The following is a 131,314-nucleotide window of genomic DNA, read 5'->3' as shown; positions in this document are numbered from 1 at the left end:
CGTAGTTCTCCTTGGCCCTGAGGTTTCTTCAGACTCCATGGCTGATTCTCAGTTGTATTGTGAATGCCCTGAGTATGGAGATACTACAGTACAGTATTTGGACGACCATTTCATAAAAGCTGTGGAGCAGGATAGTCTTGGAATTTGAATCCTGTTTGCGATCTTGATTTCTCCATCTATAAAATAGCAATGAAATGTTTACAAGATTGTTGTGAATATTCAATGAAACTTTTTCGCCCTCTGATATAAAGTAGTATTAAAAAGTTCAATGATATTTGCTGAAGCATGTTTAAGAAGTCTGTGTTAAGACCATAGCTGTTAGAATAGCGGCCAATGCGAGACCATTTTGCAGTGGGGGAGAGAGATTGGGCTGGACTCATAATAGAGCATAAGCAAGTGGGAATTTACAAGGAAGGAGCCCTGTGGCATGGGCCAACGGATATAAAATTACCAAGAGGAAAACATGGGAGTAAAAGGAATTCTGGCTAAAGGGACCTAATGGGATTCTTTTTGAAGAAAGGCTAGGTTGACCAGAAATCACTTGGAGGGTAGCAGAGCAGGAGAGACCTGATCAGATAAGGGGATGGAGGGTTCTTTTGCTGAAACTGGATTTTACAAGGAAGTTGGCTTCCAGAAAACTCTTGCCTGTCTGCCGACTGCTCCTACAGTCATTGTCTACTGCTTGTAGTTTTCTTACCTTATGTGGACATGGATGCTAACACCTATCTTACTGGGTAATTGTGTGGATTTGTGGAATGTATGTAAAAAAATACCTTAAAACCTTTAGATGGTTTATCCCCTTAGGATAAATCTCTGAGAATCTTCAAAGTCAGATTGTAAGTGTAGCTCAGGAGTGCTTGCCTAGCATGTGTGAGTTGTTGGGTTGAATTCCACACCCCCATCCTTAAATAAGTACAGACAAGTTGTGTAGTCTGGCCTCTTTTCACCCTCAGCTTGAATTCCCACCCATTCCCCAACTCTTTCATTTGCTGAAATGTACTGATATGTCGAGTTTTATTAAATGAGCTTACCACAGTGCCTGATATAGAGTTGCATTTCAATAATTGTAAAATAAAATGATGATAATATATAATAGACCCTCAAAAAATCACTGCTTCTCTCCACTTTTTTTATATTAGTGTTATAGTTTTCCTGAACTTCATTTCATCTAGTAAATGTTGGGGATTGATATGGGTGGCACATAACGTAAGGTTAAACCACTCCTCTTGGATTCAGATTCTGAATATGTAGATGACGATTTGAGTGTAATTCTAAGTACAATCACTAGCCAACTCCCAAATCTGTAACTCTGGTTCTCTAGGGGATATGTACCAATATCGGCTTTCCAACTACCTGCTGATTGTTTCTACTAGGATGTTTTGGTATCATTTTTATTTCAATCTTTAATGGACACATAATTTGTTTTGATGCCTACTATCCAAAGCTTCTATGTGTTTGGAGAATTCCCCACCATAGGATTCCAGTGGCTGAAGATGAAATACATGATCAACCAATCAAGTGTGATAGCTAGAAGCCAATGACTCAAAAATAGTAAGTATGGAAAGCTGTATCTCCTGGGCATCTGCTGGAGCACAGCAAGGTAAGCACCTGAGACAGTAGTGAGCATGGTTGTCTGGGAAGCTTCTAGCAATCAGTATTAGTGATGCAGAGATGCAGTATTTCTGTTCTTGGCCAGGGCAACCTGGGAGCTCTCTCCTAATTGGTTTTATAGCCTATTATAGTCTATGTGAATTTTTGTTTAGTTCCTTATAGACTCTGTCCTGTTTAACTGTCTTAGTCTCAGGCCACATAGATCCAAATCTCAACTGTCTCCAGCAATCCTTTGAGCTACCTCATATCCTCTAATAAATTTTTTTCTGCATAAAACTGCTACATCTATTTTCTGTTGCTTTGCACAAGACCCCTCATTTAAAACAGTGCTTTTTTATCTGCTTCAAACAGGATCTTCTGCCTTGTGACTTTGAAATCATTTTGGGGGCTTATTGTCTGTATACTTAGGATATTTCCAGAAGAGGTATATATATATATATATGTTTGAAAGTTAACTTTAATCTGCACACTCTAGGGTGGGTAATTAGCATTTGAAAGACACTAATTAGAAATCTTCACTACACATTTGGATGTACAAATGCTTTCAATATCACTCTGCAAGTCTGCACTAGAGGTAGGTTAATTAGTATAAAGGATTCAAAGGGATTTTTCATTGTGGAAATGAGAGGTCTTTAGGATATGCAGGTGGCTAGAATATTGTACAGGCTCTTCTGCCTTTGCATGAATGTGGTAGAAGAACCTGCTGAGCCTAGCACACTGAAATCATTCAGAGTGGCTCCCTGCATCCGTGCTGCTCTTTAGTACTTTGCCACAAAGTCTTGTTGGTGAACTATTGTTGTGTCTGCTCACTAGTAAATATCTATGTAGTAGCATTCAGTCTGAGACTGGCTTTCATTGTAGGGCACCACCAATAGTAAAGGAGGTGACAGCACTCATCAATCTTGAGGTATTAAGAGCTATCCTTATTTACCAAAAGAACCTGATCATTATGAGAGACCGTGTGTTTTTTATTTTCACCCACCTTATTTCATTTATCATTTCCTTTCAACTTCCATTGCCTCTACCCTGGTTGAGGTCCTAATGCCCTAATTACTTTGGTAACCTCCTGCATGCTGGTCATCTCAACTTCAGCCTCATCCATTCTAATCCATTACACTGGTCCCTGGTTGACATTCTCAGAGTGCTACTCTTTGTCACTTCTGGAATTAAAAGCAGTGACTTCTACAGGCTACAGAATAAAGTCTGAATTTGTTAGCCTGGCACCTGAAGCCCACAGGACTTGATCTAATTTCTCCTTGTCCTGATGATGTTTGTCTTAAAATTAGAAGTGTCAGGGTCAGCTCCTGACATTTGCAATATCCACAGCCAAATACCTGGATATAAAATAGCCACCTGGGAACCATTTCAATGACAGGAGATTCTAGGTTGTGGTTATTGATGGTAGTGTAATGATTCTAATAGCTAGAACATCCATTTTCAACACTTGCTTCTATGCAAGCCAAGTCTGTGTACTTCACGCCAAGAGTTGCACCTAGAGGTGTTAGTTTGGATTAGAAAGGCCTGTGTAAAATACAACTATGATAATAAAAGATAATCAAGAAAAGGAGAATGGAGTAGCACTCATCGTAGGCGTGATGACTGATCTTGTCGTACATTCCGGTCCTGTGTAGCAGAGAACCACAGATGAATCGCACATCATCTCTTCCTGTGTTCACTCTTGTTTTAATTCTTGTTTCAATTCCTCTTTCAGTTTTTCAGTGCAGGCCTAAGGCTAAACTAATGCTTTTCCCCCATAGACAATCTCCCTTGTAATTCTGTGTAACAGTTTCAATTTACAAAGTGCTTTCATCTATATTATATAATCTTCACAAAAATCCAATGATGTAAATATCTTCATCACCATTTACCAGTAAGGTAACTAAGGTCCAGAGAAACTACATTGTTTCAGGTACTCATAAGGAAGAGCAGAAACTTAAACCTCAGCCTTTTGCCTTCAATCTCTAAGGGCCATTAAGTGCAGCTTTCTAAATGTCAACCTCCAACCATGCTCTGTGGGGGCACTCAGGTATTTTCCTCTCATTGCTCTTCACAGGAACTAGGGAAGGTTACGGTGTTGACTTACAGCTGCATTTCGGAATCATAAAGAATTTTCTGTTTTTTGAACAGTATTGAGGATTGAACTTAGGGCCTTTGCTCTGAGTTATGTCCCCAGCCTTTATTTTTTATTTTGAGATAGTGTTTTTCTAAATTGCCCAGGCTGGGCTCCCAACTTGTAATCCTCCTTCCTCAGCTTCCCAGAATGCTGGGATTATAGGTGTGTAGCACTATGCCTTCTGCATCTGGAAGATTTTTAACCTACACCCATCCCAAGCCCAGCCAGGACCAGTCTCTGATGTAAATGCTGGGTAGAATATTCCCCTTTTCCCAATCCAGTGATTCTAATGTAAACAAAGGTGAAGGACTACTGAGTTCTTCCCTTCATTAGTGCAGTCTTCCAGATGTGGTCCCAGAAAAGTTGCCAGCATGACCTGGGAACTAGTTAGAAATACAGATTCTCTCCCCGTATCCCCAGTTCTACTGAATCAGAAGCTCTAGGGGTAGAGCCCAGATTTTAGGGTTAGGTTCAGATGTATGTGCCTCCTATTGCTGCACATTTTTAATTTATAAATTGAATTTTTGAGAACCTCCTTGATATCATTTATCTACCTATATAATTCATGTACTATCAAAAAATGTCTTCTAACAGTTCCATTTCTTTAGTCTTCCTCTCTGCCTCCATCTTGACTTAGATGTTCATTATTTATTTTGACAACCAGAACAGAGTAGTGATTAAGACAGGTCTTGGAACTGGACTGTATGAGTTTATTCCATCTATACTAGCTCTGTATTATCCTATCTGTAAAGTGGAGATAGTAATAGTATTCATTCATAGGGTTGTAAGAATTTTAATATATATAAAGTATTTAGAGCAATACCTGAAAGTTCTCTATCATTATTCATTTTTAGTAGATGTGCTGCCGAAGTGAGCACATTATCCATTTTTATTTAGATTAATTGAGCCACTCAGGCTTCTTTTAGTTTTTCCTATCACTTTTCAGATCTTCACCTTAAAACCCAGAACTCAGCAGAGAGGGGAGTCAGCTACAAATACTCATGTATCTTTTGTCTTTATTACATCTAATAATAAAAACAATAACTTGACTTTTACATGTAAAGAAATTTAGCCCAACCTTTATTATCATCATCATCATCATCATCATTATCATCATCATCATCATCATCATTTAGTAGTACTGGGGACTGAACCACACTGAGCTATATTCTGAGCCACCCCCACCATCTTTTTTTCCTTCTTTGAGACAGAGTCTCACTAAGTTTTTTAATTGCCCAGGCTCAAATTTGTGATCTTTCTGTTTCAGCCTCCCAGAGTGCTGAGATTATGGGCATGCAACGAACCACACTTCCCCCTCCTAACCCTCACCCCCCCTTCTTCCTGTTTTGAGACAAGGTCTTTCTAGGTCAGTGGTGGCTAACCTGTGGCACACATGCCGAGGGGGCTGTTTGTATCATTAAAAGCTCTAAAACATTCGCCATCACTGCCCTATATAGTCCAGGCTGGCCTTGAACTCTAAAGCTCAGGCTGGCCTCAAATTCTTGATCCTTCTGCCTCAGGCTCCCCAGTGCTGGGATTACAGGCTTGTGCTAGCACACCCACCTCTAACCCAGCCTTCTTCACCTTTGCCTCCCCTACTTATTCAAAAATTACTTTCACATATATCCCAAGTTAATAATTTTCCTTAAATGGTACAACTTTTAGGTGTTTGTTTTCACTATTCATTACCTTTCTTTTCTTACTGTAACCAAAATTGTATCTTACTGGTCCCCAAACTATAAGAGAGATACTAAAATACACAAATTTTGAGACTCCATACAAAGTTTGTTGAATGATAATTTCTAGCATTGCTACCTCCAGATCTGAATTCTTAGAAGTCCTTATTCATAGAGGACTCTGAAGTGCCATGTTTGGGAAACATTGTTGTAGACTACACAGAAATAAAACTACCTGTAAACTCAAGACCAGTAAGAACAGTGGGAATGTGGTGTGATATGTTGATCATCCTTTCTTCATTAGCTTGGATGCCCTGCATTTTAGTCCCTGTCTGACATCTCTACTTTTTCTTTATTTTTCAATTATTTTTATAAAACTGAGTCTACTTGTTGCTAAATATATTTTTCCCTAACGTCCATTTTGGTCCTCTTCTCATGCTCCTTTACTAAATCTGAACCTTGACTCTCACTTCTCTGCAGCTGTTTTCTAAGCCTGTATACCTCAAGTGCTCCTGATAACCATGTGATGTTTAAGTGTGCCAAAATGCTGGGTCCCCCAAACTGAACCCTTGCTCTCTGTCACCTCCTTCATGGCATATTCTCTGCTTACAGCCCTTGCTCCACATTCATCTGTTTCTACTGCCTCTAACTCATGCCCATGTCTTTTGGGATGGTCTGCAGCCTCCCTGCAGTTTTTGCCTCTTCAATGCATCCTATCTGATTAACCTTTTAAAAATACTATTGTCATTAGTAAACATGATATGTCAACTTGAGTGGACTAAGAAATCCCTAACAGATTAGTAAAGCATAATTGTGGGTATGTCTATGGATGACTGACATGAAGGCCAGCAATCAGAGGGGAAAAGACCCATCCTAGTTGTGGATGGCACCAACCAATAGGCTTGTAGTCTGGATGGGATAAAAAGGGAAAGAAGGTGGAAGTGCACCCATTATGAAGACCTGCAATCTTCCTGAGTCTTCCTGTGCTGCTGTTGCCTTTGAACATGGGTTTCCAAGTCTTCACTTTCTCCAGCCTTCCAACATAGACTCGTTACTGGTGACCCTCCTGTGAGTTTCTAGGCCTTTGACCTCGGATGGTTCTACATTCTTGATCTCTTTTGTTCTGCTGTTTCCATTTTCTTGGCTAAGCAACTACTGGAGTCTCTGGCTTTCCAGTTTACAGATGGCCCTTTTGGTCTCTTATGCCTCTGATCCTGCAGAGAGCCAGTGTAGCACATCTGATCCCATAAGCTTCTGACTGCATAATCATAAACATAATTTCTATCAATTGCATTCTTCTAGAGAACTCTTATACAACTATTCTATTACATGATTCTGAAGATAAGAATCTTTCAGTACTTGTTTATTATAAAATTCAAATTCTTTAGCCTGATGACCATCCAAAAAATTTCCTTAACTATTATTATATTTATAATTCTTAAGAATTTTCAGTGCCCTGAACTCTATCAAATGGAAATGCTCCCAAATGGAGAGCCCTCATTTTCCCCTCTGTGTTATTTCATTCCTCTACCTAGAATAGTTTACTGTTTTACTTTTTCTTCATTTAGCCTTTCCTTCAGCGCTCATTTCACATTCAACTTCCTCCAGGAAGTTGTTTCTTAGTAGCCTACATGAAAATATTTTCTTCCTTCAAATTCACGTGGATTTTATCTGTTAGGTAATTGAAGGGACTTCACTTTGTCTCACTCTCTTGATTTCTTTTTGTATTTTTCTTTGTGGTTTTAATTACTTTGAAAATGTAGATGACACTAATTCACACAATTAAAATAACTTACTATACGGAGCAAAGTGGAAGTTCCCCTTCAGCATTTTGCCAAAGCCGTGCTCATATCTACAGGAGACAGTATTACTGCTTGATATGCTACATCCTTCCAAGTCAGTAATCCTCAGAATGTTGACCATAGACTCACTGCCTTAGATCCCCTGGAGAGCTTGTGAAGGATGAAGGTGCTTATGCATTAACTCATACCTCCTGAGTCAGAATCTCTTGTAAGATCTTGAAAGCTGCACTATGGTCCTTTTTAATCACATTAAATTGTAAGAATATTGTTTCCTTTCATGAACTAAATAAGAATTTTATACAAATGCATAATTTTCTTTTTGGTTATTATTCTTTCAATAATAATGTTAACTTGTACTTTAGCAATTTGTCATGGAGATGTTCTGACAAACAGATCTGTATTTTTTTAAATTCTTAAACCATATGGATGAAGTTATCATTTATATAACTTTCTGTTAATGTACATTTAGATTTTCCAGTTTTTAGTTATTAAGAGTTGTGCTTCAAGTCTGGCATGGGTGGCACAAACCTATAACCCTAGACTTTTGGGAGGCCGAGGTTTGAGGCCAGCCTGGGCAATTTACTGAGACCCTGTCTCAAAGTAAAAAATAAATGGTGCTAGTGGTATAGCTCAGTGCAAGGCTGTATGTTCAATCCCCACTACTACACAAAAAGGGAAAAAAAAAAGCACTCTGCCAAAATAATATTTACTATGTACTGTACACCTACTATATGGCAAAACTGTGTTATTTGCTTTGTAGAAATTATTTAAAAACCCATCCGCCTTGCCAAGTACATTTTGTCAATTAAGATAGGTCCTGAGAATAAATTTGCCTGCTTGGGCAAACTTCTTATGGAACATAGTTATAGAAACTTCTCTGGACACAAAGGCAGCAGAAGTAGTTGGAATAATTTTACACTACAGGAGCATCACTTCTCATGGAATTGAAGGAACAATTAGCAAATACTATATTCTATTTAAATATATAAAAGCCAATGATGGTTTCCAAAAACTAAAATTCTTTTATTGAGAAGTGGGAGGTAGGGATCAGACAGTATTGACAGAGCTGGTGAGAACAGAGTTTTAAATTAAGACAGAATACATTTTGAATGGATGAGCATAAGCAGAGAAATTATATGGCTCCAGCTCACTTACTATTGGTCTAAGCTTCATTTCATTCAAATCAATGCAGACTTTTCTGAAGTATAAATTGAGCTACATCCTAATTCTGAGAACGTATTAAGTAATAAACTAATATACAACCGAACCAGGCCACCACAAAAGATTCATAAAGTAATCAGCAGTAGTCCTCCATTATCTCAGTTGCATTTGGAAACATGAAATTAATTCATTTGCAAATATTTATCAATCACCTCCTTTGCTTAAGATACTTTTTTGTAGGTTGAAGATACAGAACAGGAAAGGATCTTACCCATATATAGACAAACACGGAAAAAGATAAACTTCAAATATTTAGAGCTATGCAGAGACTTTCTGGTGATTCTGAAGATACTAGATTATGTAGAGTAGGAAGCTCTCCCTGAAATGCCATTTAAATTAAGAGGTGAATAACAACAATGAACTGGCAATATAAGTCAAATACTGGAAAAAGAAATTCTAGGCAGAGGGACTAGCTAGTGGCAAAGGTGAGCAAGGACTGAATGGGTATATGTATGTGTGTTTCCCCCAGGACTTTAATAGAGAGGATGGAGATAGTGATAAAAGTAGACTGGCCACATCATTAACATTTTCTCTTGCATAAGAGATACCCATATTTAAGTAAATTGAGATGAGTTATAAACAGTGTGTCAGGAAGGTCAAGTGAATAGATTTCACTGATATTTACCACCAGGTACTACAATGCAAAATGTTTTCCATGATGTTATAAATTTTTGTTCATGGACTTTTGTTAATGCTAATGTATTTTTTCTTTACACTGTCAGCTCCTAAAGATCAGGCTATTCCTCATAGTACTTAGTCCAGTGTAATAGTGTAGTAATTAAGTATCAAGTACAGAGTAAATCAGTACTGGATGAATAATGTAGACAACTCCACTTTATTTCGTTGCCACAAACTGTATCCCTAACTTGACTAGCTATTCTTCTCATAAGCGTCACCATTGTAAGAGGGCCACAAGGCCTAATGTATCAGTGAAAAGTCATCATTAATGAAAATCAACTTCAAGTACATGTTTTAGGAAATACTTCATATAGCCATCTAAAATTTGTCATAGTACCCGTGTCCACTTTTTTTAAAATTTCATGGCTCATATTGTATAACTAAAATCAATCCACAGAAGTATTACTGTTCACTTGTATTTATCTATATTACCTCTTCTCCAATGATGTTAAAATGTCACTTCTGTACACATGAGAAATTTTAGGAAGGAAAACACTTTTCATTTTATTATAAAGGATTTGTTTGAACCCTGTGAGATGTAAAATTGAGTTAACAGTTCAGTGCACAGCCAGCTAAATGCAAGACTGAAGAGCTGGTTTGTGACATCTTACCTCCCGTTTTGTATCTCCAGGACCACTGTTGCTGCCTTTGGTGTTTGAGATTCCATGGGCTCCAGACCATCCCCTTTCCTCTCACAATGTATTTTCTTCCTTTGAATCCCCAGGTTTTCCAGCTTCCTGTTTCCTCAGCAGCCTGCTTTTCTGAACTAATGGTTCAGTGGGATCAGAGAATATAAAGCTCTTTTATTGGTTGCTGTTGTTGGTACTAGGGATTGTACTCAGCACCTTCACACTGAGCTACATCCCCAGCCCTTTAAAAACTTTGTTTATTTTGTTTAGAAATGGTCTAAATTGCTTAGTTGGCCAGGCTGGGCTCAAACTTGCAATCCTCCCACCGCAGCTTCCCAGAGTACTAGGATTACAAGTGTGCACCACCACACCTGGCACAATGGATAAAGAAAATGTGGTATATACACACAATAGAGTACTACTCAGCCATAATGAAGGATAAATGATTCATTTGTCATTTGTAGGAAACTGGAGGCACCTTGAGACCACAATGTATCAATTCCCCATGATGAATGTATTCATTATGTACGGCAAACATATACTAATCAAAAAATCAGTAAAGCTCCTTTACATAACCATTAGACCCTCTCTCTGCCTAAAGTCTGTTTCCTAAGTATCGTTTTTTGTTTTTGTTTTTTGTGGTTTTGAGACAGGCTTCAAGGATTTAGCTTTTTTTTACATTCTTCCTCGCTTCTTTCCTGCATTCCCTTATCTACTTTATTCCCAGGGATTATTGGATTCCTAGTGAGAAGGCCTGTGGCAATTTGGAAACAATAATTAGGTTTTTACTGACTTTATGATTTCTTGGTATTTTAGCCTCTCAAAACTCTTATCCAGAGATATGTTAGTCTGATGGAGAACTAAATATTGCCCACCCCGTTTGTATTCTTCGTTGAAAAAGAAAACAAGGACATAGCTAAAATTTAGCATGAAATGTGAACTCGAGCCAAAGTTTGTTAATGAAACTTTCCAATTATTGTTGTTTGTAATCCCCTAATAAGACACAAATAGGGTTTAGAAAACCCAGCACTTCTCCTTTGTAACATTTAGCAATCTTTTAAGATTAATCATTAGCTATGGTAGCATGCTTGTTCTTTGGGTATTGTGTAGTACAGGCCAACACTAATATTCTTGGGGAGAGTGTGTATACTGTGGATCTTGAATATGAGTTTTTTCATCAAGTCACTGAAATTCAGTTTAAAGGGAAGAATAAAACTATTGTAATAGAAAGTCTTTTTTAATCTTTTTTAAAGTAGTAATAGAATTTATTTTCTACATTTGTTATCATCTAACAATTTGTGACACCAAGAAGAAATCATTTATTTATTTATTTATTTGATGGTGCTGGGGATTGAATTTAGGGCCTTGTATATACTAAACATATTCTCTACCCTTAAGCTATATTCCCAGCTTCCCACCCAAGATCTTTAATCTACATTCTGCTGACTTCTTGCACAGAAACACTACTGCAGTATGCTCAGAAATGTGTAAGAAATGGAACAAAATTTGACTGCAAGAGTGAGTGTGGTACAGGCCTGGCAATACCAGGACTTGGGTGGCAGAGGCAAGAGGATCGAGTTTGAGGCCAGCCTGGGCTACACAGCAAGTTCATGGCCAGCCTGGACTACATACAAGACCTTATCTCCAACAAATGGAGTTGAGCTTTTTCTAAGAATCAGTTTATATTTAACCTGTACTTTTTAGAGGGGTGAATAATACATCCCTCTCATCGACCATGTATAATTTGCTAAATAGTTTTGTCTGTACATGTGTGTGTTTAAAGCTTTTTACCTCCTGCTTCATTTCTGGGAAACAAGGGATTCTGATCATGAGCAAAGCTATAGGATTGATAAGCAATCATTCTTAGGTACAAAGTGCATGCAGAATACTTGTCTTCTCCATTAGATCATAAGCTTCATGAAAGGGACTCTGATCACTCCAATCTCCTCTGTTTTCCCAGTTTACTTCTCATGATAGAATTTCAAACATATGACCATAACAAGACTAAATATCACATGGTTTCTTGTGTATGAGAAATTATATATAAAGAATATAGTAAAAGATAACATGAGGTAGGGAGATCTTTCTCAAATGGAAAATGTAACAAGAGATGGAGAAAGGGGAAGGAAAGGAGATGAAAAAAGGAATTAAGATGTGATTATGTACACACACCAACTCCACACAGGAATGTAATCATTATGTACTTCAAACATGGAATAAAAAAATTTGTTCACTGAATTAAAACTTGTATAAGAAAACTCTGTTGCCCTAAGAGAAGATATATTTATCTATATTACCTTTTATCATACTTCATTTTTCTTGAAGTTAATTACATATACAATGAACCAGAACGTATGCTGATTTCCTGTTTCTGCCATGAACAGCATTACAATGCACAGTAATAAGGTAAGTCACTTGTGTTCTCTGGATCTCAGTGAGTGATTTTATTGGATTTGATTGGATGAGACTCAATTGGAAATTCTAAGTCATTCAAATTTTAAACTGCATCCCAATTCTGAAAGCATTTAGTGAGATACCGGTATATTGAAGACCACAAAACTCTATTACAAGTAACAGACAAAGAATACTAGAAAATTTAAAATTTTTAATAAATGTGCTTTGCTCACAAAATGTGAAAAAATACAACAAACACAAACATACATTTTCAGGTACACTACCTCCCACCACTTGGCAACGATGGTAAAACCACAAGATCTATTCACAATCCTGAAGGATCCAACCGTATGATTATCATTTGTTTTTGAAATGTCAAATTATTTTGTAGAACTTGATGTGAACATGACAGGAAGCCCCTCAACTTTTTTATATCCAAATGAAATCATTCTTAAGAGTACCCATACAGTATTAGAAGGCCCTATTAACTTCATTTGTTATTACACATTGTGATCTGGCACCAAGCCACAATGACTCCCTATATTTCTCAACATATACACTGAACTAGCTTTGGTGGAATAGTGTTCGTTTAAATCCAGTGTGAACCAAATTTGAGTAAGCTAAATTTATAGTAACAAGTGATACAAATTCAAATAAATTTAAACTAAGTGGTAGTAGGTTTCATATTTTCTTCTTCAAAGTACTACTTAAAATACATCATGCAGTTTGGAGCATAAGCAGAATCAACATCTGTAAACAATCAGAATTTATAGCACCAACATTTTGGCTGTAACACAAAGGCTGTCTCAATGGTCATAGATGGACCAACCTTTCAAAAGCACTGTTTTCATTTAATTTCAAAGTACTTTCACTTGTGTATTGTTTTCATTGCTCTTAGGATTAGCTAAATAAAAGTTTGGCAAAGGGGGTACTACCAAAACACAATTCAGAATTATTCTGAACACACTGCTTTTACATTTTTTTGTTCTGATGGAAGTACAAGACATGATCCTGAAGTGCTTAACTGGAAAGAAAAGTCAAGTCCACTTATTAAGGAATTATATGCTATTGAAAGTAAATGAAAAATTTTAAGTTACTCATGGTATATATGAGCAACCAATATTTACTGCATTTGGTCACTGACTTTATATTAACTACAATCTCGTTACCTTCATTAACTAATTTAGCATGTGAAATTTCATTTGAAATATTGGGTACACACACTCAACCATTTGTATCTTAAAGGATAAGTTTTGTATTTCTAAATAAAGTCTGACATTCAAAGTTAACTACAGCAATTCATAATAAGCACAAAACATCAGCTTTACCAGATAAGGAAGTGCAGTTTATGAAATTTAGCATCAATTATTGAAAATGCAAGTTTTTTTTAAAAATACACACATACACAAACACACACACATGTGCACACACTTAGCCATGAAATCTGAAACTGTGATATTTCAGTGCAAAAACCTCAGTATGAGGTAATTTTAATGTAATAACCACTTGAAAAAAAATCCACACAGTGGCACTCTTAAAAATGATAGTTTACATGACAATTGCTGGCTGACAAGACAATGTGGACTAAATGTTTCTAGCTGTTTAAACTTGTCTTGTTTGGACATTTATTTCTCCTTAATCACTTGCTTCTGATTCAGAAACATAGAAAGGCATTTATCAATGTGGAAAGGGAAAATTCCCACAGCCAACTAATGGTTTATATATTCAAAGAAAAATTTTCTGCTAGGGTTTAGAAAGAAATTAGGAGACCACAAGGTCAAACCCATTTTATGAGATTTTTAAGCAGAGGCTTAGTTTTAAATTTTTCTATTTAATTCCAAACTTGTAGTGCAGCACCTCCTTAGTGGAAAGGTGGGGACCCTATCAAAGTTGGTCTCAATACAACATAAATTCTTGTACACGTGCAAACCCTTTCACAAAGGTGTTTTCAGTCAGTATTGAGTATTATACATTGTTCCTTGCTTAAACAGAAAATTTTGTAAATGAAACCTAAATTTAAAAAAAGTAAAAGTGAACTGTCACAGATAAATATATTCAACACCAAGGCCCAAATTGATAAGAAAGTTATGAAAATACCACTTTGGCAGTGGTGTTTCTTGTACTGTGCTGAGGAAATGAGAACACATACTTCAGGAGAAATATCTTCCCCGATGTCTGATGTTGCCAAATAAGCTTAATAGAAGAAAAAGGGAAAGAAGACTTATCACCAGTTCCAAAAAGTTCAGGAAAGACTAGATCATAAGACAAAACTGAGGAGAAAACAGCTTTCTGTACTAGGTAACAATTTAGTTAGAAAAAAAGGAAAAAGGTAAGTGCATCACAAACTAAACCAATCTATGTATCATATTCAACTTATGAGACATCAAAGTGCAATCTACAGCTCTCTACATATCTTAAAGTTTCCCATTACAATGGTTTAAAATCAACAATGAACAACTGAAAAGAAAATATATAGAAAATTATGCTTCATTTTTCACAATAGCACTAAAGAGAAACAAAGGTACCTTTCTATATCTTAGTGTGAAATGCTAAAGTAACAGTGGTTTCTGCTATGACAGGAATCATTCTGCATGAAACTTTAAGCTTTCTATACAAGAATAAATTTTAAAATCCAGAAGTAGAAAAAAATAGCAAACTCTGTAAACCTTTGCATTTCTTCTATGCAAACCAGGTTTTAAGTACTGAGTTCATATTAGTATTTCCAATTAGTGTAAGCCGTTAGTTTAGGAGTCTGGACTGAAAGGGCCTTTTGCTTTTTATATTAACTTAAAAGTAATATAGGATCCTCTAGCTCATAGAAAGGAATAGAACTAGCTTGACTTTCTCCAGAATCTGAGTCGTATGGGGCATCAGGGAGCTCTGTGAAACCGTATGCCAGTTGTTCATCTTCTATATCTGATCGAACATAGCAGGAAGGGTTAGAATATTCCTCATCTTCAATACTGTTGAAATCTTGAGGAATATATAACATCCCCGGGTAGTTCCTACTAACCAAGTCACTTGTGGTTTTTAGGGAGGTTTTTCTAAATGCCATCAGATGCATATGTGAAAACTTTGAATACTTGAAGCGTTTAAAGCCCAGGGACTCTATAGCAATCTTCCAGCTTTTCATCATCATAGCATGACGGTTCTGATGAGAGGAATCAGGTGTGATGATAAGTAATAAACCATTTAACATTAATAATTCATGAGCTTTCTTGCAGCAAATCCATCGCTGGTAGGGTGACGGAAAATAGGAAAGGAGAAGAGAGAAAACCACCACATGAAAAAGTTCTCCGGGAAGAGAATCAATAGGGTTTTTCAGCTGCTTCAAAAAAGCATCTATAGCATCCTGTGCAAGCTGGAGTGGCTGCTGAAGTTGTAAGTTCAGGAAGTCACATTTATATACACTCTGCAGAAAGAAAAAGGTATGTTAAGAATCTCAAGATTACTTCCACCTTAATACATAGATTTTACCCAAACTACTTCACATTTTGCAGCATTTCCATATAATCCCCAGCTTTGATTATGGACCATTCTCTTCTAAATTTAGATACAACTTACAACTTGAAATTAGAAATAATTTTAAGTATATATTTGAAAAAACTGTTTATTTGAACTTTAATTTGAATAAGAGTTTATAGGAATTTTTTATTTCTAACCTCAGTCAAATGTACATTCGCTTTAATATTTAAAATGACTAGAAACAGGCTAATATAAAAACAACTTTTAAACAAAAATAGAAAATAGGATGAATCAAAGAAGTCAAAGAAGGTAATGAAAGAGGCATAAAATTTGTACAAGCAGAATGATGCTAAAAAATTTTAAGGTCATGAAAATGGTATTTAACTATTTACCTTAACCATTTAAAAAAGTAATATTAATGCTACTTTTATTCTATTAAAAAGTTAATTCGTGGTTTGAAACAACTACATATCAAATTTAATTAACAGGGTCAAATGACCCTGGGAAGCAGTACAACTAAAGGAATAAATATTCCATAATTTGCTGAATATTAAAACTGTCTAGGGGATGTAGCTCAGTGGCACAGCACCTGCCTGGCAAGTACAAGGCCCTGAGTTCCATTCCGGGTACCCAAAAAAAAGAATAAAACTATCCAAAAAACAGTGAACGAGAAAGTGAGATAGTTTGGATCCTAAGTGTCCCCCAGTGGTCCGAGTGGTAAAGGCTGATTTCCCACAGTGGTCCTCTCAGGATGTGGGACTTTCAGTCTCTGGGGTGCATCCTGAAGGGAACAGTGGGACCTGGCCCCCTCATCTCTTTTCATCATCCTGGCCGTCATGTGAATAGGTCTGCTTCCATGTGCTCCTCCTACACTGAACTGCCTTGCACAGGCCCAAGAGCAAAGGAGCCTATCAGTCGTGAACTGAAACCACTAAAACTGAACCAAAATAAACCTCTTCTAAGTTGATTATCTCAAGTATTTTGTTACAGTAAGAGGAAGCTAATACAGAAACCATTATTAAAGTTAGCTAAAAATTTGTTATCTTTGTTACGTAGCAATATTCACTAACAGTGATATATACTAATACTTTAGTCTCTCATTCACCCAGATAGGTAGACAAGCTGGTCACTTTATCATCTGGACTGTCTACTAGGGGAAGTGATAATTTTATATTGTCAGGAAAAAGATTTTTTTCTTCTTCCCTTTGCCTTTTTTTAATATAGCTTTATTAAAACAGAACTGACACAAAAGCATAGTTAACGTTAGCTTTGTTAACTTTTGACTTTTGTACTCTTGAAACCACTGCCATATCAAGTTAATAATTAAATCCAACACCCCCCAGATACTTGCCACCAGACAACATTCATGCAATTTCTATTATTACAGGTTAGTTTGCATTTCCTAAAATGTTATATAAATGGAATAATACAAAATGTACACTTATTTTGCCCATCTTCTTTCACTTGCCCCAATCATTTTGAAATTTATGCATTTTTTTGCTGGTATTAATATTTTCTTTCTTTCTTTTTTTTTTTTTGGTACCGGGAATCGAACTCAGGATTCTTTTGAGGTAGGCGGCAGCACCACTGAGCTAAATCCCGGGCATTTTATTCTTTATTGCTGAATGGTGTCCCATTTTACCAAGGTGGTTTTCCATATACTTACTTATAGGTTGATTCTAGTTTCTGACAATTACAACTCAAGGTATTAAGAATATTCTTCTTTAAGTTTTGAATGAACAAGCCTTTCATTTTTTCTCCGCTAAATATCCAGGGGAGGGCTAGCTGAATCAATAGTAAGTGTATATTTAACTGTAAAAGAAATGCCTCAACTTTCCAAAGTGGTTATATAGTTTCTACATTCCCACCTGAGTATGTAAACTTGCAGTTCTTTCAAATCCTCATCAACTCTTGGGAGAGCCAGTCTTTTTAATTCTACCAATTATACTAGCTATATAGTGGTATACTGTGGTCTTAATTTTTATCTAATTAATGACTAATGATGTTTATTTTCTGCTCATGGACTTATTTGCCATCTGGTTATCTTCTTTGGAAAGAAGATATTTAAGTTGTTCAAATCCTTTGCCCACTTAAAAACAGTTGGATTGCTTTACATTTCTAAATATTGTTTTCTTATGTGGAATTCTGAGTGTCTCTATATTCTAGATGCAAGTCTTTTCTCACATGTATAACATGTAAATATTCTATGATATTTCTTGCCTTTTCATTTTAACAGTATCTATTTAAAAAATCATGTTTTAAATTTTGACCAATGCCAATTTATCAGTTTGTTCTTTCCTCGATCTTGCTTTTGGAAGCATGTCTAAGAAATCTTTTATCTCAAGATCACAAAAGTTTTCCTCATAGTTTCTCCTAAAAGTTATTATATTACAGTTTCCATTTAGTCTGTGATCCATTTGAACTCATTTTTTATGTGGTATGAAGTACGGTCTGACGTTCTTTTTCTTTTATACAAGGATATCCAACTGTTTTAACACCATTTGTTGTAAAGATTGTCCTTTTGTTGAAAATCTGTAGCCTGTAACTATGGGCCATATTATATGTGGACCTCCATTACATTTCATTAATTATCCTGACGTCAATATCAGTCTTGACTACTGTATTTTGATAATAAATTTTGAAATCAGGTAATACTACTTTTCAACACTGCCTTTGTTTCAAAGTTGTTTGAGTTTCTTTAGAGCCTCTGAAATTTCCACACAAATTTTCAAATTTCTAAAAAAAAAAAAAAAAAAGACTGCTAGGATTTTTATCAGGATTGTAGCAAAGCTACAGAGTAACTGCTGGAGGAAACTGACATGAGATCAATATTGAGTTTCTCCACCAATAAATACAGTATATCTCATCATTTTAGTATTTTTTATTTCTCTCAATTAGTAGTTTTCAGCACATACATTTTTCCACATTTTAGTTATATATGTAATATATATACACATTTCATATAAATATATGGCCTCATAAGAAATACTTCATATTTTTGATATTGTAAATGGTGTTAATTCCAATTTTCTGCTGGTGTGTATACACACCTCAACTGATTCCTGCATATTGATCTTTTATCTTAGCAATCTTGCTAAACTTGCCTATTAGTTCTAGTAGCTACTTTGTAGAGTGCATGGAATAATTAATAGATAATCAGTGTCATCCGTGAATAACGGATAATTCAGATTGAAAAAGAAGTTTACCTCTTCCTTTTCAACCTGAATTCCTTTTATTTAAGCTTTTTCTTTAATTGCACTGCTTAAAACCTCTAATAAATGCTGAACAGAAGTGAAAGGCAATTTATCTTGTTTTAATTATAGTTCTCTGGAAAAAGCATTTTTCTTTGACTATTAAAGAATGATAGCAGCTGCAGGTTTTTCAGATCCCCTTTATCAGGGTGATTTCCTACTGAGAGTTTTTGTTAAGAAACAATGTTAAATTTTGTCAAATTACTGTCAATTTTTTTCTGTGCCTATTGAGATGATCACGTGGCCTTTTCTTTTTGTGCCCTAACACAGTAAAGAGATTGTTTTTTGAACACTAATTGTTTTTTGAACACTAATCTTGCACTCCTGGGATAAACCAGGGTGTTTACCATAATGTATTATCCTTTCTAAAAATAATGATTTCAGGGGCTGGGCATTTAGCTCAGTGGTTTCGCTGCTTGCCTTGCAAGCGCAAGGTCCCAAGTTCGATCCCCAGTAACCGCCCCCCCCCAAAAATAATAATGATTTCAACTTGTTAAAATTCTTTTAGAATATCTGCAACTACATTCATGAGAGATACTGGTCTGCTGTTTTCTTGGGCTGGCTTTACCTGGTTTTATGACCATACTAATAGCCTCACACAAGGATTTGAGAGGTATTCCACCTATTTCAGTTTTATGGAAGAGTATATGAGTGGTATTATTTCCCCCTTAATTAGGCGGTAGATTTTAACAATGAAGCCTTTTGTTACTGGAATATTCTTTGTGGGAACATTCTTAACTGCAATTTTAAAATTCTTCAATAGATTGAAGACCATTCAGGTATATATTTCTCCAAATGCAAGAATAGTATATCTTGAGTGGCAGCAGGGGTGTCTTTCAAGGAATTTGCCCCTTTTATTTAAATTGTGGAATTTATTGGTATAAAGTTATTTATCATATTATCTTTTTAATACTGATAAAATCTGTAATGATGTTAATTCCTTCTGCTTATTTCCCGGTAATCTGTTTTCAATACTATGAAACTTCTCCAAGAACTAGCTTTTTTCCTGGCATCGATTTTCTTTCTTGTTTTTCTGAACATTTTCTACTTCCTTTGATTTCTGCTGTGAGCTTTATTATATTCTCTTAGATTTAAGGTGTCCCCCTCCCTTGTGCAAAAGTTGATACCATTGTTTTAAGACTTTATTTTCCAGTAATGGTGTTTAGCGTTGTAAATTTTCCCCTTAGTGTTACTTTAATGACTTTAGTGGCATCCTACACATACTGATTTCTTATATTTTTATCTTGATTTCTGTTCTGATCTAAATGTCCTTTCAAAAACTCATACTGAAATTTTTTACTGTAACAATATTAAGAATTGGGAACTTTGGGGCCGGGGATTTAGCTCAGTGGTTTCGCCGCCTGTTGCGCAAGCGCAATGACGCGAGTTCGATCTCCGATACCAAAAAAAAAAAAAGAACTGGGATGTTTAAGGGGTGATGAATGCTATTATTGTGGAAGAGGGTGAGTTACTGAGGGAGTGGGCTCCTGATAAAAGGGTATGTTTGGGCCCCATCCTTCCTCTGTGTTGCACATGCTTTACTGCACTTCCACCTTGTTAGGACGGCAGCATGATGGACCTCAGCAGATGTAGCTCCTTGATTTTGGGCTTCTCAGCCTTTAGAGTGAACCAAGTAGACTTTTATTGTTTATAATTTACTCAGTCTGTAGTGTCCTGTTATAGTAGCAAAAAAGAGATGAAGAATATTTTTTAAAAAGATTCTAATTTCCATTGTAAGTTTTGTTTGATGATGTTCTGGACCCTCTTATAATTATGGAATGACCACCCTTCTCCTGAGCTAATATTCTTTGCTCTGGAATTTATTTTCATCTTAACATAGCTACACTAACTTTCTTCTCTCCATTTTCTTGCTTTTAATCTATTTGCATATTTGTAAATGAAGTGCTCTTCTTAGCCTCTTTATCAGGGTGAAGGGCTCTTTTTTTCTCAATCTCTGCCTTTTAATTGGGGCATTTGTGAGTACTAACATGCTCAGATATAATCTGTAATCTGTTTCACCTGTTCGTTGTTCAGTCTTCTCTTTCTTGCCATCTTTTGCATTAATTGAACTGTTTGTTGTTCCATTTTAATCTGTTATGTTGGCTAGCAATGACTACTTTAGTGTTTGCTTCAGGATTTATATCTTTAACTTTTCATAGTCTACCTTCAAGTGATACTCTATACAGAATAAGAACTCTAAAATAGTGCATTCCATTGTTTGTAGTACTACTGGCATACAGTTTAGCTTTACCTATATTATAAAATGTTCTCTATACTATCATTTTTGTTTAAATGGTTGTATTAGTTTGATAGGGCTACTGTAACAAGAGTATAATGAGCTGGCTGGCCTAAACAATAGAAATGTATTGTCTCACAGTTCTGGAGGCTGCAAGTCCAAGATTAAGATCTGGACAGTTGCTTCTTTCTGATGGCTGTGAAGGAGAATCTGTTCTATGCCATTCTGCCTGACTTCTAGTAATTTACTGATGATCTTGTTATTCCTTAGCTTATAAATGTATCCCTCTGACCTCTGTCTTCATTGTAACATGATGATCTGTGTGCTTCTTTCTGAATCAGAATTTCTCCTCTTTATGAGGACACCACAGTCACATCAGATCCACCCTAATGACTTCATTTTAACTTGACTTGACCACTGTAAAGCACCTATCTTCAAATGGAGCCATACACTAGGGGTTAGGACTCTAGTGTATCTTCTTTATGGGGACACAAGTCAACCTGTAGCAATGGTCAATTATCTTCTAAAGTATTTAAGTAACAAGAGAAAATCTAGTATTTTTTACCCAAGCAGTTATCACTTTCAGTGGTCTATTTCTTTTGTGTAGATCTATAGTTCCACCTGGCTAAAAGACTTCTTCCTCAACATCTCTTGTAATACAAATCTACTGAATTCTTTCAGCTTTTAATGTCTGAAAAAAACCATAATTTCACCTAGAGTTTTGAAAGATATTTTTGTTAGGTATAGAATTTTGGGTGACAAATTTTTTCTCTCTCCTGGTGCTTTAGAATGTCTTTTAAAATATTTATGGCTACTTTTAAGCCTTAATCAATAGTTTTAGAAACTTGATTATGATGTCCTTGGTGTAATTTTCTGTGACTAGGTTTGTTGAACTTCTTAGATTTGTAGATTTATAGCTTTCATCAAATTTGAAAAAATTTTGGCTATTATTTCTTCAATCTCTTCCTTTTTGGGAGACTTGAATTCTGCATATATTTGCCTGCTGTGTTTCATTTTGAACATTTTCTATTTCCATGTCTTCAAGTTCAAAATCTATCATGGATTAATCCCATGAAATATGGATCTCATATTATATACTGCAGAAGTTAATTTGGGTATTCTTCTACAATCTTACGCAGTTTTTGGATACCCATCTGCCGATCAGTATTCAACTGAATATACAAGGGGGATTTTTTTGCAGGCTTGTGGAGTTTTTCCTCTGTGCAGCTTTTTCATTTCTGGTACTCAGTCCTATAAAACTCGAACTGTTTTAATCTCTTAGAACTCTCAGAGCTCCATTCGGTCTCCACAATTCAGGGAGTCAGCTGGGCTCTGCTTGGGTTCCTCCTTCTGTGCCACATTTGGAAACTTTCACAAGGCAATATGCTGGTACAACTGAAGGACTCATATTATTCATTTTCCAGTGGTAAAGATCACTGTCCTTTATTATCCAATGTCCAGTGTGATATAAGTTGTTTCTTGTATTTTGTCTACTTTTGGTTGCTTTAGGGATAAAGTGAGGTAAAGTGGAAACATGGCCTCTGTTATTCCACACTGGCTAAAATAGTAAGTCTTCTCATTTTGTTTTCAAATTACTCACAGGGTTCTGCAACTATTAAAGCCTGATTTTAATACTGAATTTACATATAACAGCTCTTTTGCCTTCCCTAATGCCTATATAGTTCAAAGTTTATAACCTTATCTATAAACAAATCTAGCAGTTTAAAAATAATATCTAAGCCTAAGCTTCAGAATGGTCACGTCTCTGTGGTTCCTAAAGAATATCTCTAATGTCCTCAAAAAGATGAGGAGAGAGAATCCATGCACGAACCCCCTTGCACTTTACAACTATAGCTCCTGACAGCCTAAGAATTCTATGCAGCAATAAGCTAAAAATAGTTGTTTTACTGTGGAGCATATATTTGTCTTTAGGAAGTAAAGATAATAGTAATGGTTTTAGTATTTACTTATTCCTTAATGTTGCTCAGACAGATTCAGTTATGTTCATTAAAATGAAACAAAGATTCAGACCAAAGGTGAACCTTCATGCAGAAACTTTTCATTAATAACAGAAACAAGCTGAACTTTCATGCAGAAACTTTTCAATAATAACAGTAAACAATTCTTCAGCACTCACTATATAACAGGTATATAACATCCTATGAAATATGATCCATTATTAATCCCATTTACAGATAAGAAAGACTAGAAAACAGTGGTGGAGACATTCAAACCTACTTCTGAAAGTAAGATACCATTCTTTTACTTATCAAGTATTTAACATACTGATCACTGTACTAGGTGGTAAGAATATAGCAGTATGAGAAAAATTCCTAACCCAAGGAGTTTACTCTAATCCATATTCTCTTTATAACCTACTAATACAAGGTAGGCTGGGGTTTTGTAGCTCAGTGGTAAAGTGCTTGTCAAACATGTGCAAGGCTCTGGGTTTGATCCCCAGCACTAGAGAAATATTTTTTACATTTTTTTTATGTGTAGAGCTATATAAAAAGTAAAAGGTCAAACATTATGAATTTACATTATTTAGAAAAAAATCTAATTCTTTTCCAATATAAATAAAGAAATTACCTACCCCAAAGTCATCTAACTTCAAAAAATTACCTTTAACAAAAACTGGCATCATCTGAATAAGAAAGCAAAGTTTAAGATAATTAAGTGGACAATCCTGTTTCACTAAATTGAAATAAAAATGTGACAATAAATGACTTACTGCAATGTTCTGAAAGGGAAGGATAATATACCATTTATTGAGGACTAGTACTATGCCACACCAAGTATTATTCTCACAACTCTCTAATAAAAGAAGATTAAACTATACAAAGGTTAAGTAGTTCTATCTACTCAAGCACAAATTTAGTAAAATTTGGCTGACTCCAATGCCTTTGCTTCTTTTTACTATTCCATAATGGCTCTACAATACAGTAAATTTCAGGGGATATGCATTTAAAAAAATAAACCCAATCAAACAAAATGCAAATCTTTCTAATCTACTCAAATATCTTGAATGAAATGATCTTATCCTGGCACAGTTTTACAATATGGATATTTAGACAAAAACAAGGAATAAAACAAAATAAAGACAGCTATAGTACTGGTCACACAAATATTTGTTAACTAAATGCTCAAATATTTCACAGAATATACATTTAGTTTTGAACAGAAATAATCTCTATCATCTGATATACTGGAAAAATGTGCTATTTGAGGAATGTGGACAGTGCTTTTCCTTTGAAAATGTATGTGTGAAATATTCATGTCTGAAAACAAAATTATACATACCTCTACAGCAGGTACAATGTCTATGCCAACAGTTAGAAATTCTTCAAACTTCAAAAATGGGTTAAAACAGCTGCCAACATCAAGTAATCTGATCTTTCCCGAGGCTTGTAGCAACCTAAAAACAGATACTTGACGTTATGAGGTAAACTTAAAGTATAAAACAATCAAATATCTGAGAATAAGAGATCATAAACATTATTGATTCTTTATCATTTTGGTTTCTGGAAAAGGGCTCCAAAGATTTTTTTTCCACTTACAGGAATTACATCTATTAATTACCACATTTAAAGTAAAAAACATTTATAAAATGATAAATTGATTGTATGTTCCTATAAATTATGTTTTTAAATGAAAAATACTGACATTTAAAAAGGGTTATAAAAAGTGAGTTCTCGTTTTTATATTTTTGAAGTCTCTTTACTGGCTTGCCTAGCGTGTGTGAGGCCGAGTTTGATGACCAGCACTGCACAGTGGATTCTAATGTCTCCTTTGCATTTAAGCTGTTGAAACATCACATACCACACAATCTCTGGAAAACACTACTATACACTCATGAAAGAATGACAGTAAAAGGGCAAATGACATCTCATTATTCTGAAAACGACCCCATCCCCCACAGAGACTCTGAGAGGGTCTCATATCCACATCATCGGTTTGAGAGTTATCTTTATCAAGGAAAAAATTCATTCACAAATCAGTTTTCAGCAGTCATTATAACAATGTCTTTGGAGTTAACTTTGTCTCAATGATTTAAAATGACCAAAAGAAACAGCATACATAGAACAGTATTTTTTGAGAGTGGCATCTCACTTTTTGCCTGGGCTGGGCTTGAACTCACAATCCTCCAGCCTCAGCCTCTCAAGTAGCTGTCTTGCCAGTCTGTCTGGCAAGAATAGTATTTCTCCAGTTGGAGGGTCCCTGCCTGCACGGAACACAACAATCCAGCCCATGCCCCAGCAGCAATCCACTGGATCCCCCCCCACCCCACTCCTCTGGCCTCTTGGCTGTACTGACATCTGGTTCCACACTACAAAGACACAGACGACACTGGACCACCAGACCACTGTACTGGGTAAGTTGGAGCGATCATCACTTCCCATCGGAATCGGGACTATATCTTTAGGCCTGCATTACAACCCTGCAGAGTTCAACCCTACAGGAGGGCAGGGCGCTCAACTTGGGACTTGCAGCCAGAAATCTGTCCGAATCTCATGGGTCTGGGACTGGCTTGATGAGACTCACTGACTTATATCTGCACACTGCTACCCACGTTGTCTATTGTGACAACAGAGACATACCCTGAAAGAGGCCCTTCATTTTTATTTTTAATTTCCAAAATTAGTATTATTGGTTTGTTTCTTTTTCCTCTTTTCTTTTTTTCCTCTTATCTTTAATTTTTTTTGTCCTACTCTTTGCAAATTTTTGTTTTTCTCTCTTTTTTTTTCTTCTTTCTTTTCTTTTTCCTTACTCTCTCTTATATTCACTCTCTTGCTCACCCATATTGTCCATCTCGTTTTTGTCCCTGTTTTGGCCCTCATTTGGAGTTCTTTATTTTTCTATTATTCTCTTTTTCCTTCCCGCCTGTGTCCTCTGGCCTCACTGCTAATCTTCCCCTATCCTTCTTCCCATCTGTCCTTCCCTAGCCAACTCCTTCTAACTCCCCAGCCCAAAGGGTAAAGTTGTTATGTTGAAGAGTTTATTCACTATAAACATATGTTGGGTTGGTCCTTGACCTTGATTTAATTCACACAGTTAAAGGTGATAGATTAATAACTACCACAAAATGTCATTTTCTAAGATGTACTTGATGCAATGGTGTTGCTGATTGTATCACTTGGGCTAAGGTGTGGGCATTGATCTAGTCAGGGATCCATCCTAGTAAAATGATAATGAGATAGCCTCAGAGTCATTAGAGACTCAAAACTTAAAGACCAGCTATATCTGGAAGACACCTCTGAGAAGTAGTCATTCCATAAGGGTTCTAACTACAAGCAACAAAGATACTTACAATAAGCAATTTCAAAGTATCAACCCAGGAGTTAAAACAAGGACAGTACCAAAAACAAAAATGAGAAGACATTTAAGCAAGGCACAAACTCCGACTTCCACCCCAACAAGGGTAAACCCTAGGGGAAATGAGGTGGAAAAGTCCGATGCCAACCACCTGGACACCCTAAACTGATAGCACAGGAAGTAACAATACAGATGAATGAGGCTCTAGAAAAATTTAAAGCAGAAATAATCTCCCAGATATATGCAGAGATGGTGAACAGAGTGAAAGACATGATGAGAAGCTCTAGAACAGAAACAGATGAAAAAATTGATGAGCTCAGAAACATGCTGGAAGCCATGAATACCCAGTATAAGAAAGATATGGAAACCATGACTGCCCAACATAAGAAAGAAATAGAATCCATGAAACAGATTCCAACAAATATCCAAGAGATTAAAAACTCCATTGAAAGTATCCACAGCAGATTAAGGGAATCTGAAGATAGAGTATCAGATATAGAAGACAGGATCACGGTTAAAGACCATGAAAACAAATTTCTTAAAAATAGTAAGGGACCACGAGAAATCAATCCAACAGCTGCTAGATGATGCAAAGAATAACATAAGATTGATAGGAGTCCATGAAAAAACAGGAGAAAGCACAATTGACATAAAAAAAACTGTTCACAGAAGTAATAGTTGAAAACTTCCCAGACAGAGGTAAAGAATTCGATATACAGATAAGTAAGGCATACAGAACTCCAACTAGCCATGATAAAAAAAAAAATCTACATCTAGACATATAATAATCAAGATCCCAGAAAGGCAACAGAAGAACAAAATCCTACAAGCAGTTAGAGAAAAACAAACAAATCACCTACAAAGGAAAGCCGATCAGAATCACAGCAGACTTCTAAACACAAGCCCTCAAGTCAAGGAGAGCCTGGAGTAGTATTTCAACCCCTTAAAAGAAAATAACTTCCAACCTAGACTGATGTATCCTGCAAAATTATCTTTGAAAATTGATGGGGAAATTAGATACTTCCATGACAAAGAACACCTGAGAAATTTCATGAACACCAAACCAGCACTACAAGCAATTCTAAACAATATCCTAGAAAAAGACAAGGAAGGTAATAACTACATGAGGCCCAACAGAGGGAAGCCACCAGGCAAGGTAAGAAACTAAAGGGAAAGGGGGAGAAAATAAGAAATAAAAGAGCCAACAAAAGTAAAACATCATGACAAGGATGAATCAATATCTATCAATTATAACCATCAATGGCCTCAATTCATCAATCAATGGTAATGGTAATGGTAATACCTCAATGGTAATGGCCTCAATTCACCAATCAAAAGAAATAGACTGGCAGAATAGTTAAGACACAAAATCCAACAATACGTTGTATATACAAGAAACACACCTAACTCAAAAGGAAATTCATAGACTGAAAGTAAAAGGATGGAAAACAGTTCTCCACAGGACAGAAACCCAGAAAAAAACAGGAGTAGCAATCTTATTTGCAGACAAAATAGATTTCAAACCAAAACTAACTAAGAGAGACAAAGACAGTCACTAGATCCTTGTGAAGGGAACAATCCAAGAGGAAGACATGACAATCCTAAATATATATGTACCAAATACGAATGGCCCCAACTATACAAAACAAATATTAATGGACACAAAAAACCAAATAAACACTAACACAGTTGTAGTGGGGGACCTCAATACCCCACTATCACAAACAGACAGATCATCTAGACAAAAAATTAACAAGGAAATTCTAGAACTGAAACAAGCTATTGAACAAATGGACTGAATAGATGTTTACAGAGTGTCCCACCCCCCAAAATCAGAATACACATTCTTTTCAGCTGCACACGGGTCATTCTCCAGAACAGACCACCTGCTAGCTCATAGGACATGTCTAAGTAAATGTAAAGGAACTGAAGTTATCCCCTGTATTTTATCAGACCATAGTGCAATAAAATTGGAGATCAATAACATGAGAAACCGCAAACCCCTCCAAACACATGGAAACTGAATAAAATCCTCTTGAAAAACTAATGGCTCACAGAAGAATTTAAACAGTTTCTACAAATAAATGAAAATGCCAATACAACATACAGGAATTTATGGGACACAATGAAAGCAGTTCTACGTGGGAAATTCATAGCAGTGAAAACAGACAAAACAGGAAATATTAGGAAAACAGACAAAACTCAGATAAATAACCTAATGCAAAACCTCAAGCTGCTAGAAAAAGAAAAGTATAACAAATCCAAAGTGTGTACAAGAGAGGAAATTATAAAGATCAGAGCAGAAATCAATGCAATGGAGACTAAGGGAACAATACAAAAAACATCAATGAATCAAAGAGTTGGTTTTTTAAAGAATAAATAAAATCGATAAACCTTTAGATAACCTTATCAAAAAAAGGAAAGAAAAGGCGCAAATACATGCAATTAAGAATAACGGTGAAGTCACAACAGATCCAACGCAAATCCAAAGGATCATCAATACCTACTACTTCGAGAACGTGTACTTCAATAAAATGGAAAACACAGAATAGGCAGATTCCTAGATACATACAAATTGCCAAAGTTAAATGAAGAAGATATAGAAATTCTAAACACCCCAATTACAATGAGTGAAATTGAAAATGTAATAAAAAAATTTACCAACAAAGAAAAGCCCAGGTCCTGATGGCTTCACTGCTGAATTTTACAAGACATTTAAAGAATTACTGCCATCACTCTTTAAACTCATCAAGGAAATTGAAAGGGAAGCAATACTTCCAAATTCATTCCTGGAAGCAAGTGTTACTTTGATTCCAAAATCAGGGAAAGACACACCCCAAAAAGAGAACTACAGGCCAATCTCCCTAACGAACACAGACGCAAAAATCCTCAACAATATACTGACAAACAGAATACAGAGGGTCATCAAGATCATACACCCTGACCAAGTTGGATTTATCCCACGGATGCAAGGATGGTTCAACATTCGTAAATCAATAAATGTGATACACTATATTAACAGAGTCAAGGACAAAAAACATATGATCATCTCAATAGATGCAGAAAAGGCATTCGACAAAACACCCATTCATGATAAAAACCCTACAAAACATTGGAATAGAAGGTCTTTATCTCAACCTGATTAAGGTTATCTATGAAAAACCAACAGCCAATATCATACTAAATGGTCAAAAACTGAAAACTTTCAAGCTAAAATCAGGAACAAGACAAGGATACCCACTATCACCACTCCTGTTCAATATACTTCTGGAAACATTACCCACAGTAATTAGAAAACAGGATGAAATAAAAGGAGTAAAGATAGGAAAGGAAGAAGTTAAACTGTCATTATTTGCTGAGGACATGATACTTTACATAGAAGACCCAAAAAACTCCGCCAAAAGACTTCTAGACTTAATTGACAGATTCAGTAGAGTAGCTGGATACAAGGTCAACACTCAAAAAACAATAGCATTGTTGTACAAAAATAACACTCACGGAGCGAGAAATTAGGGAAACAATTGCTTTTACAATAGCATCCAAAAAAAATGAAATATCTAGGAATCAATCTAACAAAGGAAGCAAAAGACCTCTACATTGAAAACTACAGCACTCTGAAAAAGGAGATTGAGGAGGATATAAGAAAATGGAAAGACATCCCTTGTTCCTGGGTAGGAAGAACCAATATAGTGAAAATGGCCATACTTCCAAAACTACTATATAGATTCAATGCAATGCCGATTGAAATTCCAACAATATACTTCACAGAACTAGAGAAAACAATCCAAAAATTCATTTGGAACCAGAAGAAACCTAGAATAGCAAAAGCAATTCTAAGCAACAGAGACATGGCTGGGGGTATCACACGCCCCACTGTGAAACTATACTACAAAGCTACTGTGATAAAAACAGCATGGTACTGGCAAAAGAACAGACCTGAGGATCAGTGGGATAGAAGATACAGAAGCAACTCCAGACATACTCAGCTACCTCATCTTTGACAAAGGAGCCAACCCCCCTCATAGGAGAAAAGACAGCCTGTTCAATAAATGGTGTTGGAAAAACTGAATTTCAACCTGCCAAAGATTAAAACTAGACCCATACCTATCACCGTGAATATAAATAATTGGTTAAAAAGAGCACTGTGCTTCTTTGAAGACAACTGAGCAGAGAGAACCTTGCTCAGCTTCTCTCTTTGTATTCAGCAAGTGTATCACTTTAGAGAGGTATTCAGCTACAGGCTGTACAGTCGCTTACTTGAAAAATGATACAATCTAAAGACTTTTTTCCCAGAAAACAAATATAATAAATTTTTTAACCAAGAGCTGATGATGTCCTAACATTTTACGGAAATGACCACAGTGACCATTTCATTTTGACCAACTATAAAGGAGCTCCCTCGTAAAGTATAAACACCGAAGAGGACCACAAAAATAATATGAACCAATTAAAAAATATCTTTGCCTTAAAATATAATTTTATTTAAGAACTTATCTGAAGAAAGTTTATACGGGTAAAACAGTGTTTCTCCGAAACTGTAATTTCACCAAAGCATGCCTTAATTTTCTATGTAAAATAACTAATTCTGACTCAGATATTGAGAGGTGTGTGAGATTTTGGAAATGCCTAGAAATTCTCCCAGTGAAAAGAATTGCTCCTGGAACTCAAGAGGTATTTTCAGTATTTCTGAAGGGAGATTATTATTGTAAAGTTAAACTAAATGGGGTGGTTCTTAGAATATCATACTACTGCATAGAAGAAAGGAGCCAGTGAACTATTGTGGCACAGGTTACAAGTTCATAACCAGAGCAAAAGATGAAGTAGACAGGGGCCAGAGAAATGCTTGGCATATAGCTGGCACTGCTGCTTAATTTATGCAATACAGGAACATGGATCATACCCAGGTAGAATAAATGAGAATCTATAATGTATGTACATACTACTATATAGACTACTACCTCATCATTCTAAGCCTTACGTACAGTTCTGGAATCAGAGAAACTGATATCAAACCTGATTCTTTCCCTTACCATGTAATACAGGATAATAATAATACCCACGTAAGTTTTTTCCAGGTTTAAGAGATAATAAGTTTAATGCTTGATCCAGTGCCTGCTACATATAAGTGTTCACAGCCATTATCATGTTATGGATGAAATCTTTTGTGGTTCACCCATTAATGATCTTCCTGATCATAGTAAAAGCAGAATTTGGCTCACAGTAAGTTCTATAATAAATTTTAGTAAACTGAGTAGCAACAAATCTCTGACAGTCTTTTTTAAAGACTCTGAAATTTTCTATCGAATGAAGTATTCAAAATTACACAAGTTAATTCAACACTAGAGTACCAACACCAATAACAACAATTTCACAGGTTAGCTTAGTAATTTATCAGTTCTTATTCACTTCCTTAATCCATTTCAAGCTTTGGTTCAACTTCATTTATTTGCACAGAACACAAATACACAGTTTTAAAAAGTCACATAACAAACATCCATGTAATTACCACCCAGGTCAAGAAATGAAATACTGTCTGCATCCTAGACTCTCCCTGATGACACTCCCTAGCCCTTTTCATAATGGTAGCCATTAACTTGATTTTAGTGATAACCTTTCCTTTGATACCCTTTTATGGTCCTAACTACTTAGGACAGAATATTAGAAATGATATAGTTTGATTTTATAGTACACATTGGCTTTTGTGACTTACTTCTTTAATTTACTATCATGTTCATGAGATCTGTCTGTGCTTCTATAATTAACTGATGTTGCTATGTAGTGGTATCCTTCTTTACACCCACGGAGACTTTGAGTAGTGTGTTACTAAGCCTAAAGATGATTTGGGGAGAATTTTTACCTTTATAATATTGTCTTTAATTTCATGGACATAGAAATTACTTAGTTTTTTAACTGTCTGCAAACAGTTTTATTATTTTTTTGGAAAAGGTCTCATATTTATTGTTATATACATATTCCCTGGTATTTCACAGTTTTTCATACTACTGTTATCTTTTCAATTTCAATTTTTATTGCTGGTCATAGAAATGCAATTGATTATTGTATTTTGATTTTTATATCCAGTAACTTTACTAAGTTCTTTTACCTCAATTGCTTACCATGTTTGCTACTCTAAAAGGAGACACACAGGTATATGATCTGTGAAAACTGAGATCTATATTTTTCCTTTCCTTTCTATCCACCCACCCATGTAACTTTTTGCTTCACTCTCTACCTAGGGCTTTTCATACAACACTAAACAGAAGTGTACAAGTGGGCACTGCTATACAAATTTCAGGGGGTATGTTTCAATGTTAAATACAGGTTTTGTATACAACACTACACATCATAAAGGTGAAGTATTTTCTTTTATGCTTAACTAGGGTTTTTTGTTTGCTTGTTTAACATACATCACTGTTCAATATTTAAAAATCCATTCTATGCTTCTATTGATAGGACTTTTTAAAATCTGTTTATATTTGAGTATGTTCATAAGTTTTATAGCATTAAATCAAACTTGCATTCTTCAGAAGGAGCTTAGTTTGTTTTGATAAGATTGTCTTTCATAATTTGAAGGATTCGTTAATACACAGTTTAAAAATACAGTCACATAGCAAACATCCATGTAATTACCACCCCGGTCAAAAAATAAAATACTGCCTGCATCCTAGACTCTCCCTGATGACACTCCCTAGCCCTTTTCATAATGGGATATATATTTATTGATACAATTCTTGCTATTTGTGGTAGTTACGTGCTATACAGTTACTTTAAACACTGAATTGTAACTATCAAATCATGGTTCCTAGAGCAAGTATCTGGTCACATTTTCATCAAGAGATCAACACATACCCTGGATTTATGTGTACTTTTCTGGTTTTTTTGTTTGTTTGTTTGTTTTGGTACCGGGGATCAAACTCGGGTCCTTGCGCTTGTGCAGCAGGCGGCGAAACCACTGAGCTAAATCCCCGGCCCATGTATTTTTCTGTTTAAAGACATCTTATTTAATACATACTGTTGACACATGAACACTGAACTCACAGCTGTAGCACTGTATCTTATGGCTGGAGAAAGCCTATCTAAAACATGTATTTTCTCTGCAAGGCACAAAACAGCCTTCTTGTACTTCGGGAACATTAGACTTCAATGTCATACTTGTTGTCATTTTAAAAACAAAACTGCCAATAAAAAGCAAAAAGGCAAAAAAAAAACTTGACAGCAAATGCAAACTGAAATACTGTTAGACTGGTTTCTGTACCTTTCTTCATTTACATACTGAACATATTAAAACACAATGGACAACAAAGCCTGGCTAAAAAGTGTCATTGGTTACACTGCCTCTACATTTAAATACCTCTTTGACATGTTTACTGCACTCTAGTAAAATTTTCACTTTTAGCTCTTTAGATAAATTTATGCAGAGAATCTTTAAACTGCATTATTTAGGGCTGGGGATACAGCCCAGTGGTAGAGCACTTGTCTTAGCAAGAGCAAGGCCCAGGTTTTATCCTTAACAGCAAAAACCAAAACAAACCAACTGAATTATTTAAAATATTTTTATAACACTTAAAACTTCAGAATTCACAATCTCTGTAACTTCAATTTGACATTTTTTACTTTACACCATGGAAATATCTTAAGTGAAAAACCTTGGTACATGTAAAGATGAATAAGCTTTCCAAATTATAATGTTTCACTTAAATTTTCTACCTTGTTTTTAATTCAGTATCGTCTTTTGTTCTCTTTTCCAAAACAGTTATAGTACAAGCTCATATTTCTTTTATTTTCTCCGCCTTAATTCCCACCCTGCTGGTTAAACAATTTAATAAGGAAACGCAGGATTTTATTTCCTACATAATTTTTGGTCTGGCATGCTGCCAGTGTTGACAATAGCATTTTAAACTAATCAAGACATGTTAAGGCAGACTGTAAACTCTAAGTAAAAATTTTTGCTTATTACATAAAAAGCCTGCAAATATTTATCCAAGCATGCAGTTTGAAACAGTGTTTTTCAGTGTTCTCTACAGTGCTGGGGAGGTATTCTCTAGAGTCTGTGCAAGGGCCAGCAAAAGCAGATGTGAAAACCTAATGGTTTAGAATTCTCTAACCCTTTCGTAAGTTCTCAACTACTAGCAAGGCCTAAGGAAAACATGGCATCTAGACAGGTTCTTGTGTGATTTGAGAGAACAGATTGACTTACATACTTAGAATATTGTGAATTCTGTTAAAATACAGTGTTCCCCAGGTTTTTAAAACACTTCTAACTTTATAAGATATATTTAACCTAGAGTTAATTGGTAACAGGATCTTTGGAAGGATAGGCTTATCCTCTTGAGTGGTTCTTAAATCACATAATATTGCTTAAGGCTTTGAGACTGAATGTAGTAGACAATTTAAGAAGTAGTATTGACTACTTCATACTCACATTTACAGCTTAAAAGATCTGTGCTGTGATCTCCATCATTACTGATTTAGATAAAAACTAACACAGGTAACAGTATTTTTGGGGGTCTGAAAACTTCTTTTGAGAACTAAAGTAGTGAAAAATACAAATGGTTAAGGTTCTTTAATAATTTTCATATTTCAAAAACAGCTTCCCCTGAGGTTCACATTTCCTTTTGGGTATTAGCATCACACTTAATTTTAAAACATGACATTCTGAAGCAAAACAATTAACCCTCAAACTTTCTATATTATTCAGTTGTGTCCATATCTTTAAATATATACTGAGTCCTCATGTACTGGCATTCCATAGGTTTCAATGATGCAGTGATAAACAAGATAGATTTACTGTCCTTAAATGTACACAGCAGGAATATAATTTAGGTAATTTTTATATAAATAAAATGCTTTATGAATTATTTTCACATGCCTTTCTACAGAGTTGAACCAAAGGGGGATGGGAAGCATATACAATACAATCACGTGTATGTATTACTACATGAGTATTGTCATTTCAAAAATTACAGGAATATGATGAGATTAAATATCTATATATTCTTCCATATAGTTATCCAATACCAAGAACTTGGCTATTTGCCTTATAAAAAAAAGATAAATTGAGTACAGAATGTATTATAAAATTTGGTATAGGGAATTCTGTGGAACACTATGACTAATCCAAAGACACCTGCTTTCACTTTGACAGATCCACAACTAGGCAGTCACCTTGGCCAGAGAAGTACAAAGAGAGAGACCTTGGAGAGAAAGGGACTGAGTTCCAGTGATCTGATGAAATAAAAGAGGTCAGGAAGAGAAACAGCTAAAACCCAAGAAGAGGGCTGCTGATAAGACTGTACAGTTTCAGCCCCTATTGCATCTCCTTAAACAGCAGCTGCCTCACAGACCTGACAGTTAAAGATTTAGACTCCAAACTCAATTTTTGAGTTCCATTCTCCACTATAGGTCTATTGTTCCTATGGAGGTCTGAGTCTAAGAGATCTCAGAAGAGTTTTTTATTTTTCTTGTTTTTTTTAAATTAGCAAGTCTTCATATTTACGCACACTTTTCTTACTTGTTTTCTCCCTTACTCCTCTCACCAGAAATAAGGGCTTGGAGTTGTCAATCTTAATACAACTGAGACAAAAATAAATTCATGAAAGCTGCGGCAAACAGTACATTTTTGACCTCTCAGTATCACACATGCCTCAATATGGATATATAATTAGATGCTAAAAACTCAACTGTGTAATTTTATATTTAAAAAATTTTAGAACATACTAGAAATATATTGCTACTAATTCTGTTTAAAGCAAGTATAATTAAGAATTTTTTTCTATTAGGAGAATGGTATTTAAAACCCTCTTATAGCTGTGAAATCTTCATATTATTCCATGTCTTTTATAAAAACATTTTTCAGGAATTCAGTTATATATGAAAAGGAACCTCTAGTGAAACTTTCTGAGTTCTGACAGAACACAGTAGAAATCTTCACACCTTTCCTCAAGTGATGGGTCACAGTCAATTGCATGCAGTTATTTAAAATATTATAAAACTATAAGCTGGCTATGTACATGAAATATATATGAATTGTAAGTGAATTCTGTAATTAGATATGGGTTCCATCCCTAAAACACTTCATTATGTATAAGCAAATATTCCAAATTATCAGAAAAAAATCTGAAATCGGCAACAGTTCTGATCCCTAGCATTTCAGATAAGGGATACTCAACCAGTAATATAATTTTTGTATTAAAACTTTAGAAATAATGATCCTGGCTAGATAATTCATAAAACATGGAATAACTTCCAAAAAGCTCACGATCTCTTTCTATACTTGGCAGATAAGAATTGGATATAAAGAAAACTGAAATGCAAACCAATTGATTTATCTACAAAATACTGTTATTTTAAAACTGAAAAATTATGGTAATTTCACATTTTTCTTCTTCAATCTTTATTTGCTTAATGACTTTTTTCATTCTTGTATGTTCTGGTCACCGAGGTTCCTTGATACTTCAGCCACTAGTCATGGGCTTTCTCCTCTTCAATTATAGCTTTTCAGACTAAGTATCTGTTTTTAATTCAAATAGTTCCTATGTTTTTTCTGTTGCTTCCTCTTCTAAGACATGAAAAAACATTATCTATACTGGCTTGAAAAAATTTGATGGGTCATGATTTCTATTTACCTATATTCTCCTGTTTCTTCTCTAAATCTACCTCACTTTTCTCAGTGCACATTTATAACTGAGTTATACTATGGATTCTGTATTTATAAGCAGGATCATCATGAAATTTATAGTTCAAACTAGGATGCTTCTGAAAATAAGAGTGCACTAGTAAACATAAACCAGGGCATATGGTTACCCTATTTTTGGTAATAAAAATGAAGAAGAAATTAAGACGAAACATAATGAAGACGAAAGCATAAACTGATGGTTAAGCATTGTATTAGTCAAAACATTTCTTAACTAGCTTTTCCTCTTAATAACTGTATGATCCTTCATTTCCTTGTTAGGAACATCTATGTTCAATATATTCTAGGAGGAAATTACTACATTTGATCTGATTTCTCTAAAAATTAGTATTATATGTATGGCATAAATAGTAAGTCTATACAGTGCTATCCTTAACCATGATAATTTTACAGCAATAATTTTGACTTTCATCTCAAAATGTGATGAAAAATGAGTTATCAAAATGTAAGTGATTTAAGGGAAAAAAATGACAAAGAAAACCATTACTCTTCAACAGAGTACCATTACTCTTCAACAGCCCATATAAAATTAGTAAATGTTTTTTGAGGTTCAATATGAAACTCTTCTAATTAGGCACCATACCATTCACCAATGGAAAATTTGTACACTGGATATGATAAGGCATTTAAAACACTTTTGGCATAGTTCTGAATATCAGACTTTTATTAAGAAAGTGGTCTTCATGGGGATACAAGGAAGTAACGATTAAAGATACAGCACTGATAGAATTAACTCTTTAATTAAAGAGTAAAACCCAATTCTCTTCAGATATGTTAGCCAGCTACTTCAGCCAACTGCTTTAGCCAATTACCACTCTTGCTCTATCTTTTAATTTTGGTAATGCTAATGTGTTAGCATCAAAAATATATTTTATTTAGGTGGTTCAAGATAATAAAAATGTTTACTATAGACATACTGGAACAAAATACATATATGCTGCAATCAGCTGGGTAGAACTGATTTGAATTTCTTTCAAGACATTATCCTAAGCTTCCCACTCAATGTCACACTTCTCTGAAGTGTCTCATTACTTTATAAATATTCCCACTAGAACTTCAAGTCACTGAAATTCACCTGCCACCCATAGCACTGCATAGATCTCTCAAGGTCAATGACTTTTTATTTTTAAAGACAGGGTCTCTCTCTATAGTGCTGGCTGACTTTGATCTATATATAGTCCAGGCTGGCCTTGAACTAAGGAGATCCTCCTGCCCCAGCCTCTCAAGAGCTGAGATTACAGGCATGCATCACCATCCCCAGAAGTCAATGACTTTTTAATCATTAAATACAAAAACATCCTCTTAGGTATTTTATTGATGACAAGAGTAATTTGTTAGTATAAAAGAAAACTTCAAAATTCCATTTTATAAATTATCTTTATAATTTTATTTAAGTCTATTTGGTTTTATATTTTTCCTTTTGATTAGATTCAATTCCAGTTGATAAAGAAATAGTGCGTGGTTTTGATACTAAATTATTAATAGTTAGGGAAATGGTTCATACATTAGATTAAGTATCTTATGAAATGACACTAACAGAATTGTCTTGGAATGCTTAACTTTTACTAAAGAAACATTTATAAGCCCAGCATGGTGGCACACCCCTGTAATCCCAGCACTTGGGAGGCTGAGGCAGGAGGATCGCTGTTTGAGGCCAGCCTGGGCTACATAGTGAGTTCAGGGCCAGCCTGAACTACAATGGGAGACCCAGCCTCAAAAAACCAAAAAAGAAAAGAAAAAAGAAAGAAACATTTACAAATTACTCCAGGCATAACTTTTTTCCATAGAAATACTTTGTGGTCATCATTTCCCTTTACATATAACCAGTAGTGGCAAACCTATGGCATGTGTCCCACATTAGGCACGCAAAGCCCTCTCTGTGGGCACACAGCCAAGTTGTTCCAGCATCACCCCAGCACCTAAGCATCGGATAACAGCACACAGAGGGGCAGTGTTGGCACTTTTTGAAAAATAACTGGGATTTGGGTTGCAGTTTGGGCCCTTGGTCTCTAAAAGGTTCCCCATCACTGAGTTACACTATAGAAATCTGGATCATGATACTTATAAAGATTTGTCCACTGTTTGAGCTGTTAACCAAATGATGTTTTGAACTTATATAATCATTCCCACTTTCATTCTCAATCTCTGTGCTTTGGGTCTTTATCAGAAAACTCAGAATTTTGAGGTATTTAGATATAGTTCTTCCAATTTTTAAAAATTGTGTTGGTTAATCTACCAATATTCGGATGTTTTCCAGGTCTTTACCTGCTATTGATTTTTAGTTTAATTCTGTTGTCATTGAGAGCATGTATGATGGTCTTTTAAATATTTTTTCAAGTACGTTTGATGGCACAGATTGTAGACTAGTTGAACAATGTTTTAATTTTTTTATTGGTACATTTTAGATACATATAATGATCACATTCATCATAGAGAATTTGTACCTGTATATGATACATCTTGATCCTTTTTTCCCATTCCCCCTACCCCCCTTCAAACCCTCTTTATTTATAAAAGATTTGTTTCCATTTTTTTTCCTTCTCTTTTTTTTCTTGACCTTTCAATTCTCCCACCCCCTTCCTTAGTTCTCCTTCCCATTTGAACATTTTCTCCCCATTTCCCAATGCTTATTATACATTTTGGTCATTATTTACACTTTCAGTTTCTCATACCAGAGAAACAATGGGGTATTTAAGCATGTGTATCTGATTTATTTCACTTAAGAGTATGGTCTCAAGGTGTATTCATTTATCTAGAAATGTCTCAAGCTTATCTTTCTTTATGGCAGAGTAGTATTCCATTGCATAAGAAAACCTCATCTTTATCCACTCATCACTCAATGGGAATTTGGGCTGTTTCCAAGATTTAGTTAGCTATTATGAATTGTGCTGCTATAAACATGGGTGTGCACATATCACTGTTTTATGATGCATTTAATTCTTTCAGGAGCATAACAAGGGAAATACCTGGGTCGAATGGAACCTCTAGTTTTAGTTTTTTGTGGCATCACCACACTGATTTCCACATGGTTGCACCAGTCTACACTCCCACCAAGAGTGGGGAAGGGCTATTTTTCCCTACAGCCCCGCTAGCATGTTATTGGTTGATTTCTTGATAATAGCCATTTTTTATGGAATGAGGTGAAAATCTGGTTTTCATTTGCATCTCTCAAATGACCAGTGATGTTGAACATTTTTTCATATATTTGCCATTTCTACTTCTTCATCTGAGAAGTTTCTGTTCATTTCAGATGCCCATTTTTGCACTGGGTCTTTAAATTTTGGGGGTCTGAACAATGTTTTGAAAAAATATACATACTTTAAAAAGAGCATCAAAGTTAAGTACTTATTTTGGATCAGTTACAGATATGTACATACTACGTGAAGTAGGGAATTGGGTTTGGGATAAAATTTTCAGCAATCACATCAGACACAGATTTTAAAAGTACCATATCTTATTTTGAGACACAGATGACTTCAAAGTAGCTCTAGTAGTAACAAACACTGGGTTTTTAATTTGGTTTCCACAAAATGTAAGTTAGAAAACAAAAGATATATTTCTATGTGAACTTGCCACTATCTGAACCCAGAAATTAAAATAATTTGAATAGTTATTTTGAGGTAAGTCTGGGAAAAAGATAATTTATAATATCTTAAGTCAAAAGTCAAATAGATTTGGATACTAACATATGTATCTTCCTATATGATAATATCTGTGAATAACGAGAGTACTAAATGGAAGGAATTTCCTTGTCTGAAAATTGGGTATTATTTTCTATTCAGAATCACTTCATATTCAGACACACAAAGTGGTAAATTTTCTTGAAGAAATATGCACAATTGTTTTATTGGCACAGGAAGAGAGATTTATAAAATTCTTTATGTGGTATGATCTCTCCTATGTTTAAAAAATGCCTAGTAAAAAGGCTAGAAAGAAATGTACCTAATGTAGCCAGGATTAAGTATTTTTGTATATCTATAATATCATTTTCATATGCAAATTTTCCAAACCTTCCTTTCATTGGTAGTCAGAAAAACATATCTAGTTAAGTTTAATACAATATAAATACTACAGAAGTATAAGAAAAGTTGAACATTGGAAGCAAAAAGTATCGATTCTTTTGAGAAGTTCAAGAAGAGACAATGGTTCAAATATAGTCGAACAGAGCAATTGTTTATCAGAAAGAGGATATATTGCATTTGCAACTGCCAAAAAGTAAAATTAAACATGCATCACATTAGGAGAAAGTAAAATAGTTCCATATGACTACAATACAAGCTTCAAAATAGTGAGCAGAACAAGAAGAATGAATCTATATACACATGTTGGTGCCAGATGTCATACTAACAAGCTTTTAGAATGCAAACAATCTAAAGCTAGTCATCCTGGCCTAAGTCATTTTAATGTTTAATTTTTACACTAAGTAAATTCTGACTTAGTAACAATTCTATTTGGATATAAAACCAAATTAAGTTTTCTACTTTAAAACTAACTCAGAGAAAAGGACTTATGACTATGACAGAATAAAGGTTGCTAAATCTCATCCTCAAAAAACAACTGGACAAAATCATCAAAAACAATCATTCCAGAGCTTAAAGGCAAGTAAGTTGAAAAATGTTTGTTTTTGAAAACCAGCTGAATACAGGTTAAGAACAGTGGAGCCCTGTGATTTCATGGCCTGGAGCTGCTGTCCTCACCCTCATACTCTGCTCACCTGGATGCAAATTCTTCCTGGTCAGGGCTGGCTGTGGAAAATAGCTTCTCTGCAGGGCTGTGGGTGGGGGACTAACTTAATGCAGAGCAAAGAATGAAATCCTACATAACACTATCAGTGAAAGTAGGAAACTTGGTAGAAACAAGCAGGGAGTGTCACCAGCTATGACAGTCTAAAGTTGCTATGGTGCATGTGGTTGGCTGAGATGTAGAATGAAGGTCTAGTCAAAAACTAGAAAGATCCTGGAATGTGTGCAGCCCTGGCTATGTGAACGTGCAGGGGGAGACTCTAGAGGGTCTGGCTCAAAGCAAGTGAGGCTGATTTGAAAACTGCAAGAATTTTAAATGTGCTCCTCAATCAACACACACATGGACAGATAGGGCTTGTAAGTTTTATTTACTAGAAGTTTTTGAACCCAAGGGTACTCGAACCCTCAGCTACCTCAGGCCCTTTTTTCTTTTTTTTCATAAACAAGGTCTTGCTTGGTTTCTCAGGCTGGTCTCAAATTTGTGATCCTCATGCCTGAGCTTCCCAAATAGCTGGGATCATAGGACTGTACTACCCTGACACACCGAATGCAATCCTTTTTTTTGTTTTGTTTTGGGGATCAAACTCAGGACCTGTGCCGCTGAGCTACATCCCCAGCCCACGGAGTACAATCTTTGACCTCCTGTTTTTGACACTGAGTTGTGCAAGGTGCAATCCTACAAAGAGGTCTAAAAAAATCAATTAAAAAAAAAATATCTAAACCTAAAAAACCAACAGATATCAAGTATATATAAATACAAAGGAGACGGAGTCCATACATTAATTCTAGATAAATTACTAAAACTCTCCTGCCCCAAGCCCTTAGGAGAAAATCCAGGAAGAGTGTTAGTACACTGTATTATCAACAAAGTTCAGTTTGCAACAAGAAATTATGAGACATACAAAGAAAAACAGAAAAGCATGGCCCATGTTGAGGACAAAAGAGCAGTAAACAGAAGTTTACTCTTAGTAAGCCTAAAAGCTGGATTTAACAGATGAAAACTTCAAAGCAGTGATTATAATGTTAAGCTGGGGGCTACAGTCCTTGCATATAGTCCCAGCTACTTGCAAAGCTGAGTCGGATGACTACCTGAGCCCAGAAGTTCAAGGCCAGTCTAAATAACTACATTTAAAGAATTAAAGGAAAGTATGACAACAATAACTGCATGAATTTCAATAATGAATAGACTATAAAAAAGAACCATGTGAAATTCTAGAGTTGATACTGTCCATATTAACTCATTTTTGATAGAAATATAACTGATTACCTGTACTGACCAACACTTTAAAAATATTTCAAGATGTCTATAACATCTGAGCTATGGATATTTAATAAGTTATTATGTTTTGTGAACTCTGTAGTAATCTCTGAATAAAGATACAGATGCCTTATCATTCCTTGTTGAAATAATCAAAGATACGTTAATTCATTTTTAAAAGGAATTGCTGAAAACTAGATAATATCAACATGTATTAAATCAAAGTAACAAGGAAATACCATATTGATACCTAAAGCTGTGAAACTATTTAAGAGTTTAATTTTACTTTCATGGTTAATTTTCAGCATCTTTCAAGAACTTTTCTAGAATTGCCTTTCTCATTTTTCAGGCAACTGATTAAATATTACTTGATACCAAAAATTCACTTAGGCACTAAAATATATAAATAATTTTAACACTATAATTACTTAACAAAATTTGTGCCCATTTAAATACACTACTAGCGGGAAGATTTTCAGATCAACAATAAAATAATGATAGTTACTATTAATAATTTTTCAATATTTTTCCTTATTTGTAATTTCTTAGTGGATAGCTACTTTAAACAGTTTAACTGCATTTTACTATTTTGATTCTTTGTATTATCATAAGCATTATTATTATAATAACATATAATGTATATTCTTTCTCATTTTTAATGAGGACAACACATGCTATATAGAACCACTAACTTTCCAAACATTTCTTAAAATTTTGTCCTAATTTTCTACCTAAAAGTATAAACTTGTATTCATCACCCTAACATATAACCAGAGGAGAAAATAAACTGCTCACTATTGGGTATAAACCATTATATCATTTTACATTAATACAGCTACTTAGGATAATGTTAATTGAAGCAAAAAAAAAAAAAGTGTACTTACTCAGCTATAAATTCAGGGTTTGTAAAGTTGAGGTTGGTTAAATGTCCTTCAAGTTTAGAAGACTCGTGCGTGTTTAAGGCTGCAGTGGTCTTATTGGTGAGTATAGCTCTTTTTTCATCTTTTTCAAGCGCTTTTCTCTTTCCACCATTTTGGAAATATTCTCTACATACACTGAAAGTCAAAATAAAGTTATATTTTAAAATACTGGATATGACTTAAAATAAAATGAAAAATATTAGCCTTTGTTAAGATGGGAAACTTTCAGTTAATCCCATTTTTGCTCTTTACTTTTTTTTTTTTTTTTTTTGGTACCGGGGGATGGAGCTCAGGTCCTCGCACTTGCACAGCAGGCGGCGAAACCACTGAGCTAAATCCCCAGCATGTTAATCCCATTTTTAAAATGTCAAACACAGGCAAGTTTGAGCAACTTTTAAGTACTTAAAATTGTTAAAATTACTATACAACAGAGTGATCATCAAATATGCTTAATAAGTAAAAATGTTTTTCAGGAACATAAATGTATCTGTGTACATTTTACTTAATTTTAACTAAAATATAAGTTCTCTAGCAAAGATTAGATAATCGCTATTCAGTGACAGTATCTAGAAACAATGTACTGGTAGTCAAGAGTTAATTTTGAGCCAGCTTTGCTAGTAGTAGATAATCTAATAGTTGTTTTGCGGTCCCTCTTGGTTTATGAAAGCAAAATCAAGTTGCTAATACATTAAAAGATTATGTTTTCTTTTATCTGCTTTAAGAGAAGACACAAGAAAACCTAGTTCAGGTAACAATGGTATCATACTGTGTTAGAAAAACCAAATTGTTTTTCTTCTCTCACACGACAACAACCAACATAAAAGACTTCTGTGACCTCAAAAGGTGGGGATTTCTCCACACCAGCAAGTAAGCAATTAATTCTGGAGAGGATATCAGTTCGGCATCCTCTAACACAATTCTGTTCTGACACTATTTAACGTGAGAGGCTCGGTCACACACTTAAGCAGACCTCACAAGATAAAGACGTAGTCCTCCCACCCACTGAAGATGCCAATCACCAGTTCCCAGTTGTTTTATTTGTGCTTCTGATTAATTGGCTATGAAGAGGGTTCCCACAACCCCCTCTTCTGGTTTAATTTGCTCAAATGGCTCAGAAAACTCAGGGAAACACTTATATTTACTGTTTTATTATAAAGGATATTACAAAGGACACCGATAAAAGAGATGCACAGGGTGAGGTATGTAGGAAGGAGTAGGGAGCTCCCATGTCCTCTCCAAGTATGCCACCCTCCAGGAAGCTCTACTTGTTCTGGAAGCACTCTGAGTCTTCCTTGACAGAATCAACTCAAACATTTATTAACTACTGAAGCCAAGAAACTTAAAGTAATGACAAGTGAGACTGTGCTCTGGTTCTTTTGCTTACAATCTGACAAAAGATACACACTTTAAAACTTATCAAAGCTACTTAAAGAATAGAATCTGAACAAATTTTATTTCTCCGTAGAGTCTTAAAATACACAACATTCTAGTACTGTACATAGCTTATACTTCACAACAAAGCTAAATTACTTTTCTCCACAGACATTGCTTTGTGAAGTTCCAGAAACACAGGGCAAAGATAGTAAGAATTCAAGTCATTTAATTTGTTATAGCAAGCAGAAATATGGTTTAAGGGAAACAATGTTTCTCTCACATATACACAGATGCTATTAGTTCAATTTCATTTTTAAAATTCCCATTAACTTATCCCATGTAGATTTAGTTTTAATTATATACAAGAGCTGAAACACATTCATCATTAATCAAATATTTATTAAGCACCTATGGAAGAATATATATGATGGCAAAACAACCCTCAAGAAGCTCTGGCTTGTGAAGGGCCCAGGGAATTATATAAATGAACAAAATACAACTAAGAAAAACAAAGATATACATACATGTATGTTATATTATTTATAAATGAAATATCTAATCCAATCTAAAATCAATAAAATAAACTGATTTTAGAAAGGAGAAATGACTCAGACAAGGAGAATATTAGTTAAGGAGGGAAATGCTTTCCAGGCAGAGAAGATACCGTAAACAAAGTCATGGAAGCAGAAATCAGAATGGATCCTGTAGAAATGTACCTCAGTTCAAGGCATGTGACATACTACCAGGCAGAAGGAGATGGTTGAATGGACTCACAAATGAAAAGTCCTTGAGACTGGCACACATATAAAAAGGAATGGTAGCCCAATAACATTGGAAAGGTAAACAAGCTTTAAATCATGCAAGAATCACAGGCCAATCTAAAAATGTGGCCATTACACATTTAATCTCATGTGAGGATGCAGTTTAGCAGTTGCCTGAGATGAGGTGGTAGAGTTGACTTGAAAGAGAACTTTTTGGAGTAACAGAAATATTATACATCTTAATAGTGGTAGTAAATAAGTATAAATAGTTAAAAATAATCCGCTGAACTGTATACTAGAATAGGTCCATGTCATTGTATGCAAATTATACTTCAATAAAGTTAACAAAAATGTAGTTTTTATCAACTTGGAATTAACACTAAAATGTCTCTATCATACAGCCTTTCACTAAGGCATGAAACACAAGAATAAAAAGCTTGCTTATCTTTCCATTAGTTAGAACTAGATGAAGCTGCTGATATTCAACAGTTCTTGAACCATATGGTGCAATTTTAGGTGGTTCAACCTGATAGTTACACCAAGACATTCAGCAATAAAATACATAAAGATGTAGAATTCCTGGTTTTCAGAGAATAGCAGCCAACTTAATTTCAATCTCACCACATACCCTTTGAAAACACACAGATCACTGCAGAGAGCAAATAAAAGCACTCATAGTTAATGCCTATGATGTATGCAGGAAATAGAGAATAACACTTCATTCTACATGGAATCAGGAAAATAAAATCTGAGGGCAACTAGGTAGGCTTTGGAACAAACCCCAAGTAGAGTTAGATGAAGACTGTTTAAAACAGAGAAATATGATGGAGATGGCAAAATCATTTAACACCAACTGAGGCTATGCCCAAGACAGGGTCCAACTCTTAGTGGAAAAATTCTAAGGAAAGATTTGGGACTTACTAAATCAAAGCACTTTCCAGGAAGTTCAAAGGAAAGAATTCTGGAAAGGATTGTTAGCAAAAGTGAGAATCTTGATAAAAATGCTGGGGGTGAGAATGCACCTTTAAAAAAGGAAGTACATATGAAGGGAAAGAAGGAAGCAATTAAGAATCCTACTGAGATGTGTGTGTATAAGACCAAATGAACATTTATTAAATGTATATATAGGTTTTTGGAAATTATAAAACATAATAAGGCACCCAACCCCACATCTGTGCACCTACAGAAACTCTAACACAAACAATACAATACAAAAAGTACCTAAAAGATTTAAATACCTAATAAGCCCAGCACGACCACTTTTCAGTGAACAAAAATCTCAAAATGTCTCCCTCTCCCTCTCCCTCCCCCACCCTCTCTCCCCAATATAATCATAAAGGAGGAGATTGGGATTTAACAACCAAATATTAATTATATACGAGTTAAGTTGGCAATATAGATATAAAAGAACATTTTACATCTGAAATCAGATACAAACAAGAACCAAACAAATGGAACACATTTCATGTTCACAGAAAATTAAACTAAATATTCCTAAATATCAAATTCTCTTCAACTTAGTGTCTAGATTCAATACAATCCTAATCAAAATCTCAGCAAGTTATTTTGTGGATATACAAAAATTCTAAAATTTATATGATGTATTTGTCAGGATTCTTCAGACATTTGTCAGAGAAACACTGGACATATTAATAGAGCTCTTGATACATACATATATACATACATATATATCCAGGGAGAGAGATACTGAATACATACAGATATTTAGAAATAAATTTATTATAAGGAAATAACTCCTGTAATTATGGAGTCTTAGATGTCCCATAATCTGTTGTTTATAAGCTGGAGAACCAGAAATAGCTAGTAGTATAGTCCTAGTTCAAGTCAAAAGCCTGAAAGCCAATTATATACGTCCTAGCCCAAATCTGAAGGCCTAACAACCAAGAATGCCAATAGGGTTAAGTCCCAGTCTGACAGCAAAAGAAGACTGAGGATGTCTCAGTTCAAGCAGGCAGAGAGATGAAGGGAGGAAAAAGTGATGGGAGCGGGGGTCCTTTCTTCACATTTTTGGGGTAAGGGTATCTTTCCTTCATACTTTTGTTCTATTGTGGACTTCAATGGGTTGGACATATAAAGCTCATCTTGGGGAGGGTCATCTGCTTTACTCAGTCTACCAATTCAAATGTGAATGTCATCTCAAACATCCTCAGAGACGCACCTAGCAATAATGTTTAGCCAACTACCTGGGCCCCCAAGATCAGTCAAGCTGTGAATAATACTCTGTAACACATAAAGAGCTCAAGAGGCAAAAAAGATTGAGAGTAGTCAACACAATATTAAAGATAAGTTGGAGAACACTACAGACCTCAAGACTTACTATATAGCTACAGCAGTCAGACAGTATGACAATGGCAAAAAATAGACAAATCAATGAAACAGTATAGAGAGCCTGGAAAGACACCCACAAAATTTATAATCAACTGAATTTTGACAGAAAAGAAAAGGCAATATAATGGAGAAAAAAATACTCTTTTCAGTAGTTATGGTGGAACAAACTGGGCATTCACACTGAAAAAAAATGAATCCAGACGGGTGTGGTGGCACACACTTGCAATCCCAGCACTCAAGAGGCTGAAGCAAAAGAATCCCTGTGAATTCAAGGCCGTCCTGGGCTACATACTGAGTTCAAGGCCAGCCTGAACTACATAGTGAGATGGTATCTCAAACCACCAAAAGGGGGCGGGGGGTATAGGCACAATCCATGAAAGAAAGAATTGATGAACTACAAAACTATAATAAAATTAAATTTTTCTGCCATGTGAAAGACACCATCAGAATGAAGTGATAAGCCACGGACAACAAAACAATATTTGCAAAAGGCAATACAGGACTAAGGAATATTATCTAAAATACAAAAAGAACTCATAAAGGTCAAAAAATGGACAAAAGACCTGAATATAAACCTACCCAAAGGAAACATAGATTCAAATAAGCATTAAGATATTCCGTATCATATGTCATTAGAAAAAGCAAATGAAAACAATAAGATATTACAACATATTTATTAGAAGGGTTAAAAGACAGAAAACCAACAGCACCAAATATGCCAGAATGTACAGTAACAGAAATCCTCACCATTGCTGTTGGAAATGCAATGTTACAGCCACTTTGATAGAGTCCGGCAGTTTCATGTGAAACCAAACACAATCTTGATGTGCAATCCAGCAATAAGGGCCCTTGGCATCTAACCAAACGAACTGAAAATTTTATGTCCATACAAAAATCTGCATGCAGATGTTTACTATAGCTTTATTCATAATTACTTAAATGTGGTCACAACCAAAGTCTTTCCCTGGTGCATGGATAAACAGTGACACATCCAGACAGCCTAATTCAGGGCTAGAAAGAAATGAGCCATTAAGACTTGAAAAGGAAAAGAAGAACCTTAAAAGTACATTAATGAGTGAAAGAAGCCAATCTCAAAGAGCTAGCTACATACTGTAGGATTCCAACTATATGATATTCAGGAAAAAACAAGCAAAGACAGTAAAAAGGTCAGGGTTGCCGGAGTAGGGGGAGTGAATGGGCACCACACAGAGGGATTTTAAGGCAGAGAAATTATCCTGTGTGATATTATAATGGTGGATACTGTTAATAAATACTTTTCAAAACTCATAAAATGAACCATACTCAGAATGTACATTGTAAATCATGGACTTTGGGTTATAATATTGTATCGATGTAAATTCAGCAATTTTAACAAATGCATTCCTCTGGTAATGATGCTGACAGTGAGAGAGGCTGCGTGTGGGGAAGGAGGGGGTTTGAACAGTGTGTATAGGAATTTTCTTGTACTCTCTGCTCAATTCTTTTGTAAACAAAGTGCTCTAAAACACAAAATCTATTTAAAAGAGTAAACAATAAAAATAATTTTTAAAATTTTTAGTAAAGATGTCATATATCTCTGAGATACTCTCTCTCTCTCTCTCATACACACACACACACACACACACACACACACTACAGATCCACAATGAGAAACAAGTCTACACAACTCTTACAAGAAACCATGTCATAAAAGTCAAGGAAAGGAAAAGAAAGGAAAGGAAGAGAAAGAGGTGGTGGTGGGGGACAAAAGGAGAGGGAGAGAGAGCAAGAAAGGAGAGAGCAAGACAGAGAGCAAGAGAGGGGGGAGAGGAAAAAATGAGAGGGAGGAGAGAGGGAGAGAAAGGTAGATAGATAATTTTTCTAGGTTAAGAGAGACTAATGAGGCTTAACAACCAAGGGCAATGAGTTCTGAGTCATTCGTATGAGATGCAAGATGAAAAGCAAAATCCAACCATAAAGAGCATTATAAAAACCAGGGAAATCTGATTACGGGTTATGTACATCAGTTAACAGCACTGTACTTATGTTAAGTTTCTTTTTTTTTTTTCCGGTACCGGGGATCGAACTTGGAACCTTGCGCTTGCAAGGCCAGCATCTGAACCACTGAGCTAAATACCTGGCCCTATGTTAAATTTCTTGATTGTGAGAGCTGTATCTTGGTTATGTAAGAAAATTCTTAGGTGATACAAAGTAAACTATTAAGGAACACAAAACTCATTATAACCACAACTGGCTCTCAATTGCTCCAGCAGAGAGCAAAGGAAAAAGACAGTAGAGGGAGGAAAGAAGGGAAACCATATGAAATAAAACTAAATAGAGTAACACTTTCTCAGAAATTGAATGGAATAAAGTGTGAATAAAAATTTTATATCCAACCAAACTCTGATCCTTTAACAAAACTACAGAAAACCAGTTTTCTGATATGCAAAAACTTAGGGACATAACTGCAGGCTCTTTAGAAAGTAAGTGAAATAAATAGGACACACATATGTAAATACCAAATCATTTCTCTGGTGTGAGAAACTGAAGGAGTAAATGAGGACCAAAATGTATAATAGATAAAGAGAAAGGGGAACTAGGGAGGGGGGCAGGGGAAAGGAAAGACGGGAAGGAAAAAAACTAAAAGAAGGAAAAAATGGAAATAAAGTTTATGCATTGGGGGGTGGAGGGGGTGGAGGGATGGCAGGGGAATAGGAAAAATTAAGAATCAAGATATATCATGTACAGGTACAAATTCTCAGTGATGAATGTGATTATAACATATACCTAAATGTAATGATAAACTCAATAAATTTTTTTTAAAAAAGAATCTATTGGAATATGAATTTCACCCATGAGATGATTGGAAAACATGGGTGAAGAAACTGGTAATGAATAAAAAGCTCTCAATTTAAAATTTTAAAAGGATATTTTACTCTGCCTGCCTTGCAAGCACAAGGTCCCAAGTTCGATCCCTGGTCCAAAAAAAAAAAAAAAGACCATAATTCCCAATAAACACATAAAAGTTACAAATATTTATGTGCCATTTAACAAAGCTGTCATCTTTACAAAGTGAAAATTCCTAAGATGCATGGAGAAATGGACACAACTAACAATAGTGAAATTTTACACATCACTCTCAAAGAAAAACAAGGTAAGACAAGCCCTACAGAATGGAATAAAGTTTACCTTATACTACAGGAGAAACTGTGCATTCAAACAGAGAATTTAACTTGTTATTTCACAAAATTATCTGATATACATATTAAGTCATAAAAATTACAGCAAGATCTGTAAAAGAAAAATAACAGACCAACTTATAGAATCACAATGCAATAAAATTATGTATGTAACTTGGTTCAAAAGAAAACTACTAATAAAACAATCACAGGATGTCTTACAAAAAATGGAAGTACTATAAGTCAGAATCTAAGCAATGTAACTAAAACAATGATCTAAAGAAAATTCAGACTCTTGAACATATAAATATAAATGAGTAAAAACAAACGAAATAAATATTCAATTCAAAGCATAGAAAAAAAAGTAAAGCAAAACAAAGGAGTGAGATATTAATGAGTGAGGACCAGACTACACCACCACCACCAACAACAACAAAAATACAAAGGAGATTCTTTAATCTGTACAGCTTTTTTCTAGGGAAAAAAAACTAAACGTAAGACCTAGGGTTACAGGAAAACTTATTAAACTTGTCTCTGTAGAAATGAAAAGATTAAGCAAAACCAAATTACACGATGAAGACATAGAAAGTTATCAGAGTTAACCTCAACAAAAAGCACCAGTCTAAGGCTGGTGATGTAGCTCAGTAGTAAACACTGGGCACACACAAGGCGCTGAGTTCAATTCCAAACACCAGTCCAATGAGGAATTCCACCAAGGCTTCAAAAACCAGAACACTCCTGTATTAATCATTTTTATTTTCTATATTTATGTTTTATTTTTATTTTTTAGGTACTAGGGGTTGGAGCCAGGGCCTTTCCACTTGAGGTACATGCCAGCTCCTTTTAATTTTCATTCTGAAACAGGGTCTCACTAAGTTGCTATGTTGCTCAGGCTGTGCTTGAACTTGTGATTGTCCTGCCTCAGTCTCCCAGTATGCTGGCATTATCGGCATGAGCCAACATGCACAGCTTCCTCTGACGCTTTGTCATCTTGGCAGGGGAATGTGCTTACAGATTCAGACTGCCCCTCTCAAGAGTAGCTAATTGCTCAACAAAGTAAACAATTTACCTGGGAGCATGTCTAATCTGCAAACCAGTTAACAACTTCCTTTACCCTACTCTTGTACACTAATTCAGAATTCCCCTTCCATCAATCAACCATGGGCCATGTTCCAGACAGCAAAGGACAGCCCCAATTCCCCAAAACCCTAGGATATTATTCTTACTAGCCAAACACCTTAAACTGTTTATTCTACCTTGCTTTACTTTTCCCACAAAACAAAAACAAAAACAAAAACAAAACATGTAAAGCTGTGCTTTAGACTTTCCCCAAACTCTTATTTCTGCCTCTTGAATAAATCTAGTGCTTCCCTTGTGACATGCCTCCTTATGTCAGAAATTAAAGTAATGCATTATTCTTTCAATTGCACTGACATTATGGTGTCACTCAGTCACCTATATATATTAAACTCTATGGATAAAAATGAGACAATCCCAAAACACCTAAAGTATTCCAAATCACGGAGACAAAAGAAAATTTCCAAATTAATTTTCAGGGAACAAAGTAACAATGATATTAAATCTGATGAATAAAAAGATAAAAATCACTTATAAATGTCAATGTACAAACATGAAATAAAATTTAACAAACAGAATCAAATATGACCAAGTGACATTCGAGAGATGCAGATAAAAACAACACTGAGATTCCACCTCACCCCAGAAAGAATGGCTGCTATCAAGAAATCAACCAATAACAAATGCTGGCAGGGATGTGGGGAGAAAGGAACCCTTCTCCGTTGTTGGTGGGAGTGCAGACTGGTGCAACCTCTGTGGAAATCAGTATGGAGATACCTCAAAGAATTAGGACTACAGGTCCCATCTGACCCTTCCCCTGCTGGGTATCTTCCCAAAAGAATTAAAAGAATCATACCACAGAGATATATGTGCACCCATGTTTATAGTGGCACAGTCTGTAATACCTAAAGCTTGGAAACAGCCCAAGTGCCCATCAACTAGAAACTGGATAAAGAAGATGTGGGTTTTTTTTTAAAAAAATGGAGTACTACTTAGCCATAAAGAATGAGAAACGAGAGACATTTATAGCTAAATGGATGCACACTGAGGCCATATTCTTAAGTGAAATAAATAGGACACATGTGTAAATACCGAATAGTATCTCTAGTGTGAGAAACTGAAAGTGTAAATAAGGATTAAAATGATTAAAACGAATAATTGATAATTTGAAATAGGAAGAAAAGGTCTAAAAGGGTAGGGGAAGAGGGAGGGGAAGGGGAAAGGAAAGAAGGGAAAGGAAAAATTGTGAGAAAAGAAAAAATGGAAACAAAGTCTTTGTAAATAGGGAAGGGTGGAGGGGGTGAAGGCACACAGGTAATGGGGAAAAAATAAGAATCAAGATACATCATGTACAGGTACAAGCACCCAATGATAAATGTAAACGTATTGTATACCTAAAATGTACCAATAAAGAATTTAAGCAAAATAAATAAAGGGGTCTAAAAAAAAAATCAAGACTAAAAAGACCCAAAACTAATTTAAAAGTATCAAAAAAAAATCCAATTCACAGAATAAAAGGTAAGCAAATGATTCCTATATATATGACAAAACAATCTCTCTTATGAAGGAAATATAAACTCACAAACACACCAATTCTCATGTAACAATAAAAATTCAACAACAGGTTAAGATACTCTGTTGGCAAAGTTATGGAGATACAGGTATTCTCATTCTTTTGTTGGTGGAATTGCAAAGTGATATAACTTCTATGGAAGGGCAAATTGGCAATCTTTAAACTCTGTAATTCAACACTGAAGAATCTACAATGAATGCTAAAAATACATGCACAGCTATTCGCTATAGCACTATTTATAACAGCAAAGCTTGTAAATAACTCATGAAAATGAAGATATTTACCTGTGATGACTGATTTTGGGTGTCAGGACTGAGTCTATGGGTCCCCAGATAATTCGTCAAACATGATTCTAGGTGTTTCTTTAGGATGTTTTTCCATAAGCTTAATATTTAAACTGGTAACCCGGGGATTTAGCTTAGTGGTGCCACACCTACCTCGCAAGTGCAAGGTCCTGAGTTTCATCCCCAGTACAAGAAAAAAAACTTAAACTGGTAGACATAAAGCAGATTTCCTCTCCTAAACAGGAGTAGGCCTTATCCAATCATTTGAGCCAAAAAAAGAACAAAAAGGCTGATTCTCCCTTGAATGACTGAAGAATTCCTCCAGACTTACTGCCTTCCAACTGGGACATCAGTTTTCTCCTTCCTGACTTCAGACTCAAACGCAAACATCAGCTCTTCCTGGGTGTTGAGTCTACCAGCCTTTTGATTAGCATTATACCATCAGTTCTGGGTCAATACTTTATCTTACCCTACAGATCTTCAGACTTGTTGGAGTCCATAATTTTGTGACCTAATTTTGTATAATAGATCCCTAACTAAATAAATGTATTCATACACACACACACACACACACACACACACACACACAAACACACATCCTATTTTTTCTGTTTCCCCAAAAAACACTAATACAATAGCGAATGGCGAGATCTCCATAATATATTACTAAGCATAATATAAAAGGCAGAGGACAGTATATTATCTATGGAGTTAAGAAAGAGTAGATATGTGTGTATATGAATTTCCTTATTTTTGCAAAAGGTCATTGGTATTATAAATAAGGAACAAATGAAGATAGTTACCTACAAAAGGCAGGGGTAAATGAAGAAAAGTGAAGGCAGACTGAGTGTATCTTATCATTTTGACTCTGAACTAAATATTTTTATCCTCCAAAATTAAAAAACTCTACAATTCTGAAAAAAATGCCTACTCTAGCAAACTGATAATACAACATACAGAAAAGAATTATTTCAAGCGAAATGTTTTTTCTTTTCGCAGCACCAGAGATTGAACTCAGGGCTTCCCACGTGCTAAGCAAGTGCTCGACCACTGAATTACACCCTCAGCCCTTTATCTACCCCCCATACTGAATTAAACTCAGGACCTTGAGCTTGTCAGGTAGGTGCAGTGCCACTGAGGTAAATCCCTGGCCCCAACTAAATCCCCAGTCCCCTTTATTATTTAATTTTTACTTTCACACAAGATCTTGCTAAGTTTCCCAGGCTGCCCTCAAACTTTCGATTTTTCTGCCTCAGCCTCCTGACTATCTGATTTGCAGGTGTGTGCTACCGAATCCAGCTCAAGCAAATTTTAAAAACTATATATATATATATATATATATATATATATATATATTTTTTTTTTTTTTACTTTAACATGGTAAGACACATTCCAAAGATAAAATAACTGTGAAAAAATCTTAAACTTCATTTCATCATTTTAGTTTTAGGAGTTAGATTGGTATTACAATTTTGAAACTATATTATTTACTTGTAAGTCATAGGATAAAATGTTTTATTTAGAACTAATTCCTTCAGTGTAACAGAAAAAACAAATATAAAACAAAGTTAAGCATAGCCCCTGTCAGAATATTTGCATATACATAATGTGATATCTTGGGGATGGGACTCAAGACTAAACATATAATACATTTATATTTTATATACACTTTATACACATAGCTTGATGGTAAGTATTCAATATTTTTAATCTTTTGTACATGAAACAAAGTTTCATGGTGGTGTCAAATTAGTGCTCAAAAGCTTCAGATTTTGAGTCTGGATTAGGGATGTGTGTGAATCGTAGGGGGGGGGGGGTGCGCGCGTGTGCTTTCTAACTCTATTCCCCAAAAAGGCTGAGAAAGACAGGTTCTCAGGACAGCTAAAGCCCAGCTCTTACTTTCTAAATGCCACTTTCTCCCATAAGAAAGTGGGACTTCCTGAAGAAACCTTGATTTTAGGTCCCGTGCAGGGCAAGTGAAGATTCAGTAAAATAGAAATTGGATAGAGAGAAAGTGTTCAAAGATGATGTCAGAACAAAGAAGCCATCTTTGGTTCCCAATGACTACATATGGAATTATATGAACACACAAAAACAAACAAAACAATGACTAACAGACTAATAAAATAAAAATCGAACTGGCTACAGTGATATGCCTAAAAATGTTTAAAAATCTCATTTGCCACAATTACAGTTGACTATTACACACATATTATTAAGAAAATTAGCAATTATGTAAACAGAAATACACATGGTATGTATAGTTTCAGTCAGCCTTTTTGAAGAACATGTAATCATCCCGTTTACAGAGGAAATTGTTTAGTTCCAAAAGAATGCTGGCTAATAGATGTCATAGAACGATGCAACTTAAAATCATCACTTTGCATTTGCAAATGAAATATTTAATAAGCAGAAGTAAACTTAGTTGAGAGACTACTAAAAGATAAAATTGACCCACAAGCCAAAATGTCAGTACACACATTACTAATTAACTACAAAAAGAAAATGTAAGTTTATAATGGAAGAATATAGTAGGCAACACCTTAACCAATGATAACATTTACCATCTCTAATGACGGACAACCTAACCATAATAACCTGTAATAGGATCCAATATGAAGTAAAGAGTTTCATCTAATAATTGTTTTTCTTTTTGCAAAAATACGTGACCAGCTTCCACCCTTTATATCTAATTTTGTTTCAAAGAATAAGAGATTTAAGAAGTAGCTAAATGACACCATGAGAAAGCAATCACATAAACTCTGAATAGAGGACACAAAACTAGTTTCAGATTAGAATACAATCACATATACTCTCCTAGTTCTTCTATAACATGAAAAAAAATGTATATAATCTAAAAAAAATCAAGAAGAAATCAAAAGAGCTGAAAATTGAAAGAAATCTAAAGGAATGAAACTGCAGAGAAGGACAAGCCTTTCCTAAATGAAAAGTGACCAGAGCATTGGGGTTAATGGTTGAAATGGTACCTGAGCAGCTTCTAGGACAGAGAGGGACTGCAGGGCTATAATGGCAACTAACAGTGCCTTTAAAGGATGTTTAAGTGGTATGATAGACCAGAATCTTCAAGAAACCCACAACAGAGATGATTCTCCCCATTCACACCCTGATTCCCCCCTCCTTTATCCCTGTAGGTCTATTTACAAGTATGAGAAGGTTGGGAAAGGAACTAAAAAGCAGGAAAAAGATCTCTTCTCTTGGGCTTACATCCCAAGATTTTACAAATGCATTAGTTCTGTAATATAGTAGAACAAGATTCAAACACTCTCAAAGTATTTGAAACCAGAAGTGAATTGAACCTACATAAGATAGTCAAGCCCTCAGCCAGCTCAACTACTGATAGGAACAAAATGGTCAGTCTTTCATCCTAGCTGGCTGTGAGAAAACTCAGGTCCTCTCTGGGGAAAAATAATATATATGACAACCTCTTCTAACACAATGCCAGTATTTTAAAAAATTATCATATACACAATGAGGCAAGATAAATGATCCATAGTAAAAAGAACCAAAAAACCCCAGATCTTCATATAAACCATGTTAAAATAAGCAGAAATTTTATAAATCTGTTTAAAGGAAAAACAAACCAAATGGGTGAAGACAAAGAAAACGTTAGTAAAAAATAAAATTTGAAGAGGCAAATAATTACTATATAAAAATTAAGAAAAATTATATCATCTTGACAATTTTTTTACTGGCACATGTTTGTAGTACAGAATGTTTAGATTCCTTGTTGGGAACTGGCACATGTACATATTATACCCTAATTCCTTTCTCCATTCCCTTTCCCTACCCTCCCTGCCCACCTTACCCATCTTTTGATTCCCTTCCTCTTTTGTGTGTGTGGGGGGTATGTGTTTGCAGTGCATAATGTTTACATTCCTTTGTGTATGACACATCTTAATTCCTTTTTGTAATCCCCTTTCCCTCTCCCTCACTCCATCTCTTGATCCCCTTCCCATTTGAAAAAATCTACTGCCCCAGTTCCTATTACCTGTCATTTGCTCTTTATGTACAACTTTTGTTTCTCATATAACAAACCATGAGATATTTAAGCTTTGTGTTTATTTCACTTAACATTATAGTCTCTAGGTGCGCATCCATTTTCCTACAAATGACTCAAGTTTATCTTTCTTTATGGCATAGTACTCTATTGTGTTTAAGTACCACAATTTCTTTATCCATTCATCTGATGATGGACATATAGGCTGCTTCCAAGATTTAGCTGTTACAAATTGTGCTGCTATAAACGTGGATATGTATCACTGCAACATAATACCTTTAACTCTTTTGGGAAGATACCTAGAAGGGGAATAGGTGGGTCAAATGGAATTTCTTTTATCTTTTCCTCTCTTGTTTGGCCCAGGTTCACTCTGCAGAGTATTTCTCCCTTACTCCTCCACCCTTCACTTTTCAAATAAACTTCTGGCACCATTTTTGGCTTGTCTCATTCACTTCTTTGTGTGAAGCAAGAAGGATCTGGAATACATTTCACTGGTGAGCCATTTCTAAAGGAACTACCCAGTAACATAATGACCAGTGTGATGTTGAGCATTTTTTCATGTATTTATTGGTCGCTTGTATTTCTTCTTCTGTGAAGTGTCTATTCATTTCACTTAGCCATTTTTTTATTTCGGGGGGGTATCTATTTTTTTTTTTTGAGTACTTCACATATTCTAGATATTAGTCCTCTAAAGAATAGCTGACAAAATTTTTTTCTTATTCTGTAGGTTGTCTTTCACTCTGTGGGTCCTTTTGCTGTGCAGAAGCTTTTTAATTTGATATGATCCCATATATTGATTCTCAGTCCTATTTCCTGTGCAAACAGAGTTCTGCTCAGAAAGTCCTTGCTTATGCCTATGACGTCAAGAGTTTTACCTATGTTGCCTTCCAGCAGATTACATGTTTCTCTTCTAACATTTAGTTCTTTGATCTATTTTTATTTTCTTTTAGTACATGGTGAAAGATAATGGGTCTAGATTCAATCTTCTGTGTGTGTACAGCCAGTTTTCCCAAAACCATTTATTAAAGAGACTATGTTTCCTCCGGTGTATGTTTTTGGCCTCTTTGTCAAGGACCAAATAGTTGAATGTGCCTATGGTTGTTTCTATGCCCAACATTCTCTTCCTCTGATCCTCATGTCTGTTTTTGTGCCACTACCATACTGTTTTTAATCACAGTACCTTTGTAATATAACTTCAAGTTCGCTCTTGTTATCTGGGATTGCTTTTGCTATTTCTGGTCTCTTCTGGTTCCATATGAATTTTAGGATTGTTTTCTTTAGTGCTGTGAGGTATGCTGTTGGTATTTTGATTGGGATTGCATTAAATCTGTATAGCAATTTTGGAAGTATGGCCATTTCAACTAAATTGGTTCTGCCAGGAAGAAGAGACATCTTTCCATTTATGTCCTCTTTAATTTTATTTTTCAAAATACTGTAGTTTTCATTTTAGAGGTCTTTCATTATCTTAGTTTGGTTAATTCCTACGTATTTAGTTTTTCTTGCTGTAATTATGAATTTTTTTCCTTTAATTTCTTTCTCAATGGGATCATTATTAAGTACATGTTATTGATTTTTGTGTGTGAATTTTGTATCTCACTACATTACTGAATTTGGTTATTAACTCTATAGGGAGTTTTTTGGAGCTAGTGAATGAGAGAAATTATAATGATCAGAGCAGAAATCAGTAAAATTGAAGACCCCCCCCCAAAAAAAGAACTAATGAATAGAAGAATTGGTTCTTCAAAAAAACAAACAAAATAGACAAACCTTTAGCCAATCTAACCAAGGAAAGGAGAGAAAAGACCCAACTTGATGCAATTAGAAATGAAAAGGAGGGGCCGGGGATTTAGCTCAGTGATTCCACCACCTGCCTCACAAGTGCAAGGTCCTGAGTTCGATCCCCAGTACCAAAAAAATAAAGAAAAAGGTAAAATCACAACTAATCTTACCCCTAACCCTCCCACATTATAAAACATTAATAAAATCCTATCGTTCCTGTTGTCAAAACATCCAATGACTTCCTGTTTTAGAAAAAAGCCACTGTTTTTACAATGGTTAAAAAGATCCTACAAAATCTAGCTGTTCACTGTCTTTCTACCACTCTCTCCCTCTCATCTGCTCTAGCCACACTAGTCTCTTTGCAGACCATGAATCAGCACAGCAGCTTCTGCCATAAGGTTTCTGGACTTGTGAGGGCTGACTGGCTGACTTGCTGTATTTTTTTCATGTCTTCTGTGTATTATCACTTCAGTGAGACCTTTTTTATCCATCCTACTTGAAATTACTTTTCCTTGTTTTATTTTTCTCTCAGCAATTACCATTATCTGAGTAGTATTTACTAAATTAGTGTACTGTTTCTTACCTCTCACCCCTACTAGTGTGTATGTTTCAGAAAAGCAAGGATTTTTATATCTGGTTGATTTTGTACTTCCAGTGTTTACAACATGACTGGTACAAAGTAGAAAATTGCTAAATATTGTTTAATGACTAAATACAAAAATTACTATGGTTTGGATCTTAAGTGTGTTAAGAGAGCTCATGAACTAAAAACCTAGTGGCCAAAAAAGGTGCCACCAACAGATTATGGAACCTTTGGAGCGGGCCATAGAGATAGATTTTTAGGTTTAGGGGCCATGCCCTCAAAAAGAACTACAAAACCCCGTCTCTTCTCTTTCTTCCTCCCTAGCTACAAGGTGAGCAATTTTGTTCTATCGCATACTTCCACCTTCCCACAGAACCAAAAGCAATGAAGCCAACTGACTATGAACTGGATCCTCCAAAACTGTGAGCCAAAATAAAGCTTTTTTCTTTATAAGCTAATCATTACAGGTACTTGTTATAGTGAGAGAAGCTAACATGAGAACTAAATTAAAAAAATTTTCTCTAGCCAAGAGTAGCAGTGTATGCCTGTAATCCCAGCAATGGGGAGGGGTACTGCTGTAAGTTCAAGGCCACCCTGGGATACACAGTGAGATGCTGTCTCAGAAAAAATTTTTTTTCTCTGGATTAATTGTTGAATAAATAAAATAGGCATTATTAATTTTAAAATAAAGTAAATTTTAATAAAAATAATGGAAAATTTACACCCAAAGTTAACACAAATTTCATGTTCAGGTAGAAAAATAATGCATGTTTTTTAGGAACTCATTTTTAAATTGAGTCAATATAAAAATCTTCAATTTTACATCATTAAGAGAATTAGTATCAGCAGTATTTCATTTTCTGATATTTTTAATACTAGAATTCATGAGAAAATAAACATCCAAAGTCAATATAAATGCCGAAATGTCTTGAATCATCCATTACAAATTCAAGTTTTAAAAATACTTTAAATATTTTAAAATTTTTAACTACTCATTTTTACTTGATTCCAACTCTTGTTATCTAAAGACTCATGGATGAAGTCAACTATTAAATGTTTCATATTTTAAATATATTAATGTTTAGGGGTAGGAGTTATACAGTTCAATGGCAGAGCACTTGCCTAGCATTCATGAGGCCCTAGGTTCAGTCTCTAGCACTGAAAAATACACACACACACACACACACACACACACACACACTGTATATAATGTATTAATGTTTAAGTGTATTAAATGCATTTAAACACATTTTCAAAAATAAAGCAAAATTAAAAGTTATGTCAAAGAAAAACATTCTGATGAAAAAAAGAATGAAATTAATCTAGGCAAAATGAAACAAGGTTATTTAAAAGGCATCATCTGTTTAAAAATATTTCTAGTTTACCATTTTAGTACAATGAATTATATGTAGCATTACTTAGATTTATAAATTTAAAGAACACATTAGAAACCAAAAATGTTAGTTCCAAAAAACACTCACCTACAACACCATTCAATGCGACCTTCACCCTCACAAGTTTTTGCCCAATGATTATCTGCCAAATTTTTCATTGCGACAGCATATTCACAAAGTGTTTCCTCATCTTCACAGTGTTCTCTCCAGATCTTATCAAAATCTCCCACTAAAAACAATGGAGACAAAAATGAATAAGCTAACTTAAAAACATGTGTAATTTCAGCAAAACCTGAAATAGTTTAAAAATAAGTAGGACAAATCATGAACTAAAATGATGAAGTCTTAAATATATTTTAAAAGTTCCTTTGAATAAAATAAGACAGCATTTTAATTATGAATTTAGTAATCAATTTTACTCATTTTAATAGATATATAAAGCTGAACATAAGTGATAAAATATAGATATATATGTGTATATGAAATGAATTAGACTCATGAACAGTAGGTTTATGATAATTTCCATTTTAAATATGAGTTAAAGCCGGGCATGGTGCCACATGCTTATAATCCTAGCACTTGAGAGGCTGAGGCAGGATGGTCACTGCAAGTCTGAGGCCAGTCTGGGCTACACAGTGAGTTCAAGGCCAGCCTGGAATACATAGTGAGACCTTGTAACAAGAAAGCCAAAAGTAAGTTAAATAAATAAATGAGTCAAACGGTCATAAACCAAAGGCATGCTGGTAAAAGAGAGTAGCTGAGCATTTAAGCATTAATTTTTCAGGTACCACTGGGTAGTAAGACCTCACAGGAACAGTGCAGAAATAACTAAGTCTGCTTTTTGGCTGTTATTTTCTTCCATTACTACATACTTATCAATTGCCTATATTAAAAAGGAGTTGGTAGTTGAGATGATAATGTAAATTAGCAAGGAATTAAATATTTTATTTACTTACTCAAACATGCTCTAGGTATACATTACTTTAAAAAGTAATAATCCTATGGCAAAAATGTTGCTTAAAAGTATCATAGAAGCTTCTCTGAAGTTTTGATCTTATGTTCAAACTGTTCTGAATAAAAACTATAAGCTGACTACATCGTTTACCCAACTACTATTTTGGTTAAAAATTAAAACAGTAATCATATTTAATATGAAATCTGAAACATCACTGTTGGAGAATGGTTTGGCCAAATAATGGACATTAACACAACTTTAAAGGTAAAGAATAAACAACAACAACAAAAAGTATCAAGATGGCTTCATTCAACGTCTTTAGACACAGACATGTCTTGCCCCATGTTCAAACAGAGGCAATTATTTGGTGACAGAATAAACTTAAAAATATAAATAAAACAGCCAAAGGTAAGGATAATTACACTGAAGCTCTTTAAGACAAATGAATTAGTTTTTCTTGAATTTTTTTTTTAACCAGAAAGTGGACTACAATAGTTCAAATATAACAATCAACATGTCCCCCTTGCTATTTTAGTACCGAGTTGAAACTCAACTATTAGCCCCCAGTTTGACAAAGAAAGAAGAGTTAGGGTGCAAACATACCCTTACCTAGACATTGTTCAGTTAAAAAGGATTATGGTAGCAGTCTTAACACTAATTTTAAACATGGAAAAATGAGAAGTTTAATTTGAAGGAATGGATTACATATCAATACTTTCATCAGTCATAATATATATGTAGTTTCAGGGCTCTTAATGTGTTATATAGCAGATTTTCATTATCTGGCCACTGAAACCAAGCAAACAAAATATTTTCCAAATTCTCAAATAAAAGTCCTTTCACTTAGCAACATCTTTCAGATGTAAATGTAACTATCAAGTCCCTAAATATAACCATAGGAAATAAAGTTTTTAAAGCAATGTCTTGATTAATGATACTTTCATACACCTATGGTGGTTCACAACACTATTCCTGATTTTATTCATCAGATTTGATGCTAAATGGTTCAATAAGGCAAAATATGGTTTTAAAGTTTCTTTATCTGTAGTTGAGATCAGTATCTTCAACTTTAGGTCCTTCATTTGAACTTGCTTCAGTTCCACCATCTTATATAATATACATATTATAAATAAATACGTAAGTTTACTACATGTGCTGTAAATACAAGCCACTCAAACAAAAGTACTATGATCAAATGTATTTTAGAAAAGCTATGTTTAACACAAAAAGATTTCCTTTCTGTAAGACTTAGTTTAAATTCTATAGAAGGTATAACTTAAAACAAAGATCTGAGTATGAGCAGTTTATGTGGGAGAGACCCCAAAGCAACAGGAGTTAGGAAGTAGCTAGAAAAACAAGGAAATAAGAGTTAATAGCACAAGGCTGCATTATGAAAGTGCTCCTGTAACTGAGAAGCACACACAATGCTTCTAAAATTATGTACCTAAAGGATAGGAAGGTGAGCATTTCACAGCCTATCCTGCATTCACTGAGGAAGTTAACACACCTTTCCATTTTATCTACCCTTTGGCTTAGGCAGAGAATAAGGGTACATGCTCAGCACCAAAGCTGAGGAAGGCAAAACAGAAAAAAGGCAGCATACTTTTAAGTCCAATCTTTGTCAGGGGTGGTGACTGATTCCAGTGTCTGTCTATGGCAGCGGCGGACTAGGAGGATGTTGTATGGGGCACTACCGGCAACTATTATCAATTCTTAAAGAGTCCTTACTGTGTCATTTGTATACTCTGAAACTCCATTTACTCTGTAATTATCCTCTGGCTAAAAGATGTAAAGACAACTGTAAATATACAGAAACCTACTACCCTATAGCTTCTTAGATGACCTTTGTTTTACCACACTCAATAAAACTGTTTAAATGTTGTTCTGTGGAGTTCAAAGACTTACTGTCTGCTCCACTGATGTTTTAAGGAAAGATTCAAATTTTGTCTGTAGGTTTATTCAATTGAACTTTTGTAGACAACTTCAATTTTAATGTTTTCGTTAACAGTAGAGTCTGCAGACTCTCAAAGTGTGCTGACACTTAAAAGTGGTGATCAGTAGAATGTAGTACATATATATAGTATATATATTGTATATACATACATAATTGAGAATAAACAATGTAATTTTATATACTTTTCATTCTATCAACAGATATGAAGAAAAAGTACTCTTAAACACTACAGAAAATAAAATTAAGTAGGAATAAGCATCAAAAGAAGGAGAAAACACATGTAAATATAATGTAGTGGTATGCTATAATAAAATATCTGAACCTAGTATGTTCCCTATGCCACACGTAAGGCATTCTAAAGCCAGAATTAATTAACTGACATAAAGGGACATATCAGCAGAATGTGAAAAGTATACACTCAAAGAAAGAGAATGTGGGCTCTCAAGAAAGAGGCACAATTATGTCCTGCAAGTGGAACATTTATGTTTCTCTTGAAGGGATGGAAACCCATGCAACATAATAAGTTCCCTCTTGGGTCTTAAAAGTAGACTTTTTAATTCAGGTATTTATTCAGTAAAAATGTATCAAACCCCAGGGCCGGGGATTTAGCTCAGTGGTTTCGTCGCCTGCTGCTCAAGCACAAGGACCTGAGTTCGATTTCTGGTACCAAAAAAAAAAAAATGTATCAAACCCCAAATACTAAGTACTGAATATGTTAAATATCTAGTGGTTACAAAGTTGAACAAAAATTATAGCTGCCTTTTAGTTCTGAGAAATTTTTACTTTCTAGAACACCTTTAAAGCTTTAGCAAGCTTTATTTCCAATAAAGTTAATAAACAGGATAAAATGTGGAAAACAGGTTTTTATAGTACAGAAAATAATGTATTTAACCATTAACCATGTTATTTTCAAAATATTCTATGATTTGGGTTGTGAAAGCCAAAATAAGTCTAACCATCCCAGGATACATATACAAATTTCCTCTGCTGTCTTGGTCAAACTGCTTACACAAAAATATGTTAAAACTCGATTCAAAGGATTTGGGGTTATTAGGTACATGCAATTTGACCAAGTCAGCAGAGGAAACTTGCAACCCAGTGACAAAATGACAATACTTATCATTATCAAATGGCAAATCAGAAACTAAAACTCCCTGAGGTCTGCTGATTTAGTGAATACAAGTGTTTATTCAATCAGTCCAAATTCTCAATGAATTAATAATTAGCCTTATGATTTATTGTAATATTGTAGCATTTGTGAATGACTAAAAATTACTATAATTAATGATCCATTTTTAACTCACTTCATAAAGGAATTCTAGAAAAAAATTAATGTGTCAGAGAGAGAGAATATTTCAAACAAGTATATACATACACCTCACCCAACAACAGAAAATTCAAAAATTACTTTTAGCAAGTGCAATTAAAATATCTATGTCCTCCAGCCTAATTTGAAATTAAGTTAACAAACATTATATGATCAAACCAAAAGAATAAATTTAGAGAAGGAATTAGCAATCACTTGTTCAAATACAGTTTTAAAATTAACTTAAGGTTCAGTTTGGTCTGAAAAGATAGTCATCTGTCCTATAAAATTCTAGAACAAAATTCACATTAACATGACTTCTATTTATTGTATTCCCCTGATATTCACATTTTTAAAACACTCACTTAAAAAAACTAATTCACAATTTTAAATATGAGTCATGCCAACTTGCCAAACCAAATTCAGTATGGAAATTAATGAACCAAATTATTCTATTATTCTATCTTGGTCCTGTATCAAGATAATATCATGATTACTGATTAAAGTCACCTTCACAATGATTGTATGTCACAAATAAAGGCCACAAAGCTGCCTATAAAAAGATAATAACTAAGTAGGAAAGAATAAACCACACATTAATTTTAAAATTTATATTTTAGTAATTCTGTGATTATTTATAATTACCTTGACTGAAAGTATCGTTATAAAACTAAGAACAACAAGAAAAATTAAAGATCCACCCATTTTTGCCCTTACCTAATGCCCTCAAGAATCATTCTATGACAGTTCTAAAATCAAACGAACCCAAAGAATGCCTAAACCACCTCTTTATAGAGTTAATACTACCTTTATTTTATGAAATAAGGCCTCTCTTGACATGTGGGACAGCAAATTTTCTTTCCTTTTAAACTGAATTCATTTGTTTAAAGAGAGTTTCCCTGCCTCCCACTTGATCATCTTACAACTCTGCCATACAGGCACCTACCATCCATATGGCACTATTCATTCATATACATTATCTTCTAAAATCAGGTGTTATTTTCCCATTAGTAAGTTTAATTGAAGCTGGACATGACGGCACACACCAGTCATCTCAGCACTCTGGGAGGCTGAAATGGGAGGAAAATAAGTTTAAGCATAGCCTAGAAAATGCAGCAACTTACTGAGATCCTGTTTTAGAATAAAAAGTAGAAAAGAGCTGCAGATGTTGTTCAGTGCAAAGCCCTGTGTTGAATTTCCAGTGGGGGAGATGGGGGATGAGGAAGAGGGAGAAGAAAAAGGTATAAATTTTGAAAGACTACCTCTGATTTATAACTTGTATAAATTGTACAAGTTAATCATAGTGCCCGGTGATGGGCAACAAAATATTTCCATTTACCCCATAACAAAAATATATAAACATCAAAAAATACAAGCAAATCAAATTAGTTTCTAAGGTAAAATTCAATCTATACATAGGTGTCAACCACTAACAGTGAATCAAAAGCAGTAAAATTGAAATATTTCAAAATAGTTACTGTTCTCAAAATAAGACAAAAGATTTAGAAAAACAGATCAAAGTCATTTACCTGGAGACTCTATTTTAATCTGATTAAAAACTTTTTATTTCACTTTTACCTTACTGTCAAAAGAAAAACATGCAATTGCAAGTGTGATCACATTGATAAGCTCTTTAACAACAGTATGTTATCTTTTTGGATACATATACCCCAAAATGTTGGATATATCTATCAGATACACAGTTAGAAATGTTAAAAAGATCTACTGGATACATAGATCTTTTTGGAAAATCTGTAAGGCAAAATGATTGGCAATCTATTATGGCTTGTGTCTAGATGTCCCCCCCAAAGCCTCATGTGTTCAGAAGCGGGGCTTTTTCAGAGGTGGCTGGATCTAGAGTGTGTGATGCTGGGATTAAGAGTGTGTGATTTACTCAATCAGTCCACTGATTGGTTTGGCACAGCCCTAATCCTGGTAGCCTGGATACAATACAAGAGACAGAAAGAGGCTTGACTTCTTCTCCCTTGCTTTGCTACTCTCTGCTTGCCATGGACTATTTCTCCCCTGTGACGTCCCTCTGCCAAGCCACCCTGTGTTGGACCCAGCCGATGATGGACTGAAAGCTCTAAATGTTAGCTAAGTAAATCTTTCCTCCCTTAACTTGTGGGTGTTGGGTATTTTGTCTCAGCAACGAGAGAAATGTAACTCAGATACAATCACACTATAAAAGGAGTTACTTATAGTTGAGAAAAGGGAACAGGTAGGGCCAAGGTTCATGCATTTTTACACACTGGGCCCATCTGATATTTAGAAGTATATTACAAATAATATTCTTTTTTTTCAATAACTGTCCTAATTCAGAAATTTAGCACATCTAAATCTGTGGCCAATTTAACACAAGAATAATATTTACAAATTACATATCTGATAAGGGATTAATGTCCATATGGAACACACACACTCAACAGCAAAAATTCAAATAATCTAATTAAAAGTGGACAAAAGACCTGAATAGACATTTTCTCAAAGACACACAAATGACCAACAAGTACATGAAAATGTACCCAACATCACCAATTTATAGGGAAATGTAAATTAAAACCACAATGAGAGGGCTATTATTAAAAAGTCAAAAGATTACAAGTACTGGAGATGGAAAAAAGGAAAGCCTTATACACAGTGCTGGGTGAGTACAGATACAGGCATTATGGAAAACAACACAGAAACTCCTCTAAAAATTAAAAATTAAATTATCATATGATCCAGTAACTCTTCTGGGTAAATATCAAAAGAAAATAAAATATGGCAAATACACAAGAAAGAACTGTGCACTCTCATGTCATTGCAGCACTACTCACCATACAATATGGGAGCAATCTAAGTGTCCATCAATGCAAGAATGGATGACTGGCTAAACTAATTATGGTGTGTACAATGAAACATCATTCCATAATGTGGATGAACTGGAGATCCTTATGCTAAGTAATATACACCAGACATGGAAATACAAATAGTACATATCACTTATATGTGGAATCTACACTAGTAAATCTAAGACAAATATAGAGAAGTGATTGTCAGGATTTGAGCAGGCATAGAAAAAATAGGTAAATAATGGGCAAAGAGTACAAACTTTAAATTATAAACCAATTATGTTCTAGAGAACTAATGTACAGCATATATTACTGGTATAATGTGTATACTTAAAACTTGCTAAGGATTACCCACACAAGGTAACTATGTAAGGTGACACATGTTAATCAGCTACACTGTAGAAATCATTACATAAGGTATATTCCACCAAAATGCTAGGTTTTACACCTTAGATACACAATTTTTTATTTGCCAATCATGCCTCACAAAATAAATAACATGCTATAATTCTTGGCATTAATTTAGGCTTTTATGTCATGATACCAAAGATTAACAATGCAGAATTGGATTTTTAAATGGTGCAATGCAAAGAAAATATAGTATATAGCTCTATGCATATAAAATTCTGAAAACAGACAAATCTATAGCAATCAGAGAGAGGTGAGATAGGAAGGAGACTGCAAAGAAGCATAAGGAAATCTGGGGGAATAGAAATGTTCTATCTTGATTGTGATGATTTTACAGGTGCATATATCTGTCAAAACTCTTAGAATTATATACTTTATACTTTAAGTGGATACATTATTGCATATGAAACATGTCAATAAATTTAAGTTTTAAAAGTTATGTGCTATGAGCATGCTACAAAATGAAAATTTTATTTCAATAAATTTCAGGGCCATCAAGTTCTTTAAAGAAATACTCCACCCAATACCTGAATATCATAAACATATCCTGAACTTAGAAATTTACAACAGTTATTTGATTTTTGACATAGACATATTGCTAAATATGGGCCAAAGATGCTTTATTTGTAGATGATGAGATTACCAAAGTCACAATCAACAAAACTTTAAAGGTCATTTCCTCTAACATGAGGCATATTAGTCACTTTCTCATCTTTGGGACAAATTATCCAACATCCACAACTTCAAGGAAATGAGGTTTATTTTGGATCATAGTTCCAGGAGGTTCAGTCCATGGTCATATGACTCTAAGGCAGCAAAGAACCTGGCAGAATGGCCAGAGGATAGCCAAGAAGCAGAGAGAAAAGGGAGAATATGCCCTTCCAAATCCTGTCTCTAGTAACCTGCCCCTTCCAATACACCCTACTTTAGTAGTTGAGATTTTTCAGGAACATTTTAGATCTAAATCATAACACTGGGTAAGTAGAGAAACTCATAACTGAGTGGAAACAAGTTCGGTTGCCATTCCAAGACATTAAAACTCAAAATGTCCAAAGTTATGCTGCTAACCACTATTACCTTGCTTCGAGTTTTTAATTTATGAAGTTTTCATAAATACGAACAAAGATTGGCACTAGAGCAAAATACAATGACTCTACTAATCATTATCAAATGGAGTTTGTCAGTCAAATGGAGTTATTTAATTTTTGTAACTGCACTGTTAGATTTCTGGCAGTGATTCTCAACTCTGGCTGCCAATTCTACCTGCATAGTCCTTTAACTGATCTGAAATGGGAACTGATCATTTATTCTAATGTCCTGCTCTGACAGGCCCCAATGACTCCACTACTCACCCATGGCTCAAAACTAGCAGTCTATGGTAAGGCTGTAAACACAAATGCCTGGTGAAATAATACAGAGAGTGGTGAGGCTTGGAGAAAACTGTAATCAAATATAATTTAAAAGCAAAATGAAGCATGCATTACATTTAATATTTACAACACAATTTACTTTATGATATATATCTTCTGTTTGAATGTTTGAATAAACCTTTTATTATAAACATTTTTATGATTCAAGAAACCTTAAATACAAAAATCTTGAATATATTTTACAAGGGAGATGGAAAGAATCAAGAAAAGGACCAATTTCATCAACATCTCTTATTCCCTTGTGAAAATGAATTATACAAATGTGTGTATGCCACATAGATAATTTAGTCCAACACTGAATTTTCAAACAAAAGGGCTTAAAATGAGCCACCTTTTGGGAACTTAACTTTTGTAAGGATAGAAAGATTTCTATATAAATGGGAGTTAGGGATACTCAGATGCTCCTTTAAAGGTTATTATAGGTTACATTAGCCATTTATTCTAAACAACCTGTGCCACAAACATTAGTATAGCTACATGTAAAGCACTATAAACCAGTACATTTGAGATCAGTCGTTCTCAGATATTAGATTTCTGTAAATAGCATAAATTTAGGAAACTGATACTGAAGCTGAAAATTTTTTATCTGTGAACTTAGGATATATAAATATAAACAAATATACAAAATAAACAAAACTATTACATTTTAATATCAATACAAATAGACACACCTATTACATCCATAAATGTATTAGTTGTTATGTTTCTATGGACTGACAAAAATCTTTTAAAAAAAATTTGGGCTGATACTGGTATGTAGGATCCAGTGAGTAGGGAAGATAAGAGTACCAGGAATAAGAAGAAAAACAGACCTCGCTGCATAAGCCAAGTTGACTCAACATACACATATCAAATGTTTGTTATGGCATTTCACAATATCTCTACTATCTACAATTTTATTATTTAAAAAATAGAGTGATGTTTGGAATAACTTGAAACACATTAAAAAGGGTAAAATTAATCGTATACTCAATTTAAGAAGATAAAAGCATAAATTAATTTATATCCAAAATCTGAAATTTTAATGTTAAGAATATAAAGATAAAACTACCAAGGAATATTTATATTTACTTCTTTTTCATGTGTGCTTAAGTCTCTGTGAGGAATAGTGCTAGGTATCGGGATACAGAGGTAAGAGGCAGAATTCTATTCAAGGAACTAAGTTTAGTGAGAAAGAAAAGTAAACTAGTGAAGAATAAACATAATAAAAGTAAGCAACCGGTGCTATGGAAACATGAGTAAAGGGGAGCTTATTTATGTAGAGGTACTTTAGGGTTCTGTGGTAGGTGTATAATTGAGGGAAGGAAGCTGTAACAATAAAACCCAGGTCTTTTTTTCAGAAGATCACATTCTAAGAAACTGGCCTAAATGAACTCCTATAAGGAAGTTATTTTAAAAGAAGCCCAGAGATTTATGATCTTAAGCCATATTACTTGATAATCTGAATTCTACTTGTGACATGGAATGGGTGCTGACTGAGAAGGAGATGAAGGAACATTTTGGGCAATGGTACTGTTTTGCTAAAAGTCTAGGTCATATAAGAATATATATTTGTCAAATCCATTGACTGGTTCACTTAAAATTTGTGCATTCAATTGTATTTAACTCTATCTCTAAAGAAAACAACTGGAATAAATGCTGAACAACTAATGGGTGACATATATTGATTCCTTCCATTTATTCTGACATGCATCAAAATTAGATAGGTTTGTAGGTATATAGATGGATAGAGAAACACATGTATGATGAAGGAAGTATAGAAGAATATTAATTGTAGAACACAGATGGGAGATATATGAATTTTCAATTTTTCTGTATGTTTGAAACTTTTCATAGAGTGGGAAAAAAAAAGTTTCTAGATAATTTCTATAACGTAAGTGTAGAGGAAAAAAATGGGAATGTGGAAGCTGGACGTATAATACAATCCCAGTTCATCCCTTATTAATTTGAATTTTAAATCATTAAAAATATTATGCTATTAACTTCCTGGATATTACTACATCTAATTTAAAGATGAACGTTTTAGAAAATGTCATGTGAACTTGATGGAAGTAAAGGATGGTATTCAGAAGTCATTCAATTTCTTATGCTACCTTGAAGACACTAAGGATAGCTACAAGGAACACCTCTACTGTTATGCTACTTGCAGAAGGTTGGGATCCTGCTACTTTTGGTAATTAGCAAGGGTTAATAAAAATGGGAACTCCAAAAGTATTATCTGATAATAAAACAGGAAAGTCTTAATGCAACTGTCAATCAGATTGCACATGAGATTTCTCTTGCAAATGCTATATACACAGAGCTTGTTATGATTTAGATCTAAAATGTTTCCCAAAATTCTCTTGAGTTCACAAGTGGTACTTCGAAAAGGGGATTAGATGATGGATGCACTGTATACATTACAGAACTAATCCACTGATGAATTCAAAGCTGAATGTGCTGTTAAAAGGTGGGGTCTGGTTGGAGGTGAGTTACTAGGGGCATAACCTGAAAGGGTGTATTCTTATCCCCGGCTCCTCCCCTCTGTCTCTGCCTCTTGGCTGCAACGGGCTTAGCAGCTGTCCTCCACCATGCTGTTTCTCAGAGCCAGCCTTACACCCAGCCAACCATGGACTGAACCCACTGACACTGCGAACCAAAATAAATTTCTCCTTTAAATTGCAGGTAATGGGTATTTTGTTCCATGAGGGAAAAGTACCTAATACAAAACTGGATGACTCTAGTTTAATTTTTTATTTTAGTTAGATGGTAAATAATTTTTAGATCTATAACAGAAAAGCTTTGTCCATGCACCAGGCTTTTCTAAATTCACAAAAATAATGCAAGGAGAGATGGTTATGACAGGATTAATATGATAGACTTGCCTAAATTATTTAGATATTAATATAGGTATACTATTTCTACTATAAAAATGGCAACAAAACAAAATGGAAACATAAGAAATAAATATATGTATCATAAATATCAACAGAAAAACTTAAAGACAACTACTTATATGGATATAGTGCCTTATGGAGTACTACTCATCATAAAGACTAAACGAGTCATCTGTAGAAAAATGGATATATCTTGAGACCATAATGTTAAATGAAATAAATCAAATGTACAAGCTTAAATATCACATGGTTTCTCTTCGTGAGAAACCCAAAATAGGAATAAAAAGCAAATTAAAAGACAACAGAAGTAGGGAGATAGATCTTTCTCAAATGGGAAGGGAACCAAAAGACAGAGGGAGAGGGGAGGAAAGGGAGGTGGAAAGGATAAAAAAAGAATTATGATGTGTTATGTACATGTGTCAATATCCTACAGGGAGGGCCGGGGATTTAGCTCAGTGGTTTTGCCGCCTGCTGTGCAAGCGCAAGGACCCGAGTTCAATCCCCAGTACCAAAAAAAAAAAAAATATCCTACAGAGAATGCAACTATTATGTACTGTAGATATGTACGAATAAAAATAAATAAATAACAAGTGACTGTACATAATAGTGCAGCAAGAATACTTAGTATTGAAAAGCCATTAACTTAGCTATTTCAATTGATGCTTTATTTCTTTATATATGATATTTTATTACAGAAATGAAGTATTTCATAGATACATGAGTAAAGAATGAATCATCCAATTAGAGCTCTCAGAGCACATTCTTTAGCATCAAAGCACCTTGTTTTTTTAAGGAAAATCTTAGTTACATGTTTTTCAAGAAGTGGTTCAACAATTACCTGCATTAGAATCAAACACAAGATTATTAAATATGTAGATTCTCAGGCTCCAATCACAGATCCACTAGATTGCTTTTTGGGAGCCTATAAATCAACATTTTTAAAATTTCCCATAGGATTCTGAAGCTAAAAGTAAAACCACTGTCTTGCGTATTTGAAGTACTATACAAACATGATATACAAAAAAATGCTACACTTAAGCCAACAGAGACTGGGAATCTTCAAAATCAAGGCAAACCACTATCTTCTTACAATGACTTTGTCACTTTAAGCATCTTCACTGTAAATCAAGCATAAATAGCAGTTGGCATAATTCTACTGTTAGCACCAAATACAGTGGCAACTCAGTTCCTGGTATTATGCCTTGTGTTCTGTGAAGGTTCCACTTTCTCCTTTCAACCCTAACTACTAGTGTCTTCCAAGGATCTATGCTCAGTTACATGTATCATTACTCTGGGAAGTTCACCTACCCTCAAAGCTTACTATCCACAGAAAGGGCATCCAACCTTAAACTTCCAAAGGAAATGTTCCAAACTAAATAAACCACTGCCTGTTCCTGTAACAAGCCAACCTACTGTCTACCCTGTACTAACCAACTCCACCCTATTCAAACAAGGTATTTCCAAACTGGATGCTAAAGGCTACTATTTATATTTTTCCCAGGCAAGAAATCTTGGCCCTGTCTTTGTCTCTTCCCCTTTACTTTCACTAAAACTGCTTACTTTGTCTTTCTCTTCATGACTACTGTTGCTATTTACGCATTATCGACTCTAGATCAGGTTATTATAACAGCCTCCTAATCAGTCTCCTTTACTCTGGATTCCTTCTAATGCAACCTATAGGACTTTAGCTGAGTGTTCCTCAAATTGTCCAGTGCATACTCTATAAAGGTTTTAGATATAGATGCCAATGTTCTAAACATTCTAACACTGATAATGATATGAAACCTTGGCTAAAACAAAGGGTCTGCAGCAGTACTTTTGCTTTTTAGTGTCATCTTCTGAAACATAAAAAGATCCTTAAAATAGACTGTATAGATGCTTAATGATAACAAAAGCAGAAGCTAACATATACTGCCCATCTACTATGCACCCTTCACTGAACTGAGGTTATCAACACTCCTTTATCTATTAGTGTTTCTGATTATTCAGTCTTTTTTTCCCCCTTGATGGAGAGGCAGTTCAAACTTCCCCAGGACAAACTTAGCTAGACTTTCTGTGGAGTCTTTACCCTATTTATTTTATTGAGCAAGCAAAGTTTCTATCATAAATGCTTCTCGATTTTCCATCAGAATGCATGTGAATTGGAAAAGCATAAAAATAAAACAGCAAAATCTCACTAGAAAAAATAGTAAAACAAAGATAACCCGTATAAAGTTTCTTGGCCAGTATATCAAAGCAGCTATGCTGAATGGAAATAAAAAAGGAAGAAAATTAAGAAGTGTTCAAATAAGAAAGTCTATTATCCTAAATTTTAAAATAATTTCAAGACCGGCCAGAACCAGGTCCCGAGGCCAGCAGCCCCACCGGAATCCGGCGCGGGTCTACGCCGCACGGACGCTGCATAGCATCCGAACCCGCACAGCAGAGGCATGAGCTCCAGAAGATAGAGCAGAAGTGAACAACAGAGAGGGCCTTTCTGACGCTCCTCAATGAAAACTGGAGCCAATGGGAAAGTGAAGAAAAACTCTTCAATAAAAGCACACTGGACCATCGTGTTGCTAAGTTGGTGGGATCAGCATCTCCCACACAAACCCAGATTCCCATAGTGGGCAGCACAGCTGGAAACTGCAGTCGAACCTTGCACAGTTTAATCCTGCAGGAGGTCAGGGACCTCACCTTGGACCTTGCAGCCAGAAAGCAGCCTGAATCTCAGTAGACTACGGCTGGCTTGCTGAGACTAATTGACTTAGACCCGCACACTTCTGCCCGCATTGCCTACCAGGACAACAGAGACATATCCTGAGGAAGACCTTTTTGGGTTTGACATTTTGTTTTCTTTTTTTTTTCTTTTTTTCTTCCTTCTTTTCTTTTTCTCTCTCTATCCCTTCTGGCTCTATATTTCTCTCCCTCTTTGATCCCATTCCTGTCCCATCCCGAATTTTTTCTCTCTCTCTGCCCTCTCAACTGTCACTTTTATAGGAAGGTGAATACAATTTCTAGCTTCACTAGTGTGAGTTTGTTCTGTACTTGTCTCTGTTCTTTCCCTCTGTCTTTTCCTCCTGTCTTCAACAGATCCCCACAATTTGCATGATCTTCCCATGTCCTCTAGCCTCACCTCTAACCTATCCCTCTCCCTCTATCTCTCTACCCCTCCCTCCCTAACCCCTGCTAAATCCTTATCCTGAAGAGTAAATTTGCCATACTGAAGGGTTTACTTAGTAGAAGCATATTTTGGGCTGGCCCTAGATTTTGATCTAGCTGGCACGGTTAACAGTGACAGATTAACTGCTACCACAAATTGTCATTCTCTAAGCTGTGTTTGATGCTATGTCAATTGGGCTAATGTGTAGAGATTGATCTAATCAGTTGTCCTCCCTGGTATACTGAAAACAAGATTGCCTAAGAGTCATTAGAGACTCAAAGCCTAAAAAGTACAGCTATATCTGGAAGATATCTCTGAAAAGCAATCACTCCTTAGGGGCTCTGAACACCAGTAATAAAGACACTCAAAATAAGAAATATTGGAGTATCAGCCCAAGAATTAAAGCAAAAAACAGTACCAACAACAGAATTAAAAATGAGAAGGTACCTTGGCAGGACACAAACACAGACTTCCAGCTCACCACTGGCAAATTCTGGGGGAAACAAGGTGGAAAAATATGATAATCAACCACCTGGACAGCCAGAACTGATAGCACAGGAAGTAACAAAACAGATGAATGAGGCTCTAGAAAAATTCAAAACAGAAATAATTTCCCAGATAACTACAGAGATGGTGAGCAGAGTGAAAGACATGATTAGAAGCTCTAGAACAGAAAAAGATAAATAGAAGAGCTCAGAACCATGCTGGAAGCCATGAATGACCAGCATAAGAAATGGAAACCATGATCACCCAACATAGGAAAAAAATGGAATCCATGAAACAGATTCCAACAGATATCCAAGAGATTAAAACTCCATTGAAAGTATTCACAGCAGATTGAGTGAATGCAAAGACAGAATATCAGATATAGAAGACAGGATCGTGGTTAGTGACCATGAAAACAGAGATTTCTTAAAAATAGTAAGGGACCACAAGAAATCAATCCAGCAGCTGCTAGATGATCCACAGAAGAATAACATAAGACTGATAGGAGTCCAAGAAAAAGCAGGAGAAAGTACAAATGACATAAAAAAAACTATTCACAAAACTTATAGTAGAAAACTTCCCAGACAGAGGTGGAGAATTGGACATACAGATAAGTGAGAAATATAGAACTCCAACTAGCAATGATCAAAAAAAAGCTACACCTAGGCATATAATAGTTAAGATCCCAGAAAGGCAACAGAAGAACAAAATCCTATGAGCAGTTAGAGAAAAGAAACAAATCACCTACAAAGGAAAGCCCATCAAAATCACAACAGACTTCTCAACACAAACCCTCAAATCAAGGAGAGCCTGGAGTGAAGCATTTCAAGCCCTAAAAGAAAATAACTTCCAACCTAGACTGTTGTATTCTGTAAATTTATCTTTCAAAATTGATGGGGAAATTAGATACTTCCATGACAAAGAACACCTGAGAAATTCATGAACACCAAACCAGCGCTCCAAAAAATTCTTAACAATATCCTAGAAAAAGACAGTGAAGGTCACAACTCCGTGATGCCAAATAGAGCAAAGCCACCAGGCAAGGTAAGAAACTAAAGGGAAGGGAGAAAAATACGAAACAAAAGAGCCAAGGACTAAAACATCATGACAAGGATGAGTCAATATTTATCATTTATACCCATCAATGTTAATGGCCTCAATTCACAAATCAAAAGAAACAGACTGGCAGAATGGCTTAAGAAACAAAATCCAACAATATGCTGTATACAGGAAACACACCTAATTCAAAAAGACATTCATAGACGAAAGTAAAAGGATGGAAAATAGTTCTCCATGCAACAGGAACCTGGAAAAAAGCAGGGGTTGCAATCTTATTTGCAGGCAAAATAGATTTCAAACCAAAACTAATTGAGAGACTAAGAAGGTCACTACATCCTCGTAAAGGGAACAATCCAAGAGGAAGAGGTGACAATCATAAAAATATATGCACCAAATACGAATGCCCCCAACTATACAAAACAAATATTAATGGACATGAAAATCCATATAAGCACTAATACAACTGTAGTGGGGGACCTCAATACTCCACAGTCACAAATCATCTAGACAAAAAAATCAACAACGAAATTCTAGAACTGAAGCAAGTTTTGAACAAATGGACATAATAGGTGTCTATAGGGTTCCACCCCACAAAATCAGAATATACATTCTTTACAGCTGCACAGGGGTCATTTTCCAAAACAGTCCACATGCTAGCTCATAGGACATGTTTAAGTAAATGCAAAAGAAGTGAAGTTACCCCCTGTACATTATCAGACCACAGTGCAATAAAATTGGAGATCAATAGCATAAGAAACCACAAAACACCCACAAACACATGGAAATTGAATAACATCCTCCTGAATAACCAATGGGTCACAGAGGAAATGAAAGAAGAAATTAGACAGTTTCTACAAGTAAATGATAATGCCAGTACAACACACAGGAATCTATGGGACACAATTTAAGCAGTTCTACATGGGAAATACATAGCAGTGAATGCTCATATTAGGAAAACAGAGAGAACTAAGATAAATAACCTAATGCAGAACCTCAAGCTCCTGGAAAGGGAAGAGCATGACAAACCCAAAGCTCCTACAAGACAGGAAATTATAAAGATCAGAGCAGAAATCAATGCAATGGAGATTAGGAGAATGATATAAAAAAAACAATGAATTGAAGAGTTGATTTTTTGAAAGAATAAATAAAATCGACAATCCCTTAGCCAACCTTATCAAAAAAAGGAAAGAAAAGGCTCAAATCCATGCAATTAAGAATGAAAAAGGTGAAGTCACAACAGATCCAGCAAAAATCGAGATCATCAATACCTACTTCAACAACCTGTACTCTAATAAAATGGAAAACACAGAAGAAATGGACAGATTTCTAGATACATATGAATTGCCAAAGTTAAATGAAGAAGATATAAAAATGCTAAACACTCCAATTACAATCAGTGAAATTGAAAACGTAATTAAAAATTTACCAAAAAGAAAAGCCCAGGTCCTGATGGCTTCACGCTGAAGTCTACAAGACATTTAGGGAAGAACTATTGCCATTACTCTTTAAACTCTTCAATGAAACTGAAAGGAAAGCAATACTTCCAAATTCATTCCTGGAAACAAGTGTTACATTGATTCCAAAACCAAAGAAAGACCCAACCAAAAAAAAAGAACTACAGGCCAATCTCATTAATGAACATAGATCTAAAAATCCTCAACAAGATACTGGCAAACAGAATACAGAGGGTCATCAAAATCATACACCCTGACCAAGTGGGATTCATCCCAGGGTGCAAGGATGGTTCAACAAATGTAAATCAATAAGTGTAATACACTATATTAACAGAGTAAAGGACAAAAAACATACGATCATCTCAATAGATGCAGAAAAAGCATTTGACAAAATCCAACACCCATTCATGATAAAAACCAGACAGAAAACTGGAATAGAAGGTCTTTATCTCAACCTGATTAAGGCTAAATATGAAAAACCAACAGCCAACATCATACTAAATGATCAAAAACTGAAATCCTTCATGCTAAAATCAGGCACAAGGCAAGGATGCCCACTATCACCGCTCCTGTTCAATATAGTTCTGGAAACATTAGCCACAGCAATTAAACAAGAGAAAGAAATAAAAGGAGTAAAGATAGGAAAGGAAGAAGTTAAACTGTCATTATTTGCTGATGATATGATACTCTACATAGAAGACCAAAAAAGCTTTGCCAAAAGACTTCTAGACTTAATTGACAGATTCAGCAGAGTAGCTGGATACAAGGTCAACACTCAAAAAACTATAGCCTTCCTGTACACAAATAACAGACTTACTGAGAGAGAAATTAGGGAAACAATTCCTTTCACGATAGCATCCAAAAAAATGAAATACTTAGGAATTAATCTAACAAAGGAAGCAAAAGATCTCTACTCTGAAAACTACAGTACTCTGAAAAAAGAGATCAAAGAGGATATAAGAAAATGGAAAGACATCACTTGTTCCTGGGTAGGAAGAACCAATATAGTGAAAATGGACATACTTCCAAAACTGCTATATAGATTAAATGCAATGCCGATTGAAATTCCAACAATATATTTCACAGAACTGGAGGAAACAATCCAAAAATTCATTTGGAACCAGAAGCGACACAGAATAGCAAGAGCAATTCGAGGCAACAGAGACATGGCAGGGGGCATCACTATATCCAATGTGAAACTATACTACAAAGCTACTGTGATAAAAACAGCATGGTACTGGCAAAGAAACAGACCTGAGGATCAGTGGAATAGATTACAAGATCCAGAAACAACTCCAGACATACTTAGACACCTCATCTTTGACAAAGAAGCCAACCATCCTCACTGGAGGAAACATAGCTTCTTTAATAAATGCTGTTGGAAAAACCAGATTTCAACCTGCCAAAGTTTAAAACTAGACCCATATCTATCACCATGCACAAAACTAAGATCAAAGTGGATTAAAGATCCAAATAGTAAAACAGAAACATTAAACTTGCTGGAAGGTAAGTTAGGTAGAACTCTTGAAGAAACTGGCATAGGAAAACACTTTATTAACAAAACCTTAGTAGCATGGGAACTGGCACAAAGAATTAACAACTGAGATCTCATCTTATTAAAAAGCTTCTCCACTGCAAGAGAAACCACCAACAGAGCTAAGAGACAACCTACAATGTGGAAAAAATTTTTAGCAGCTGTACCTCAGACAAAGGACTACCATCTCAAATATATAAAGAACTTAAAAAATCAGATCCCCCAAATTTAAAGACCTAATTCAAAAATGGGCATCTGAAATGAACAGACATTTCTCAAAGAAGTAAAAGCAGCAAATAAACATATGAAAAATGTTCAACATCACTGGTCATTCGAGAGATGCAGATGAAAACAACACTGAGATTCTACCTCACACCAGAAAGAATGGCTGCTATCATGAAATCAACCAATAACACATGTTGGCAGGTTGTGGGGAGAAAGGAACCCTTCTCTGTTATTGGTGGGGGTGCAGACTGGTGCAAGCACTGTGGAAATCAGTATGGAAATACCTCAAAGAACTAGGACTACAGGTCCCATTTGATTCAGCTATTCCCCAGCTGGGTATTTTCCAAAAACAATTAAAAGAATCATACCACAGCAATATATGTGCACCCATGTTTATAGCACAGTTTGTAACAGCAAAAGTTTGGAAACAGCCCAAGTGCCCATCAACTGGCAACTGGATAAAGAAGATGTGGTTTTTTTAATAAAATGGAGTACTACTCAGCCATAAATAACGAGAAACTAGAGACATTTATAGCCAAATGGATGCATATTGAGGCCATACTCTTAAGGGAAATAAATAGGACACACAAGTACAAATACTGAATAGTTTCTCTGGTGGGAGAAACTGAAAGTGTAAATAATGATTAAAATGAATAACTGATAACGTGAAATAAGAAGAAAATGTCCAAAGGTGTAGGGGAAGTGGGAGGGATGGGGGTAAGGAAAGAAGGGAAAGGAAAAATTAATGTGAAAAAGAAAAAATGGAAACAAAGTCTTTGTAAATAGGGAAGGGTGGAGGGGGTGAAGGGAGGACAGGAAATGGGGAAAAAATAAGAACCAAGATATATCATGTACAGGTACAAGTACCCAACGGTAAATGTAAATGTACTGCCTACCTATAATATACCAACAAAAGAATTTAAAGGAAAAAAAATAATTGCAAAATTTTGTTTTGTAAAAACAACAACATTACATTTACTCACTCATGTTATACATTTTGGTTTTAGTTCAAAATTATTTCTAATTCACAGGTTTTTCCCCTTCCCACAAGATACCTTATTTTGTTTGTCACAGAATAATCACAAATACATACTTTTAGCTTGTCCTAAACAACTGTTCTAATTCACCTTTTGTATCAAAGTAAGAAGAAAATTTGAATAACCAATAAGTATTAATTATCTAAACTAGGTCAGTTAGTCCTTGATACTAAAATCTTGCTCACAACTGGTAAACTTTGTGACACTTTTTTTTTTCTGGACCTAGTCTACAGAAATGCCCTAGCCTGTGTTTTCTGCTTCTGTATCAATAACCTGTTTTATCTAATTTTACAGAATTATCATTGTTGCTAATAACATTAATTTTAATGTAGAAAAGTGTAATAAGGGTTGCCCATAACTCCTTGACTTTGAAAACACTATTAACAGTTGAGTATGCATTTTTATTTCTTCAACTGATTTATAACCTTCATGTGTTTATGCGATAAATTGTTTTATTCTGTTTTGATATGTAGAATAAGTAAATTCAGAGAAAAAAACAAATTGATGAAATTTTCTAAAAGTAAAGAAATATACAAAACAGAAGCAAAAGAATCAAAATTAAATGGAATGGAGATTGTACTTTTACTCTTGAGAGCTGCAGCCTTTTATATGTTCTTGAAATTTTTACATGAACTTTTATATTTGACAAAAAAGGAATTTTTATGAGTAAGATTATGAAAAGAAATCACATAAAGACAACTGAAAATACAAATGCCTCTAGTTCAGTTCTCAATTTGAGATGTACTTATCAGGCACATCTGATAAAGCAATAAAATCCCTGTTTGGAAAATAAAACCAGCTATCTCTTCTTAATAAACTGTTTATAATTCTTAGGATATATTTAAAGTAAATAAGTTTGATTTGTGTGGAGATAAAATTTTAAAATTATGCATAGCAAAAACCAGAAAATACATATAAATGCAAGAATATTCCATTTATATAAATTCAATCTAAAAGAAGGTCTCATCTACAAATGGCTGACTCCAGAAAACTCCTTTTCTCATCACCATAGTTCGGCATTTCTCTAGCATTTCCTTTTAGTAACTACTTTAGATAATGCAATATTGCCTTAAACACTGACCTTTACTTCCAATTTTTGCTTTACCTTTATGTAAAATGGCATAGGATCCTTAACTAGACAAGCAGCAAAATGTAGTATGGAGAGAAAAAGTAACAAAACACCACATTAAATCTACCCACTAGTCTTTATAACCCTATTCAGGGCTCCTCACCCCAGCTGCTCTTCCCCATTAACAGACTGGAACAGTCAAATCTTTCCCATCACAAGAGAAAACAACCTGATTTTCATTCTTTTTTCTGCTTCATTTTCAATTCCACTACCAGAGATAAGGGAAGGCAAAATCCTATTCTCCAACCCCACACTTACTATCCAGTCCTCACTCAAATCCACTATTCCATGACTGCTTTGCTACCTTCCTTTCACCTCAGCTTTCTTTCTTTCCCTACCATCTCACTCTAAAAAATCCATACCTCACGTAACCCCAACTAAGCTAATCATACCTATCCTATGGATCACCCATTCCTATCACTTTATATCCTTGTCCCTAATCCAAATTCTAGAGCTATTTCCCCCTTTTCCTTTTCCCTTACATCCTAACATTCAGAATCACCAACATTAAGCTTGAAAATGAGAAGGAAACCTATCACCCCCATACGATATGTATAGTACTAATGATGAACTACTCAAGCTTCAAGCAAGTTATTTTAATATATTCAGGACTCAGCTCACTCATATGTAAAAAGGAGGAGTTACTTTACATTACTAGTCCAAAATCTGGCTGATGAATTTACAGGACCTAATGAGTTTCCATAGTTATTGGTACAATAGTTCAGATACATTACTGATTAAATAAGCCTTTGTAGGTTGACCAACCACCTAAAAATCATTTATATTATCTCATGATTTGCAAGTGAACTTGTAAAATATGTTTACAAACTGGGCATCATCATTATTTCAATACTAAGTGCCCAAAGTAAAACACTAGAAATTATGTCTTTGGGACTATGCACACAATCAGGCTTTTTCATGAAAGGCTTTTTTATAAGTAAGATTTCCCTGACATCAAAAGTAAAGGTGCTGAGAGTCTGCTTATTATGATTATTTATTGTTCTAGCCCACTGATGGAGCTCTGTGTATCCCTGGGGTAAAGCCTAGAGAAGTCTAGAGCACTGATGGAATTCAGGGCATTAAAATGCCTAAAAAACAATCTCATTCAAAAGTTTAGATTGTCAGTACTTTACCTGCACAGCAGCACACTAGATCATTCACTTCTGAACTACACATACCTATTCCAGCTCTGGTAACTTCCAACTACCCAATTCTCATTATAAACAATTGTTCCTGTGGTTAATATTTGGCCTTAAAGACATGTTTAAACATGTAGGAACTAAGCATGCACAAACAGCACTTGAAGAGATGATGACACATTAGCATCGTGTTAATTTAAGTGGAATCTAATTCATTTATGAATAAATGATGAATAATGAATTATAAAAAGCAAAAAATGGACAGTAAATCATATGCCAGTTTTCTTTAAAAATATGCACTTACAATTATACAAAATGGCATGAAAAAATTGCAAGAAAGTGTCCATTTAGTTCCTCTTTTCTTCAAATAACCTAAAAATCTACAGTGAATGCCATTATGTAAATGCATTCTTCGAATATCAAGAATGATGCAATTGCTGCTATGGTAACTACTCATTTTATTGAATAAATTGTGGTTGGGATTTAAAGCACTGCTAAAAACAAATTTCAATATCTTATCTATTCTTCATAAGTCTCTATTGGCACCTATTAAATGATAGTAGTCTGTTAAAAGCTAGACTTGAGTTGCCAAGGGAAGAAAACCTATCAACTACATTCGAAGGCACAAAAACACTTAGTTTTAACTTTCTAGAGTAAATGAAAAGTGTACATAAGTGGAGAGTAACATGACTTCAGATGTTTTTGTTCCTTCACTGTTGTAATTTTGCTTCTAACCTAAATTATTAACTAAGGATAGAGAAGTACTGACTTTTCAGTTTGCAATTAAGCTAAACTGAGAGCCAGTTGAAAATTACCCCATTCTGATACCTAAGAGAACTTTCTCCTGAACATATGAAAAGGCTGAGACCTTTCACTGCCAAAATCTTATAAAATAGCTCTGTACAATAACCTATATTGAAGAGGGTAACTGAAGATCCCAACTACAAGCACTCAGGATAAGCCAGCGCTACTAACGCTTCTTCCCTCCCTTAAGGTCGTCCAAGCTGGAGGCTCTCACGAAGGACGGCTTTCTCAGTACCTGTCTTTAGGAAGCTACAAAACCAAACAGCATTTTAAGGACCTCCCCCAGATCTCTACAAAAACACGAAGATTAAGCATTTGAAGAATGGGTGTGGGGGCATGGGTGCAGCCTGATCCCTTTTAACAGTGAAGTGCAGTCAGCAAAAAGGCCTGTTCACTTCACAGCCCTGGAAGCCGCTGCGAGGAAGCTTCTGGGAACAGCTGTAGGATGAGGTTATTAGGAAGAGGACCTGACGGCGAGCGAACGTAACAACAGGCTGGTCCACCGCCAGGGAACGAGGGGCAACTCAGCTTCTCTCCATCCGTCTTTCACCACAGGATTTTACCTGTCTCTGCCTTTTACCTTTGCGTCTCTCTCAGCGAGCTACCTCTACCTTCTCGGGGAAGGGTGTGCGAGCGGTGACAACACTGAGCACAGCGACTGGGGACAGGGGCTTGGAGGGGTGAGGACTCTGCTCCTCTACGGGCCCGGAACTCCGCCGAAGGCCCTCGCGGCAAGGGGGGCGGCGGAGCGGCCGAGGGCTTGAGCTGCGCCTGACGTGCAGCTCCCTCGGATTTCAATGGAGGGCGGGGGGGGGGTGACAGGGGCGGGGGGATGAGGCGCCCCTCCCCCTCCTCGCTGTTTACCTTCTCGGTACTTCTTGCGGAGCCGCCGGTGGACGCTCTTCACCACCCCGGAGAGCTTCTCCTGCTCTAGCTTCCGCTCCTGTTCCGGGGGCTGCCGAGGGCTCGGGGGCCCGGCACTCTGCTCGCGAGCAGCGCTCCGGCCGCCGGCCCCCGGCTCCATTTCGCAGCCGCTGCCGCCGCCTCCGCCGCCCCTCAGGCCCCCGCGGACTCTCCCGGACCGAGGAGGTGGGGAAGGAGGAGGCAGCAGCGGAGGCAGCAGCCGCAGGAGGCAGAGGAGCCCAAGCGACAGTCTCGGGGGTGGACCTTTACCCAAACGTCGGGTCCGATTGGTGAAATATGGAGGGCTGGGAGGAAACGGAAAAGACCAAGGACCAATGAGCGGTCGCGGCGGTGGGCACCGGGTTGTTTGGGAAGGCGAGCAGCTGGAGGGGGCGGGGCCCGCAGGCGGAGGGCGGGGGAACCAGGAGAGGAGCTCAGGTCCTCTCCCCACCTCGCCCGGATTCTGTACGCAGGCGCCCTGGTGCGGCCTGGGGAGCCGGCGCAGTGAGCGACGCGCTTGCGCGTAGGAGTTTGTTGAGTTTGGGCTTCATTCTGCCTTCTAGGTCTTGCACGTCTTCTTCCTCTTCCCGTCAGTGTAGTTTGCAATCTGGTGCCACGCGGCCAGCGCCCTCTACTTGATCTCTCCACTGTATTTTGTTACACCTGTGTAGGTTTCTCCTAGCTAGATTCCTTTTAAAATATTTTGCAGCGCAGGAATTTTTCAAAAAGAAGGATCCAAGTCACAGGCTTTCATTGGCCCTGGGAGAAGTCAGGCTGCAAGTGCTGATTTAATTCACTGGCCAAAAATGGCTAATGCCTTTAGTGCTACTGTTGAATGAAAGACAGAAAATGAGGAAAGGAGAGAGCCAGGAGAACCCATGGAAGCTATGAAAGGACCTCGTTGTAAAATCAGAAAGCTCCCAACAGATGTCCTTGACAATTCTTGTGGTGACCAGCAGGAAGCCTGCCCTGGTATATACTTTGGAGCGCTTTTAAACTCCGTTCCGGTGACCTCAGGCCTCCATTGTAGAGGGTTAGTTGCAGCTCTCTGGGAATGTGATTGCTGATTTCTACTCAGAAAGGTGGAGCACTGCTTTCCAAACAGAGGTAGCTCCTAAAATGGTACTAAGGCTGCCAGAGCTTGAGAGAGTCAATAGCCAGAGCATCCTGAATGAATTGTGTTACACCATGGACCACCTTCGTATTGCAGTTGTTGGCTAACGACACTATAGAAATCATTTGCAGTGAAAACTTCTGATCAATTATAAATACGAATAAAGCTTACTTTGTGTAATTGTCTCAAGAGCTTTCTGGGTCACAGGAAAAGTGAGAAGTGAGAGAAGATTGGTGGAAGATATGGCCTGCCAGTGATGAGACAGATGAAAGGCACAGATAGGGACATCGGAACTTCCAAAGAATGAATTACGTTACGAAAGAGCTTACATGGAAGTGCCTAATAAAATGAGAATGTGGTGACCTTATTGGGGGAATTTTATTTGGGAAGAAAGGGGAGTTTGAATGACACATCTCTTTGGGCTCTTTCCACAGTTTCATATACATGGGAGGCAAATAGAGGTGAAAATATTTGGAAACTACAATCATACAAAAAAGAACATTATATTTTATTTGTACTGAGTGGTATTTTTAAGCTTTCCTCCACACTACTAGCAAATTAATTTTTAAGACCTTTGTAAAATTAAAGATGTTTACTGAAGGAAATTTGAAAAATATAAAAGGGAATAAAAATGATTAAAGTCTCCTGGAGACCCCCCCACTGAGAGATAACAACTGTTAACATTTTTTCTTTGCTTGGATACATTATTTTCAAAGGGATATTTCTTCATCCTTACATGGTAATCTATTGAATGAGTAACCTATCATTTCATTACCTACCATTTCATTAACCAATTTCCAGTCATTGTATATGTACAGCATCTCCATTTCTTTCTGTATTACAAATAACGCTGTGGTGAACACCGTTTTACACATTTGTCTATTTTTTGGTTACACATTGCATTATGCTAATTCCTGAAAGTTGAATTCCTGGATCAAAGTAATCAAACATATTGAAATTTTGGATGTATATCATCAAATGGTCTTTTCCAAATGATGGTAGCAGTTTATGTCACTTGTGACAGTACATGTGAATGTCTATTACAATTTACAAAGTCATTAATGAGATTTTTAAAGGTTTTCTATTTTTAAGAAGTATGCAGTAACTTCTTGCTATTTCTTAACTAGCCATTCTAGTTGGTATAGTACCTACCTTAAGCAAATAATAGAAGAAAAAATAAAAATGAACTTATTTAAAACTAGGTAGTCATTTTCAAGTAAGAAAGAGCTCCATATCTTTATTTCTTTGACTTGTCACTTTCTTGAGAAGCAACTCAAGATCCAGAAACTGGATAGACTTTAAGTTTCTATGAATTTAAGTGGAACACAGACCAATATGTCCTTAGAAACACTTGTATTGAGCTCTCTTATCAGGACGCAGCAATTACCATAGAGCACCATATATATTGACATTTATAACTACCTTTCTCCAGTCTAATTGGTAATGTTACAAAAAGCTTTCTGTCTGTTCAGGTAGCAGAGGAATGGTAATGGGATTCAACAGTGAAATAACTATTTTACTCACCAGCAAAAAGGGATTCACAGCAAGGTCTAGCTTTGGTGCCATATTCAACAAGTATATCCTATGCTCAGGAAAATATCAGCACCCCCCCATAGCAGGTTTTATTTACTGTAAATAACTAATTTTTAAAAAATTCTTTTATTGTTATTTAAAATTACTTTTTGAGAAAGGAGATGTTAGAGTAAAATACAGTATTGTGACTCTGCTGGACAAACCAATAAAATTCTTAAAAACTAGACTTTAATGTTGCATAATAATAGCATTAATATTAAATTTATATCTATAAAACATGGTGTACATCAAAAGTGCAAAAAGACTTGATCAATCTCCTTATTATATTCCAAGTTGGAAAAAGTCACTGGTTCATGAGTGTCTAGAAATAGGATCCTTATCAGAAATTTATGAGGTCTGGAAGCATAAAATCTGTGTTATTTAAAAAATATTTACCTATTATTAGTATAATTCTTGCCTATGAACATAAAAATACCCATGAAGCTTAAATACTTTGTTTTATTATTCAAAATTTTAATATGTAGAAGTGTCATCATTTGAAAACATTTTTTTAAAAATCCTTTATGTTATGTTATGTTATGTCATGTTATTTATTTATTTATTTTTGCAGTACTGGTCCCATGGTTCCAGACATGCTAGGCAAGGGCTGCCGCACTGTATTAAAATACATTCCTGTATTTTATTTTTTGTTTGTTTGTTTTTATTTTTATTTTGAGACATAGTCTTGATAAGTTGCCCAGGCTGGCCTCCAACTAGCAATTATCTTGCCTCAGCCTCTTGAGTAGCTGAGATTACAGGCATACCCTACCACACCCAGCTCACATTTTATTTCAAATAATAGAATCTTCCTTTAGAAGATGTATTTAATGATATTTCAAAACAAAATTTTGATACAGACAGATTGGAAAACTATCAAGAAAAATATTGTTACTGATATCTTTTCATTCAATAAAGCAAATTATAATATTAAAACTGCTTCTGTTTATTAAAAATAGGTTAATTTTCTTTAAAAAGTTATATGTTACTGTGATTCCAGTGTCTTTTCTGCAGTTCTTAATGTATCTGTTCATATTGAAAATCTTTAAAATAACACATAGATTAACTATCTTTCTAGAGTTGATATACAGGATATTGTTAAGACTAGTGTTAACTATAGCAAGTGATAACAATTAATTAATTTATACCTGCTTTCAAATGCAATTATAAAATTTACAATATTTTTGTGATATACTAATGAAATATATTCAATAATTATAACTGGACTAATCTAGAAATAGTTCTACTTAGAAAATGGAAGTAAATTATGCCCTTATAATGGAGTGTAAAACTGATTTTTTTTATGTTTTGTTTCTGTATTTACATTAACCACCAGAGCAAGATACTTGATTTCTCTGAGTTTTATTTTTTCCTCTGTCAAACATAAAATCGAGAGGTTTTATTTGACTTGTGATTTTCAATTTATGTATTATTATTTTTACTATGACTCAAGTAAGAAATATATTTATCATTAGGACTCAGGAATCTGAGAAGCATACTATAGATACATGTACATTTATGAACATATATATATATATATATATATATATATATGATGAGGACAAAAATTTTATCAAGTAAGGTTTGCATTTGCCAAGTGAAATACATCATGGTATTTTCAATTTTGTTCTTTTTTTAAAAACTGTGAAGCACACTATATAAATTGTATGGCCCTCTATTTAGTCATGACCTAAAGTTTAGAAAACACTGGCAATTTGAAAGATCCCTTTCAGCTCCCAAACCACAGTAATTCTGTGACTCACATTCATTTAGAGAAAACTTTGTGACATGTTCTTTGCTATGTTAAACCTACTCAGTTCCTTTTGGATATCATTTTTATGTTTGGGGGATTTCTCACATTGTGAATGCAGGCTCAAATGAATGACCTAGATTCTGTTAATCATATTCTCTTGAGTGGAATATGTATTTGGAATAAAGCAAAACCATAAAACAAACATTACAGGAAATCTTTTGGTTTGTTGAGGGAGACTCTGAAGTATGGGTCTTTTTTAGGATTGCAGTGATGAGGTTCTGGCTCTGGTTGTCCAAACTTTGCTTTGTAGGCCAAACATGGAGGGAGTAGGCTTTTCCCTATAGCAGTTATTGAATCTGACTTAGGTGTTAATCAAAGTTATATAGTCTTCAAGTCTGTTTCTCTGGTGCTTCTGGAGATTTGAAGCTACCTAATATTGTATCATTTTTAACTTTGAACTAGCTAGATTTTGTTTTGTTTTGTTTTGTTTTCACAGCAGTGCCTAGTGAAGAGATCTCACGGAAGAAAACCAGGTGACCAGGAAGCAGTTTTCAGTTGCTCCCACTGTAACGATGTTACTTGGTTTCCTGTTTCCTCAGCTGTCAGATGATAAGGATTTAGCATTCCTACCCTACAAAGTTGTACGAATAAGAAAAAGTTGCTTTGAAAAAGTTAAAAAATTGCAAACATCAATAGGGGGCTTGAGAAAATAAAATTTTCTTGGATGCAAGAAGTTGACTTATACTTTCTCTTATTAAATATGTATCAGTCTCCTCTTCAGATTGAATAATTTATCACTGGTTCATCTTTTTTTTTTTTTGGTACCAGGGATCAAACTCGGGACCTTGTGCTTGCAAGGCAGGCGGTAGAACCACTGAGCTAAATCATTTTATCTCCTCCTGATAGTAAAACATGTTCTAAAATTTTCATATTAGCTCTGAAATTAAAAGGTCTTATATGTCAAAGTATAACCACCATACATTTCCTAAAGTTGACTGTTGCCTCTTCCCAAATTTTATTCTAAGATAATTAAAAGAAATGATTTTAGAAAAATCAGATTAAAATCTATTATTATTATGGCAAGCAATAAGCATGATATTTCCAATTTATTTAGATGTTCTGAAAAATTATTCATTCCAAAACCAAACTGCTAACATTTTTTAACTCAATATAAAGGTATTGAGCTATAGGTAGGAAGCCTCAATATTGCTAAAATGTCAGTTTGCCCCAAAGTGACTTGAAGAGTCAAGGAAATACCAATTAAATTTCTAGTATGAGTTTTTGAAGAAATTGACAAGTTGACTCAAAAGTTTGTACGTAAATACAAAGAAAATGCAAGGCCAAACAATTCTGTAAAATCAGAACAAAGCTGGAAGTTTTAAGATTTAGCATATAGTCACACCAATAAAAATAGTGTGGTACCGGCATAAAAATAAATGGATCAATGGAACAAGAGAGAAAGTTAAGAAATATGCCTACATATGTATAAATAGCTGATTTTCCAACAAAGAAGCAAAGGCAGTTTAATGGAGAAGAATAATTTTTTAAATAAAGACTAATGGATACCCGTATGCCAAAACAATAGGACCTCCATATGCCTAAAAGAAAACCCAAACTTTATGCCTCATGCCATACAAATAAAATACTCAAACTAAGCACAGATTTAAATTTTAAAAACCCTACCAATATAAAGCTTCTGGAAAAAGTATAAAAACTATGTAACCTTGGGTTAGGCAAATATATTTTTAGATATGACATAAGATATGATTTTCAAGAGAAAAAAATTTTATTGAAAAAAATTTTTGGACTTCATTAAAATGTAAATGTTCTGTGAAAGATACTGCAATGGGAGTGACAACATAAGCCATTGTGTAGTAGAAAATATTTGAAATTATATGCCACAGAATGGACTTGTACCTAGATTATATAAAGAACTCAAAAGACGTAGTAACCAGAAAATAAGCAATTACCTTTTTACACCAATTGGAAAAAGATATGAAGACACCACCTAAAATGTGATGGACAGCTGGCACAAAGTGCATGAAAAGTGCTGAGTATCATTAGTGAAGAAAAGCCCAACCAGAATGAGATACAACTACAAACATATGAGAATGAGTAAAATTAGAATGACTGACCATACCAAATGTTGCGTAGGATGGAAAGAAGGGGGAATTTTCATAAATGCAGGTGAAAATGTTAAGTGGTACAATCACTTTAGAAAACAGTTTAGCAGTCTCTTAAAAAGTCAAACATATGCTTACCATTTGATCCAGCCTTCCTATCATTAAACATTAAGCCAAGAAAAATAAAAGCATGTCTACAAAAGACTTATATACAAACATTGCAGAAGCTTAATCTGTAATAGCTCCAGTCTGGAAATAACTCAAATGTTTACCAATAGGTAAGTAAAGAAATTATTATACCCATACAATTTGCTAGTAGTCAGCAATAAACAGAAATGTTGTTTCACATATCATGAATAAATCTTAAAACTGTCAAGCTGAGTGACAGAAGCCAGCTAGAAAACAATACATACTGTATGATTTTACTTACATAAAATTCTAGAAAATCCAAACTAATCTGTAGGGACAGTAAATAGATCAGTGGTGTATGGGAACAAGATAACGAAGTAACATAAAATCATTTTTGAAGGTAATGGATGTTTATTATCTTGATTTTGGTGATAGTTTGTCAAGTTAGTACATATGACAAAATTTATCAAACCGTAGATTTTAAGTGTGTGTAGTTTATTAGCTCAGTGAAGCTGTTAAAATAATTATTACATTTCAGACATGATAGGCATTGTGGTTTGATGGCAAAACAAAAACATTTTATTTTCATAAAGTTTGCAGTTATTAGCAAAAGGATGCAGATTAGTGGGTTCTTGTTTATTTACCAACAAAAAGGTGTAGGTAAAAATTTTGGTACAAGGCTGGGGATTTAGCTCAGTGGCACCATGCCTTCCTGGCAAGTGCAAGGTCATGAGTTCTATCCCCAGCAGGAAAAAAAAAAAATTGGTACAGATACTTAATCTCTTTTGTTTCCAAGGTCAACCAAATAATCAGTTTGGTGTGAAAAGAGCAACATATCAGCATAACTTTTAACAGAGATAAGTGAACATGAAAGAGACATCAAGTTAGTCCTGAAGCAATCCTTTACCAGTACCCATGATTTTAAAATAGAAAATGATAGGCAAAGTTTTCAATTCTTAAGCTGATCTAATTCCAAAGAGTGATCCTGGTGAAATATTAGCAAAAAATTTAAGGTGGGTTAAAATATTTCCTACTTAGTTTCAGAAGAATGTATTTCTTCAGGGAAATTACCCATTGAAATATCAAAGGAGTTAAAAAGAAGCAATGGTAGATTAGTTGAAGACAAGCATAGTATTTTTTTTGTTTGTTTGATTTTACTCTTTGGTTGGTTCACATTACATGTTTTAGGAAAAACATCAGATGGAGAAACACTTTGTTAGTTATTTAAAAATAATTATCTGCCAATTTGATTATAGCCCATAAAAATTGGCATTTGAGGCACAAGCTTCAGCCAGAGCCCTGTCATTCCAACGGTAAGTGTATGCAGATCCTGGGGAGAAGCTGTGAGCTCCAGACCTGCGCAGCCGCAGGCAGGTCCCAGCCAGTGCTCTACACCAAACCCAGAGTCTCCTGCACACCTCCCCAAGTCGAAGGCCAGCCCAGAAAGGACCTGCACAGGCACACAAGCTTCAGCCAGAGGCCCACCATACCATTGGCCACAGCCAAGGACCCACCTGTAAAAGAGCTACACAGGCACAAAAGCAAGAGCCAGAGGCTCACCCCGATACCATTGATAAGTGCTTGGAGACCCTAGCCACAAGCCTGTGCAGGCAACATGAACTGGGGTGCACAGCCTCCAACCAAAGGCCCTCCCAGACAACAGCTACATAGAAGCCACAGGGAGAGGCACACCTAGATACCATTCCAAGTGTGCACAGGCCCCAGCCAGAAGCCTGCTCAGACAACAGCTCAGCTCAGGGATCCAGAAGACCACCACTCTCAACCCATGAACTGGTGTACTGGTGAGCAGCAGATTAAAGACTACTCCATGGCTTGCTGAGAATTCAAGACCCTGAGTGAGCAAAAAGTCATCTCAACAAAGGCACAGGTGGCTGCATTTGTTCAAAATGAGAAGACACATAGATAAATCTCAAAATCAGACTGCCAGATCACCTAAGGCAACCGCAAAGGGCAATGAGGTCAAATAATCTGATACTCAATCACCTGGACTCCCTGAACTGGCAATAAAAGAGGATCTGGAAAAAATGAAATCAGAAATAATTTTTCAGATAACAGCAGAGATTGTGTCCATAGTGCAAGACAAAATTAATAAAACTAGAGAGGACACAGATAAAAAAAAAAGAGGGGACCTGAGGAACATGAGGGAATCCCAACATAGGGAACAAATGGAATCCATAAAACAGATGTAAATAGATTTCCAGGAGATTAAAAACTCCACTGAAAGTTTACAAAGCAGAATGAGCCAATGCAAGGATAGAATTTTAGATATAGAAGATAGGATTGCAATTAGGGACCAGGAAAAGAAAAATTTCTTTAAAATAGTAAGGGACCACAAAAAAATCAATCCAGCAGCTGCTAGACAATGCAAAGAAGAATAACATAAGACTGATTGGAGTCAATGAAGAAACAGGAGAGAGTGAAGATGACAAAAAAAAAAACTGTTCACAGAAGTGATGGCAGAAAACTTCCCAAACAGGGGAAAAGAATTTGACATACAGATAAGTGAGGTATATAGGACTCCGACTAGCCATGATCAAAAAAAAAATCTACACATAGGCATATAATAGTTAAGATTCCAGAAATTGAACAGAAGAACAAAATTCTACAAGCAGTTAGAGAAAAGAAACAAATCACATACAAAGGAAAGCCCATCAGAAACACAGCAGACTTCTAAACACAAAGGAAGAGGCAGTGACAGCATGGAGTGAAGTATTTCAAGCCCTAAAGGAAAACAACCTCCAACCCAGATTGATGTACCCTGCAAAACTATCTTTCAAAACTGACAGAGAAATAAGATATTTTCATGACAAAGAGCACCTTAGGAACTTCATGAATACCAAATCAGGACTCCAAAAAATTTTAAACAATATTTTAGAAAAAGACAAGGAGGATCACAACCCCAGGAAGCCCAGCAGAATGAATCCACCAGGCAAGGCAAGAAAATAAACCCAAAGTGGGGGAATCCAACAACAAGAAAAGGTCAAGACAAGGATGAGTCAATACGTATCAGTTATAACCATCAATGTTAATGGTCTCAAGTCACCAATCAAAAGAATCAGACTGGCAGAATGAGTCAAGAAGTAAGATCCAACAATATGTTGCATGCAAGAAACACACTTAATTCAAAAAGAAACTCATAGACTGAAAGTTAAAGGGTGGAAAACAATACTCCATGTGACAGGAACCCCCCAAAAAGCAGGAGTAGCTATCCTCTTTGCAGATCAAGTAGATTTCAAACCAACACTGATAAAGAGAGATGAACAAGGACACCACATCCTTTTAAAAGGAACAATCCAAGAGGAAGAGATGACAATCATTAATATATATGCACCGAACACTAGTGTCCCCAACTTTATAAAACAAATACTAACCGACTTGAAAAATCATATAAGCACTAACAATAGTAGTGAGGGACCTCAATACCTCACTGTCACAAATAGATAGCTCAACTACACAAAAAATAAACAACAGAATACTAGAACTCAATCAAACTCTTGAACAAATAAATTTAACAGATGTTTACAGAGTGTTCCACCCCACAAAATCAGAATACACATTCTTTTCAGCTGCACATGGGTCATTCTCTAAAATAGAACACATACTCGCTCATAGAACATGTTCAAGTAAGTGCAAAGGAATTGAAGTTATCCCCTGTATATTATCAGACCATAGTGGGATGAAATTGGAGATCCATAGCAAAAGAAACCACAAGAATTTCATAAACACATGGAAATTGAACAGCACATTTCTAAATAAACAATGGATCACAGAGGAAATTAAAGAAGAAATCAGACAGTTCCTACAATTAAATGACAATGACAATACAACATATAAGAATCTTTCAGACACAGTGAAAGCTGTTTTACAAGGGAAATTCATAGCACAGAATACTCACATTAGAAAAACAGGGTGAGCCCAATTATACAACCGGACGCTGAACATCAAACTTCTAGAAAGAGAAGAGCAGGACAAACCCAAAGCTCATACAAGCGAGGAAATTATAAAGATCAGGGCAGAAATCAATTCAATGGAGACTAAGAGAACAATACAAAATACGAATGAAGCTAAGAATTGGTTCTTTGAAAGAAGAAACAAAATTGACAAACCCTTAGCCAACCTCAACAAAAACAGGAAAGAAAAGGCCCAAATCTGTGCAGTTGGGAATGAAGAGGGTGAAATCACAATGGATCCAGCAGAAATCCAGAAGATCATAAAGTCCTACTTAAAGAACCTATATGCCAATAAGATGGAAAACAGAAAAAATGGACAGATTCCTAGATATGTATGAATTACCGAAGTTGAAAGATGACCTAAAAATTCTAAACGACCCAATATCAGTCAATGAAATTGAAAATGTAATTAAAAATTTACCAACTAAGAAAAGCCTGGGTCCTGATGGCTTCACTGCTGTATTCTATCAGACATTTAGAGAGGAACTACTGCCACTACTGTTTAAACTCTTCAACGAAATTGAAAGGGAAGCAATACTCCCAAATACATTCCTGGAAGCAAGCATCATCTTGATCCCCAAAGCAGAGAAAGACCCAACTGAAAAAGAGAACTATAGGCCAATCTCACTAATGAACATAGATGCAAAAATCCTTACTAAGATACTGGTAAATAGAATGCAGAAGATCATCAAGAAGATCTTACACCCTGACCAAGTGGGATTCATCCCAGGGATGCAGGGATGGTTCAACATATGCAAATCAATCAATGTAATACACTATATCAATAGAGCCAAGGACAAAAACCATATGATCATCTCAATAGATGCAGAAAAAGCATTTGATAAAATCCAACACGGATTTATGATAAAAACCCTACCAAAAAATCTGAATAGACCCTCTCTATCTCAATCTGATAAAACCCATCTATGAAAAACCAACAGACAATATCATACTAAATGGTCAAAAACTGAAATCCTTCACACTAAAATCAGGAACAACACAAGGATGTCCACTATCACCACTCCTGTTCAATATCATTTTGGCAACATTAGCCTCAGCAATTAGACAAGAGAAAGAATAATAGAAATAAAGATAAGAAATGAAGAAGTCAACTTGTCATTATTGCAGATGACATGATACGCTATATAGAAGACCCTAAGAACTCCACCAAATTTCTTCTAGAGTCAATAATCCAATTCAGTAAAGTAGCTAGATACAAGGTCAACACACAAAAATCAAAAGCTTTCCTTTAAGCAAACAACAGACTCACTGAGAGAGAAATGGGGCAATCAATTCCTTTCACAATAGCATCCAAAAAATTGAAATACCTAGGAATCTACCTAACAAGAGAAATCAAAGACTTCTTCTCTGAAAACTGTAGCACTCTGAGAAAAGAGATTGAAGTTGATAGGAAATATCAACATAGTGAAAATGGCCATACTTCCAAAACTGCTATATAGATTCAATGCAATCCCAATTGAAATCCCAGCAGGATAGAGACCTGGAGAAAACAGCCCAAAAATTCATTTGGAACAAGAAGAGATCTAGAATATCAAAAGCAATACTAGGCAATAAAGACAAGTTATGAGGTATCACAACCCCCAACTTCAAGGTATACTACAAAGCTACTGTGATAAACACAGGATAATAGTGGCAAAGAAACAGACCTGAGGACCAGTGGAACAGATTTGAAGGTGCAGAAACAACTCCAGATGCACTCAGCTACCTCATTTTCGACAAAGGAGCCAAACACCCTCACTGGAGGAAAGATAGCCTCTTTAATAAATGGTGCTAAAAAAATGGGGTTTCAACTTGCCAAAGATTAAAACTAGACCTCTCACCATGCACTAAACTAATTTTGAAATGGATTAAACATCTAAATATTAAGATAGAAACGCTGAACTGGCTGGAACAGAGGTTAGGTAGAACTCTTGAAGACATTGGTGAAGAAGAGATTTTATGAACAAAGCCTCAGTTACCCATGAACTAGCACAAATAATCAACAAATAGGATCTCTTCTTTTTAAAAAGCTTCTGCACTTCAAAAGAAACCACCAACAGTGTGAAGAGACAGCCTACAATGTGGATTATAATTTTCACCAGCTGTCCCTCAGACAAATGTCTACTATCTAAAATCTATAAAGAACTTAAAAAAATCAGACCTCCCAAATTTAAAGATCCAATCCAAAAATGGGTATCTGAAATGGACAGACATTTCTCACACAAAGAAGTAGAAATAGTAAATAAACATATGAAAAAATGTTCAGTATCACTTGTCATTAGAGAGATGCAAATGTAAACAACACTGAGATTCCACCTCACCCCAGAAAGAATGGCTTGTGTCATGAAAGCAACCAATAACAAATGATGGCAGGGCTGTGGGGAAAGAGAAACCCTACTCCACTTTTGGAGGGAGTGTAGACTAGTGCAACCACTGTGGAAATCATTATGGAGATACCTCAAAGAATTAGGATTCAAAGTCCCATTTGACGGAGCTATTCCCCTGGTGGGTATCTTCCCCAAAGAATTAAAAGAATCATACCACAGTGATATATATGCACCCATTTTCATAGCAGCACAATTCATGAAAGCTAAAACTTGGAAGCAACCCAATTCCCCTTTACCTGGAGACTGGATAAAGAAAATGTATTTTTTTTAAATAAAATGAAGTGTTACTCAGCCATAAAGAACCAGAAACTAGAGACATTTATCGCTAAATGGATACACATTGAGGAAATACTTTTAAGTGAAATAAATAGGACACACATGTGTAAATACTGAATAGTTTCTCTAGTGTGAGAAACTGAAAGTGTAGATAAGGAATAAAAGGTATAATAGATAATGTGAAATAGGAAGAAAAGATGAAAGGGGGAAGGGGAAGTGGAAGGGGTAGGGGAAAGGAAAGAAAGGAGTGGAATTAATATGAGAAAAAGAAAAAATGGAAACAAAGTCTTTGTAAATAGTGAGGGATGGAAGGGTTGAAGGGAGGGCAGGGGAGTGGGGAAAAAATAAGAACCAATATGAATTATGTAAAGGGGCAAATTTCCAATGATGAATGTCATTATATTGTATACCTCAAATGAACCAATAAAATTAATTTTTAAAAATTGGCACATGAAGTTTATAAACCAATAGTAATAAATTTTTCTCAACTAAAAAACCTCTACCATAAGTGACATAATAATTTTAAATAGATAAATTAAGGAAAGAAAAACCATGATCTAGGTAAACTGGAGCATTATAGCTGAATTTTGATATTCTAGTCTCATACATTGTGATTTTATGCATTAAAATTTTCTCTCTACTTCATTATATAGCCTCAGTCCACTTCCCACTTTTCAGCCACTGGATCCTGACGATATTCCTGTCTGCCTTTGTTAAAAGAGAAATAATAGGGAAATGGATATTTTGAACTTTAAAAAAGTGAATTAATGCATCGTTTTAAGGATAAACACTTACGGCTAAGTGGAAGAGAAGACTTAGAGCTGAGAAACTGAATTGAAGTGAAACGAGAGATTCTCATAGATACATTTTGCTTATCTTACAACTTTAACCCATATCAAGAAAGTGCCAATAGTTCACCCCCAAAATATAGTGACTAAATGTAATAGTGAACATTTATTTGTTCAAAATCCCGAAATCTAGGCAGAGATCAACAATAGTATCAGCTGGTTGGCTCAACTCTCTGGAAGACCCACTTCCAAGATGGCCTCGTCCTGCTGTGTTGATGTCTGTTTCACCTGCGAGCTCAGGCCAGTGGTGTCAGTTCTCCGCATGGATAAGTTCAGCTTTTTACTTCATGGTAGGTTCAGGGTAGTTAGGTTTATTACACAGAGGCTAACCTTCCCCGGAGCACAAAGGGGACACTTCTGGGCCAACTTGAGCAGTAATACATGTCCTCTGGACCATCACTCATATTGTCTTCCTCGCCTATAATGCCTTCCCCATGTCTTTTTTGCTAATCTGTTTATTATACTTTCTCCAAAATCCAGTGCAAGGATAACTTTCTTCATGAACAGCTTTTAAAATTTTTCATATTTGTGTGATAGCTTTTTCCTTTTGAAATCTGGTAGCTTTTACTATGAATATACTCACTTCTAAGTGAAAATACATCATGATTTTATTTTTCTATGCATCATGTATATGGTCTGCTCAAACCTTGTATGATCCTTGGTTTGAGGAAAGAAAGCAAGGTCTATGTCTGTCTCACAGTGCCCACAGTGTAAAATGTGTTAACTAAATGGTTGATCGTAAGAGCAGTTGGTTGTACACTGGGGTATTTTAGTTCTCTTTAGAAGTTTTTCTACTTAAAGTGATGTACATCGTGAACTAAAGAGATGCTTTTAAAAGTCTATTAAAGGAGATATTTACATGAACTATCAAAGAAGAATTTAAATTGCTCATTAAGTATAATGAGTTTGGATCATCTCATTACATTTAAAAATACATTTTTTAAACTCCATATCTTTTGGTCTTTCTCATTGATCCAAAGAAGCAAAACCTTTTTTAGAATGTTCAGGATCAGTGAGGTAAACCTGGGAAATGGAAAGATAAAACTAGTTAACATGGAAATAGTGAATAGAATGTTATTAACACAATTGTCTTCAGCTGGAACGAGAACTGTAGGCCCTTTAATGGTATTCCTTTTCAAAATCCCATTTGCTCCATCAACACAGACAAAGCTGTGATCAACACATTCACTGATTTTGTCCTCTACTCTGCTATATGTTTGCCATTATTATGACTTGGAGAGTAATAAACATACCATTACAGTGAGGAAGGAAAACCATTGTGAATAGAAAGTTGAGAAGGAAAAGGTCGGATCTGTAAATCAGTGAATTCAATCCAAAAATTACTTCAGCTTACAGATGTGTCAGCATCTTCAAAAGTAGTTTTTGTTTTCAGGACACTGCAGTGATTTCAGTTTGAAGAAGCTTTTGAACTTTTAACTCAAGGTAATGAGCCAGTTAATATGAGAGTGAGTTTTGTGCAGGAAGCAATTACCTCGATTGATAGGAAATGAGAAAATGAGCACAAGCTTTAATGAGATTGGCAAAAAGGTCATGTGTCTGAAAGCTAAGATGGAGTAAAAAGGAGTGATGGTGGGAGCAATCATTAAGGACAACCATGAAAACCAGTGAAAATAAAGATGAGGTATAATACCACTGGATGTAGTTCTACAAAAGGCCCCAGAATTAATTTACCTAAAGTAAGGTAACCTCTAGAAATCTGAGACAGAAGTCCACAGTTTAATTGAAGATTCGTCAGTGATCTAGTTTTAGTCTAACCAATGCAGTAATAAAATGTTTTAGTAGAATAAACTATCATATGCTGATAGATCTTCTAGTTTATACAAGAGCAGGTACTAGGCACTGCTTCCACTTCCTCTCTCAGTCACCTTTCAATCCCCTAAAATCTGATTTCCCCCCAATACTCTACCTAAATTGCCCTGAGAAAGGCCAGTGATTATGAGACTGTCAAATAATTCAGCATCTTTTCAGTTTGCACTGTACTTTTCCTCCAAGTAGAATTTGATATTGTTCTCTTTTTCCTCTCTCAAAGATCCTTATTAACTTTTAAGACACAACTATCTTATTCCTCCCATATATCTCTGTTCTTATCTTTCTTCTTACCCCATCTCTTCTGCTGCACTTGTCTGAGAGCTAATATCCTTATTCTGTATGATCTTCCTGAATGATCCCATGTACTACTCAAATAATGACTAAACAGTTTGCTTGCACATTGGATCTGACATTGGACATACTGTAACTGTTCACACTTGAGATTGCCCTCACAAACCTTATATTTTCTTTTTTTCTTTTCCATATCTCAGAGATCATCGCTATTTATCCTACTGCCCAAGCTAAGGATCTTGGTGTAATCTTTTTCTACAGATTTCCTCATTATTTATATCCAGAATCCATATATAATCCATTAAATATATGAAACAGGTCTGGATATCTGTTTATGCCTTGGCATTGATATTACTACCATCCTAGTTCATGTTCTTAGTTTTGCTTGGCATTTTTGATGGTGGTTTTGTGATTGGACATACTTCTCTGAAGCTAGTTAATCCCTGTCCCAAGCTATTCTTCAAATTGTTGCCACAGTTACCTTTTTTAAATATTGGCTTTAATCATGTCACTTCATTCTTTTAAAAAAAATGCTCCTCTGTCCTCATGGTTTCAGGGTTGCCTGCCTAGCTTCTAACAATAGTATCATCTATGAGTTCAGCTGCTGATCCGAGGAATTGGCTTCCAATACACATGTTTATACCAGATGACTCCTGCTATCCAGCTAACAAATAAGAATGAACAGCAGAACTCAGTAAATCATTCTCCTGTAAAAATACATGTATGGGAGCTGGGAATTTAGCTCAGCAGTACCATACCTGCCTTGCAAGCACAAGGTCCTGAGTTCAATCCTCAGTAACCCCCCAAAAAGAATACATGTATGGACTATGAGAGCATCACATTTTAATATATAAAGAGAAGTAAACAAAATGGAGAAAGAAAAATATGAAGCAAGTAAAAAAGTATTGACAATTTCCTAGGCCCTTTCCAGGCCACCACTATACTCACATTCTTGGACTCCATAAGACACTGATATCCTTTTATTAAAAAACCCCTTCTTTTAATTTTTATTTTGCTGTTAAATTCACCCAAATTGAGTTTTGTTGTTTGCAAACCAAAGAGATTTAAAATTATAATTGTCAACAATTTAAATTCAAGCTGCCTGCAGCACTAAAGAGGAGCCTTTCCAGGCTGCTGAACCACCACCCCTAGTGCATAGAAACAGAACTGCCCCCGGTGGTGAGAAGGAGCCTTTCAGGCCACCACAGCACTACCACCAGCGCGGAGGAGGTGAGCCATGTGGGTGCCAGCAGCAGGCACCCCCCACCCCCACCCCCATTGAAATGAGAAGACATGTAAACAAGTCTCAAAAGCAGAACTCCAGATCACCTAACACAACCCCACAGGGAAAGGGGATGAAACAATCTGATACTCAAAACCTGGATTCTGAACTGGCAATAAAAGAGGATCTGGAAAAAATGAAATCAGAAATAATTTTTCAGATAACAGCAGAGATTGTGTCTATAGTGCAAGACAAAATTAATAAATCTAGAGAGGACACAGATTAAAAAAAAAGAGGGGACCTGAGGAACATGAGGGAATACCAACATAAGGAACAAAAAGAATCCATAAAACAGATGCAAACAGATTTCCAGGAGATTAAAAACTCCATCGAAAGTTTACATAGCAGAATGAGCCAATGCAAGGATAACAATGCAAGGGAACAATCCAAGAGGAAGAGATGACAGTCATAAATATAAATGCACCAAACATTAGTGTGCCCAACTGTATAAGAGAAATACTAAAGGACATGAAAAATCAAATAAGTATTCCTACAATAGTACTGGGGCATCTCAATACCCCACTGTCACAAATAAATAGATCAACTAGACAAAAAATAAGTAATGAAATACTAGAGCTCAATCAAACTCTTGAACAAATGAATTTAACAGTTGCTTACAGAGTGTTTCACCCCACAAAATCAGAATACATATTCTCTTCAGCTGCACACGGGTCATTCTCACAAGCAGACCACATACTCGCTGATGGAACATGGTTGAGTAAGTGCCAAGGAATTGAAGTTATCCCCTGTATATTATCAGAGTGTGATGAAAGTGGAGATTAATACCAAAAGAAACCACAAGAATTTCATAAACACATGGAAATTGAACAACACACTTCTGAAAAACCAATGGATCACAGAGGAAATTAAAGAAGAAATCAGACAGTTCCTTCAATTAAATGACAATGACAATACAACATTCCAGAATCTATGGGACAAAGAGAAAGAAGTCTTACCAGGAAAATACACAGCAGTGAATACTCATAATAGGAATACAGAGCAGGCCCAATTAAACAACCTGATACTCAACCTCAAGCTTCTAGAAAAGAAGAGCAGGAGAAACCCAAAGCTCATACAAGGGAGGAAATTATAAATATCAGAGGAGAAATCAATGCAATGGAGACTAAGAGAACAATACAAAAAATAAATGAAGCCAAGAGTTGATTCTTTGAAAGAATAAAAAAAATATTGAGAAACCCTTAGTCAAACTTATCAGAAAAAGGAAAGAAAAGGCCTAAATCCATGGAATTAGGAATGCAAAGGATGAAATTAAACCGACCGAGCAGAAATTCAGAGGATCATCAATACCTACTCGGGAAACTTTATGCCAATAGGATGGAAAACACAGAAGAAATGGACAGATTCCTAGATAGGTATAAATAACCAAAGTTGAACGAAGATGACCTAAAAATTCTAAACAACCTAATATCAATCAATGAAATCGAAAAAGTAATTAAAAACTTACCAAAGAAAAGCCTGCATCCTGATGGCTTCATTGCTGAATTCTATAAGACATTTAGAGAGGAACTACTGCCACTACTGTTTAAACTCTTCAACGAAATTGAAAGGGAAGCAATACTCCCAAATTCATTCCTGGAAGCAAGCATCACTTTGATCCCCAAAGTAGAGAAAGACCCAGCTGAAAAAGAGAAATATAGGCCAGTCTCTCTAATTAACGTAGATGAACAAATCCTTAATAAAGCACTGGCAAATAGAATGCAGAAGATCATCAGGAATATCATACACCCTGACCAAGTGGGATTCATCCCAGGGATGCATGGTTGGTTCAACATATGCAAATCAATAAATGTAATATACTATATCAATAGAGCCAAGGACAAAAACCATATGATCTTCTCAATAGATGCAGAGAAAGTATTTGATCAAATCCAATACCCATTTATGATAAAAACTCTCCAAAAACTTGCAATAGACGGTCTCTACCTCAAAGTAATAAAAGCTATCTATGAAAAACCAACAGCCAATATCATACTAAATGGTCAAAAACTGAAATTCTTCACACTAAAATAAGAAACAAGACAAGGATGTCCACTCTCACCACTCCTGTTCAATATAGTTTTGGAAATATTAGCCACAGCAATTAGACAAGAGAAAGAAATAAAAGGAATAAAGATAGGAAATGAAGAAGTCAACTTGTCATTATTTGCAGATGACAAGATACTCTGCATAGAAGACCCTAAGAACTCCACCAAATCTCTTCCAGACTTAACAACCAAATTCAGTAAAGTAGCTGGATACAAGGTCAACACACAAAAATCAAGAGCTTTCTTCTACATGAACAACAGACTCACTGAGAGAGAAATAGGGCAAACAATTCCTTTCACAATAGCATCCAAAAAACTGAAATACCTAGGACTCAACCTAAGAAAAGAAATCAAAGACCTCTTCCTAAAACTACAGCACTTTGAAAAGAGAGATTGAAGTTGATATCAGAAAATGGAAAGACATCCTTTGTTCCTTTGTAGGAAATATCAACATAGTGAAAATGGCCATATTTCCAAAACTGTTATATAGATTCAATGCAATCCCAATTGAAATCCCAGCAGAATACCTCACAGACCTGGAGAAAACAATCTAAAAATTCATTTGGGACAAGAAGAGATCTAGAATACCAAAAGCAATACTAAGTAACAGAGACATGGCCGGGGCTATCACAACCCCCAACTTGAAACTATACTACAAAGCTACTGTGATAAAACCAGCATGATAGTGGCAAAGAAACAGACCTGAGGACCAGTGGAACAAATTAGCAGATACAGAAACAACTCCAGACACACTCAGCCAACTCATCTTGGACAAAGGAGCCAAACACCCTCATTGCAGGAAAGATAGGGTCTTTAATACATGGTGCTTGAAAATTGGGTTTCAACTTGCCAAAGATTAAAACTAGACCTATATCTCTCACGATGCACTAAACTAAAATCAAAATGGATTAAAGATCTAAATATTAAAACAGAAAAGCTTAACCAGTTGGAACAGAGGTTAGGTAGAACTCTTGACATTGGTGTAGGAACAGATTTTATGAACAAAATCTCAGTTTCCTGTGAACTAGCACAAATAATCAACAAGTGGGATCTCTTCTTATTAAAAAGCTTCTGCACAGCAGGAGAAACCACCAACAGTGTGAAGAGACAACCTACAATGTGGGAAAAAATTTTCACCTGCTGTTTGTCAGATAAAGGTCTATTATCTAGAATCTATAAAGAACTTAAAAAAATCAGACCTCCCAAATTTAAAGATCCAATCCAAAAATTGGCATCTGAAATGAACAGATATTTTTCAGACATTTTTCAAAGAAGTAGAAATAGCCAATAAACATGAAAAAGTGTTCAACATCACTGGTCATTTGAGAGATGCAAATGAAAACAACACTGAGATTCTACCTCACTCCAGAAAGAATGGCTGCTATCATGAAATCAACCAATAACAAATTCTTGCAGGGCTGTGGGGAAAGAGGAACCCTGATCCACTGCTAGTTTGATTATAGAGTTGTGCAACCACTGTGGAAATCAGTATGGAGGTACCTCAAAGAACTAGGACTGGAAGTCCCATTTGACCCAACTATTCCCGTCATGGATATCTTCCCTAAAGAGTTAAAAGAATCATATCACACTGATATAAGTGCACCCATATTCATATCAGCACAATTTGTAATAGCTAAAACTTGGAAGTAGACCAATTGCACCTCAACTGGAGACTGGATAAAGAAAATGTGGTTTTTTAAAAAATAAAATGGAGTGCTACTCAGCCATAAAAAATGAGAAATTGGAGACATTTATAGCTAAATGGATGCACATTGAGGCCATACTCTTAAGTGAAATAAATAGGACATACATGTGTAAATACTGAATAGTTTCTCTAGTGTGAGAAACTAAAAGTGTTACTAAGGACCTAAAGGTATAATAGATAATATTAAATACAAAAAAAGGGAAAAGGGGAAGGGGAAGTGGAAGGGGTAGGGGAAAGGAAAGAAGGGAATGGAATTAATATGAGAAAATGAAAAGATGGAAAGAAAGTTTTTGTAAATAGGGAGGGATGGAGGGCTTGAAAAGAGGGCAGGGGAAGGGAGAAAAATAAGAGCCAAGAGAGTATGGTAAAGGTGCATATCTCCAATGATAAATGTCTTTATATTGTACACCTAAAATGTACCAATAAACGGATATACAAAAAAAGAACATGATCCCTTCACAAGTTAAGAAGCATCTGTATTTGTGTAGGTGTGAGGCTCAGTGGCAGTACTGTGACCTAGGTATAAACTCTCCTTCTCCCCTCTGTGACATTATCAGCATACTGGTATGGCCTCTTTTCTCTGCAGCATTGCTTGTAGTGGGGATAGATGATTATGCAATAAACTGAAGTGCGCATGAAAAAAAAAGATCAATACCACCCAAAGCTGGGAAATTAGCTCAGTGGTTCTGGTGCCTGCCTTGCAAGTTCAAGGGCCCAAGTTTGAACCCCTGTACAAAAAAAAAAAATCAATACTCCCCAAATTTTGCTTTAATTATTGAGACTCAAGCCTTTCTCTTCAGTATTTCAAAATCTGTTTGGTAATTTTATTGTTCAGTTAGTATCATCTAATGTATATATAGGAAACGCTCCTACTGCATTGTTGATTATTTGTTTCATAACCATATATATATAATAATAACTTTTTATATCTAAATGTGAGTCTGCTTTCAGTATGTCACTATTTGCTTTTTAACTGCAACATATTAGGATAAGATGAATATGTAATATAAAATTCTTTGCCTCACATTAAAACTTATTATTTTTAGTTAGAATACACTCTAACAGAATCTGTTTCAAAGGAATGGAGACACTTGAATTCTCTTCCATTTAGAATGTAAATTTGAATCTAGAATAAAAAAGAATTTTAATAAGGAACTAAAACTATCTTTGTAGTTTCTCTTTTCCAAGTAAGCATTATTTTGTAAGATTAGAAAATTTCTTGTTCCTTTTTCCCATTTTCACTGTTTTCTATATTTCCTATTAGTTATAGCATGTGATTATATGGAGTACTGTACACAGCGATAACTTTTCATGGAGAATAATTATATGTGATTAGTTGATATTATGTAATGTTGAAGAATTTCAATTTTATAGATGAATATGTAATCTACAAATAATTTCTGATACCACTTTTATTGTAATATAGACATACAATTTGGTGAGTTTCAATAAATAAATCCAGTCGTGTAAGTATCACCTTGAATAAGATATGGATTATTTTAATTACCCCAGAAAGTTACATTCTTTTTTCACTGTAGTCAACCTGTACTCCTTACATGCAATAGAGATTCTGATTGTATCATTGTAAGACCAATTTGCCTCTTCTTGAGGATCTTACTAAAGGCATCATAAAGTTTGTGCTCCTTTGTGTCTGGCCTTATCCAAATAGCATAATGTTTTTCACATTCATTCATGTTGCTGTGCAATAGTACATATTACTTTTCTGTTGCTGGGTAATATGTTATTGTATAAACAGATCACAATTTATTCATCTATTGATGTGTATTTTAGTTGTTTCTGCTTTGATCATTTCTATGAACATATTTGTGTGGACCCAGATTTTCACTTCTTTTCAGTAGATACCTAGAAATGTAAGTGCTGGGTAGGTACATGTTTTGCTTTATAAGAAAGTGGCCAAATATTTTTCTGAAGTGGCTCTGTTCTGTCATTTTACACACCTCTTGGCCTTGTATGAAAGTTCCACAGCCCTATGCAACCTGCATGGGAGGCAGGAATACAGAACTGTGTGCCCCATCAACGCTGATGCTGGCCCCTGGCTCCTTGTGACCCACATGGGAGGCAAGAACAGAAAGGAACCACTGGACTCCTCCCCACACACACCACTGATGACCCTATCCTTGCATGATCTATGTGAGAGGAAAGAGCAGAGAGGCCTTGGGCACCCCACAACCCTGGCAATGCTGCTAGACCAGGCTTCACCTGATCTGTGTGAGAGGAAAGAGGAGGAGAGTGACCAAACTACCAAATTGTCACCAGCTCTGCTCTTGTGTTCTCCACAGCACAGGGCAGCAGCAATGACAACCAAAAGACTGTCCTGATTAAAGACAAGACAATACCTAGGAGAGTTCACTCCAGTATTAAAGTGCTACCCTGCCACAGAGACTGGATGAGAGACACCCTTAGGAGATAGGTTTGGAGAGGGTAAGAGCTAAACAGGGATCTCCTGTACACAATGATGGGAGGTTTGTGGATATAATCTTCAGAGGGGGTAGAACTGAAGGAAATGACATTTCATTAATTCAGTGATATGCTTGAGCTCTTGCATTGCTGCCTACATCCAGTAAGAATGAGTAGTCCAGGTTACTATAGGTCAATATCTGAGTGGCCTAAGTATCTTCACTAAAACCATAAATCTCTCTGCTGTGGTTAAGAGTAATTCTTGAGTGGTTCTGAGGGTTTATCAATATCCAGTTGAGAGTTGATGCTGTTGCTGAGTTTACTTCAATACCCAAGGTGATATAGTTGTTGTTATCAATTTTTTTTTCTGTATGCCAATATCTGGATTGCCTGGTTGTCATAAATAATACTGCAGCTCACTCCCAAAGAACCTGGCATGGGGCCAAAATCTAGCCAAAAGAAAATACAAGGCAACAAAATGCACCCCAAAACTCCCAACTTCCCCCAAACTAGTTTAGGGGCATTGAAGGAAATCATAAACTACGCAGCAGAGAGGCCGGGGATTTAGCTCAGTGGTGCCACCACCTGCCTTGCAAGCACAAGGTCCCGAGTTCTATGCCTGGTACCAAAAATAAATAAAATAAAATAAACTACACAGCAGAAATATCTGAAATGGTATCAATGGGGGTAAAACAATTTCATAAGGTGCTTGGAAAATTTAAAGAAGTTATAACTAATAAGATAATGATCAGTGAGTCTAGAAAAGATACTAATAAAAATCCAGTTAAGCTAAAGAAAGAGATGCAAAACATGAATGGCTAGCATAGAAAAGAATGGGAGTCCATATTGAAAAGTCCCAAACAGAAATCCAGGAGATAAAGTATACAACTGAACATATGGACAGCAGAATTCACCAATGTGAAGACAAAGTGTCAGACCTAGAAGATAGGGCTGTGGACAATAATGAGAGACACCTTAAAAACAACAGGAGAACATGAAAAATGGATTTAGCAGCTACTGAATGACTCAAGAATAATATAAGAGTAATTGGAATTAGCGAAAAATTAGAAGACAGCACAAAGGGCTTGAAAAACCTGTTTATAGAAGTAATAGCAGAAAACTTTCCAGACATATAAAAAGAAATTTAACATGCAGATAAGTGAAGCATACAGAACTCTGAATAGCCATGATCAGGAAAAAGACCTCCATGTCACCTAATAATTAAAATTCCAGAAATACAACAAAAGAACAGAATCTTAAAGAATGCTAGAGAAAAGCAATGAATAAACCTATTAAAGAAAACCCCTCAGATTACAGCAGATTCATTGATATAAACCTTAAAGACAAAGAGAACTTGGAATGAAATGTTTCAAGCTCTAAAAGAAAACAACTTCCAATTCAAACTGTTATAGCCTGCAACATTATGTTTCAATATTAGTGGAAATTTAAGATGTTTCCATAATAAATAAAACCTATGGAAATTCATGACTACCAAACTAACACTCTAAAAAATCTCAAGGATAGCCTAGAAGGAGACAATGAAGCTAACAATGCCAAAATGTCTAATACAATAAATGCATTAGGTAGGGATAGCAATTAAGTGGAAGGGAAAGAAACCAAAATAGCAACAGAAAAATAATATATTAACAGGAATAAATTAATCCCTGTCAGTCATAGCAATCAATGTGAGTGCGCTCAATTTAACAGTTAAAAAGGCACAGGTTAGCAGAATTGATTAAGAAACAATATCCAATTATATGTTCTATACAAAAACATACCTAACACAGCAAGAAATGTACAGACTAAAAATCAAAGGAGAGAAAATAGTATTCCATGCAAAACAAACCAGAAAACAAGGAGTAGCTATCCTATTCTCAGACAAAGTGTACTTTAAGCCAAAGCTGATCAAAAAAGACAAAGAAAGACATTGCATATTGGTTAATGGAACAACTCAACAAGAAAAAGTAACAATTATAAACATATATATTCCAAACCACAGTGCACCCAACTTCATAAAACAGACACTAACAGACATAAAAAAACATATAAACATGAATACAATTATATGGGGGATTGCAATACCCAACTATCACAAACAGCTCAACTAAACAAAAAAACTCAACAAAGAAATATCAGATTTAAACCAAACCTTTGAAAAAATTGATTTAATATATCAGTGCAGAGTATTTCACCCTTCAACAACAGAATGCACATTCTTTTCAGCAGCACGTGATACTTTATCCAAAGTAGACCACATATTGGCTAATAAAGCAGGACTAAGTAAAGGCAAAAGAATCAATATTTTACCATGTATATTAACAGATCACAGTGCCATGAAATTAGAAATCAACACCAAAAAACCCCCACAGAAACTATGAAAGTATCTAGAAATAAAAGAACAGGTTCTTGAATAATCAATGGGTCACAGAGGAAATTAAGGAAGAAATAAGTCATTTCCTGGAATTAAATGGTAATTTCAATACAGCATACCAGAAATTATGGGACACAATCAAAGTAGGCCTATGAGGGAAGTGTATAGCTGCATTTTATGGCTTCTATCTAGATGTTTCTCCAAAAACGCATGCACTTATAGGTGGGGCTTTTGGGAGGTGGCTGGATCATGGGTGTGTGACACTGAATTAAGGGTGTGTGATAGCTGGATTAGTCCACTGATTGATTTAACATAGTTTTGGGTGTGGATGATGGGAAGCCTGACCCTAGGTGCCGGTGGCACCAACCAATAGGCTTATATCCTGGATGAAAGAAAGAGAAAGATGGAAGGCAGGCTTCCTGCCTACTGCCTGCTCTGCCATGAACTGTTTCTCCTTTGCCATGCCCCTCTGCCATACAGCCCTGCCTTGGAGTCAGCCAACTATGGACTGAAACCTCTACAAACTGTGAGCTAAAATAAACCTTTCCCCATTTAACTAGTGGATGATGAGTATTTTGTCTCAGCAATGAGGAAGTAACTAATACACGGTGAATACCCATATCCAAAAAATTAAATGAGTTCAAATAAATAGCTTATGATACATCACAACATCCTCAAAAAACATAATTCAAAGCAGAGCTTGTAGAAGGAGGGAAATTATAAAGATCACAGCAGAAATTGGTGAAATGGAAACTAAAAATCAACAAATCAACAAACAGAATCAATGAATCAGAGAGCTGCTTCTTTGAAGGAATAAACAGAATGGAGAAACACTTCATCAGTCTAACCAAAAAAAGAAAGAGACACAAATAAATGCAATTTGAAATGAAAAAAGTGAATCACAATAGACACTGCCCAAATCCAGAAAACTCTTAAGATTTCACAAACATACATGCAAAAAAAAAATCGGAGAACTCAGAAGAAATAGATTCCTAGATACATATGAAATACCAAAACTGAAATGAGAAGACTTAAAAATCTTGTGCAATCTTATAATGGGCAATGAAATTGAAGCAGCAATAAAAACACTATGACCTAAGAAAAGCCCAGGACCTGATGGATTCACAGCCAAATTGTACAAGAACTTCAGAGAAGATCTAACATCAATACTTAATCAGTCTTTAATGAAATCATGAGGGAAGGAGTTCTTCCAAAATCATTCTTCAAAGCTAGCCCTATCCTGATCACTAAACTAGACAAGGAGCCAACCAAAAAAGAGAACTGGAGTCCAATCTCTCCAGTAAACATAGATGCAAAATCCTCAATAAGATATAAGCATGATGAAGCAAATCATCAAAAAGATACACACCATGATCAAGTATGATTCATTCCAGGAACACAGAAGTGGTTCAACATATACAAATCAATAAATATAATGCATCAAATAAACAAAAGCAAGGACAATAACCACGTGGTCATGTCATTCGATGCAGAAAAATGCCTTTGACAAAGTAAATCCAACATACCATTGACAAAATCCTCCTGTATTATCCTTTCAAAAATATTTTAATATATGTGGTCATTTTTTCATTTATACTGTAGATTCTCTGAGTTCATGGAAAAGACATTTTTGAGCTATTAACATTTTTCTTCTTTGTAAGAATCTTTTTTATTGATGTCTTATACTCTAAGACAAACTATACTTCAAAGTATATTTTGATGATAATTATACACAGTGTATTAACTATTGTTATTCTCTTATTTTGTTATGAATTTTGTTTTATTTTTTCATGAAATAAAAATGATAATTCTGATTACTGTACATCCTTGCCGACATTTGTTGTTGTAGCCTTTACATTTTTTGGGGGGGGGGACCGGGGATCAAACTCGGGTCCTTGGGCTTGCGCAGCAGGCAGCGAAACCACTGAGCTAAATCCCTGGCCCTGTAGCCTTTAAATTTAATTTTTATCTATTATGAAGCTGTAAAATGATATTGCATTGTGTTTTCATTTTCCTAATAATAATGATATAAAATCACTTCATAATACTTATCACAGTTTTCAGTTCTAAATTTTCCAGTGAGTTCTTTTAAATAATTTCCATTTCTCTGATGAAATTTTCCCATGTTTATTCATTGTGATCACCTTTTTTCTTAATGTCATAAATATTTTATAATTATTTTATTTAAAGTCTTTGTCGACCACTGTTAACTAGCAGGTCAAATTGAGATTTCTTTTTTTTTTTTTTTTACTTAAATTTTTTTATTGGTACATTTTAGGTATACAACACATTTACATTTCTCATTGGGAATTGTACCTTTACATAATGCATCTTGGTTCTTATTTTTTCCCCATTCCTAGCCCTGCCTTCACCCCCTCCACCCTTCCCTATCTACAAAGACTTTATTTCCATTTTTTCCATTTCTCAGCATTTTTCCTTTCCCTTCTTTCCTTTCCCCTGCCCCTCCCACTACCCCTACCCCTTTGGACCTTTTCTTCCTATTTTGCATTATCGATTATTCATTCTAATCATTGGTACATTTTAGGTATACAATATAATGACATTCATCATTGGAAATTTGCACCTTTACATAATCTCTCTTGGTTCTTATTTTTCACCCTTGCCCAGCCCTCCCTTCAACCCCTCCATTCCTCCCTATTTACAAAGATTTTGTTCCTATTATTCCATTTGCCCATACTAATCCCATTCCCTTCTATCCTTTCCCCAGCCCTCCCACTTCCTTCCCCTTTGCCCCTTTGCCCCTTTTCTTCCTATTTCACGTTTACCTATTACACATTTTAGTCCTTATTTACACTTTCAGTTTCTCACACCAGAGAAACTATTTGGTATTTATACACGTGTGTCCTATTTATTTCACTTAAAGAGTATCTCCTCAATGTGCATCCACTTAGCTATACATGTCTCTAATTTCTCATTTTTTATGGCTGAGTAGTACTCCATTTTATTAAAAAACCACATTTTCTTTATCCAGTCTCCAGTTGATGGGCATTTGGGCTGTTTCCAAGTTTTAGCAATCACAAACTGTGCTGCTATGAACATGGGTGCACATATATCACTGTGGTATAATTCTTTGAATTCTCTGGGGAAGATCCCCAGCAGTGGAATAGCAGGGTCAAATGGGACTTCCAGTACTAGTTCTTTGAGGTATCTCCATACAGATTTCCACAGTGGTTGCACCAGTATACACTCCCATCAGCAGTGGAGAAGGGTTCCTCTTTCCCCACAGCCCCGCCAGCATTGGTTATTGGTTGATTTCATGATAGCAGCCATTCTTTCTGGAGTGAGGTGGAATCTCAGTGTTGTTTTCATTTGCATCTCTCGAATGACCAGTGATGTTGAACATTTTTTCATGTATTTATTTGCTATTTCTACTTCTTTGTCTGAGAAATGTCTGTTCATTTCAGATGCCCATTTTCAGATTGGGTCTTTAAATTTGGGAGGTCTGATCTTTTTAAGTTCTTTATAGATTCTAGAGAGTAGACCTTTGTCTGAGTAACAGTAGGTGAAAATTTTTTCCCACATTGTGGGTTGTCTCTTCACACTGCTGGTGGTTTCTCTTGCTGTGCAGAAGTTTTCTAATAAGAACAGATCCCACTTGTTGATTGTTTGTGCTAGTTCAGAGGCAACTGAGGTTTTGTTCATAAAATCTTTTCCTACACCATTGAATTCAAGGGTTCTACCTAACCTCTGTTCCAACTGCTTCAGAGTTTCTATTTTAATATTTAGATCTTTAATCCATTTCGATTTTAGTTTAGTGCATGGTGAGAGATATAGGTCTAGTTTTAATCTTTGGCAAGTTGAAAGCAAATTTATCCAGCACCATTTATTAAAAAGGCTATCTTTCCTCCCATGAGGGTGTTTGGCTCCTTTATCAAAGATGAGATTGCTGAGTGTGTCTGGAGTTGTTTCTGCATCTTCTAATCTGTTCCACTGGTCCTCAGGTCTGTTTGCTTGGCAGTACCATGCTGTTTTTATCACAGTAGCTTTGTAGTATACTTGCAGGTTGGGGATTGTGATACCCCCTGCCATGTCTCTGTTATCTAGAATTGCTTTTGCTATTCTGGGTCTCTTTTTGTTCCAAATGAATTTTTGGATTGTTTTCGCAAGGTTCATGAAGTATGCTGCTGGGATCTCAACTGGAAATGCATTAAATCTATATAGCAGTTTTGGAAGTATGGCCACTTTCACTATATTAATCCTTCCTACCCAGGAGCAGGGGATGTCTGTCCATTTTCTGATATCATCTTCAATCTCTCTTTTCAGAGTGCCATAGTTTTCAGAGAAGAGGTCTTTGATTTCTTTAGTTAGGTTGATTCCTAAGTATTTCAGTTTTTTGGATGTTATTGTGAAAGGAATTATTTGCCCTATGTCTCTCTCAGTGAGACTATCATTCGTGTAGAGGAAAGCTAATGATTTTTTGTGTGTTGACCTTGTAACTAGCTACTTGACTGAATTTGGTTGTTAAGTCTAGAAGACTTTTGGTGGAGTACTTGGGGTCTTCTATATACAGTATCATGTCATCTGCAAATAATGACAATTTGACTTCTTCATTTCCTATCTTTATTCCTTTATTTCTTTCTCTTGTCTAATTGCCATGGCTAATGTTTCCAGAACTATATTGAAGAAGAGTGGTGATAGTGGACATCCTTGTCTTGTTCCTGATTTTAGGGTGAAGGATTTCAGTTTTTGACCATTTAGTATGATATTGGTTGTTGGTTTTTCATGGATGGCTTTTATCAGTTTAAGATAGAGACCATCTATTCCAATTTTTTGTAGGGTTTTTATTAAAGGCATGTTGGATTTTGTCAAATGCTTTTTGTGCATCTATGGAGATAATCATATGGTTTTTGCCCTTGGCTCTATTGATATAGTGTATTACATTGATTGATTTGCGTATGTTGAACCATCCCTGCATCCCTGGGATGAGTCCCACTTGATCAGGGTGTATGATCTTCTTGATGATCTTCTGCATTCTATTTGCCAGTATCTTATTAAGGATTTTTTCATCTATGTTCATTAGTGAGATTGGCCTATAGTTCTCCTTTTCGGTTGGGTCTTTCTCTGCTTTGGGGATCAAGGTGATGCTTGCTTCCAGGAATGAATTTGGGAGTATTGCTTCCCTTTCAATTTCATTGAAGAGTTTAAACAGTAGTGGCAGTAGTTCCTCTCTAAATGTCTTGTAGAATTCAGCAGTGAAGCCATCAGGGCCTGGGCTTTTCTTTATTGATAAGTTTTTAATTACATTTTTGATTTTATTGGTTGATATTGGGTTGTTTATAATTTTTAGGTCTTCTTCATTCATCTTTTGTAATTCATATGTATCTAGGAATCTGTCCATTTCTTCTGTGTTTTCCATCTTATTGGCGTATAGGTTCTGGAAATAGGCATTGATGATCTTCTGGATTTCTGCTGGGTCTGTTGTAATTTCACCCTTTTCATTCCTAATAGCATGGATTTGGGCCTTTTCTTTCCTTTTCCTGATAAGGTTGGCTAAGGGTTTGTCAATTTTGTTGATTCTTTGGAAAAACCAACTCTTGGCTTCATTGATTTTTTGTATGGTTCTCTTAGTCTCTATTGCATTGATTTCTCCTCTGATCTTCATAATTTCCTCCCTTGTATGAGCTTTGGGGTTGTCCTGCTCTTCTTTTTCTAGAACCTTGAGGTTCAGCATCAGGTTGTTTAATTGGGCTTGTTCTGTATTTTTAATATGCGTATTCACTGCTATGAATTTCCCTCATAAGACTGCTTCATTGTGTCCCATATATTCTGATATGTTGTATTGTCATTATCATTTAATTGAAGGAACTGTCTGATTTCTTCTTTAATTTCCTCTGTGGCCCATTGGTTATTCAGAAGTGTGTTGTTCAATTTCCATGTGTTTATGAAAATTTTCCAGTTTCTTTTGCTATGGATCTCCAGTTTCATTGCACTATGGTCTGATAATATTCAGGGGATAACTTCAATTCCTTTGCACTTACTTAAACATGTTCTATGAGTGAGTATGTGGTCTATTTTGGAGAATGACCCATGTGTAGCTGAGAAGAATGTGTATTCTGATTTTGTGGGGTGGAGGACTCTGTAAACATCTGTTAAGTTCATTTGTTCAAGAGTTCGATTGAGATCTACTATTTCATTACTTATTTTTTGTCTAGTTGATCTATCTATTTGTGACAGTGGGTTGTTGAGGTCCCCCATTACAATTGTATTAGTGCATATATGACTTTTCATGTCTGTTAGTATTTGTTTTATATATTTGGGTGCCCTAGTGTTTGGTGCATAGATATTTATGATTGTCATCTCGTTCTCTTGGATTCTTCACTTTACAAGGATGTAATGTCCTTCTTCGTCCCTTTTAATCAGTGTTGGTTTGAAATCTACTTGCTCTGCAAAGAGGATAGCTACTCCTGCTTTTTTTTGGGTTCTTGTCGCATGCAATATTGTTTTCCACCCTTTAACTTTCAGTCTCTGAGTTTCCTTTTGAATTAAGTGTGTTTCTTGTATGCAGCATATTGTTGGATTTTGCTTCTTGACCCATTCTGCAAGTCTATTTCTTTTTCTTTTTATTTATTTCTTTATTTATTTTTTTGCCAGTCTATTTCTTTTGATTGGTGAATTGAGTCCATTAACATTGATGGTTATAACTGAAACTATTGACTTGTCATTGCCATGACTTTTTCTTTTTGTTGGGTTCTCCCTCTTTGCATTTAATTTCTTGTCATGCCACATGGGTTCATTCTGCTTTGCTTCCTGGGGTTGTGATCCTCAATGTCTGTTCCTAGGATATTGTGTAAAATTCTTTGGAGTGCTGGTTTGATATTCATGAAGTTCCTAAGGTGCTCTTTGTCATGAAAATATCTTATTTCTCCATCAAATTTGAAAGACAATTTTGCAGGGTACATCAATCTGGGTTGGAGGCTGTTTTCTTTTAGGGTTGGAATATGTCACTCCAAGCAGCTCTTCTTGCCTTGATGGTTTGTGTTGAGAAGTCTGCTGTGATTCTGATGGGCTTTCCTTTGTATGTGATTTGTTTCTTTTCTCTAACTGCTTGTAGAACTTTGTTCTTCTATTGAGTTTCTGGAATCTTAACAATTATATGCCTATGTGTAGATTTTTTTTTTGATCGAGGCTATTTGGAGTCCTATATGCCTCACTTATCTGTATGTCAAGTTCTTTTCCCCTGCTTGGGAAGTTTTCTGCCATTACTTCTGTGAAGATTTTTTTTTATGTCATCTGCACTCTCTTCTATTTCTTCTTTGACTCCAATCAGTCTTATGTTATTCTTCTTTGCATTGTCTAGCAGCTGCTGGATTGATTTCTCATGTTTCCTTATAATTTTGAAGCAATTTTTCTTTTCCTGGTCACTAATTGTAATCTTATCTTCTATATCTGAAATTCTGCTCTCACATTGGCTCATTCTGCTGTGTAGACTTTCAATGGAGTTTTTCATTTCCTGGAAATCTGTTTGCATTTGTTTTATGGATTCCATTTGTTTCCTATGTTGGGATTCCATCATGTTCCTGAGCTCCTCTCTAGATTTATTAATCATGTCTTGCACTAGGGGCACAATTTCTCCTGTTATCTGAGAAATTATTTCTGATTTCATTTTTTCCAGATCCCCTTTTGTTGCCAGTTCAGTGGGTCCAGGTAGTTGAGTATCAGAGTGTTCCATCTCATTTCCCTTTGGGGTTGCTATAGGTGATCTGGAAGTCTGGTTTTGAGACTTATTTATGTGTTTTCTCATTTTGACGGGGGTGGGGGGTGGGGGGGTGCTGTTTTCACCCACGCAGATCACCTTCTCTGAGCTGGGAGAGGTGGGACAGGGGCCAGGAATGGCGGCAGTGATGGTGGCCCGGAAGCCCCTTCCTCTGGGCCGGGAGAGGCGAGACATAACGTGTCCCCAAAGCCCTTTCCTCTGTGCTGGGAGCAGCAGGAGTGCTGGTGGCTATGAAGCCCCTTCCTCTGGACCAGGAGCAGTGGGATGGCAGATCAGAAGCCCCTTCATCTGGACTGGGAGCGGCAGGATCTCATTGGTCAACAAAAGGTGTTCACATTCTCTACAAGTTTCATATGGGAAACAGATCATCCAGCAGTCACTCACTCTGAGGGTGGCAGCAGATCCCGTAGTGCCAGGCTGGAGGCAGCAGGCAGCCCTGGCCATGGGAGGAGCATAGCACTGGCACAGCTTCTTGAGATCTTTCTATTGATTCTTTTTTTTTCTTTTGAGTAGAGTTTATGCTTATTTGTTTCTTGGCATGTCTAGTAGTTTTTGATTGCCCACTAGATATTTTAAATGATAATGGCCAAGATTCTGGGTTTTTAGTATTTCTCTGAGATGTGTTGACTTTTGTGTTATTAGGCACTAAAGTTACCAGCTGATCACTTCAAATTTGTAAAGGCTTAGTTTTTATACTTTGTTATGAATGATTTTACCCTTAATCTTGGGGTTTAATTTTATTCTTCATTTTATGATGTCTAATTTAATTTTAGAAATGTGTAAATACCACATTGTTTCCCTGGTGTGAGGAACTGAGTGTACAAAAGGACCAAAACGTATAATAGATAATGTGAAATAGAAAAAGTTCAAATGTGATGGGGCACTAGGGAGGGAGGAAGAAGAAAGGAAGAAAGGGAAAAGGGAAAAAATGAGAAAAGAAAGATAAAATAGAAACAAAGCTTTTGTAAATAAAGAGGTGAAGATGGGATGAAGGGAGGGGAGGGGAATGGAAAAAGGATTAAGATATATAATATACAGGTACAAATTCTATATGATGAATGTGATAATTATATATATCTAAATTGCACAAATAAACTTAATTTTATAAAAGAAATTAGTCCCTTTTATCAATAATCATGATTGTTCTGAAATTACAATGGAAAGTTCAAAGTATTTACCAAACCCCTTCAACTGGACTAAATTTAAACTCCAAATTCAAAACACTCTTTTCTCTGTAGTATTCAATAGCTGGGCTCCTTTCCTGGCTCTTTAAAGCTTTCAGTGGTTGTTTTTCCCCAAGGTTGATGTCCTTGGAATCTGCCATGGACATATATACTCTGAAAGTAATTTGTACTAAGATTTTGGCACTTGCTCCTCTATGGGCCTCTCCTTTCTGGATTTATTCTCTATATTTCTAATTACTTTGGTATATCCAAATTCTATTTTCTGAGATATAGGCCAATAAGCCCATGGTTTTCTGTTTATGCTCATTTTTCCATGGCATTTAGGAAAAAAATGGAAAATGTGATATCTCAATCACTGTATTTCAAAACTGGCATCAAATTTATTGGCTTCAGCTAACATAAAATGTACTAGTCAAGATTATCTTCATAGGTAGCCACCACAGCATCAAGCATTAGATAAAGTAAGGAGCCTCTCTCTGTTATTCAGTGTGTTCACTCATGGTCCAGGGTGTTTACTTTCCAGTTCAGTTTCTATGACTAGACATTGTTGCTAAGTAAAATAAACATCACAAGAATCTATAAGCAATTCTATAATTGATTTCATAAATAGCAATATGTGATGTTTTACTAAGTTTTATCTTATATGGTGTAGTATACAACTAATTTAACATCAATTTTTATTCTGTTTTAGTCATGCAAATGAAATACAGTAGTTAAAAATCTTAGGGAGCAAAAAGGGGCATTTAAATATATGAACCAACTACAACTTCAGAGAATGTTCTCTTCTTTTTATTTTCAAATTCTGAATACTCTGTAGTAAGGTGATTAGGCTTATCACAATGCTTATCATATCAGATGTGTTATGATTTTATGATTAAAGAGACCATGGCTTGATTCTCTTGTAGATCTACTATCAGATTGGAAAACTCTCACAATTAGACTTTTATTGACCTTTTAAAAATGCAGGATTACTCCAAACCTAAATGTAGGCATGCATCACACAAAGGAATATGTCTTTGTTGGCTAACAATTTGCTGGGTAACATTATTACTGGATAATACTACTATGCTATGTTTAGGAATAGACATTGAATTGGCTGCCTAGTTTCCTATAATTTGATCTTAAACTATATATTTGAGAACCCTATTTTATAGATGAGTAAAGTAAGATTCATGGTAGTTTATGACAGATGTAATTCTTTAAAGAAGAATTTTTTCTTACAATATGCTCTGTAACCTATATCATTTTAGACACTCTGACAAAAACTTGCATACAACCTTTGATAAAAATAGTATGTATTTTAGTACCAAATGCAGCTAACCATTTAGTTAGAGTCATGGTACAAACATTCTACATTAGGTAGCCAAATAATTTATTTATAGTCATAATCTAAGGCTTTAATCTAAAGAGTTAGGATACTAGCTTCCCTAGATAATAGGTCATTCATTCCACAGTGGAAAAATCTGTACAATATTTTCAACTAATGCATAGAAAATGAACCTCATTCGTCTCAAAAAATAACTTCCAACATCCAACAAAAGATTTGGTGTTGATAGGAGATAAAGAAATGTGAAATGCAAGGGTAGCTGCCTAAGTATTGTAAATTTTAGTTATAGTTAATAATAACTTACCACTTAGAAAGTAGATGTTCCTGATTAGGATACCCTAATAATAATTTCTTGCCTCTACTGTGAAATAAAATGAAATTGAAATTCATCTAACACACTGTCTATACTGAAGTATGTTAGAGTTAATTATAGACGATTTCTTTAAAAACAATTTATTTAAAATGTTAAATGTTTTAAAATGTTAAAATAACATGTTAAACATGTTAAAATAACATTTTATTTCTTTAAAATGTTAAGATAAATATATGGAGTTTACTTTTGATATAAACAAAGTAATAAAAATTTATTGACAGTAAATAAATCCTCAAAATGAGTAGAAAAATCCATACAGTATTGTAAGGGACAAATTAAAAGGGAAAAACCTTTCTTTTGCATCTTCCTCCAAGCACCTTCAATCGTAACCCCAGTGTTTCTTTGACTGAGTTAACATTGACACTATTTTCTTATTTCCTTCCATAAGCATTCACACCAAATTAATTAGATTTTTCACTCTTTATCTCTTTCACAAAACATTACACATACATGCACACACACACACATGCACATTCAGTTTCTCACCTGAAAATACTTTTAAGAATTTTATATTTTTGAATTATATACTTATGAGTATTCTTTATAAGGACCACACATTCTATTATATGGTTGTAGCATAACGGATCTCATATATATATGTATATGTGTAGATCTATCTATATATGTATGTATCTAGCCTATATATCTCATCACACTTTTGTGAACATTCCACCGGGTAAATTTCTACCACAGAATTTCCTGAGCCAAGGAGTAGATGGTTTTTAATTTTTTCCACATACCTTCCCAATATTTGCATCAATTTGTGCATCTACAACCAGTATACAAGAATGTCCTTTTCTCACATTTCCACCAGCATTGATTACCATTAGACTTCTACAGTCTTGTCAATTTATTTATTTTCATTTTATTTTATTTTATTTTTTATCCCCCTTTATCATGAAATTAACTTCAGGTTGAACATTTTATTTTAATTTGTATTTCTTTTATATCAAAATTCTCAAGAATATCTTTCCATTTTTTTCCTTTGATTTTTCCATCAGTTTTTCTTATTCATTTGTATGAGTGTTTTGTAAATTAAGGTAATTACTCATATTTTACGTGTTGATTTTTTTTCTTTCTGCTTCCTTTGTGGTTATTATTGTAGTTTTCATCATACAGAAGTGTTTCCACATTAACTTAAAACACAACTTTGACAAAAAAGAATTCTGAATGTATTTGGGACTATATTTTAACTTTGTTCTGTTTTATCATTCTGTTTCTTCTAAGCATCAAATTCAATATTAAAATACCTGATTTTTAAAGATTGGATAGAGAGGGACAGAGGGACAGATCTCATCCAATAGGGAAGTGGTCCAAGTGAATGAAAAGAGGGGTTTGGAGGAGGGGAAGGAGAAATGAGAGGGATAAAGATGTGCTAGGTACAGAATCCTAATAACTCCAATCAATGTGAACATTATATGCCATAACATGAGCTAAGACAAATGATATCAACAAGTACAACAAAGGGGATGGGGAACCTGGTGGGGGGGGGGAGAAGGGGGAGGGGGAGGAAAGAAGAGGATTAGAAAAAAAACAAGCTTAATATGTACATGTGACCACTTCCCAAGATGATTGTAAACTGCCTAAATTGCAAATATGTACTAGTGAAATAAAATTAAGAGAAAAAAACTATCTGATCTGTTAAGAGCTTAGTGGAGCTAGTCCTTTTCACTCTTCACATTTAGAATTTTCTCAATTAACCTTACATGCTTTCTTTTCTTTTCTTTTTTTTCCTTTTGGTCCTGGGGATCAAACTTGGGTCCTTGAGCTTGTGCAGCAGATGGCGAAACCACTGAGCTACATCCCCAGCCCCACATGTTTGCTTTTCTAAGAGATCCTTAGTATAATTTTGTCCAGCTGGAAAAGAAATCCTTTCTGTTATTTTAAGATTGCATTTAATTTATGGAGTAATTTGGTCATAATTGCAGTATTATCTCCATGGTGTACAAGTACAGTGTGGATTATAGCTTCTTGAAATCTTTTTTATATTCTTCAGTACAATTTGAAGGTTTTAAATATATAAATTCTATATATTTCCTGCAAGTTTCGAGCTAGTTAATATTTTTATTTTTCTTATCAATGTGATATTTCTTTCATTATTTTTCTATCTGATGGTTATTAGAAAAAAATTTTTTTTGGACTGGGGATTGAACTCAGGACCCTGTGCTTGCGAGGCAGTGGCAGCACCATGGAGCTAAATCCCCAGCCGTAGAAAAACGTTTCTAATGGTAATTGTGTAATCTATTTACTGTGAAATTTTCTTATTATTTCTAATAGTTTTCAATTAATCTTAAATACACACATGTGCTCATATTAATTAATTTCTAGCTGAAATAAATAACCAAGAAGGTTATTAAAAAGACTATGACACAGAAAGATGCTATGAATTTCCCCAGCTGGAAATGGTCAGTAGAGATGTATTACTTACCGAATCTCCACAAATTCAGAGTCAAAAGGGTAGAGTATCTTGTAAAATTTTACTTTCACTTCAAGCAGAATTTATGCAAACATTATTTAGGCAATGATTGCATTGGATAAAAAAATTATCACTATATACAGCATTGTTACTGTGACTGAACTCTTCGTCTAAAAGATCCAGGATTTCTAAATATGATTGGAACAACAGTTTTGTGAAGCTTGAAGGAAAAGGACTAGGTTAACCAATTCTTATTATTTCAAGATTTAAGTCTCAGAGTACAATGTAATTGGTCCACTAGTCTTATTTTGTTCCCCCTCCCTCTGTCTCTCTTCTTAAATCAAACACAACACAACAAAAACAACAACAACAACAAATAAGAAGAAGAAACTGCAAGCACCAGCCAGTAACTAAAAAGAGGACAGAAATATTGTAGCTCCTTTCATTTCCACCAAATAGGTTTTTAAGGGAGGTAAGAATTTTCAGATCTGCAGCCACCATAGGGGCTGTTGAGTCAGGAGAGATCGACAGGAGCATGGAAATAGATTTTTGTAAGGATGATTCTCTACCAGAATTCAGAAAAATAATATTTTGTGATGAATATTTCTTGAAGGTTTTCACATAGAATTTCTGAGATGTGTTACTTATTTCTTTCCCAAATATTTCTTCTTATTTTGAGACTTCACCTAACATAACTTAGAAAATGGTTTTAGATCAATTTCAAACAGTAGCTAATACCAAATGACATTTTTTAATGTAATGATGTTTTCAATTTTCCCTGCACACTTAACATATTTTAGATATGAATAATTGAAAGTAATTTTACTTAATATTTATGGCTCTACAACTTAATTTTACAAATAAATGATTTCTCTAGGTTTAGATCCATAGATTCTTTGGACTTGAAATGTTAATAGGCCTGAATGAAATAAAATAAATTCATGTTAGGACTGGCACACCAAAGCTAAAACTAAAAAAAATTAGCATAAATGAGCAAATACACTAGGCAAATACAAAATAAAGTCCAATTATTTTAAAAGTATGAAAAATTGCCTACCTATATTGTAGAGATGAAAATGTACTTTGTATGATTTTTTCTTAAGATTCACGATAATTTTTCTTGTGGTACTGAGGATTAATTTCAGGAAGCACTAAACTATATCCTCATTCCCTTTAAAAAATTTTTTATTTGAGACAGGATCTCTGTTTGTTGCCCCAGCTGACTTCAAACATTTAATCTTCCTCCTTCAGCCTACCAAGTAACCAGGATTACAGGTTTGCACAAGTGTATCAGCCTTGTTTTTGTCTTTGTGTTGCCAGGAATTGATCCCAGGGCCTTGCAAATGTTAAGCATGCGCTCTTTACTGAGCTACATCTAGAGTCAAGAGAAATATTTTTAAGTATGTTATTTTGAGGCTGTTTCCTATTATCCAATATTAGATAAATTAGTTTATGTACTTATTTAGATTTGAGATTAAAAATAGAGTTTTATGCTGTAAGCTCAATGCTGTCTTCATGATTAGAATGTAAATTATAGAAAGACCTTTTTGCTCATTTATTGTTTTGACTATAGAACATAAAATAGTACCCAGAGCAATGTTTGACACAGAATAAGCATTTAGACATAAACGAATCGGCAATAGCTGAGGAAAACATTACAACTATGATGTGTAAATTTAACGTAATTCAGAGCAAATTAGCATTTTATGTATAGATTTTAACCTTAATTTAACTCTGATACTATTATCACTTTAATGCTTTAAGCAAATGAATTTTAACTACTTTAATTATTCTTTTATGAACAAATGAAAAACTTTAATATATTAGTACTAATTCAGTGTAGTCATTATTACAATATATTAATTTCCTTTTTGGCTGGATGTTCAGAGTACACTTTCAGAATTTAAAAAATAAAAGACAAAGAACTACACCACCATTTTCCTGGTTTTCTATCTTACAGACAGTGGGCAGTTGAACTTGGACTCCATAACCATATAAACTTATTCCTACAATAATAGTTTATATTTATATCATATAAAGATTTATGTATTTATGTGAAATATGTTATATATGCAAAACATGTTGCATACACTTGCATATATATATCCTATTGGTTCTTTTTTCCAGAGAACTTTAACACACAATTATTATATATTTCATAGAGTTTTGCTTCCTACTCTGGTCTCAAAGTAGGATTAAGTTGTATGTATTCTTCCCTGGACAGCCTGGTCTGATAATGGATGGGATATCAATGAGCACATTGAACTAGTCTCTAATTATCCAAATCATATTTATCTTCATTTATTCCCAATCCCCTTAGAGAATACCTTGTGGATATTAGTAGTTTGGCTAAATCAAAATACGAGTCCCCCAGACACAAATAATTACGTGAACTAGTTTTCTTTCGAAGATTTTTTTGTCACCCTGCAAATGGATAAGCTTTTTCCTGAAGCAACTGTAAAGCATATGTACAACCTTCTTTCTTCTTGTCTCAGAGGAAGAAATATTTTGCTTTCATTCTAGGTCTAACTGGTTTGCCTCATTCCTAATCTTAATACTAATTTGTTTTCTCATTCAATGTTTGTATGGGATCTATTTTGTACCAGGAAATTTGCCAGACCATGAAAATATAAAGGTAAATGTGACATCATGCTTGTCCTTAAGATTTCTTGCTCTATCAGGAGATATGGACCATATGAGAAATGAACTACAGTTAAAGATGCTAAGGGTTCAGAAATGTATAGTAGAGACAAAAACCATGGGGTTCACAGATGTTGGAATGAGTGATTTATATCTAGTTGATTATGAGTGCTTCCTATTGGTTCTTTGAAATGGTCTTGAAAATGTATAATATGTCCAATGTGAGGAAAAATCCAAGAGCATTCAGGCAAGTGAATATAATAGTGTATAGGAAAGGATTGGTAGGAATGGAGGCTGGAGTAATTTCTTCCTTGTTATGATAGAATTTGAGTTTTATTCCTGATGGAGAAAGAAAACCACAGAAATAAAAATGTTTAAATCCCCAATGTAGAAAAAAATTGAATTTATTTCTTACTTTTACAATTTTTAATTTTAGTATTAGGTGATATCTAAAGTAGGAATTTCAAAAACACTTAGCTAGTGAAAATATACGGCTTGTTTTTGATCACTGAAAGTGTTTTGTAAGCTATTGGAGGATGACAAATATTTTATTTCATCTGTTTCCAAATATGTACACTTATTGTTTTACTAAAATTTTACTTAGGGCTGAGAATATAACTCAGTGGTAGAGCACTTGCCTTAAATTATGATATTACTAAAATATGAAATTTTGACTGTTATAATAATGTTTTATAGCATCCTGAATTAAGAAAATGTGGTAAAAGATTAAATGTGTACTTTGAAGCAAAAATGAGGACAATTTAGTTGTTATATAAAAAGAAAAAATTTTATGTATATATTTAAATGTTTGTTGCATTTTGTTTTAAAATGAAAATGACATAACTGCTTAACAACATCACAAGTGGATTAACAAGTGAGCTAAAGCCTGCTGTACCCTTTACCAGGGAAAAATAGCATGTGAGCCCAATTATACAGTGGAAATTTGGATTTAATAAAAAAGAGAGAACATGTGTGAAAAGGAAACATGGTCAGTAGAGAAAATTTTTCTGCTGATTTGAAAATTTTTTTGATTTTTTTTTTGGTACGGGGGAATGAACTCGGGACCTTGTGCTCGCGATGAAAAATTTTGTCTCACACAAATTATGTTGGTAATTTAGGACATATTTGATCAAGTCTCTTTTTATCAAATTCCATAAAAAAGGAAAAGTTAGAATTTTGAAGGAAGGGGAGCTAACTCTGTGGGGAATTATTTCAGTAGTAAATTAAAGGCAAGCTGAGATTAAAGATAACAATGAAAATGAGCAAGGGTACAGTAAAATTTTAGTTTTAACACCTGAGAAACCCGGGACTTCCAAAATTGAGAAAAAGAACACTGTTTAAATCTGTACAGAACAGAAGAATTGGATTAAGATTCATAATTGTTACACGTTAATGAAGATGCTCTTTGAGTTATCCTTCAAATATATCATTTTCAGTTTACCATTTGCTCTAAATGTTATAATCTTTAAAATATATCATTATTTAAGACAGTTTAATGATAATATGCTAAGATATTTCATTTTGTTTTCCATATCGAGTGCTACTGAGGTTGGACAACTGTTTAGTCATCACCTTATGTGACCTGTTGATTCATTCAAGTCATTTCTCAACTTCATATTGTGGTATTTATATTTTTCTTCTACTGATTGTATAAACACATTTGTAGGAATATTGAAACTTCATGTTTACTGTTGAAATATAATATTTTAACATGAGTATTTTTTAGAAGTAATTGACTATAAACCATTATGTTAATTTATATAATGTATACTTTATATGCTATATATATTATGTATTTATATGTGCCATATATAATATATATATTTGGAGATAAGTAAAATGTTATATTTTTATCACATAATAATTCTGTCCATGGAAAATCAGTAATCTTATTATTTTTTTGGCAATTACAGGAATTTTGGGCATTTAACTAAGAGAAAATAACATGAAGGTTTTTCCTTGAAATTGAAAAATCTGTGGCAACTAAAGTTACAGCATGAGAAAAATAAGTTAAAGGAAATTAAAAAGTAATATTAATCTCTATAATAATAACTCAAAACTAGAGCATTAGACTTCTAAGATAATTAATTCTCTAAGATTTTTAAATTTTATACCTTTATGACAGCTTAAAATGTCAATGCTATTACTATCATCATTATTATATTACAGTATGTCTTTTGAAAAGGAAACTCATTATTGAAATTAAGCATCTAAGGACGGTGCCTAGAATCAAAGGAATGAGATACTGTGCTTTACAGCCTATGCTACATCTTGCTAAAATCTGAGGTTAAATCCTAGTGAAAAAGACCTATGTAAACAATAATACTTTATATTAAACTATATTCCCTCTTCGGTTAATAATACCAAAGCAGTCATGCTTTGCAAGTTAGGTCCTATATTTTAGGCATCAAAGAGAGAAATTTAGACACTGTGGAACACTTCAGAGTCTGTGTGAACACATCTTTCAGTCTAACTGATAAGATGCAGTCCATCCTCTTAA

General features: G+C 35.2%; 1 protein-coding gene across 2 annotated transcripts; it reads right to left on the bottom strand.

Moving 5' to 3' along the window:
* Positions 1–12,315: 12,315 nt before the first annotated feature.
* On the bottom strand, positions 12,316–87,291 carry Samtor (S-adenosylmethionine sensor upstream of mTORC1). Of its 2 annotated transcripts, XM_021244766.2 has the most exons (6): positions 86,989–87,291; positions 62,440–62,581; positions 43,967–44,137; positions 24,377–24,491; positions 23,670–23,720; positions 12,316–15,536 (listed from the first exon to the last, which is right to left on the bottom strand). In XM_021244766.2, exons 1-6 carry the CDS (start codon positions 87,146–87,148, stop codon positions 14,907–14,909), a joined length of 1,269 nt encoding a protein of 422 aa, XP_021100425.1. In that variant the 5' UTR covers positions 87,149–87,291; the 3' UTR covers positions 12,316–14,906. The 2 variants fall into 2 exon arrangements, with proteins under 2 accessions (XP_021100425.1, XP_004865339.1); XM_004865282.4 differs by lacking the exon at positions 23,670–23,720 and having other exon boundaries at positions 86,989–87,283.
* Between the last annotated feature and the right edge of the window lie 44,023 nt (positions 87,292–131,314).

This window comes from Heterocephalus glaber, unplaced genomic scaffold (genome assembly GCF_053883595.1).
Source record: "Heterocephalus glaber isolate CG9 unplaced genomic scaffold, H.glaber_assembly_v1.0 deba00000546, whole genome shotgun sequence".
In the NCBI taxonomy this organism is placed as follows: domain Eukaryota; kingdom Metazoa; phylum Chordata; class Mammalia; order Rodentia; family Bathyergidae; genus Heterocephalus; species Heterocephalus glaber.
Note: the sequence above shows the minus strand (reverse complement) of the source record. Positions and strands in the feature narration are given on the sequence as shown.

Coding starts and splice junctions, on each gene's coding strand:
- Samtor (XM_021244766.2), bottom strand. CDS start 87,148: ATGGAGCCGGGGGCCGGCGGCCGGAGCGCTGCTCGCGAGCAGAGTGCC. Junction 44,138..62,439: donor CGCATTGAATGGTGTTGTAG/GTGAGTGTTTTT, acceptor TTTGACTTTCAG/TGTATGTAGAGAATATTTCC. Junction 23,721..24,376: donor ACATTGTACCTGCTGTAGAG/GTATGTATAATT, acceptor TTTCTTATTCAG/ATGATGCCAGTTTTTGTTAA.